This window comes from Somniosus microcephalus, chromosome 12, assembly GCF_052327205.1.
Source record: "Somniosus microcephalus isolate GS21.2 chromosome 12, FLI_Smic_1.0, whole genome shotgun sequence".
Lineage (NCBI taxonomy): Eukaryota > Metazoa > Chordata > Chondrichthyes > Squaliformes > Somniosidae > Somniosus > Somniosus microcephalus.
Genome location: NC_140998.1, coordinates 211,105,563 through 211,207,122, shown reverse-complemented (window position 1 = coordinate 211,207,122; position 101,560 = coordinate 211,105,563). Strand labels below are relative to the sequence as shown.

Sequence of the window (101,560 nt, the reverse complement as noted above, 5' to 3'; positions counted from 1 at the left end):
GGGAGGGCTGTAGGGGGCTGGAGGAGATTACAGAGATAGGGAGGGTTGTATGGGCTGGAGGAGGTTACAGCGATTGGAAGGGGGCGAGGAGGCCATGGAGGGATTTGAAAACAAGGATGATCATTTTAAAATCGAGGCGTTGCCGTACCGGGAGCCAGTGTCGTTCAGCGAGTGACGGGTGAACGGGACTGGGTGCAAGTTAGGAGACGGGGGCAGCAGGAGTTTTGGATGAGCTCTAGTTTAGGGAGGCCGGGCAGGCCGAGCGCCACATCAAGCCCCCGCGTCCCCAGTCCAACATTCAGCCCTTGGCCCCCTTGCAGCCGGTGCCACCTCCTCCTCCGACGCGGCTGGAGCGCTGTGGCTCTGCGGCCTGGGCTACCGGGGCGACCTTGGCGCCGGCGACGCCGGACTTGTAGCCAGGGGCGCACAACACACAGCGGAGGAAGACAGCCCGCAAGGCCGCCCCGAAATCCCTCTTCCTCACGGCGTAGACCAACGGGTTGGCGAGCGAGTTGACGTGGGAGAGGATCACGGCCAGGTTCCTCAGCCAGCGGGGTAGGCTGCAGCTGGGGCAGAAGAAGGCCAGGCTGTTGACCACGTTGAGGGGCATCCAGCACAGGAAGAAGAGGCCCACCATCAGGAAGAGGGTCTTGGCCGTCTGTACCTCCCCGCGCTTGGCTGAGCGGAACTGCTGCTTGTTGAAGTACTTGCGGACGATCCTGAAGGAGTCCGTGTAAATGCCGAGCATCAGCGAGAGGGGCAGGAGGGTGCAGCAGAAAAACAGGCAGAAGACCATGAAGTTGAGGGAAACGACAGCGCGAAACGAGCAGGGGCCCACCGCCGGCCGGCTGTGGTTGGCGGGCTTCGTGAGCTCGAGGGGCTGGGGGAAGAAACCCAGCAGGGAGATCCTCTGCCTGATGGCAGCTTGTTCCACGGGGAGAGTGGCGTTGGGCGACAGGGGGACGAAGGTTTCGAAGTCATTCCAGCCCATCGCCGGGGTGAAGCCGACAGCCAGGGCCAAGATCCAGCAGAGGGTGATCGCCAGCGTGATGCGTTTCTTGGTTATCAGGGTGCTGTACCTGAGAAAAGGAGCCCAAACAAATGAAACTATTGGAAGTGGGGGCCAAATGGAATTCTGCCCATTGTGTCGGCCGTGGCCCGGTGGGTCGCAACCCCGCCTCCGAGTCAGAGGGTCCCGCGCAAGAGACGTGACCGCATATATCTAGCCCGCGCGGTACTGAGGGAGCGCCGCACTGTCGGAGGGGAGGTACTGAGGGAGCGCCGCACTGTCGGAGGGGCGGTACTGAGGGAGTGCCACACTGTCGGAGGGGCGGTACCGAGGGAGGGCCACACTGTCGGAGGGGCGGTACTGAGGGAGCGCCACACTGTCGGAGGGGCAGTACTGAGGGAGTGCCGCACTGTTGGAGGGGCTGTACTGAGGGAGTGCTGCACTGTCGGAGGGGCAGTACTGAGGGAGCGCCGCACTGTCGGAGGGGCGTTACTGAGGGAGCGCGGCATTGTCAGAGGGTCAGTGCTGAGAGAGCGCCGCACTGTCGGAGGGGCAGTACTGAGGGAGTGCCGCACTGTCGGAGGGGCAGTACTGAGGGAGCGCCGCACTGTCGGACGGGCAGTACTGAGGGAATGCCGCACTGTCAGAGGGACAGTACTGAGGGAGCGCCGCACTGTCGGAGGGGCAGTACTGAGGGAGCGCCGCACTGTAGGAGGGGCAGTAGTGAGGGAGCGCCGCACTGTCGGAGGGGCTGTACTGAGGGAGTGCCGCACTGTCGGAGAGGTGGTACTGAGGGAGCGCCACACTGTCGGAGGGGCGGTACTGAGGGAGCGCCGCACTGTCGGAGGGGCGGTACCGAGGGTGCGCCGCACTGTCGGAGGGGCGGTACTGAGGGAGCACCGCACTGTCGGTGGGGCGGTACTGAGGGAGCGCCACACTGTCGGAGGGGCGGTACTGAGGGAGCGCTGCACTGTCGGAGGGGCAGTACTGAGGGAGCGCCGCACTGTCGGAGGGGCGTTACTGAGGGAGCGCTGCACTGTCGGAGGGGCAGTACTGAGGGAGCGCCGCACTGTCGGAGGGGCAGTACTGAGGGAGCGCCGCACTGTCGGACGGGCAGTACTGAGGGAATGCCGCACTGTCAGAGGGACAGTACTGAGGGAGCGCCGCACTGTCGGAGGGGCAGTACTGAGGGAGCGCCGCACTGTAGGAGGGGCAGTAGTGAGGGAGCGCCGCACTGTCGGAGGGGCTGTACTGAGGGAGTGCCGCACTGTCGGAGAGGTGGTACTGAGGGAGCGCCACACTGTCGGAGGGGCGGTACTGAGGGAGCGCCGCACTGTCGGAGGGGCGGTACCGAGGGTGCGCCGCACTGTTGGAGGGGCAGTACTGAGGGAGCGCCGCACTGTCGGACGGGCCGTACTGAGGGAATGCCACACTGTCGGAGGGACAGTACTGAGGGAGCGCCGCACTGTCGGAGGGCCAGTACTGAGGGAGCGCCGCACTGTAGGAGGGGCAGTACTGAGGGAGCGCCGCACTGTCGGAGGGGCTGTACTGAGGGAATGCCGCACTGTCGGAGGGGCGGTCCTGAGGGAGCGCCGCACTGTTGGAGGGGCGGTACCGAGGGTGCACCGCACTGTCGGAGGGGCGGTACTGAGGGAGCACCGCACTGTCGGAGGGGCAGTACTGAGGGAGTGCCGCACTGTTGGAGGGGCAGTACTGAGGGAGTGCTGCACTGTCGGAAGGGCATTACTGAAGGAGCGCCGCACTGTCTGAGGGGCAGTGCCGAAGGAGCGCCGCACTGTCGGAGGGACAGTACTGAGGGAGCGCCGCACTGTCGGTGGGGCGGTACTGAGGGAGCGCCACACTGTCGGAGGGGCGGTACTGAGGGAGCGCAGCACTGTCGGAGGGGCGGTACTGAGGGAGCGCCGCACTGTCGGAGGGGCGGTACTGAGGGAGCGCCGCAATGTCGGAGGGGCAGTGCCGAGGAAGCGCCGCACTGTCGGAGGGACAGTACTGAGGGAGCGCCGCACTGTCGGAGGGGCAGTACTGAGGGAGCGCCGCTATCTAGGAGGGGCAGTACTGATGGAGCACCGCACTGTCGGAGGGGCAGTACTGAGGGAGCGCTGCACTGTGGTAGGGGCAGTACTGAGTGAGCGCCGCACTGTCGGAGGGGCAGTACTGAGGGAGCGCCGCACTGTCGGAGGGGCAGTACTGAGGGAGCGCCGCATTGTCGGAGGGTCAGTACTGAGGGAGCGCCGCATTGTCGGAGGGTCAGTACTGAGGGAGTGATGCGCTATCAATTCTAATGAGAGGCTGAGCAGAGTTCAGAACGACAGGCTTTTATTAACTACTGAATTGCACTTCAGACAGATCAGGACTATGCCTCTAGTGGATGACCGAATGCCTGGAGCTGCCATGCGGCCGTCCTTATACTCGGTAGCCGAGGGCGGAGTCAGCTGAGGCATAGTCAGACATAACAGTTAAACAAGAGTGAACGACAACAACAACAACAACAACAACAAGTGAACACAGTGAACTACAGTGGTTTGCCACAGGGAGCACCGCACTGTCGGAGGGGCAGTACTGAGGGAGCGCCGCACTGTTGGAGGGACAGTACTGAGGGAGCACCGCACTGTCGGAGGGGCAGTACTGAGGGAGCGCCGCACTGTTGGAGGGACAGTACTGAGGGAGCACCGCACTGTCAGAGTGACAGTACTGAGGGAGCGCCGCACTCTAGGAGGGGCAGTACTGAGGGAGCGCCGCACTGTCGGAGGAGCAGCAACTCGCCAAGGCTTCTACGGCAGCACCTCCCAAACCCGCGACCTGTACCACCTAGAAGGACAAGGGCAGCAGATGCATGGGAACATCAGCACCTCCAAATTTCCCTGCAAGTCACCCACCATCCTATCAGCCATTCCTTCATCGTCACTGGGTCAAAATCCTGGGACTCCCTCCCTAACACCACACGGGCTGCAGCGGTTTAAGAAGGCGGCTCACCACCACCTTCTCGAGGGCAATTAGGGATGGGCAATAAATGCTGGCCTTGCCAGTGATGCCCACATCCCAAGAACGAATCTTTGAAGAATTCTGCGCGAATCCTCAGTGAATGGATCTGCAATTGATGTAAAGTTGTATAACTCAGGGAAATATGTTAACTCTGCTGAAATTTTTTTGCTTCAGCTATCTATCTCTGTATTTAGAAAACATAGAAACATCGAAGATAGGAGCAGGAGTAGGCCGTTCGGCCCTTCGAGCCTGCTCCGCCATTCAATGAGATCATGGCTGATCATTCAAATTCAGTACCCTGTCCCTGCCTTCTCCCCATATCCCTTGATCCCTTTAGCCTTAAGAAATATTCTTGAATATATTTAATGAATTGGCCTCAACTGCCTTCTGTGGTAGAGAATTCCACAGGTTCACCACTCTCTGGGTGAAGAAAATCCTCCTCATTTCTGTCCTAAAAGACTTACCCCTTACCCTTAGACTGTGACCCCTGGTTCTGGACTCCCCGACCATCGGGAACATCCTTCCTGCATCTAGTCTGTCCAGTCCTGTTAGAATTTTATAAGTTTCAATGAGATCCCCTCTCATTCTTCTAAACTCCAGTGAGTATAAGCCCAAGCGACCCAATCTCTCCTCATACATCATTCCTGCCATCCCATGTATCAGCCTGGTGAATCTTCGCTGAACTCCCTCCATGGCAAGAACATCCTTCCTCAGAAAGCTTAGTGGGGTCAGCATTTACTGTTCCCACCGTGCGGGAAATTGGCGGGTCATTTCTATGTCTCTATGAATTAAGTAAAAAACCTTTAAAATACAGCACAGTATTAATTCCTGTCTGCTGCTAAATGTCGCCACACTGTTGGATTTTCGTTAGGTAACTAAACAGATTTTTAATTTTTAATTCCACTGTTCAACACTCTAGGATTAAAGGATTAAAGCATTGTTGCATTTAAGAGGAAGCTGGATAAGCACATGAGGGAGAAAGGAATAGAAGGATATGTGGATGGGGTGAGATGAAGAGGGGTGGGAGGAGGCTGGTGTTGATGGGGTGAGATGAAGAGGGTTGGGAGGAGGCTGGTGTTGATGGGGTGAGATGAAGAGGGCTGGGAGGAGGCTGGAGTTGATGGGGTGAGATGAAGAGGGATGGGAGGAGGCTGGTGTTGATGTGGTGAGATGAAGAGGGTTGGGAGGAGGCTGGTGTTGATGGGGTGAGATGAAGAGGGGTGGGAGGAGGCTGGTGTTGATGGGGTGAGATGAAGAGGGGTGGGAGGAGGCTGGTGTTGATGGGGTGAGATGAAGAGGGTTGGGAGGAGGCTGGTGTTGATGGGGTGAGATGAAGAGGGGTGGGAGGAGGCTGGTGTTGATGGGGTGAGATGAAGAGGGGTGGGGGGAGGCTGGTGTTGATGGGGTGAGATGAAGAGGATTGGGAGGAGGCTGGTGTTGATGGGGTGAGAGGAAGAGGGTTGGGAGGAGGCTGGTGTGGATGGGGTGAGATGAAGAGGGGTGGGAGGAGGCTGGTGTTGATGGGGTGAGATGAAGAGGGTTGGGAGGAGGCTGGTGTTAATGGGGTAAGATGAAGAGGGGTGGGAGGAGGCTGGTGTTGATGGGGTGAGATGAAGAGGGGTGGGAGGAGGCTGGTGTTGATGGGGTGAGATGAAGAGGGTTGGGAGGAGGCTGGTGTTGATGGGGTGAGATGAAGAGGGGTGGGAGGAGGCTGGTGTTGATGGGGTGAGATGAAGAGGGGTGGGAGGAGGCTGGTGTTGATGGGGTGAGATGAAGAGTGTTGGGAAGAGGCTGGTGTTGATGGGGTGAGATGAAGAGGGGTGTGAGGAGGCTGGTGTTGATGGGATGAGATGAAGAGGGTTGGGAGGAGGCTGGTGTTGATGGGGTGAGATGAAGAGGGGTGGGGGGAGGTTGGTGTTGATGGGGTGAGATGAAGAGGGGTGGGAGGAGGCTGGTGTTGATGGGGTGAGATGAAGAGGGGTGGGAGGAGGCTGCTGTTGATGGGGTGAGATGAAGACGGGTGGGAGGAGGCTGGTGTTGATGGGATGAGATGAAGAGGGGTGGGAGGAGGCTGGTGTTGATGGGGTGAGATGAAGAGCTGTGGGAGGGGGCTGGTGTTCACGGGGTGAGATGAATAGGGGTGGGAGGAGGCTGGTGTTGATGGGGTGAGATGATGAGGGTTGGGAGGAGGCTGGTGTTGATGGGGTGAGATGAAGAGCTGTGGGAGGGGGCTGGTGTTCACGGGGTGAGATGAATAGGGGTGGGAGGAGGCTGGTGTTGATGGGGTGAGATGAAGAGGGGTGGGAGGAGGCTGGTGTTGATGGGGTGAGATGAAGAGGGGTGGGAGGAGGCTGGTGTTGATGGGGTGAGGTGAAGATGGGTGGGAGGAGGCTGGTGTTGATGGGGTGAGATGAAGAGGGGTGGGAGGAGGCTGGTGTTGATGGGATGAGATGAAGAGGGGTGGGAGGAGGCTGGTGTGGATGGGATGAGATGAAGAGGGGTGGGAGGAGGCTGGTGTTGATGGGATGAGATGAAGAGCTGTGGGAGGGGGCTGGTGTTCACGGGGTGAGATGAATAGGGGTGGGAGGAGGCTGGTGTTGATGGGGTGAGACGAAGAGGGTTGGGAGGAGGCTGGTGTTGATGGGGTGAGATGAAGATGGGTGGGAGGAGGCTGGTGTTGATGGGGTGAGATGAAGAGGGGTGGGAGGAGGCTGGTGTTGATGGGATGAGATGAAGAGGGGTGGGACGAGGCTGGTGTTGATGGGATGAGATGAAGAGGGGTGGGAGGAGGCTGGTGTGGATGGGGTGAGATGAAGAGTGGTGGGAGGATGCTGGTGTGGATGGGGTGAGATGAAGAGGGGTGGGAGGAGGCTGGTGTTGATGGGGTGAGATGAAGAGGGGTGGGAGGAGGCTGGTGTTGATGGGGTGAGATGAAGAGGGGTGGGAGGAGGCTGGTGTTGATGGGGTGAGATGAAGAGGGGTGGGAGGAGGCTGGTGTTGAAGAGGTGAAATGAAGAGGGGTGGGAGGAGGCTGGTGTTGATGGGGTGAGACGAAGAGGGGTGGGAGGAGGCTGGTGTTGACGGAGTGAGATGAAGAGTGGTGGGAGGAGGCTGGTGTTGATGGGGTGAGATGAAGAGGGGTGGGAGGAGGCTGGTGTTGATGGGGTGAGATGAAGAAGGGTGGGAGGAGGCTGGTGTTGATGGGCTGAGATTAAGAGTGGTGGGAGGAGGCTGGTGTTGATGGGGTGAGATGAAGAGGGGTGGGAGGGGCCTGGTGTTGATGGGATGAGATGAAGAGGGGTGGGAGGAGGCTGGTGTTGATGGAGTGAGATGAAGAGGGGTGGGAGGAGGCTGGTGTTGATGGGGTGAGATGAAGAGGGGTGGGAGGAGGCTGGTGTTGATGGAGTGAGATGAAGAGGGGTGGGAGGAGGCTGGTGTTGATGGGGTGAGATAAAGAGGGGTGGGAGGAGGCTGGTGTTGATGGGGTGAGATGAAGAGCGGTGGGAGGGGGCTGGTTTTGATGGGCTGAGATGACGAGGGGTGGGAGGAGGCTGGTGTTGATGGGGTGAGATGAAGAGGGGTGGGAGGAGGCTGGTTTTGATGGAGTGAGATGAAGAGGGGTGGGAGGAGGCTGGTTTTGATGGAGTGAGATGAAGAGGGGTGGGAGGAGGCTGGTTTTGATGGAGTGAGATGAAGAGGGGTGGGAGGAGGCTGGTGTGGAGCACAAACACCGGCACAGACCAGTAATTCGATCTAATTCTGTAAACAACAACTACAACAATTTGCATTTATGTGGCGCCTTTCAAATCGGATACACGGCCCAGAAGCAGGCCATTCGGCCCAACCAGTCCATGCCGGTGTTTATGCTCCACTCGAGCCTCCTCCCTTCTTTCCTCATCTCAATCTATCAGCGTAACCCTCTATTCCCTTCTCCCTCAGATGCTTGTCCAGCCTCCCCTTAAATGTATCTCTGCTCTTCGCCTCAACCACTCCCTGTGGTAGCGAGTTCCCCATTCTCACCACTCTCTGGGTAAAGAAGTTTCTCCTGAATTCCCTATTGGATTTATTAGTGACTATCTTATATTGATGGCCTCTAGTTATGCTCTTCCCCACAAGTGGAAACATTCTCTCTGTATCCACTCTGAAATCCTTTCATCATTTTAAAGACCTCTATTAGGTCCTCCCTCAGCCTTTTTTCAAGAGAAAAGAGACCCAGCCTGTTCATCCTTTCCTGATAGGTGTACCCTCGCATTTCTGGTATCATCCTTGTAAATCTTCTCTGCACCCTCTCCAGTGCCTCTATATCCTTTTTATAATATGGTGACCAGAACTCTACGCAGTTCTCCAAGTGTGGTCTAACCAAGGTTCGATACAGATTTAGCATAACTTCCCTACTTTTCAATTCACATAGTCAAACGTCCCACGGTGCTTCACAGGAGCGATTATCAAACAAAATTTGACCCTGAGCCACATCAGGAGATATTAGGACAGGCGATCAAAAGCTGGGTCTAAGATGTCGGTTTTAAGGAGCGTCTTAAAGGAGGAGATAGGCGGAGAGGTTTAGGGAGGGAATTCCAGAGCTCAGGGGCCCAGGCGGCAGAAGCCACGACCGCCAATGGCGGAGCAATGGCAATTGGGGGGGATGTGAAAGAGGCCAGAATTGGAGGAGCGCAGCGATCTGGGAGGGTTGTAGGGGGCTGGAGGAGGTTACAGAGATAGGGAGGGTTGGAGGGGCTGGAGGAGGTTACAGAGATAGGGAGGGTTGGAGGGGCTGGAGGAGGCTACAGAGATAGGGAGGGTTGTGGGAGCTGGAGCAGGTTACAGAGATAGGGAGGGAGTCGAGGAGGTTACAGAGATAGGGAGGTTGTAGGAGCAGGAGGAGGTTACAGAGATAGGGAGGGTTGTAGGGCTGGCGGAGGTTACAGAGATAGGGAGGGTTGGAGGGGCTGGCGGAGGTTACAGAGATAGGGAGGGTTGTAGGGCTGGAGCAGTTTACAGAGATAGGGAGGGAGTCGAAGAGGTTACAGAGATAGGGAGGGTTGTAGGGGCAGGAGGAAGTTACAGAGATAGGGAGGGTTGTAGGGGCTAGTGGAAGTTACAGAGATAGGGAGGGTTGTAGGGGCTGGAGGAGGTTACAGAGATAGGGAGGGTTGTAGGGGCTGGAGGAGGTTACAGAGATAGGGAGGGTTGTAGGGGCTGGAGGAGGTTACAGAGATAGGGAGGGTTGTAGGGGCTGGAGGAGGTTGCAGAGATAGGGAGGGTTGTCGGGGCTGGAGGAGGTTACAGAGATAGGGAGGGTTGTAGGGCTGGCGGAGGTTACAGAGATAGGGAGGGTTGGAGGGGCTGGCGGAGGTTACAGAGATAGGGAGGGTTGTAGGGCTGGAGGAGGTTACAGAGATAGGGAGGGAGTCGAGGAGGTTACAGAGATAGGGAGGGTTGTGGGAGCTGGAGCAGTTTACAGAGATAGGGAGGGAGTCGAAGAGGTTACAGAGATAGGGATGGTTGTAGGGGCAGGAGGAAGTTACAGAGATAGGGAGGGTTGTAGGGGCTAGTGGAGGTTACAGAGATAGGGAGGGTTGTAGGGGCTGGAGGAGGTTACAGAGATAGGGAGGGTTGTAGGGGCTGGAGGAGGTTACAGAGATAGGGAGGGTTGTCGGGGCTGGAGGAGGTTACAGAGATAGGGAGGGTTGTAAGGGCTGGAGGAGGTTACAGAGATAGGGAGGGTTGTAGGGGCTGGAGGTGGTTACAGAGATAGGGAGGGTTGTAGGGGCTGCAGGAGGTTACAGAGATAGGGAGGATTGTAAGGGCTGGAGGAGGTTACAGAGATAGGGAGGGTTGTAGGGGGCTGGAGGAGGTTACAGAGATGGGGGGGCTGTACGGGCTGGAGGAGGTTACAGAGATAGCGAGGGTTGTAGGGGTGGGAGGAGGTTACAGAGATAGGGAGAGTTGTAGGGGCTGGAGGAGGTTACAGAGATAGGGAGGGTTGTAGGGGCTGGAGGAGGTTACAGAGATAGGGAGGGTTGTAGGGGCTGGAGGAGGTTACAGAGATAGGGAGGATAGTAGGGGCTGGAGGAGGTTACAGAGATAGGGAGGTTAGTAGGGGCTGGAGGAGGTTACAGAGATAGCGAGGGTTGTAGGGGGCTGGAGGATGTTACAGATATAGGGAGGGTTGTCGGGGCTGGAGGAGGTTACAGAGATAGGGAGTTTTGTAGGGGCTGGAGGAGGTTACAGAGATAGGGAGGGTTGTAGGGGCAGGAGGAGGTTACAGAGATAGGGAGTTGGCGAGGAGGGATTCGAACACAAGGATGAGAATTTTGAAATCGAGGCGTTGCCGGACCGGGAGCCAATGTAGTTCAGCGAGCGACAGGGGGGTGATGGGTGAACGGGACTGGGTGCGAGTTAGGACATGGGGCAGCGGAGATTTGGACAAGTTCAAGTTTACGGAGGATGGAAGTTGGTCCACAGGAAAGTCGGAGCAGTCGCGAGTCCAGCCAAGGCGACGTGAAATAAAAGCCGGAAAGGCGGGCTGACAGTTTACCTGCCCGGTTGCCGGATCTTCAGGTGGGTATTGACCGCGATGGCCAGCAGCACGAAGACGGAGAACTGGGTGGCCATCAGCGGGCAGCAGGCCATGAGCAGGCAGCCGGTGAAGCAGACGGTCAGGTCCAGGCTGAGGGCGATGGAGCAGGGGACGGCCAGGGCCCCCACGCTCAAATCGGCCAGGGCCAGGCAGACGATCAGGTAGTTGGTGAGCGTCCGCAGCTCCCGGCGCAAGTAGACGGTGGCGCATACCAGCAGGTTGATGCCGATCACGCCGAGGGCCAGGCCAGCCTCCAGCGCGATGAACAGATGGTCCACCTCCATCGGATCGGGGGAGACCCGATTCTTACCGACACTGGTTCGCTTCTCTGTTGTGGTTTTTCTCCACCTCCGATGTTGCCGTTATAAAGGCTCTCGGCCAGCTTTGGCGCTGCTTTCCGGTTCAGCCACCTGGCCCAACCGTGAATGGAAGCTCACAGGAAATCAGTAAAAATAAAGAGGAGTGACGCGAACATCCTGATAATCTCGACGACCTGACAAGGACGGTGGAAGGAGAGGGGTGGCGGGGCGAGCTGGGGGCGGCAAAATCAAGGCAACCACATCCGTTCCCACCGCAGCGAGCAGCTAGTCAGGGAATATCCGTCCTCGCAGGCCATTGGCCGGGCATCGCGTTCGCCTTCCGTGCGAGAATTTATATTTGCAAGTTGAGATTCCGTGCGGAGGGCGCCTGGGTTGCGAGTGGTAGCGACTGGGCAGGAACGGCGGACTCGAGGGTGCATGCCCATCAGGAAACACTTAACAGGGCTTATCAGTTGGCAATGAACTTCACAGCAAACAGTCACAGCCTTCACGTTCAATTAAAATCATTGAATCACACAGATGTCGTCAGGTGCTGAGGGGAACACCGGGGTGTTGCTAAGAGAAGGCCAACAGCAGCCCCAGCAGAGGGTGGACTTTGTAAAGTGCATCCGAGATCTATAACAGAAAGCCGTTAACTCCCACACTCTACCTCTCCACTAGGCTTCACTGCTCCTCTCAGCAGTTTAACCATTCCCCACCCACAGCAGATTAGGGGACATCAGTACAGGGGGAAAAATCGATCTGACACTCAGTGCCAGCATCGAGGAGAATCACATTCCAACTACACTGACCCGTCAAACACTCCCAGGGCAGGTACTGCACGGGGTTAGATATAGAGTAAAGCTCGCTCTACACTGTCCCATCAAACACTCCCAGGGCAGGTACAGTACGGGTTAGATACAGAGTAAAGCTCCCTCTACACTGTCCCATCAAACACTCCCAGGGCAGGTACAGCACGGGTTAGATACAGAGTAAAGCTCCCTCTACACTGTCCCATCAAACACTCCCAGGGCAGGTACAGCACGGGTTAGATACAGAGTAAAGCTCCCTCTACACTGTCCCATCAAACACTCCCAGGGCAGGTACAGCACGGGGTTAGATACAGAGTAAAGCTCGCTCTACACTGTCCCATCAAACACTCCCAGAGCAGGTACAGCACGGGGTTAGATACAGAGTAAAGCTCCCTCTACACTGTCCCATCAAACACTCCCAGGGAAGGTCCAGCACAGGTTAGATACAGAGTTAAGCTCCCTCTACACTATCCCATCAAACACTCCCAGGGCAGGTACAGCACGGGTTAGATACAGAGTAAATGTCCCTCTACACTGTCCCATCAAACACTCCCAGGGCACGTACAGCACGGGATAGATACAGAGTAAAGCTCCCTCTACACGGTCCCATCAAACACTCCCAGGTCAGGTACAGCACGGGTAAGATAGAGAATAAAGCTCCCTCTACACTGTCCCGTCAAACACCCCCAGGGCAGGTACAGCACGGGTTAGATACAGAGTAAAGCTCCCTCTACACTGTCCCATCAAACACTCCCAGGGCAGGTACAGCACGGGTTAGATACAGAGTAAAGCTCCCTCTACACTGTCCCATCAAACACTCACAGGGCAGGTACAGCATGAGTTAGATACCGAGTAAAGCCCCCTCTACACTGTCTCATCAAACACTCCCAGGGCAGGTACAGCACCGGTTAGATAAAGAGTAAAATTCCCTCCACACTGTCCCATTATAGTAATCTGGGATGTAATGCTTAATTATCCACCAGATGGAGTCAAATATTAAGGGTTCAGATTTACCAGTTTTTAAGGTAATGGGTCATGTATTCAATGTCCTGGTACACCAGTTTATACGGTAATGTGGCATTGCCTTATGGGTATGACTAGAGGTGAATCCTCCATCTTGCCATCGTGCAGTAAGAATTGTGTGTGTTTGCCTGCAGCCTGTAAGAGATGTTTCTCTGCTACACCGTGTAATTAAACAGTTGGGTTTTGTTCCTAAGATCTCGCTTTTCTCAGTTTCGGACCTTACCACTCGGATATCACATATTGGCGACGAGGATAAACTGATCACATCTTGACGAAGAAAGAAAAAGAGCACTGAATAGAGGATCATGGCTGCTACGGTAGGAAAGATCTCTTCTTTTGATGTTCAGATGCAGACCTGGGATGTATACTGCAAGGTGCTGATGCATTTCTTTGAAGCAAATTATATAAATGATGTCGGAAAAAGGAGAGCTATTTTGCTCACTTCCATGGGAAGTCAGACGTATAGTTTAATGAGAAACTTAGGCAGTCCTGCAAAGCCTGGAGACACATCATTTGCTGACTTAGTGGACTTGTTAAAGGACCATTTCAATCCCAGACCGAGTGAGATTGTACAGCGTTTCAAATTTAATTCACGGAACAGAAAACCGGGAGAGACTGTATTGGATTATGTAGCGGTGTTGAGGAAATTGGCACATGATTGCAATTACGGGAACAACCTGAAAGACATGCTGAGAGATAGGCTAGATTGCGGGATAATGGATGATCGAATGCAGCGGAGATTATTGTCCGAGACTGGGCTTACGTATGAAAAAGCGTTGGAACTTGCTCAAGCCATAGAGACAGCGAACCGAGATTTAAAAGAAATACAAGGTTCAGACTGGGCTACTACAAAGCAAGTTGCAGATCAGAATATTGTGCACAAGTTAAAGTTGCATCAGAAACCACAACGTGAGTATGTAAAGGCATGTTATAGATGCAATGGCGATCACCTGGCGAGGGAATGCAGGTTTCTGGAGGAAAAGTGCCACAAGAGTGGGAAAAAAGGACACATAAAACGTACATGCAGGGCAAAAGCAACCGTGGAGGAATATAAACCAAAAGAGGGAGAAAGCAAAACCTAGGAAGAGAAGTGAAAAAACAGGGAGCACATCACATCAGCGGAGAAGCTGGGAAAGAAGACGACATGTTCATAATGCATAGTATGGTAGAGAACATTCCAAAAGTGGCTCCTATCACATTGCAACTGATAGTAAATGACTCTAAGGTCAACTTTGAAGTGGATACAGGATGCGGTGTGACCATAATGAACAGGGAGGAGTACTCAAAATTGTGGAACTGTGCAAAAGTTCCAGAGTTAAAGTCTTGCTCTATGCAGCTTAAAACATATACCGGTGAACGAGTGGTGACATTGGGTACAGCTACTGTAACTGTGCAACACAGGGACACCGTGGAACAGCTATCTGTAGTTGTAGTATCGGGTTCTGGACCAAACTTGTTAGGTCGGGGCTGGATACATGAACTTAAATTAGATTGGTGTGGAGATGCCGGAGTTGGACTGGGGTGGACAAATGTAAGAAGTCACACAACACCAGGTTATAGTCCAACAGCTTTATTTGAAATCACAAGCTTTCGGAGCGCTGCTCCTTCACCTGACGAAGGAGCAGCACTCCGAAAGCTTGTGATTTCAAATAAAGCTGTTGGACTATAACCTGGTGTTGTGTGACTTCTTACATTTAAATTAGATTGGGGAGCAATAAATCAAATAGAGAGAGGCAAACAGTTGTCTTTGCAAGAAGTGTTGATTGAACATGAGAACGTGTTCAAGGAAGAACTTGGCACATTTAATGGCCCCCCAGCTAAGATTTATGTAGACAAGGAGGCACTGCCAAGGTTTTTTAAACAACGACCTGTGCCGTATGCCATGAAACCGAAGGTAGAGGTTGAGCTTGACCGTCTTTTGAGAGAGAACATACTGGAACCCGTGAAATGTTCAGAATGGGCAGCTCCCATTGTACCTGTTTTAAAACCAAACAATTCGGTAAGACTCTATGGGGGAGAAATTGGGTGAGTAGCGCCACTTGTTAGCGCCTAAAGAGGCAGTCAGTGGCTGTAGCACCACTGGCTGCGCCTCCCGCGATATTGAGTTGGGGCGATAATGGTGGCATTAGTCTTTTGCGCTGCGCCGCCACCGATGATGTCATCGGTGTGCGCAGCGCCTCATTCGCGCCCCGTTCGTGATATTTGGTAGCGAACGCCACAGTTGCGCCGTTCGCTACCCGCGCCCAGTTCACGGGGCCTTACTGTGCCGGCAGCGGCGCAAGTTAAGGTGGAGGGGCGGGGCGGCCGCCTTTTTTGCCGGCCGCCTGCCAGCACCTCCGTCCCCGGCCTCCTAACCAACCCCCCCCGCAACGGCATTGCCGGCTGTTTCCCGAGAGCCCGGCACTTCTCCTTGGTGCCGGGCTCATTTGCCGGCACTCGCGACCGGGGTTCGCGCTGTTGCAGGCACCTCCCCTTTAACAGTGGGAGGAAGGCCTGCAGTACCGCAGCGTGCCGTGCCGCAGCGTGTGGCGCTGCTGCACGTTGCGCTGCGATATTCAGTTTCAGCGCCCTAAGAGGGACGCGGAGCGCCTCGAGCCTCGCCCCGTGTCCCTCGAGGGGCAATGAAACTGAATATCTGACGATCGCTAAAGCCTTGAACGCTGCGCTAAATCCTGCGCTCAGGCGACTTTTGCACCACTTTGGCGCCCCAACCCAATTTCTAGGCCTGTGGAGATTATAAATTGACAGTAAATAGGGTGTCTAAACTAGAACAGTATCCTATTCCCAAAACAGAGGATCTCTTTGCAAACCTGGCTGGAGGGAAGAAATTCACGAAGCTCGATATGAGTCATGCATACTTGCAGATTACACTAGATGAGGAATCCAAGAAGTATGTAACCATAAATACACACAAGGGTTTGTTTACCTATAACCGCTTACCATTCGGTGTCTCATCTAGTCCAGCTATTTTCCAAAGGACTATCGAGGGTGTACTGCAAAGGATCCCACATGTTTCAATCTATCTGGATGACATTCTGGTGACGGGAAGAACCGACCAGGAGCATCTGAGCACTCTGAGAGAGGTACTACAAAGATTGGATAAGGCTGGGTTACGGCTCAAGAGGAGTAAGTGCACTTTCCTGGGGAATGAGGCCGTGTTCCTGGGACACAGAATGGATGCCACAGGGCTCCATCCAATCAAGGAGAAGGTACAAGCTCTGCAGGAGGCCCCAGCTCCTACCAATGTGACTGAGTTAAAAGCTTACCTGGGACTGCTAAACTATTATAACAGATTTTTACCAAACTTGTCAACAGTGTTAGCACCTCTTCACAAACTGCTGCGCAAGGAGACACAGTGGCAGTGGGAAGAGGAACAAAGGGTTTCGTTTGAACAGTCCAAGAAACTGATGCTGTCCTCGGATGTGCTGGTTCACTACAATGCAGAGAAAGACATCATTCTCTCTTGTGATACTTCACCTTATGGGGTGGGGGCAGTTCTTTCACACAGCTTGGAAGATGGAACAGAAAGACCAATAGGGTTTATGTCTCGAACTCTGACAGCGGCGGAAAAAAACTATTCCCAGTTAGATAAAGAGGGGTTAGCAATAATGTTTGGGTTACAGAGGTTTCACAAGTACATATATGGCAGGAAATTCACCATATGCACCGATCATAAACCTCTTCTATCTCTTTTTAATGAAATGAAAGCAGTACCACAGATGGTGTCACCCCAGATCCAGAGGTGGGCAGTGATGTTGAGGGCATATGAGTATGTCATCGTTTACAAGGCGGGCAAGTACCATGGGAACGCAGATGCCTTGAGCCGTCTTCCACTGCCAGGTACCCCTCTCCGTGCAGCTCCAGAGGACAGAGTTTTGATGTTGGAGGACACGGACACGGCAATTGTGACCACAGAACAAGGACATGGACCGGTAAAGATCCAGTACTGTCTAGAGTCTGAGATTATGTGATGAGGGGTTGGCCACAACATCCGGAAGGGACTGATTTCACACCTTACAGTGTCAGGAAGACAGAGCTGAGTGTGCAGGATGGTTGCGTGTTGTGGGGAGCACGAGTGATTATTCCACAGCCAGCACGACAGTCTATCCTAGGGCAACTACATCAGTGTCATCCTGGAGTTTCGCGTATGAAAGCCTTGGCAAGGAGTTACTTGTGGTGGCCAAAGCTAGATGAGGAGATAGAAAATCTAGTCAAGACATGCAGCACTTGTCAAGTACACAGGAAGGCACCAGCAGCGGCTCCTCTCCACCCCTGGGAGTGGCCGGATAAACCATGGAGAAGATTATATGTAGATTATGCGGGTCCATTCATGGGAAAGATGTTCCTCATAATCATTGATGCCCATTCCAAATGGATGGATGTTTATCCTGTAAAATTCTGCTTCATCTACTGTTACTATAGACTGCCTGCGTAGGAGTTTTAGTAATCAAGGGCTACTGGAGATCGTAGTAAGTGACAATGCCACATGTTTTGTGAGTACTGAAACAAAAGAGTTCATGAGGAACAATGGCATAGTACACGTGACCTCAGCTCCATATCATCCGTCTTCAAATGGACTTGCGGAGAGAGCCATACAAACATTTAAGGAGATGATGAAAAAGAGTGCGGAAGGGAGTTTGGCAACCAAGGTGTCACGAGTTCTGTTCAGCAACAGAATAACACCTCAATCTACCACAGGACTCTCTCCTGCTGAGCTGTTGTTAGGACGTCGACTATGCTCCACTCTTGACCTGGTTCACCCAGATCTAAAAAGGAAGGTGAAAAACCGACAAATCAAACAAAAGGAGAACCATGACAGAAGGACAAAGAGCCACAGTTTTGGAGAAGGAGATGCGGTCCTTACCAGGAATTTCAGTTATGGTCCAAAATGGATTCCTGGCGTCATAGACTCAATGACCGGTCCAGTATCATATAAGGTCATGGTGGGAACTGGTCAGGTAGTACGCAGACATGTAGATCAGATACTGTCCAGACAAGTGGAAATCGGAATGGAGGTTCCAGAGGAGATGTCGGAGGACAAGTTGGCCCCCAGTTATCCAAATGCATCGGTGGTACCACCACCACGAACAGAGCCAGTTCCACCTGGACCCCTTCGTCAAGAGGAAACCATCGTAGCAGAGTCAGATACTCTGAGTACTGCTCAGGAGCAGCAGGTGGCTCTACCACAACCAAGCAGGGATTTGACTGTAAGACGTTCACCAAGGACTCACAAGCCGCCAGAGAGATTGATAACGACCTGCTAGATTCGTTCAGTATGGACTATCGTTAAAGGAGTTTCCTTATGGGACTTTTTAAGAATGTTGTTAAGAAATTAATGTTCAACTTAAGAGGGGAGGGATATAGTAATCTGGGATGTAATGCTTAAGTTATCCACCAGATGGAGCCAAATATTAAGGGTACAGATTTACCAGTTTTTAAGGTAATGGGTCATGTATTCAATGTCCTGGTACACCAGTTTATACGGTAATGTGGCATTGCCTTATGGGTATGACTCAGAGGTGAATCCTCCATCTTGCCATCGTGCAGTAAGAATTGTGTGTGTTTGCCTGCAGCCTGTAAGAGATGTTTCTCTGCTACACCGTGTAATTAAACAGTTGGGTTTTGTTCCTAAGATCTCGCTTATCTCAGTTTCGGACCTTACCACTCGGATATCACACCCATCAAACACTGTCAGGGCAGGTACAGCACGGATTAGATAGAGAGTAAAGCTCCCTCTACACTGTCCCATGAAACACTCCCAGGAAAGGTACAGCATGGGTTAGATACTGTAAGGGGTTTTCCTCTCTGAGGTCGCAGGGGTCCCTCTCGCCAGAGGCCTCGTTCCCTCTTTTTGCACAGTAAAACCTTGAGTGGTTCTAACCACTCACCCCTTAGATTCTCGACACTGGACTTAGGTACAGGAACTACAATGCAGAGAAGACTCTTGTAGACCAAGTTTAATGAATCAAAATGGAATTTTATTGCATAAGGAAAAACAAATCAAATGCAAGCAAATAAGAGGATGCATGGGAGGGAGAAACAAATCAAAACAATACAGTACTAACTAAAATAGATACAGGCATATTATACCGTACAACAGTCATCATAAAATGGGGAAACACACGGAACATCGAGGGACAACAATTCATGTTAATTATACCCTTAAATGCCCACCCCCTACTATCCTATCTAGATCCGATTATGAAGGGCCAGAAACATGCTCACCAATCCAAAGTTTCAGTTGGGTTGGGGTTCCTTAACTTAGTGCTCTCTCTCCAGCCAGCCGTCCTCACGTGGTCGTTGGGCAGTGGAAGCAGCGGGCTGCCCGGGGCTGATGGCCGCGGTCCCAGTTTCTCCATGCTCCTGCACACGATGATGTGAGACGGCCACTGGCCCGGTTTTTCGGTGCTCCTGCACACAGCGATGTGAGATGCAGTCTCGTTTTTCTCAGTGCTTTGACACACAGCGTTGCTTCCTTTGGACTGATTCACCAGGTGGTGCTATTCACCCACTGAGTCACCAGGTGGCGCTATTCACCCACTGAGTCACCAGGGGCGCTATTCACCCACTGAGTCACCAGGGGCGCTATTCACTCACTGAGCCACCAGGGGCGCTATTCACTCACTGAGCCACCAGGGGCGCTATTCACCCACTGAGTCACCAGGGGCGCTATTCACTCACTGAGCCACCAGGGGCGCTATTCACCCACTGAATCACCAGGGGCGCTATTCACACACTGAGTCACCAGGGGTGCTATTCAATCACTGAGCCACCAGGGGCGCTATTCACCCACTGAATCACCAGGGGGCGCTATTCACCCACTGAGTCAACAGGGGCGCTTTTCACCCACTGAGTCACCAAGGGCGCTATTCACCCACTGAATCACCAGGCGGTGCTATTCACCCAATGACCCACCAGGGACACTATTCACTCACTGTGCTTCCAGGTGCGCTATTCACCCACTGATTCACCAGGGGGCGCTATTCACCCACTGAGACACGAGGGGCGCTATTCACCCACTGAGACACGAGGGGCGCTATTCACCCACTGAATCCCCAAGGGCTCTATTCACCCACTGAGACACCAGGGGTGCTATTCACCCACTTAATCACCAGGGGGCGCTATTCACCCACTGAATCACGAGGGGCGCTAATCACCCACTGAGACACGAGGGGCGCTATTCACCCACTGAATCCCCAAGGGCTCTATTCACCCACTGAGACACCAGGGGTGCTATTCACCCACTGAATCACCAGGGGCGTTATTCACCCGCTGAGTCACTAATTGCGCTATTCACCCACTGAATCACCAGGGGCGCGATTCACCCACTGAATCACCAGGGGCGCTATTCACCCACTGAGTCACCAGGGTGCGCTATTCACCCACTGAATCACCAGGGGCGCTATTCACCCACTGAATCACCAGGGGCGCTATTCACCCACTGAGTCACCAGGGTGCGCTATTCAACCACTGAATCACCAGGGGCGCTATTCACCCACTGAATCACCAGGGGCGCGATTCACCCACTGAATCACCAGGGGCGCTATTCACCCACTGAATCACCAGGGGTGCGATTCACCCACTGAATCACCAGGGGCGCTATTCACCCACTGAGTCACCAGGGTGCGCTATTCACGCACCGACTCACCAGGTGGCGCTATTCACCCACTGCTTCACCAGGTGGCGCTATTCACGCACTGATTCACCAGGTGGCGCTATTCACCCACTGAGTCACCAGGGGCGCTATTCACCCACTGAGTCACCAGGGGCGCTATTCACCCACTGAGTCACCAGGTGGCGCTATTCACCCACTGAAACACCAGGGGAGCTCTTGACCCACTGAGTCACCAGGGTCGCTTTTCACTCACTGCATCACCAGGGGCGCGATTCACCCACTGAGAAACCAGGGGTGCTATTCACCCACTGAGTCACCAGGGGCGCTATTCACCCACTGACCCACCAGGGGCGCTATTCACTCACTGTTCTACCAGGTGCGCTATTCACCCACTGATTCACCAGGGGGCGCTATTCACCCACTGAATCACGAGGGGCGCTATTCACCCACTGAATCCCCAAGGGCTCTATTCACCCACTGAGACACCAGGGGTGCTATTCACCCACTGAATCACCAGGGGCGCTATTCACCCACTGAATCACCAGGGGCGCTATTCACCCACTGAATCACCAGGGGCGCGATTCACCCACTGAATCACCAGGGGCGCTATTCACCCACTGAATCACCAGGGGTGCGATTCACCCACTGAATCACCAGGGGCGCTATTCACCCACTGAGTCACCAGGGTGCGCTATTCACGCACCGACTCACCAGGTGGCGCTATTCACCCACTGCTTCACCAGGTGGCGCTATTCACGCACTGATTCACCAGGTGGCGCTATTCACCCACTGAGTCACCAGGGGCGCTATTCACCCACTGAGTCACCAGGGGCGCGATTCACCCACTGAGTCACCAGGGGCGCTATTCACCCACTGAGTCACCAGGGGCGCTATTCACCCACTGAGTCACCAGGTGGCGATATTCACCCACTGAAACACCAGGGGAGCTCTTGACCCACTGAGTCACCAGGGTCGCTTTTCACTCACTGCATCACCAGGGGCGCGATTCACCCACTGAGAAACCAGGGGTGCTATTCACCCACTGAGTCACCAGGGGCGCTATTCACCCACTGAGTCACCAGGGGCGCTATTCACCCACTGAGTCACCAGGGGCGCTATTCACCCACTGACCCACCAGGGGCGCTATTCACTCACTGTTCTACCAGGTGCGCTATTCACCCACTGATTCACCAGGGGGCGCTATTCACCCACTGAATCCCCAAGGGCTCTATTCACCCACTGAGATACCAGGGGTGCTATTCACCCACTGAATCACCAGGGGCGTTATTCACCCCCTGAGTCACCAATTGCGCTATTCACCCACTGAATCACCAGGGGCGCTATTCACCCACTGACCCACCAGGGGCGCTATTCACCCACTGAGTCACCAGGGGCGCTATTCACCCACTGAGTCACCAGGTGGTGCTATTCACCCACTGACCCACCAGGGGCGCTATTCACTCACTGTTCCACCAGGTGCGCTATTCACCCACTGATTCACCAGGGGGCGCTATTCACCCACTGATTCACCAGGGGCGCTATTCACCCACTGAGTCACCAGGTGGTGCTATTCACCCACTGACCCACCAGGGGCGCTATTCACTCACTGTTCTACCAGGTGCGCTATTCACCCACTGATTCACCAGGGGGCGCTATTCACCCAATGAGACACGAGGGGCGCTAATCACCCACTGAATCCCCAAGGGCTCTATTCACCCACTGAGACACCAGGGGCGCTATTCACCCACTGAATCACCAGGGGCGCTATTCACCCACTGAACCACTAGAGGCGCTATTCACCCACTGAGTCACATGGGGTGCTATTCACCCACTGAGTCATCAGGGGCACTATTCACCCACTGAGACACCGGGGGCGCTATTCACCCACTGAGTCATCAGGGGCACTATTCACCCACTGAGTCACCGGGGGCGCTATTCACCCACTGAGACACCAGGGGTGCTATTCACCCACTGAATCACCAGGGGCGTTATTCACCCGCTGAGTCACTAATTGCGCTATTCACCCACTGAATCACCAGGGGCGCGATTCACCCACTGAATCACCAGGGGCGCTATTCACCCACTGAGTCACCAGGGTGCGCTATTCACCCACTGAATCACCAGGGGCGCTATTCACCCACTGAGTCACCAGGGGCGCTATTCACCCACTGAGTCACCAGGGTGCGCTATTCACCCACTGAATCACCAGGGGCGCTATTCACCCACTGAATCACCAGGGGCGCGATTCACCCACTGAATCACCAGGGGCGCTATTCACCCACTGAATCACCAGGGGCGCGATTCACCCACTGAATCACCAGGGGCGCTATTCACCCACTGAGTCACCAGGGTGCGCTATTCACGCACCGACTCACCAGGTGGCGCTATTCACCCACTGCTTCACCAGGTGGCGCTATTCACGCACTGATTCACCAGGTGGCGCTATTCACCCACTGAGTCACCAGGGGCGCTATTCACCCACTGAGTCACCAGGGGCGCTATTCACCCACTGAGTCACCAGGTGGCGCTATTCACCCACTGAATCACCAGGGGAGCTCTTGACCCACTGAGTCACCAGGGTCGCTTTTCACTCACTGCATCACCAGGGGCGCTATTCACTCACTGAGAAACCAGGGGTGCTATTCACCCACTGAGTCACCAGGGGCGCTATTCACCCACTGAGACACCAGGGGCGCTATTCACCCACTGAATCACCAGGGGCGCTATTCATCCACTGAACCACTAGAGGCGCTATTCACCCACTGAGTCACATGGGGTGCTATTCACCCACTGAGTCATCAGGGGCACTATTCACCCACTGAGTCACCGGGGGCGCTATTCACCCACTGAGTCATCAGGGGCACTATTCACCCACTGAGTCACCGGGGGCGCTATTCACCCACTGAATCACCAGGGGCGCTATTCACCCACTGAGTCACCGGGGGCGCTATTCCACTACAAAGTCACCAGGGGCGCTATTCACCCACTGAGTCACCGGGGGCGCTATTCCACTACAAAGTCACCATGGGCGCTATTCACCCACTGAGTCACCAGGGGCGCTATTCACCCACTGAATCACCAGGTGGTGCTATTCACCCACTGACCCACCAGGGGCGCTATTCACCCACTGATTCACCAGGGAGCGCTATTCACCCACTGAACCACTAGGGGCGCTATTCACCCACTGAGTCACCAGGGGCGCTATTCACTCACTGAGTCATCAGGGGCGCTATTCACCCGCTGAGTCACCAGGGGGCGCTATTCACCCACTGACCCACCAGGGGGCGCTATTCACCCACTGAGTCACCAGGGGGCGCTATTCACCCACTGAGTCACCAGGGGCGCTGTTCACCCACTGAGTCACCAGTGGGCGCTATTCACCCACTGAGTCACCAGTGGGCGCTATTCACCCACTGAGTCACCAGGGGTGCTATTCACCCACTGAGTCACCAGGGGGCGCTATACACCCACTGAACCACCAGGGGCACTATTCACAGACTGAGCCACCAGGGGCACTATTCACCCACTGAGCCTCCAGGGGCGCTGTTCACCCACTGAGTCACAAGGGTGCACTATTCAGCCATTAAACCACCAGGGGCGCTATTCACCTATTGAGTCCCCAGGGGTGCTATTCACCTACTGAATCACCAGGGGCGCTATTCACCCACTGAGTCACCAGGGGCGCTATTGATCCACTGAATCACCAGGGGCGCTGTTCACCCACTGAATCACCACGGTGCGCTATTCACCCACTGAACCACCAGGGGTGCTATTCACCCACTGAGTCACCAGGGGCACTATTCACCCACTGAACCACCAGGGGCGTATTCACCCACTGAGTCACCACGGGTGCTGTTCACCCACTGAGCCTCCATGGGTGCTATTCCCTAACAGAGTCACCAGGGTGCGCTATTCACCCACTGAACCACCAGGGGGTGCTATTCACCCACTGAGTCACCAGGGGCGCTGTTCACCCACTGAGTCACCAGGGGGCGCTATTCACCCACTGAGTCACGAGTGGGCGCTATTCACCCACTGAGTCACCAGTGGGCGCTATTCACCCACTGATTCACCAGGGGCGCTATTCACCCACTGGGTCACCAGGGGCGCTATTCACCCACTGGGTCACCAGGGGCGCTATTCACCCACTGGGTCACCAGGGGCGCTATTCACCCACTGGGTCACCAGGGGCGCTATTCACCCACTGAATCACCAGGGGCGCTATTCACCTACTGAATCACCAGGGGCGCTATTCACCTACTGAGTCACTAGGGGCGCTATGCACCCACTGAATAACCATGGGCGCTATTCACCCACTGAGTCACCAGGGGTGCTATTCACCCACTGAGTCACCAGGGGTGCTATTCACCCACTGAGTCACCAGGGCCGCTATACACCCACTGAATCACCAGGGGTGCTATTCACCCACTGAGTCACCAGGGGCGCTATTCACCCACTGAGTCACCAGGGGCGCTCTTCACCCACTGAGTCACCAGGGGTGCTATTCACCCACTGAGTCACCAGGGGTGCTATTCACCCACTGAGTCACCAGGGCCGCTATACACCCACTGAGTCACCAGGGGCGCTATGCACCCACTGAATCACCAGGGGTGCTATTCACCCACTGAGTCACCAGGGGCGCTATTCACCCACTGAGTCACCAGGGGCGCTATTCACCCACTGAGAAACCAGGGGTGCTATTCACCCACTGAGTCACCAGGGGCGCTATTCACCCACTGAATCACCAGGTGGTGCTATTCACCCACTGACCCACCAGGGGCACTATTCACCCACTGAACCACCAGGGGCGTATTCACCCACTGAGTCACCACGGGTGCTGTTCACCCACTGAGCCTCCATGGGTGCTATTCCCCAACAGAGTCACCAGGGTGCGCTATTCACCCACTGAACCACCAGGGGGTGCTATTCACCCACTGAGTCACCAGGGGCGCTGTTCACCCACTGGGTCACCAGGGGCGCTATTCACCCACTGGGTCACCAGGGGCGCTATTCACTCACTGAACCACCAGGGCTGCTATTCACTCACTGAATCACCAGGGGCGCTATTCACCTACTGAATCACCAGGGGCGCTATTCACCTACTGAGTCACTAGGGGCGCTATGCACCCACTGAATAACCATGGGCGCTATTCACCCACTGAGTCACCAGGGGCGCTATGCACCCACTGAATCACCAGGGGCGCTATTCACCCACTGAGTCACCAGGGGTGCTATTCACCCACTGAGTCACCAGGGGTGCTATTCACCCACTGAGTCACCAGGGGCGCTCTTCACCCACTGATTTACCAGGGGCGCTATTCACCCACTGAGTCACCAGGGGCGCTCTTCACCCACTGAGTCACCAGGGGGTGCTATTCACCCACTGAGTCACCAGGGGGCGGTATTCACCCACTGAAACACCAGGGGAGCTCTTGACCCACTGAGTCACCAGGGGCCGCTATTCACCCACTGAATCACCAGGGGCGCTATTCACCCACTGAGTCACCAGGGTCGCTTTTCACTCACTGCATCACCAGGGGCGCTATTCACCCACTGAGAAACCAGGGGTGCTGTTCACCCACTGAGTCACCAGGGGTGCTATTCACCCACTGACCCACCAGGGGCGCTATTCACTCACTGTTCTACCAGGTGCGCTATTCACCCACTGATTCACCAGGGGGCGCTATTCACCCACTGAATCACGAGGGGCGCTATTCACCCACTGAATCCCCAAGGGCTCTATTCACCCACTGAATCACCAGGGGTGTTATTCACCCCCTGAGTCACCAATTGCGCTATTCACCCACTGAATCACCAGGGGCGCTATTCACCCACTGACCCACCAGGGGCGCTATTCACCCACTGAGTCACCAGGGGCGCTATTCACCCACTGAGTCACCAGGTGGTGCTATTCACCCACTGACCCACCAGGGGCGCTATTCACTCACTGTTCTACCAGGTGCGCTATTCACCCACTGATTCACCAGGGGGCGCTATTCACCCACTGAATCACGAGGGGCGCTATTCACCCAATGAGACACGAGGGGCGCTAATCACCCACTGAGTCACATGGGGTGCTATTCACCCACTGAGTCATCAGGGGCACTATTCACCCACTGAGTCACCGGGGGCGCTATTCACCCACTGAGTCACCAGGGGCGCTATTCACCCACTGAGTCACCGGGGGCGCTATTCCACCACAAAGTCACCAGGGGCGCTATTCACTCACTGAGCCACCAGCGGTGCTATTCGCCCACTGAATCAGCAGGGGCGCTATTCACTCACTGATCCACCAGGGGCGCTATTCACCCACTGAGTCACCAGGGGCGATATTCACCCACTTAATCACCAGGGGCGCTATTCACCCACTGAGTCATCAGGTGGTGCTATTCACCCACTGACCCACCAGGGGCGCTATTCACGCACTGTGCCACCAGGTGCGCTATTCACCCACTGAACCACGAGGGGCGCTATTCATCCACTGAACCACGAGGGGCGCTATTCATCCACTGAGTCATCAGGGGCGCTATTCACCCACTGAGTCACCAGGGGGCGCTATTCTCCCACTGACCCACCAGTTGGCGCTATTCACACACTGAGTCACCAGGGGCGCTGTTCACCCACTGAGTCACCAGGGGCGCTATTCACCCACTGAGTCACAAGGGGTGCTATTCACCCAGTGAGTCACCAGGGGCACTATTCACCCACTGAGTCACCACTGGGCGCTATTCACCCACTGAGTCACCACTGGGCGCTATTCACCCACTGAGTCACCAGGGGCGCTATTCACCCACTGGGTCACCAGGGGCGCTATTCATTCACTGAACCACCAGGGGCGCTATTCACCCGCGGAGTCACCAGGGGGTGCTATTCAGCCATTAAACTACCAGGGGCGCTATTCACCCATTGAGTCCCATGGGGCGCTATTCACCTACTGAATCACCAGGGGCGCTATTCACCCACTGAGTCACCAGGGGTGCTATTGACCCACTGAATCACCAGGGGCGCTGTTCACCCACTGAATCGCCAGGGTGCGCTATTCACCCACTGAACCACCAGGGGCGCTATTCACCCACTGAGTCACCAGGGTGCGCTATTCACCCACTGAACCACCAGGGGCGCTATTCACCCACTGAGTCACCAGGGGTGCTATTCACCCACTGAGCCTCCAGGGGTGCTATTCCCCCACTGAGTCACCAGGGGCGCTATTCACCCACTGAGTCACCAGGGGGCGCTATTCACCCACTGAGCCTCCAGGGGCGCTATTCCCCCACTGAGTCACCAGGGGCGCTATTCACCCACTGAGTCACCAGGGGGCGCTATTCACCAACTGAGTCCCCAGGGGGCGCTATTCACCCACTGAGTCACCAGGGGCGCTATTCACCCACTGGTTCACCAGGGGCGCTATTCACTCACTGAACCACCAGGGGCGCTATTCACCCACTGAATCACATGGGGCGCTATTCACCCACTGAACCACCAGGGTCGCTATTCACCCACTGAGTCACCAGGGGCGCTATTCACCCACTGAGTCAACAGGGGGCACTATTCACCACTGAACCACCAGGGGCGCTATTCCCCCACTGAGTCACCAGGGGTGCTATTCACACACTGAGCCTCCAGGGGTGCTATTCCCCCACTGAGTCACCAGGGTGCGCTATTCATGCACTGAACCACCAGGGGGTGCTATTCACCCACTGAATCACCAGGGGGCGCTATTCACCCACTGAGTCACCAGGGGCGCTATTCACCCACTGGGTCACCAGGGGCGCTATTCACCCACTGGGTCACCAGGGGCGCTATTCACCCACTGAGTCCCCAGGGGCGCTATTCACCCACTGAGTCCCCAGGAGCGCTATTCACCCACTGGGTCACCAGGGGCGCTATTCACTCACTGAACCACCAGGGCCGCTATTCACCCACTGAATCACCAGGGGTGCTATTCACCCATTGAGTCACAGTAGGATTCAGGAAAGGAGGACAAAGGGATTAATTAAGAAAGGGAAAATTGAATATGAGAGTAAGTTTTCAGGGAACAAAGAAACTGACTGTAAAAGCTTCTGTAGATAGGTGAAGAGAAAAAGGTTGGTGAAGTCAAGCGTAGGTCCCTTGCAGTCAGAATCAGGGGAATTTATAATGGGAAACAAGGAAATGGCAGATCAATTAAATACATACTTTGGTTCTGTCTTCACAAAGGAGGACACAAATAACCTCCCAGAGATGTCGGGGAACATAGGGTCTGATGAGAGGGAGGAACTGAAAGAAATCAGTATTTGTAGGGAAATGGTGTTAAAGTAATTGACGGGATTAAAAGCCGATAAATCCCCAGGGCCTGATAATCTACATCCTAGGGTACTTAAGGAAGTGGCCCTAGAAATAGTAGATGCATTGCTGGTCATCTTCCAACATTCTATAGACTCTGGAACAGTTCCCATGGATTGGAGGGTAGCTAATGTTACCCCACTATTCAAAAAAGGTGGTAGAGAGAAGACGGGGAATTATAGACCGGTAAGCCTGACATCAGTAGTCCATTATAAAAGATGTAATAACAGAGCACTTGGAAAACAGTGACAGTACTGCCCAGTGAGGGAGCGCCGCACTGTCGGAGGGGCAGTACTGAGTGAGTCCTGCACTGTCGGAGGGGCAGTACTGAGTGAGTCCTGCACTGTCGGAGGGACAGTACTGATGGAGCGCTGCACTGTCGAAGGAGCAGTACTGAGGGAGCGCCGCACTGTCGGAGGGACACTACTGAGAGAGTGCTGCACTGTCGGAGGGGCAGTACTGATGGTGCGCCGCACTGTCGAAGTGGCAGTACTGAGGGAGCGCCGCACTGTCGAAGTGGCAGTACTGAGGGAGCGCCGCACTGTCAGAGGGGCAGTACTGAGTGAGTCCTGCACTGTCGGAGGGGCAGTACTGATGGAGCGCCGCACTGTCGAAGTGGCAGTACTGAGGGAGCGCCGCACTGTCGAAGTGGCAGTACTGAGGGAGCACCGCACTGTCGGAGGGACACTACTGAGAGAGTGCTGCACTGTCGGAGGGGCAGTACTGATGGAGCGCCGCACTGTCGAAGTGGCAGTACTGAGGGAGCGCCGCACTGTCGAAGTGGCAGTACTGAGAGAGCGCCGCACTGTCGAAGTGGCAGTACTGAGTGAGTCCTGCACTGTTGGAGGAACAGTACTGAGGGAGCGCCGCACTGTCGAAGTGGCAGTACTGAGGGGGCGCCGCACTGTTGGAGGAACAGTACTGAGAGAGCGCCGCACTGTCGGAGGGACAGTACTGATGGAGCGCCGCACTGTCGAAGGGGGAGTACTGAGGGAGCGCCGCACTGTCGGAGGGGCAGTACTGAGGGAGCGCCGCACTGTTGGAGGAACAGTACTGAGAGAGCGCCGCACTGTCGGAGGGGCAGTACTGAGGGAGTGCTGCACTGCTGGAGGGGCAGTACTGAGAGAGTGCCGCACTGTGGGAGGGGCAGTACTGAGGGAGCACCGCACTGTCGGAGGGGAAGTACTGAGGGAGCGCCGCAATGTCGGAGGGGCAGTACTGAGGGAGCCCCACACTGTCAGAGGGGCAGTACTGAGGGAGCACTGCACTGGCAGAGGGCAGTACTGAGAGAGCGCTGCACTGTCGGTGGGGCAGTAATGAGGGTGCACTGCACTGTCGGAGGCGCAGTGCGGAGGAAGCGCTGCACAGTCGGTGGGGGGGCAGTACTGATGGAGCCCCACACTGTCGGAGGGGCAGTACTGAGGGAGCGCCGCACTGTCGGAGGGTCAGCACTGATGGAGCCCCACACTGTCGGGGGGGCAGTACTGAGGGAGCGCCGCACTGTCGGAGGGGCAGTACTGAGGGAGTGCCGTACTATCGGAGGGGCAGTACTGAGGGAGAGCTGCACTGTCGGAGGGGCAGTACTGAGGGAGCCCCACACTGTCGGAGGGGCAGTACTGAGGGAGCACTGCACTGCCGGAGGGACAGTAATGAGGGAGCGCCGCACTGTCGGAGGGGCAGTACTGAGTGAGTGCCGCACTGTCGGAGGGGTAGTACTGAGGGGACGCCGCACTGTCGGAGGGGCAGTACTGAGGGAGCACCGCACTGTCGTAGGGGCGGTACTGAGGGAGCGACGCACTGTCGGAGGGGCAGTACTGAGGAAGTGCCGCACTGTCGGAGGGGCGGTACTGAGGGAGTAGCCGCACTGTCGGAGGGGCAGTACTGAAGGAGCACCATAGAGGGAGCTTTACTCTACATCTAACCCGTGCTGTACCTGCCCTGGGAGTGTTTGATGGGAGAGTGTAGAGGGAGCTTTACTCTGTATCTAACCCGTGCTCTACCTGTCCGTGGAGTGTTTGATGGGACAGTGTACAGGGAGCTTTACTCTGTATCTGACCTGTGCTGTACCCTGCTGCGCCTCAATAACTTCAAGACTCAAAGTTAACTGAATAAAACAAGGCTTTTATTAGCAAAGAAAGATGCCTGTGTCTTCACCTAGCTTCATCTAGCGTTCTGCTGTTCTGCAGCAAGACAAGCCTGGGCTTGTCTTAAGTAGGGCCAGGTATGGGCGGAGCCGACACACCCAATGGGGAGAAAGGGGGCGGTGCCCTATATACAATACAAGGTAAAACACCGGAGCAGGCAATACAATATATGTAGTTAAATACAGAGTCTGATGAATGACATATTTCATCACATTCACCCCTTCTACAGATTTAGTCTGTTCGGGGGTGTGATAGTCCTCTGCGACCGACGTAACGGTTGCGGTGCCGCGGGTGCCGGCTGGGTGTCCCGGGTGGTCTCCTGGGTCTCTGCCGGGGGCGCCACCGGGGTTGTTGAAGGAGTAGGTGGTGGGGGTACCGTTGGCTGGTGTTCTTCCGGGGGTGATGAAAGAATAGTGGGTGGAGTGGGTGGGTAATAGTTGTTGTGGTTGTTGTTGTTGTCGTTGTCGTTGTTGCTGTTGTTACCGGCTGGGGCGAGGTCTTTTATGGACACAGTGTCCTCCCGTCCGTCGGCGTGCCGGACATACGCATATTGTGGGTTGGCGTGGAGCAGGTGCACTGGCTCCACGAGAGGGTCCGTCTTGTGGCCCCTCACATGCTTCCGCAAAAGTACCGGACCTGGGGTGGAGAGCCATGACGGTATGGATACGCCTGAGGTGGATTTGCGGGGAAACACAAACATTAGCTCATGAGGCGTGGCATTAGTGGCGGTACACAATAGTGACCGTATTGAGTGGAGCACATCTGGGAGGACTTCCTGCCAGCGGGAGATAGGGAGGCCCTTGGTCCTTAGAGTTAGGGTGACTGCCCTCCATACTGTCCCGTTCTCTCGCTCCACCTGACCGTTACCCCGGGGGATGTAGCTGGTGGTACGGCTCGTGGCAATCCCCTTGGACAGCATGTACTGGCGTAGCTCTTCACTCATGAAGGCCGCCCCCCTATCCGTGTGGATATAGCTCGGCATACCGAACAGGCAGAACAGGCTGTTGAGGCATTTAATGACCGTGGCGCTGGTCATGTCTGGGCAGGGGAAGGCGAATGGGAAACGGGAGTATTCGTCCACAATGTTCAGGAAGTAAACATTGCGGTCGACGGACGGGAGGGGGCCCTTGAAATCTAAGCTAAGCCGCTCAAAGGGCCGTGTAGCTTTGATTAGGTGGGCTCTATCAGGGCGGTAGAACCGAGGCTTGCACTCAGCGCAAGTGCGGCAGTTCCTGGTCAGAGACCGAACTTCCTCAATCGAGTAGGGTAAGTTGCGGGACTTTATGAAGTGGAACAGCCGTGTGACCCCTGGGTGGCAGAGGTCGTTGTGGAGGGTCTGTAGCCGATCCCCGGTGGCGTTGGCACACATCCCTCGTGAGAGGGCGTCGGGGGATTCGTTAAGGGCCCCCGGCCGGTATATGATGTCGTACTCGAAGGTGGAGAGCTTGATCCGCCACCTAAGAATCTTATCATTTTAATCTTCCCCCTCTGTTTATTATTGAACATAAACGCTACCGACCGCTGGTCGGTAAGTAGGGTGAAGCGTTTGCCGGCTAGGTAGTGCCGCCAGTGGCGCACTGCCTCCACGATGGCTTGGGCCTCCTTTTCCACGGAGGAGTGTCTGATCTCGGGCCCCTGGAGGGTCCTCGAGAAGAAAGCTACGGGCCGCCCTGCCTGGTTGAGGGTGGCCGCCAAGGCAAAGTCAGACGCATCACTTTCCACTTGAAAGGGAGTGTTCTCGTCCACTGCCGGTAGCGTGGCCCGCTCAATATCCTGCTTAATGCTTTTGAAGGCAGCATGGGCCTCAGCAGAGAGCGGGAAAGAGGATGCTTTCAAGAGGGGACGGGCTTTATCGGAGTAGTTAGGGACCCATTGGGCATAATATGAGAATAACCCCAGGCACCTTTTCAGGGCTTTGGGAGTGTTGGGCAGGGGCAGCTCCCGTAGGGGGCGCAATCGGTCGGGGTCTGCTCCGATTTCCCCATTCTCCACCACGCTGCCTAGTATGCAAAGGCGCGTGGTGTTGAAAACGCACTTGTCCTCATTGTAGGTGAGGTTGAGTTTTTGTGCGGTTTTCAGAAACCTCGCGAGGTTTGAGTCGTGGTCCTGTTGGTTGTGGCCGCAGATGGTGACGTTGTCGAGATAGGGGAAGGTTGCCTGCAAGTGGTGGTCATCGACCATGCGGTCCATCTCCCTCTGAAAGACCGAGACCCCATTCGTCACCCCAAAGGGGACTCTGAGGAACTGGTAGAGGCGTCCGTTTGCCTCGAAGGTGGTGTACGAACGGTCCTCTGGTCTGATAGGGAGCTGGTGGTACGCTGACTTGAGGTCGATGGTGGAGAACACCCGGTATTGGGCGATTTGGTTCACCATCTCGGATATGTGGGGTAGCGGGTAGGCGTCTAGTTGGGTATAGATGTTGACTGTTTGACTATAGTCAATCACCATCTGCTTCTTCTCGCCACCCCTCACCACCACCACTTGGGCGCGCCACGGGCTGTTGCTGCGTTCAATAATGCGCTCCTTCAGGAGCCTGTCTACCTCGGTCGCGATAAACCGCCTGTCCTCCCAGCTGTACCTCCTGCTTTTGGTCGCTATTGGCCGGCAGTTAGGGGTAAGGTTCGCGAATAGCGAAGGCGGCTTTACCTTCAGGGTAGCCAGGCCGCACACAGTGAGGGGCGGCTGGGTCCCACCGAAATTGAGCGTGATGCTTTGGTGGTGGCACTGAAAATCCAGGCCCAAGATCATGCTCACACATAAATCTTTCATAATTAACAGTTTAAAATTATTATATACAGTGTCTTTAACGGACAATCGTACCGCGCAGTAACCCGCAATAGTCGATGTCTGGGTTTTGTCGGCCATAGAGATCCTGCCCTGAGTAGGGACTATAGTTAGAGAGAGTTGTTGTACCAGATCAGGGTGAATGAAGCTCTCTGTGCTCCCGCTGTCAATTAAACATTTAACCTTGCACCCGTTTACCTCAATGTCCACCATCGATTTGGATAGTGGGTGCGGTCTGGACTGGTCCACTGTGATCGACGCCACTGTAGGGCCCTGATCGGGACAAGATGGTGGGCCACACGAGGCCGGGTAAGATGGCGTCCACGCTGTCTGCTCGCGAGATGGCGGACCCCACGAGGTCGGACAAGATGGCGTCCAAGATGGCCGCTCCCACGGCGCGCATGCGGCGGTGGCGGTTTTGCCTGCGGGGTTCCCTCTGCACACCTTCCCAAAGTGCCCCTTCTTACCGCACTTAAAGCAGGTGGTGCCTTTCGCCAGGCATCGGTTCCTGGTGTGCTTCGGCTGCCCGCAGAAGTAGCATTTGGGGCCCCGATGCGTCGCGGCGGTCGTAGGGTTTCTGGGGGGAGAGCAGGGCCCCGACGGTGTTGGGCTACCGGGCGGGGAAGCAGAGGCGGCGTGGGCCGCGCAGCCTGACGAGTAGGAGTCAGAGTTCTTCTGAGCCACATCCAACGATCGCGCTGTGTCCACAGCCTGTGTCAGATCTAGGCCCGTTTTCTCTAGCAGTCTCTGCCGGATATAATTAGAGCTAAGGCCTGCGATAAAGGCATCCCGAATCAGCTTGTCTGTGTATACCGTGGCTTTCACGTCTTTGCATTTGCAGTCTTTGCCAAGCACTTTTAGGGTGACTAGAAAGTCCTCCAGCGACTCTCCGGGTCGCTGTGTGCAGGTAGCAAGCAGATGCCTGGCGTACACCTCGTTGGTAGGCCGCTGATAGTGGGCCTTTAGAATGTTGCAGGCATCCAGGTAGCTGGCGGCGTCTTGTATGAGTGGAAAAACCCGGTGGCTTACCCGATTCTGTAGGATCCCGAGTTTCACATCTCCGGTGGCTGTAGAGGCTGTGACGGCTTCGGAGTTGGCCATAAAGAATTCCAAGCACTGGAACCAGTGTCCGAACCTTGCCGATGCATCCGAAGCATGCGGGTCCAAGTCCAAGCATTCCGGTTTCAAAAGTTGATCCATTGTTAAAAGTTTGCTAATAAAATTGACGTGCCTCAATAACTTCAAGACTCGAAGTTAGCAGAATAAAACAAAGGCTTTTATTAGCAAAGAAAAGATGCCAGTGGCTGCACCTAGCTTCACCTGGCGTGCTGCTGTTCTACTGCAGGACAAGCCTGGACTTGTCTTAAGTAGGGCCAGGTATGGGCGGAGCCGACACACAAAGGGGGCGGTGTCCTATACACAATACAAGGTACAAACACCGGAGCAGGCAATACAATATAGACAGTTAACTACAGAGTCTGATGAATGACATATTTCATCACAGAGAGTAAAGCTCCCTCTACACTGTCCCATCAAACACTCCCAGGGCAGCGACAGCATGGGTTAGATAGAGAGTAAAGCTCCCTCTACACTGTGCCATCAATCACTCCCAGGGCAGATACAGCACGGGTTAGATACAGAGTAAAGCTCCTTCTATACTGTCCCATCAGACACTCCCAGGGCAGGTACAGCACGGGGTTAGATACAGAGTAAAGCTCCCTCTACACTGTCACATCAAACACTCCCAGGGCAGGTACAGCACGGGGTTAGATACAGAGTAAAGCTCCCTCTACACTGTCCCATCAAACACTCCCAGGGCAGGTACAGCACTGGTTAGATACAGAGTAAAGCTCCCTCTACACTGTCCCATCAAACACTCCCAGGGCAGGTACAGCACGGGTTAGATACAGAGTAAAGCTCCCTCTACACTGTCCCATCAAACACTCCCAGGGCAGGTACAGCACGGGATAGATATAGAGTAAAGCTCACTCTACACTGTCACATCAAACACTCCCAGGGTAGGTGCAGCACGGGTTAGATACAGAGTAAAGCTCCCTCTACACTATGCCGTCAAACACTCCCAGGGCAGCTACAGCACGGGGTTAGATACAGAGCACAGCTCCTTCTACACTGTCCCATCAAACACTCCCTGGGCAGGTACAGCACGGGTTAGATACAGAGTAAAGCTCCCTCTACACTGTGCCATCAATCACTCCCAGGGCAGGTACAGCACGGGTTAGATACAGAGTAAAGCTCCCTCTACACTGTCCCATCAAACACTCCCAGGGCAGGTACAGCACGGGATAGATATAGAGTAAAGCTCACTCTGCACTGTCACATCAAACACTCCCAGGGTAGGTACAGCACGGGTTAGATACAGAGTAAAGCTCCCTCTACACTGTCACATCAAACACTCCCAGGGTAGGTACAGCACGGGTTAGATACAGAGTAAAGCTCCCTCTACACTGTCCCATCAAACACTCCCAGGGCAGGTACAGCACGGGATAGATATAGAGTAAAGCTCACTCTGCACTGTCACATCAAACACTCCCAGGGTAGGTACAGCACGGGTTAGATACAGAGTAAAGCTCCCTCTACACTGTCACATCAAACACTCCCAGGGTAGGTACAGCACGGGTTAGATACAGAGTAAAGCTCCTTCTACACTGTCCCATCAAACACTCCCAGGGCAGGTACAGCACGGGTTAGATACAGAGTAAATCTCCCTCTACACTGTCCCATCAAACACTCCCAGGGCAGGTACAGCACGGGTTAGATACAGAGTAAAGCTCCCTCTACACTGTCCCATCAAACACTCCCAGGGCAGGTACAGCACGGGTTAGATACAGAGTAAAGCTCCCTCTACACTGTCCCATCAAACACTCCCAGGGCAGGTACAGCACGGGTTACATACAGAGTAAAGCTCCTTCTACACTGTCCCATCAAACACTCCCAGGGCAGGTACAGCACGGGTTAGATACAGAGTAAAGCTCCCTCTACACTGTCCCATCAAACACTCCCAGGGCAGGTACAGCACAGGGTTAGATACAGAGTAAAGCTCCCTCTACACTGTCCCATCAAACACTCCCAGGGCAGGTACAGCACGGGTTAGATACAGAGTAAAGCTCCCTCTACACTGTCAAATCAAACAGCCCCAGGGCAGGTAAAGCACGGGGTTAGATACAGAGTAAAGCTCCCGCTACACTGTCCCATCAAACACTCCCAGGGCAGGTACAGCATGGGTTAGATGCAGAGTAAAGCTCCCTCTGCACTGTCCCATCAAACACTCCCAGGGCAGGTACAGGATTACATCCATTTTTCCACCAGAGGTGTCGGCTTCCTGAAGGCTACGAGCCCCTCCAGGGTCACCGAGGAGTGGATCTGCGGGGGTCGGAGGTGTGCAAAAGAGCGCTGTGAAGTTACGTGATGTGTGCAAGTGTGGAGAGGTGAGTATGTGAGGTGAGTGGAAATTGATAGAAAATGTTTCCTTACCTTTATTTCTTCCTGCAGGCTTCAATCGTTGGGGATGTGGAGAGTCTCGCATCTCGCCGGCAGAGATGACAGAATGGCTGCTGCACTCTCCGATGCAGCAACCATCTAATTTCTGCTCACAAAAGAGGTTTGATGAGGTCTTGAATACAAGGACTCATCCAACTATAGAGAATGTCTGTGTTTGACAGTTTCACAGAGCTGTCAAACGATGACAATTCACCTGTCAAAAATTTTTGACAGATGAAACGTCATACGCTGACGTTCTCTGTAACCAGCTTCCCCTTAATTGGCCTGCTATGCCCACTGGGCAGGCTTAACAAGGTCAATCAGGGGAAAACAGCGTGGCTTGGCCATAAGTCGATGGAGGCAGGACTGTAACCCGACAAGCAGCAGTACCGCCTCCAACACGCCCCCATTGGCAGAATCGCCCCCATGGACATGGGAGTTTAAGATAGAAAAATGTTGTAAATGAGACACAAGATTTTTAATGTTTAATGCTGGAATGATGGGGCGAGAGCCGCACTTTAATTAAAAGATCCACCAGGCACAGAGACTTAGTCAGATAGAGAATGCTTGTCTTTCACAATACTGGGACCCTCTCTCACAATGGCTCGCTACGTCTTGGCGTCACTGGCTGGACGTTAGTGACAATAGATGATGCCGCCAGTGGTCTCGACCAACCAGAGAGCTCCAAGATCGGCCGAGACGTGCCGGAACCTTCCCCCCACAATGTTGATGTGTGTCCATCTTGTCCCCTGGGGTGTCGTTGCGGTGATCCCAACTCTGCGGGGTAAAGAGACAAAGGCTTACAATCCTTGTATATGGCTGTTGGCCAACCTACCCATACCATCGCGCACAGGGAAGCAAGGCCAAGAGTTAGAAGATGAAGGAAAAGACAGACTGGCATTTCTCCAGCGCCTTTCACCACCTCAGGACGTCCCACAGCGCTTTACAGCCAATGAAGTGCTTTTTTTGAAGTGTAGTCACTGTTGCAATGTAGGAAACACGGCAGCTAATTTGCGCACAGCAAGCTCCCACAAATACCAATGTGATAATGACCAGATAATCTGTTTTGGTGATGTTGGTTGAGGGACAAATATTGGCCCCAGGACACCGGGGGAACTCCCCCTGCTCTTCCTTCAAATGGTGGCCGTGGGATCTTTTACTTCTACCTGAGAGAGCAGACGGGGGCCTCGGTTTAACATCTCATCCGAAAGACGGCACCTCCGACAATGCAGCGTTTCCTCAGTACTGCCCCTTCGACAGTGCGGCCCCTCCGACAGTGCGGCGCTCCCTCAGTACCGCCCCTCCGACAGTGCGGCGCCCCCTCAGTACTGCCCCCCGACAGTGCGGCGCTCCCTCAGTACTGCCCCCCGACAGTGCACTGCTCCCTCAGTACTGCCCCTCCGACAGTGCGGCGCTCCCTCAGTACTGCCCCTCCGACAGTGCGGAGCTCCCTCATTACTGCCCCCCCGACAGTGCGGCGCTCTCTCAGCACTACCCCTCCGACAATACAGCGTTCCCTCAGTACTGCCCCTCCGACAGAGAGAGGGTGAGACAGTGTGTGTGAGAGTGAGGGAGAGACTGTGCAACAGGTTATACTCACAACACAAAGCCTGATAGCTGTACCTGTGATAGACCATCCCGGAGCGGTTTATTCCGTAGACGGCCCCATCCGTCCCGACCTCCACCATCACAAGTTGGCCGGGTACCCGCACCCAGTGCGTCCCAACGCAGAACACCGGGCTGACATGCAGCCGGCAGTAGATGAGACCTGCTGCATTGACGCCCCAGCAAGTCTTGGACCCGCACGAGTAATACTTCATTTTGCCCGGGATCAGCTTGTAGGTGGGGCTGAAATAGTTGGCGGCTGTGACTGCTTGTTGCTTGTTGGCGCAAAAAACATTGTTGCGTCTGTTAACTCCAACTATAATCTGGTCCCCACCAGCATCAATCTGCAACAGCTGTCCTGTCAGAAGAGAATACATTTTCATGAGGAGATTACATTGTTTGTCTAATGACACCACTGTGTCAGCCAAAGAGTTGGGGGCAGGGGAGGTGGCGGGGGGGGGGGGCAGTGCCGGACTTACGGCCGGACTCACAGCAAAGAGTACAGCAAACAGAGTCTATTTACTCAGTGAATGGAGTGTTTTTAAACAGCGCACTACAGCAAACTGTTTACAGAGTCGATTTAATCAGTGCACTACAGCAAACAGTCTACAGAGTCTATTTAAATAGCGCACTGGAGCAGACAGTCTACAGGGTCTATTTAAACAGTGCACTACAGCAAGCAGTTAAAAGAGTCGATTTAATCAGTGCACTACAGCAAACAGTTAACAGTCTATTTAATCAGTGCACTACAGCAAACAGTTTACAGTCTATTTAATCAGTGCACTACAGCAAACAGTTTACAGTCTATTTAATCAGTGCACTACAGCAAACAGTCTACAGTCTATTTAATCAGTGCACTACAGCAAACAGTCTACAGTCTATTTAATCAGTGCACTATAGCAAACAGTCTACAGTCTATTTAATCAGTGCACTACAGCAAACAGTCTACAGTCTATTTAATCAGTGCACTATAGCAAACAGTCTACAGTCTATTTAATCAGTGCACTACAGCAAACAGTCTACAGTCTATTTAATCAGTGCACTATAGCAAACAGTCTACAGTCTATTTAATCAGTGCACTACAGCAAACAGTCTACAGTCTATTTAATCAGTGCACTATAGCAAACAGTCTACAGTCTATTTAATCAGTGCACTACAGCAAACAGTCTACAGTCTATTTAATCAGTGCACTACAGCAAACAGTCTACAGTCTATTTAAACAGTGCACTACAGCAAACAGTTTACAGTCTATTTAATCAGTGCACTACAGCAAACAGTCTACAGAGTCTATTTAATCAGTGCACTACAGCAAACAGTCTACAGTCTATTTAATCAGTGCACTACAGCAAACAGTTTACAGTCTATTTAATCAGTGCACTACAGCAAACAGTCTACAGTCTATTTAATCAGTGCACTACAGCAAACAGTCTACAGTCTATTTAATCAGTGCACTACAGCAAACAGTCTACAGTCTATTTAATCAGTGCACTACAGCAAACAGTCTACAGTCTATTTAATCAGTGCACTACAGCAAACAGTCTACAGTCTATTTAAACAGTGCACTACAGCAAACAGTTTACAGTCTATTTAATCAGTGCACTACAGCAAACAGTTTACAGTCTATTTAATCAGTGCACTACAGCAAACAGTACAGAGTCTATTAATCAGTGCACTATAGCAAACAGTCTACAGAGTCTATTTAATCAGTGCACTACAGCAAACAGTACAGTCAATTAATCAGTGCACTATAGCAAACAGTCTACAGAGTCTATTTAATCAGTGCACTACAGCAAACAGTTAACAGTCTATGTAATCAGCGCACTACAGCAAACAGTTAAGAATCTATTTAATCAGTGCACTACAGCAAACAGTTAACAGTCTATGTAATCAGCGCACTACAGCAAACAGTCTACAGAGTCTATTTAATCAGTGCACTACAGCAAACAGTTAACAGTCTATGTAATCAGCGCACTACAGCAAACAGTCTACAGAGTCTATTTAATCAGTGCACTACAGCAAACAGTTTACAGTCTATGTAATCAGCGCACTACAGCAAACAGTTAAGAGTCTATTTAATCAGTGCACTACAGCAAACAGTTAACAGTCTATTTAATCAGTACACTACAGCAAACAGTCTACAGAGTCTATTTAATCAGTGCACTACAGCAAACAGTTAACAGTCTATTTAATCAGTACACTACAGCAAACAGTCTACAGAGTCTATTTAATCAGTGCACTACAGCAAACAGTTAACAGTCTATGTAATCAGCGCACTACAGCAAACAGTCTACAGAGTCTATTTAATCAGCGCACTACAGCAAACAGTTAAGAGTCTATTTAATCAGTGCACTACAGCAAACAGTTAACAGTCTATTTAATCAGTACACTACAGCAAACAGTCTACAGAGTCTATTTAATCAGCGCACTACAGCAAACAGTTTACAGAATATATTTTAAAAGAGTCTCTATGATCTACAGCAAACTCGTGACCGAAACTACAACAAAGTCTCCCGATAAAAGTAGGATTATTTCTCCAGCTGTGAGTACAGGATAGTTACGTAATACAATTATGTTCGTATAATCAATCCCAGTCACTTACTGCAGTACGGTCGCCAGGTGTGATTGACGGGGGGAATTAGAAAATCATCTCCGTTTTGGCCGGGGCTTGTGGTGTCACAATGTGCAGCCTTTATGATCACAACAGTGAGCACACTTCAACAAGAACCTTGTTGGCTGTGGAGAGTTTGGGACGTCCTGAGGTCGAGAAAGAAAGAAAGACAGAGAGAGAGAGAGAAAGAGAGACAAAGAAAAAGAGAGAAAGAAAGAGATAAAGAAAGAAAGAGAGAAAACTTGCATTTCTCCATCGTCGTTCATGACCTCAGGACGTCCCAATGTGCTTCACAGACAATGAAGTACATTTGAAGCGTTGTCACTGTTGTAATGTAGGAAACGCAGCAGCCAATTTGCGCACAGCAAGCTCCCACAAACAGCAATGTGACAAATGAACAGATCATCTGTTTTGGTGACGTTGGTTGAAGGATAAATGTTGGCCCAGGAACACAGGAAGAACTCCCCCTGCTCGTCTTTGAAATAGTGGCTGTGGGATCTTTTACGTCCACCTGAGAGGGCAGACGAGACCTCAGGTTTAACGCCTCATCCGAAAGACGGCACCTCTGACAGTGCGGTGCTCCCTCAGCACTGCCCCTCCGACACTGCGGCACTCCCTCAGTACTGCACCTCCGACAGTGCAGCTCTCCCTCACTACTGACCCTCCGACAGTGTGGCGCTCCCTCAGTACTGCCCATCCGACAGTGCAGCGCTGCCTCAGTACCGCCCCTCTGACAGTGCGGCGCTCCCTCAGTACTGCCCCTCCGACAGTGTGGCGCTCCCTCAGTACTGCCCATCCGACAGTGCAGCGCTGCCTCAGTACCGCCCCTCTGACAGTGCGGCGCTCCCTCTGTACTGCCCCTTCGACAGTGCAGCGCTCCCTCAGTACTGCCCAGCCGACAGTGCAGCTCTCCCTCACTACTGACCCTCCGACAGTGTGGCGCTCCCTCAGTACTGCCCATCCGACAGTGCAGCGCTGCCTCAGTACCGCCCCTCTGACAATGCAGCGCTCCCTCTGTACTGCCCCTTCGACAGTGCAGCTCTCCCTCAGTACTGCCCCTCCGAAAGTGCGGCGCTGCCTCAGTACCGCCCCTCCGACAGTGCGGCGCTCCCTCAGTACTGCCCCTCCGAAAGTGCGGCGCTGCCTCAGTACCGCCCCTCCGACAGTGCGGCGCTCCCTCAGTACTGCCCCTCTGACAGTGCGGCGCTCCCTCAGTACTGCCCCTCCGACAGTGCGGCGCTCCCTCAGTACTGCCCCTCCGACAGTGCAGCGCTCCCTCAGTACTGCCCCTCTGACAGTGCGGCGCTCCCTCAGTACTGCCCCTCCGACAGTACGGCGCTCCCTCAGTACTGCCCCTCTGATAGTGCGGCGCTCCCTCAGTACTGCCCCTCCGACAGTGCAGCGCTCCCTCAGTACTGCCCCTCCGACAGTGCGGCGCTCCCTCAGTACTGCCCCTTCGACAGTGTAGCGCTCCCTCAGTACTGCCCCTCCGACAGTGCGGCGCTCCCTCAGTACCGCCCCTCCGACACTCCCTCAGCACTGCCCCTCTGACAGTGCGGCGCTCCCTCTGTACTGCCCCTCTGACAGTGCTTGCTCCCTCAGTACTGCCCCTCCAACAGTGCGGCGCTCCCTCAGTACTGCCCCTCCGACAGTGCTTGCTCCCTCAGTACTGCCCCTCAGACAGTGCGGCGCTCCCTCAGTACTGCCCCTCCAACAGTGCGGCGCTCCCTCAGTACTGCCCCTTCGACAGTGCTTGCTCACTCGGTACTGCCCCTTCGACAGTGCGGCGCTCCCTCAGTACCGCCCCTCCGACACTCCCTCAGTACTGCCCCTCGGACAGTGCGGCGCTCCCTCAGTACTGCCCCTCCGACAGTGCTTGCTCCCTCAGTACTGCCCCTCCGACAGTGCTTGCTCCCTCAGTACTGCCCCTCCGACAGTGCTTGCTCCCTCAGTACTGCCCCTCCGACAGTGCTTGCTCCCTCAGTACTGCCCCTCTGACAGTGCGGCGCTCCCTCAGTACTGACCCTCCGACAGTGCGGCGCTCCCTCAGTACCGCCCCTCTGACAGTGCGGCGCTCCCTCAGTACTGCCCCTCCGACAGTGCGGCGCTCCCTCAGTACTGCCCCTCCGACAGTGCTTGCTCCCTCAGTACTGCCCCTCCGACAGTACTGGCACTGGGAATGTCGTCCTGGATTATGGGGCTGTACTCTCTGGAGTGTGGCTCGAACCCGCGACCTTCTGACTCAGAGGCAGGAGAGCGACCAGCTGAGCCACGACTGACAGCTGCTGTTGGATGGCCGGTGAGCACAATGGGAAATTTTTAACAGGTTAAAAGCGACATCTCTCACACTGCAAGCATCCTGCAATCAAGGGAGGCAAAGGCTCCTTGAGATATGCGCGTCAGTATTAATTAACTTTGAAATAGCTTACCCCTCAGTATAGCCCAGGATCCTTCAACCAGTCTCGAAACGCTGTGCGTTCTGTCCGCTCCCCAAACTCCAGCCGCACCCACAGTCACATGCGCGAGATTTCCAGGCACGTGCACCCAACTGTGACCGCTTCGGGTGAAGATCCTTCCCGTGTAATCCACCCCATAGACTTGACCATTGCTGGCGTCAATTTGCTTCAGACGCCCATTGACGCGTCTGCAGATGAGAGCTGAGGGAGAGACAAAAGAGAGATGTCACTTCTTGGAGCGTGTGGTTGGCAGATGGCAGAGAAGGATGCTGCACGTGTACTGGATGGCAGTCCAGCTCTCTCAGTTGACACAAACTAGGGTTGTATTCCCGGGAAATTAGAAGGTTAAAGGGCTGATCTGATCAAAGTTTTCTAGAGATAAAAGGCATCAAGGGGTACGGGGAGAGAGTGGGAATATGGTATTGAGATAGAGGATCAGTCATGATCATATTGAATGGCAGAGCAGGCTCGAGGGGCCAAATGGCCGACTCCTGCTCCTATTTTTCTATGTTTCAAGCTATTAAGGAGAACTGATGGGGTCGATAGAGCGAAACTATTTCCGCTGGTTGGGGATTCTAGGACTAGGGGGCATCGTCTAAACATTAGAGCCAGACCTTTCAGGAGTGAAGTTAGGAAACACTTCCACACACAATGGGTGGTAGAAGTTTGAAAATCTCTTCCGCAAACGGCAATTGGTGCTGGAAGTCAATTGTTAATTTTAAATCTGAGTTTGATAAATTTCTGTTAACCAAAGGTATTGAGGGATATGGGCCAAAGGCGGATAGATAGAGTTAGGTCACAGGTCAGCCATGATCTCATTGAATGGCGGAACAGGCTCGAGGGGCTGAATGGGCCTCCTCCTGTTCCTGTGTAACAGGCTCGAGGGGCTGAATGGGCCTCCTCCTGTTCCTGTGTAACAGGCTCGAGGGGCTGAATGGGCCTCCTCCTGTTCCTGTGTAACAGGCTCGAGGAGCTGAATGGGCCTCCTCCTGTTCCTGTGTAACAGGCTCGAGATGCTGAATGGGCCTCCTCCTGTTCCTGTGTAACAGGCTCGAGGAGCTGAATGGGCCTCCTCCTGTTCCTGTGTAACAGGCTCGAGATGCTGAATGGGCCTCCTCCTGTTCCTGTGTAACAGGCTCGAGGGGCTGAATGGGCCTCCTCCTGTTCCTGTGTAACAGGCTCGAGGGGCTGAATGGGCCTCCTCCTGTTCCTGTGTAACAGGCTCGAGGAGCTGAATGGGCCTCCTCCTGTTCCTGTGTAACAGGCTCGAGGGGCTGAATGGGCCTCCTCCTGTTCCTGTGTAACAGGCTCGAGGGGCTGAATGGGCCTCCTCCTGTTCCTGTGTGACAGGCTCGAGGGGGCTGAATGGGCCTCCTCCTGTTCCTGTGTAACAGGCTCGAGGAGCTGAATGGGCCTCCTCCTGTTCCTGTGTAACAGGCTCGAGGAGCTGAATGGGCCTCCTCCTGTTCCTGTGTAACAGGCTCGAGATGCTGAATGGGCCTCCTCCTGTTCCTGTGTAACAGGCTCGAGGAGCTGAATGGGCCTCCTCCTGTTCCTGTGTAACAGGCTCGAGATGCTGAATGGGCCTCCTCCTGTTCCTGTGTAACAGGCTCGAGGGGCTGAATGGGCCACCTCCTGTTGCTGTGTAACAGGCTCGAGAGGCTGAATGGGCCTCCTCCTGCTCCTGTGTAATAGGCTCGAGGGGCTGAATGGGCCACCTCCTGTTGCTGTGTAACAGGCTCGAGAGGCTGAATGGGCCTCCTCCTGTTCCTGTGTGACAGGCTCGAGGGGGCTGAATGGGCCTCCTCCTGTTCCTGTGTAACAGGCTCGAGGGGCTGAATGGGCCTCCCCCTGTTCCTGTGTAATAGTCTTGAGGAGCTGAATGGGCCTCCTCCTGTTCCTATGGTAACAGGCTCGAGGGGCTGAATGGGCCTCCTCCTGTTCCTATGGTAACAGGCTCGAGGGGCTGAATGGGCCTCCTCCTGTTCCTATGAATTAAAGTCTAAGTAACTCTGTGAGATTAGGTTTTCCGACCCTCCCGGATCGGCCTGGAGTCTCCAGGAAGAGAAGGCTAATCTCCAGGACACTCGTTGTGAGCAAAGATCCGGGAGAAAAAGATGTGATTGCACTGGAGAGGGTACAGAGGATATTTACGAGGATGTTGCCAGGACTGGAGAATTTTAGCTATGAGGAAAGATTGGAGAGGCTGGGGTTGTTTTCTCTGGAACAGAGGAGGCTGAGGGGAGATTTAATTGAGGTGTATAAAATGATGAGGGGCTTAGATAGAGTGGATAGGAAGGACCTATTTCCCCTCGCAGAGAGGTCAATAACCAGGGGGCAGAGATTGAAAGTAATTGGTGGAAGGATTAGAGGTGAGTTGAGGAGAACTTTTTTCACCCAGAGGGTGGTGGGTGTCTGGAACTCACTGCCTGAAAGGGTGGGAGAGGCAGAAACCCTCATCACATTTAAAAAGTTCTTGGATATGCCCTTGAAGTACCGTAACCTGCAGGGCCATGGACCGAGAGCTGGAAAGTGGGATTAGACTGGAGAGCTCATTGGGCCAGCACAGACACGATGGGCCAAATGGCCTCCTTCTGTGCCGCAAGTTTCTGTGATTCCACTCTTCCATGGGGTATTAAAAAAAATGTTTTTTTTCATTTTCTCCGAAGTCTTCTGCTTGTTAGTCAGAATAATATTGGAGATGAGGGAAATAAAGCTTGACTGGCAGCCAAGAACCAGCCAATCAGTGACAAAGAGCCGCTTCGCTTTCCGATTGGGCGCGGGGGAAGGCTGGGCCTCGCGGGGATTGACATGTCGGGCGGCCAATGGCGGGGGGTCACATGGTGAAACCTTCAGGAATACGTCCAATCAGAGTTGGCGGCCCCCACCGTGAGGTGACACCAGGCGAGAGTAAAAAGGCTTGGGAGAGGGGCAGTGGGGTTCGACCCTCCTCCCAATTACCATCCGATTCAGGCCAGATTCCAGGCTGAAAATGGCTTCTTAAAGGCCCCAAAAGCAAGATAACCCTTCCGGATAAAGAAATCCCCTTTTCACCCTGACCGGTTGTGGGGGGCACGGTCTGCCGTGCGTAAGGGGACAAGGCTCACACTGCGATCCATTCCCCCACAAACATCTGCCCCAAATAATTGGTGAGCCACAGGCAGGCATCCCTGAGGCAAATATCACAGTGTGGAGGATATTTAGACCTCTGAGAGAGACAGAAACAGAGAGACAGACAGAGAGAGAGAGACAGTGAGAGAGACAGAGACAGTGAGAGAGAGAGAGACTGAGCGAGAGACAGTGAGCGATGAGACAGTGAGAGAGAGACAGACAGTGAGTGAGAGACAGCGAGAGAGAGACAGCGAGTGAGAGAGACAGTGAGAGAGAGACAGTGAGAGAGAAAGACAGTGAGAGAGAGACAGTGAGAGAGAGACAGTGAGAGAGAGACAGTGAGTGAGAGACAGTGAGAGAGACAGAGACAGTGAGAGAGAGAGAGACTGAGCGAGAGACAGTGAGCGAGAGACAGTGAGCGATGAGACAGTGAGAGAGAGACAGACAGTGAGAGAGAGACAGACAGTGAGTGAGAGACAGCGAGAGAGAGACAGCGAGAGTGAGAGACAGCGAGCGAGAGACAGTGAGAGAGAGACAGTGAGAGAGAGACAGTGAGTGAGAGACAGTGAGTGAGAGACGGTGAGAGAGAGACAGTGAGATAGAAAGACAGCGAGAGTGAGAGACAGCGAGCGAGAGACAGTGAGCGAGACAGTGAGAGAGAGACAGTGAGAGAGAAAGACAGTGAGAGACTGAGAGAGAGAGACAGTGAGTGAGAGACAGTGAGAGAGAGACAGTGAGATAGAAAGACAGTGAGTGAGAGACAGTGAGTGAGAGACAGTGAGAGAGACAGTGAGAGAGAGACAGTGAGAGAGAGACAGTGAGCGAGAGACAGTGAGCAAGAGACAGTGAGTGACAGTGAGCGATGAGACAGTGAGAGAGAGACAGACAGTGAGTGAGAGACAGCGAGAGAGAGACAGCGAGTGAGAGACAGCGAGCGAGAGACAGTGAGCGAGAGACAGTGAGCGAGAGACAGTGAGAGAGACAGTGAGAGAGAAAGACAGTGAGAGACAGTGAGAGAGACAGTGAGAGAGAGAGACAGTGAGAGAGAGACAGTGAGAGAGAGACAGTGAGTGAGAGACAGTGAGAGAGAGACAGTGAGATAGAAAGACAGTGAGTGAGAGACAGAGTGAGAGTGTCAGTAAGTGAGAGACAGTGAGTGAGCGACAGTGAGTGAGAGACAGTGAGCGAGAGACAGTGAGATAGAAAGACAGTGAACGAGAGACAGTGAGTGAGAGTGTCAGTAAGTGAGAGACAGTGAGTGAGCGACAGTGAGAGAGTCAGTAAGTGAGAGACAGACAGTGAGAGACAGTGAGTGAGTGAGATAGAGAGTGTCAGTAAGTGAGAGACAGACAGTGAGAGAGACAGTGAGTGAGAGACAGTGAGTGAGAGACAGTGAGTGAGAGACTGAGCGAGAGACAGTGAGAGAGAGACTGAGCGAGAGAGAGACAGTGAGTGAGAGACAGTGAGTGAGAGACAGTGAGTGAGGGACAGTGAGAGAGACAGTGAGAAACAGTGAGTGAGACAGTGAGTGAGAGACAGTGAGAGAGACAGTGAGTGAGAGAGACAGTGGGTGAGAGAGAGACAGTGAGTGAGAGAGAGACTGAGTGAGAGACAGTGAGTGAGAGACTGAGCGAGAGACAGTGAGCGAGAGAGAGACAGTGAGTGAGAGACAGTGAGACAGTGAGTGAGGGACAGTGAGAGAGAGACAGTGAGAGAGAGACAGTGAGTGAGAGACAGTGAGTGAGAGACAGTGAGTGAGAGACAGTGAGTGAGGGACAGAGAGAGAGACAGTGAGAGAGAGACAGTGAGTGAGAGACAGTGAGTGAGGGACAGTGAGAGAGACAGTGAGAAACAGAGAGCGAGACAGTGAGAGAGATGGAGAATGTCAGAGAGACAGAGAGTGACAAACAGCGAGAGTGAATGAGAGACAGGGAGAGAGACAGAAAGTGAGAATCATCCTGAGAGACAGTGAGAGAGGGAGGGAGAGAGACAGTGAGAGAGAGACAGTGAGAGAGAGAGCGAGAGGCAGAGAGAGAGACAGAGAGAGAGAGAGAGAGAGACAGAAAGTGAGAATCATCCTGAGAGACAGTGAGAGAGAGAGGGAGAGAGACAGTGAGAGAGAGAGCGAGAGGCAGAGAGAGAGACAGAGAGAGAGAGAGAGAGAGACAGAAAGTGAGAATGATCCCGAGAGACAGAAGGGCTGTGGTGAAAGTTCCATCGCACCCTTGTTACAACAGGTGCAGTGAGAAGCAGCATTGGGCTCATCCGGATTCAGAGTTCAGCCTTTCCCTGAGCAGCAGCTCTACTCTCTGTCAGTGCAGACTCTGAGAAAAGCTCCTGAAACGAACAGAACTCCTGATTGAAGGAGTAAAACTCACCCCAGGAGCCTCCTGCCAGGAGCAGCAACAGAAAGAGGCACGCTCGCATTGCTGTGCGGGGTGGAGTGTCCGTTCAGATCTTGTCCATGTGTAGGGTCCCAGGGCAAAGCAGTAGCTTTATTTTATTGGTAAGTGACACTGTGAAGGATCTGGATTACAAATTCCCAACGGTACTGTGAGTTACAAAACCCCCAACCGCTCAGGATCTGTTACAACATCCCAGCGAGTTGGGCACTTACACAATTCCCCACATAATTGTGAGTTACAAAACTCCCAACCGCTTCGAAAGAAAAAAATAAAAGACTTGGAATTTTGGCGAGGTTGCATTAACAGAGACATGGTTCACACATGGCCAGGAATGGGTTCTTCATATTCCTGGTGACCAAGTATTTTCAAAATCATGAGGGGTCTGGACAGAGTAGATAGGGAGAGACTGTTCCCATTGGCGGGAGGGTCGAGAGCCAGAGGACACAGATTTAAGGTGATTGGCAGAAGAACCAAAGGCGACATGAGGAAAAACCTTTTCACACAGCGAGTGGTTAGGATCTGGAATGCACTGCCTGAGAGGGCGGTGGAGGCAGATTCAATCGTGGCTTTCAAAAAGGGAGTTGGATAAGTACCTGAAGGAAAAAAAAATATTGCAGGGCTACGGGGAAAGGGCGGGGGAGTGGGACGAGCTGAAGTGGTCTTGCAGAGAGCCGGCACGGGCTCGATGGGCTGAATGGCCTCCGACTGCTGTAACCATTCTAGGATTCTATGTATTCAGGAATGGTAGAGAAGGAAAAAGAGTTGGTGGCGGGGGAGCGGGGGCGGCAGTATTGATTAAGGATGATGTTACAGTTCTAAAGAGAAAGGATTTAATAGATGGACCTTGGCCTGAGTCTGTCTGGCTGGAGTTGAGGAACAGAGGGGGAGCTGGTACCTTGTTGGGAGTTTTTTTATGGAGCTCCAAACAGTGAGGAGATAGAGGAACAAATCTGTCTGCAAATTTCAAAGGCGTGTAACAAAAATAGAGTAGGAATATTAGGAGACTTTAATTAGCCTGATATAGACTGGGAAAACAGTGCTAAGGGTAGAGAAGGAGAGGAGTTTCTGATCCATGTACAGGAGAACTTGCTCCATCGATATGTCTCCAGTCCAACAAGGAAGGAGGCAGTGTTGGATCTGGTTGTGGGAAATGTAGTAGGGCAAGTGGAGGGTGTTAGAATAGGAGATCATCTAGCTAACTGTGACCACAACATGATTCGGTTTAGAGTAATTGCGGAAAGAGAACTGAAAATATCCAAGGTAAAAATGCTCAACTGGGGAAGAGCTAGTTTGAGTGATTTAAGAAGGGCCCCAGCACAGGTAGATTGGAAAAGGCCATTGCAGGGTCAAGCAGTAAATGCAGCAATGGAGGGCTTGCAGGGAAGAGATAGCTCAGGTACAAACTAGGCAGATTCCTTTGAAGGGAAGAGATCGAGCATCCACAGCTAATGCGCCCTGGATGACAAAGGAAATAAAAGTTAAAATAAAACAGGAAAAAGGAGGCTTATGACAAATGTCAGGGGCAAGATTCAGTTAATAACCAGGAAGATTATGGAAAGTACAGGAGGGAATTGAAGAAGTTAATACGGGAGGCACAGAGAGGGTACAAGAAAAGATTAGCAGGCAACATTAAATTGAACCCTAAAACATTTTATAAACATATAAAGTGTAAGGGGTTCGTAGCGCTAAAGTTGGCCCTATTCAGGACCCAAAGGGAAATCTTCATGTAGAGGCAGAGGACAAGGCTAAAATGTTAAATGAGTACTTTGCATCTGTCTTCAAAGAGGAAGCAGAGGATGTGAAGGTTACACTGAAAGAGAGGGAAGTTATGGACAGGATAGTAACAGATAGAGAAGATGGACTAAAAAGATTAGTGTCACTGAAAGTTGGTAAGTCACCTGGTCCAGATGGAATACATCCTAGGTTGCTGAAAGATGCAAAGGTAGAAATAACAGAGGCATTGGTCACAATCTTTCAATCCTCATTGGATACAGGAGTAGTGCCGGGGGACTGGAGGGTTGCTAATGTTATACCACTATTCTAGAAAGGGGAGAGGGATAAACCAGGAAACTACAGGCCAGTCAGCCCAGCATCGGTGGTGGGGAAGTTATTAGAAACCATTATCAGGGGCAAAATAAACTTTCATTTGGAAAGGCATGGGTTAATCAAGGAGAGCCAGCACGGATTTGTTCAAGGCAAAGCATGTCTGACAAACTTGATTGAATTCTTTGATGAGGTAACAGAGAGGGTTGATGAAGGTAGTGCAGTAGATGCTGTATATATGGACTTTTGGAAGGCATTTGACAAACTGCCACACAGAAGGCTTATTAAGAAGATGGAAGCTCGTGGAGTTAAGGGGAAAGTGGCGGAATGGATACAGAACTGGCTCAGGGACAGGAAGCAGAGGGTGGTGGTGGATGGTGTTTTATCAGGCTGGGAGCTGGTTGGCAGTGGAGTTCCCCAAGGGTCAGTTTTGGGTCCATTACTCTCTTCAATTTTTATAAATGACCTAGACTCAGGTGTAGGGAGCAGCATTGTAAAGTTTGCAAAGTAGTAGATAGCGATGAGGATAGTTATTGGCTTCAGGATGACATAGACAAGATGGTGAAATGGGCAGAAGTAGGGCAGATGGAGTTCGATGCGGAGAAGTGTCCAGTGATGCACTTTGGGAGGACTAATATGGAAAGACGGAATACTATAAAAGGCACGGTTTTGAAAAGTGTAGATGAGCAGAGAGGACCTTGGTGTCTATACACACAAATCCTTAAAGGCGGCAGGGCAAGTTGATAAGGTGGTTAAAAAGGGGTATGGGTTACTCGGGTTTATAAATAGAGGAATAGAATATAAAAGCACAGAGGTCACACTAGAACTTTATAACTCACTGGTTAGACCACAGCTGGAATGTTGTGGACAATTCTGGGCCCCACACTTCAGGGAAGGTGGACAGACCTCAGAAAGGGGACAGAGGAGGTTTACCAGGATGTTACCAGGGATGAGGAACTTCAGTTATGGGGAGAGGTTGGAAAAGTTGGGACTGTTCTCCTTGGATCAGAGAAGGTGAAGCGGTGACCTAATAGAGTTTCTCATTGAAACTTATAAAATTCTAACAGGACTGGACAGACTAGATGCAGGAAGGATGTTCCCGATGGTCGGGGAGTCCAGAACCAGGGGTCACAGTCTAAGGACATTTAGGACTGAGATTAGGAGGAATTTCTTCACCCAGAGAGTGGTGAACCTGTGGAATTCTCTACCACAGAAAGCAGTGGAGGCCAATTCATTGAATATATTCAAGAAGGAGTTAGATATATTTCTTAAGGCTAAAGGGATCAAGGGATATGGGGAGAAGGCAGGGACAGGGTACTGAATTTGGATGATCAGCCATGATCGCGTTGAATGACGGAGCAGGCTCGAGGGGCCGAATGGCCGACTCCTCCTATCTTCGATGTTGCTATGTTTCAAGGTGCTGAGAGGTTGGGATAGAGGAGAGGGAGAAAGACTATTCCCTCTGGTGAGTGGGTCAATAACCAGAGGTCATAGGTCCAAAATCATTGGCAAACGATCTAGAGGGGAGATGAGGAAATCTTTTTTCACTCGGAGAGTTGTCGGGGATGTGGAACGCTCGACCTGAAAAGATGGTGGAAGCTGGTTCCATCGATAATTTTCAAAGGGAGTTGGACAGGCACGTGAGGATGAGGAGCTCACAGGGTCACGGACAAAAGGCGGGGGCGTGGGACAAATGCTCCCTCTAAGCTGTGCCCGTGCTCGGCATCGCAGTACTCTGCAAGGTCCCGCGCGGGCCAATCACAAGCCTTCCCAATGGAAATACCGCCCCTGCCCAGAAATGTAAAGGGACCGCACATCGAAATAAACAGGATGCACCAAACAAAGCCAATTTAGAGGGAACATTGTCCGGGACTGAGCACGACTGCATTCCCAAGAACCAGCACAGGCACAATGGGCCGAATGGCCTCTTTTTGTGCTGCAATCTGCTATGGCTCTAGATACCGTCTTCACCACCTCAGGACATCCCAAAGCGCTTCACAGCCAATGAAATACTTTTTTTTGAAGTGTATTCACTGTTGTAATGTAGGAAACGCGGCAGCCAATTTGCGCACAGCAAGCTCCCACAAACTGCAATGTGAAAAAGACCAGATAACCTGTGATGTTGATTGAGGAATAAATATTGGGTCCGGGGCACCAGGGAGAACTCCCCCCTGCTCTTCTTCGAAATAGTGGCGCTTCCTCAATACTGCCCCACCGACAGTGCGGCGCTCGCTCAATACTGCCCCTCCGACAGTGCGGCGCTCCCTCAGTACTGCCCCTCCGACAGTGCGGCTCTCCCTCAGTACTGCCCCTCCGACAGTGCGGAGTTCCCTCAGTACTGCCCCTCCGACAGTGCGGCCCTCTCTCAGTACTGCCCCTCCGACAGTGCGACGCTCCCTCATGACTGCCCCTCCGACAGTGCGGAGCTCCCTCAGTACTGCCCCTCCGACAGTGCGGCACTCTCTCAGTACTGCCCCTCCGACAGTGCGGCACTCCCTCAGTACTGCCCCACCGACAATGCGATGCTCCCTCAGTACCACCCCTCTGACAGTGCGGCGCTCCCTCAGTACCACCCCTCCGAAAGTGCGGCGCTCCCTCAGTACTGCCCCTCCGACAGTGCGGTGCTCCCTCAGTAGTGCCCCTCTGACAGTGCGGCGCTCCCTCAGTACTGCCCCTCCGACATTGCGGTGCTCCCTCAGTACTGCCCTTCCGACAGTGCGGCGCTCCCTCAGTACTGCCCCTCCGACAGTGCAGTGCTCCCTCAGTACTCCCTCTCCGACAGTGCGGCGCTCCCTCAGTACTGCCCCTCCGACAGTGCAGTGCTCCCTCAGTACTGCCCCTCCGACAGTGCAGCGCTCCCTCAGTACTGCCCCTCCGACAGTGCGGCGCTCCCTCAGTACTGCCCCTCTGACAGTGCTGCACTCCCTCAGTACTGCCCCTTTACAGACAATAAAGTAATGCCACGCGAGCCATTCTGAGGCATCAGATCCTGCGCCCTCGGTACTGGCACTGGGAGTGACGGCCTGGATCATGTGCTCAAGTCTTTGGAGTGGGGCTCGAACCCATGACCTTCTGAGTCTGAGGCGAGAGAGTGCTCGCCACAGAGCCACGGCTGTTACAGGTACCCAACGGCATTGTGTCTTATGAAACTCCCAACAGCTAAGTTGCTGTTGCAATGTCCCAACGTGTGGGAGGCTGACAAAACCCCCACATCTGTGTCACTGACGCAACTCCCAACAGCTCAGAGCCATTCTGAAACATCAGATGCTCCCCCCTCAGCAGGGAGGAGGAGCTGAGCACCTCAGTGAAGTGCCTGTCAAAGCGATGAGCTGACCCTCCCAAATAAGGCAGTAAGTCCACAGCCCGACAGTGTTTTCAAGTGTTGACTCCTGCAGTTCAATCTTTACCAAGAGCTACAATTAAAAGACCTGCATTTATAGACCGCCTTTCGCAACGTCAGGACGTCCCATCATCCGCTCTCCGTAAACTTGACCTCATCCAAAGCTGCAGCCCCATGTCTTAACTCGCACCGAGTCCCCGTTCACCCTTCACCCCCCTGTTGCTCGCTGAGCGACATTGGCTCCCGGTCCAGCATCGCCTCGATTTCAAATCCTCATTCTTGTTTTCAAATCTCCACCATGGCCTCCTCGCCCACACTGCCTATCTCTGTAACCTCCTCCAGGGCCTACAACCCTCCCTATCTCTGTTACCTCCTCCAGGGCCTACAACCCTCCCTATCTCTGTAAACTCCTCCAGACCCTACAACCCTCCCTATCTCTATAACCTCCTCCAGGGCCTACAACCCTCCCTATCTCTGTAACCTCCTCCAGACCCTACAACCCTCCCTGTCTCTGCAACCTCCTCCAGCCCCTACAACCCTCCCTATCTCTGTAACCTCCTCCAGCCCCTACAACCCTCCCTATCTCTGTAACCTCCTCCAGCCCCTACAACCCTCCCTATCACTGTAACCTCCTCCAGCCCCTACAACCCTCCCTATCTCTGTAACCTGCTCCAGCCCCTACAACCCTCCCTATCTCTGTAACTCCCTCCAGCCCCTACAACCCTCCCTATCTCTGTAACCTCCTCCAGCCCCTGCAACCCTTCCTCTCTCTGTAACCTCCTACAGCCCCTACAACCATCCCTATCTCTGTAACCTCCTCCAACCCCTAGAACCCTCCCTATCTCTGTAACCTCCTCCAGCCCCTACAACCCTCCCTATCTCTGTAACCTCCTCCAGCCCCTACAGCCCTCCCTATCTCTGTAACCTCCTCCAGCCCTACAACACTCCCTATCTTTGTAACCTCCTCCAGCCCTTATAACCCTTCCTATCTCTGTAACCTCCTACAGCCCCTACAACCGTCCCTATCTCTGTAACCTCCTCCAGCCCCTACAACCCTCTCTATCTCTGTAACCTCCTCCAGCCCCTACAACCCTCCCTATCTCTGTAACCTCCTCGCCCTCACTCCCTATCTCTGTAACCTCCTCCAGCCCCAACAACCCTCCCTATCTCTGTTACCTCCTCCAGCCCTACAACACTCCCTATATCTGTAACTTTCTCCAGCCCCCTACAACCCTCCCTATCTCTGTAATCTCCTCCAGCCCTACACCCCTCCCTATCTCTGTAACCTTCTCCAGCCCCTATAACCCTCCCTATCTCTGTAACCTCCTCCAGCCCCTACAACCCTCCCTATCTCTGTAACCTCCTCCAGCCCCTACAATCCTCCCTATCTCTGTAACCTCCTCCAGCCCCTACAACCCTCCCTATCTCTGTAACCTCCTCCAGACCCAACAACCCTCCCTATCTCTGTAACCTCCTCCAGTCCCTATAACCCTCCCTATCTCTGTAACCTCCCCCAGCCCCTACAACCCTCCCTATCTCTGTAACCTCCTCCAGCCCCTACAACCCTCCCTATCTCTGTAACCTCCTCCAGCCCCTACAATCGTCCCTATCTCTGTAACCTCCTCCAGCCCCTACAACACTCCCTATCTGTGTAACCTCCTCCAGCCCCTACAACCCTCCATATCTCTGTAACCTCCTCCAGCCCCTACAACCCTCCCTATCTCTGTAACCCCCTCCAGCCCCCTACAAACCTCCCTATCTCTGTAACTGCCTCCAGCCCCTACAACCCTCCCTATCTCTGTAACCTCCTCCAGCCACTACAACACTCCCTATCTCTGTAACCTCCTCCAGCCCCTTCAACCCCCTCTATCTCTGTAACCTCCTCTAGCCCCTACAACCCTCCCTATCTCTGTAACCACCTCCAGCCCCTACAACCCTCCCTATCTCTGTAACCTCCTCCAGCCCCTTCAACCCCATCTATCTCTGTAACCTCCTCCAGCCCCTACAACCTTCCCTATTTCTGTATCCTCCTCCAGCCCCTGCAACCCTCCCTATCTCTGTAACCTCCACCAGCCCCCTACAACCCGTCCTATCTCTGTAACTGCCTCCAGCCCCTACAACACTCCGTACCTCTGTAACTTCCTCCAGCCCTACAACCCTCCCTCTCTCTGTAACCTGCTCCAGCCCACCACAACCCTCCATATCTCTGTAACCTCCACCAGCCCCTACGACCCTCCCTATCTCTGTAATCTCCTCCAGCCCCTACAACCCCCTGGGATCTCTGCGCTCCTCCAATCCTGGCCTCCTCTGCATCCCCCGATTTCCATCGCTCCACCATTGGCGGCCGTGCCTTCAGCTGCCTGTGCCCCGAGCCTTGGAATTCCCTTCCTAAACCTCTCCGCCTCTCTCTCCTCCTTTAAGACGCTCCTTAAAACCTACCTCTTTGACCAAACTCTTGGTCACCTGCCCTAATATCTCCTTATATATCTCGGTGTCAAAGTTTGTTTGATAATCGCTCCTGTGAAGCACCTTGGGAGATTTTACTACGTTAAAGGCGCTGTATAAATACAAGCTGTTGTTGTTGTCCCAGAGCGTTTTGCAGCCAATAAAGTACTTTCTGAAGTGTAGTCACTGTTGTAAAGTGAGAAACGCGGCAGCCAATTTGCGCACAGCAAGCTCCCACAAACAGCAATGTGATAATGACCAGATCATCTGTTTTAGTGATGTTGGTTGTGTTGCGTTTGCAAAGATAATCCAGAGACCGTTAGCAGAGTTCAGTTCATGCTGCTTTTGTAATGGCTGCCATACACACACACTTCCAGGCACAAGCAATCGAATACCTATACACAATACAATGATAACAGCACTATCAGACTCCATGTGCTCAGGCCAAGGCAATCGAGTACCTATCACCAATGTCAGACATAACAGGTTGAGTGATAAATATTGGACCCAGGACACTGGGGAGAAATCCTCTGCTCTTCTTCGAAATAGTGGCTGTGGGATCGGAGAGGGCAGACGGGGCCTCGGCTTAACACCTCACCTGAAAGACGGCACCTCTGACAGTGCAGCACTCCCCTAGTGCTGACACTGGAGTGTCGGCCTAGATTAGGTGCTCAAGTCTTTGGAGTGGGGCTCGAACCCATGACCTTCTGAGTCTGAGGCGAGAGAGCGCTCGCCACAGAGCCACGGCTGTTACAGGTACCCAACGGCATTGTGTCTTATGAAACTCCCAACAGCTAAGTTGCTGTTGCAATGTCCCAACGTGTGGGAGGCTTACAAAACCCCCACATCTGTGTCACTGACGCAACTCCCAACAACGCAGAGCCATTCTGAAACATCAGATGCTCCCCCCTTGGCAGGGAGGAGGAGCTGAGCACCTCAGTGAAGTCCCTGTCAAAGCGATGAGCTGACCCTCCCAAATGAGGCAGTAAGTCCACAGCCCGACAGTGTTTTCAAGTGTTGACTCCTGCAGTTCAATCTTTACCAAGAGCTACAATTAAAAGAAAGACCTGCATTTATAGACCGCCTTTCGCAACGTCAGGACGTCCCATCATCCGCTCTCCGTAAACCTGACCTCATCCAAAACTGCAGCCCCATGTCTTAACTCGCACCGAGTCCCCGTTCACCCTTCACCCCCCTGTTGCTCGCTGAGTGACATTGGCTCCCGGTCCAGCATCGCCTCGATTTCAAAATCCTCATTCTTGTTTTCAAATCTCCACCATGGCCTCCTCGCCCACACTGCCTATCTCTGTAACCTCCTCCAGGGCCTACAACCCTCCCTACCTCTGTAAACTCCTCCAGACCCTACAACCCTCCCTGTCTCTGTAACCTCCTCCAGCCCCTACTACCCTCCCTATCTCTGTAACCTCCTCCAGCCTCTACAACCCTCCCTATCTCTGTAACCTCCTCCAGCCCCTACAACCCTCCCTATCACTGTAACCTCCTCCAGCCTCGACAACCCTCCCTATCTCTGTAACCTCCTCCAGCCCTACAGCACTCTCTATCTCTGTAACATCCTCCAGCCCCTACAACCCTCCCTATCTCTGTAACCTCCTCCAGCCCCTACAACCCTCCCTATCTCTGTAACCTCCTCCAGCCTCGACAACCCTCCCTATCTCTGTAACCTCCTCCAGCCCTACAGCAATCTCTATCTCTGTAACATCCTCCAGCCCCTACAACCCTCCCTATCTCTGTAACCTCCTCCAGTCCCTATAAACCTCCCTATCTCTGTAACCTCCCCCAGCCCCTACAACCCTCCCTATCTCTGTAACCTCCTCCAGCCCCTACAACCCTCCCTATCTCGGTAACCTCCTCCAGCCCCTACAACCGTCCCTATCTCTGTAACCTCCTCCAGCCCCTACAACACTCCCTATCTGTGTAACCTCCTCCAGCCCCTACAACCCTCCATATCTCTGTAACCTCCTCCAGCCCCTACAACCCTCCCTATCTCTGTAACCCCCTCCAGCCCCCTACAAACCTCCCTATCTCTGTAACTGCCTCCAGCCCCTACAACCCTCCCTATCTCTGTAACCTCCTCCAGCCACTACAACACTCCCTATCTCTGTAACCTCCTCCAGCCCCTTCAACACCCTCTATCTCTGTAACCTCCTCTAGCCCCTACAACCCTCCCTATCTCTGTAACCGCCTCCAGCCCCTACAACCCTATCTCTGTAACCTCCTCCAGCCCCTTCAACCCCCTCTATCTCCGTAACCTCCTCCAGCCCCTGCAACCTTCCCTATTTCTGTATCCTCCTCCAGCCCCTACAACCCTCCCTATCTCTGTAACCTCCTCCAGCCCCCTACAACCCACCCTATCTCTGTAACTTCCTCCAGCCCCTACAACACTCCCTACCTCTGTAACTTCCTCCAGCCCTACAACCCTCCATATCTCTGTAACCTCCTCCAGCCCCTACAACGCTCCCTATCTCTGTAACCTCCTCCAGCCCCTACAACCCTCCCTATCTCTGTAATCTGCTCCAGCCCCTACAACCCCCTGGGATCTCTGCGCTCCTCCAATTCTGGCCTCTTGAACATCTCCAATTTCCATCGCTCCACCATTGGCGGCCGTGCCTTCAGCTGCCTGGGCCCCGAGCTCTGGAATTCCCTCCCTAAACCTCTCCGCCTCTCTCTCCTCCTTTAAGACGCTCCTTAAAACCTACCTCTTTGACCAAACTCTTGGTCACCTGCCCTAATATCTCCTTATATATCTCGGTGTCAAAGTTTGTTTGATAATCGCTCCTGTGAAGCATCTTGGGAGATTTTACTACGTTAAAGGCGCTGTATAAATACAAGTTGTTGTTGTTGTCCCAGAGCGCTTTGCAGCCAATAAAGTACTTTCTGAAGTGTAGTCACTGTTGTAAAGTGAGAAACGCGGCAGCCAATTTGCGCACAGCAAGCTCCCACAAACAGCAATGTGATAATGACCAGATCATCTGTTTTAGTGATGTTGGTTGTGTTGCGTTTGCAAAGATAATCCAGAGACCGTTAGCAGAGTTCAGTTCATGCTGCTTTTGTAATGGCTGCCATACACACACACATCCAGGCACAAGCAATCGAATACCTATACACAATACAATGATAACAGCACTATCAGACTCCATGTGCTCAGGCCAAGGCAATCGAGTACCTATCACCAATGTCAGACATAACATTTCCTCCCCCCTCACCGAATTTCAAACATGAAATGTAGTGACAAAGTCCTGTAGGTGGCTAGGGCAAGAACATTTACGAACAGGCCGAGGTGCGGACTGGTGAAGAGCAGGCTGAAGTGGGGACTGGCGAGGAGCAGGCTGAGGCACAACATCTGCTTGGGGGTTGGCTGGCTGAGCCACATGTGCATCCCGCCACTCTGGGGGTAAGGCTTGGGGATTAGATCCATATAATCCCGCATCACGGGGTGCTGGCACCTTCCGAAGGCGGCTGGCATGCCACCGAGAGCCGTCAGTGAGGCAGAAAGTGGCTGGTCCAAGTTGGCGGCTAATTTGGAGAGGGGAGGACCAGAATGACGCCATCTTATTGTTGCGGTGAGGCCTGCGGACTCTGACCCAAACGGAGATTGAGATGTTGGGCGCCTTGGCCCTCTTCCACTGGTCGAAGCGGAGTTTCATCTTCTCCTGCTGTCCAGCGACTGTGGCTTGAGCCGGTGGAGCAGGGCTCTGAGCTAGTGAGGGGCGGAGCCTGCCAAGGGGCAGCATGAGCTCACGGCCTAGCATGAGGGATGCGGGTGAGACCCCTGTAGTGGAATGCTGGGAGGCTCTGTCGTGCAGCAGTGTGTGGAGGAGGGCCTTGTCAAATGCACACCCCTGGGATAGGTGTGCTCTGAGGCCATTTTTTAGTGTCTGGTTAAAACGCTCCACCCCCCCATTTGACTCGGGGTGGTGCGTACGTGACGGATGCCCTTGCTCTCAAGGTAAGAGGAGAGTTCCGAAGAGACCATTTGGGGGCCATTGTCTGTGGTGATGGCCTTTGGATGCCCCCAGCGGGAGAAGAGGGACTCAAGGATATCAATGATGACCCGAGAGGTGACGGAGCCCACGGCAGTGACCTCTGGCCATTTTGAGTGCAGGTCATAGGTCACCACTAGGAACCGTTGATGGTGGGGGACACCATGGATCTCCCCGCAGACGTCCAGCTGCAGGTGCTCCCAGGGCTGAGAGGGCCAGGCAAGGGGTTGCAGGGGTGGAGGAGCTTGGTGGCCAGTCTTGCCACTTACAAGGCAGGCTGCACAGTCCTTGACCAGGGCCTCGATTTCCCTGTCGATACCCGGCCACCACACTAGGTCTCGGCATCGTTGTTTGAGCTTCACTATGCCCAAGTGGCCCTCATGCGCCATGGATAAAACACGCGCACGAAGAGCACTTGGGACCACAGTGCAGAGCCCACGTGCAACACAGGAGTAATTCCAGCAGGAGAGCTCCTCTTAACTCTGGAGTAGGCAGACAGTTCCTCAGGCACCTTGCGAGGCCAGCCATCTCTGATGAAGGTGCACAGCTGGGAGAGGGCCGGATCCTGTTCAGAGGCCTCTTTGAGCTCCTGGAGAGAGACTGTGGTTTGGAGAGGCATGTGCAGCATCTGGACGATATCCTGTTCCACATGGTCAGACCCGACGAGTGGGGCTGGGGCAGAGACAGTGCGGGAGAGCAGATCTGCAACAACATTGTCACGTCCTGGTGTGAACTGGAGACTGAAATTGTATTGGCGGAGGCGGTCAGACCAGCGGTGTAGACGCAGTGGTCTGTGGCCCGTGCCGGATGTCGACATCAGGGCAGTGAGAGCCTGGTGATCAGTTCGCAGGGTGAAGGCACGGCCATACGTGTACAGGTGCCACCGCTCACATGCCCAGACGCACGCCAGCGCCTCACGCTCGCCTACTGAGAACTTCTGTTCGGTGGGGCTGAGGGCTCGGGAGGCAAAGGCGATTGGTTTCTCCACTCCATTCTGTATCTGCGATAACACCGCCCCCACAGCTGCAGCGGACGCGTCGCAGGTGACGAGGGTGGGGCTGGCGACGTCAAAGTGAGCCAACACTGGAGGCGACGTGAGCTGCGATTTGAGGAGGCGAGCAGCTTCCGTACAGGCTTGTGACCACAGCCAGGGCTCAGCCTTTCGCAGGAGCTGGCGCAGTGGGGCTGTGGTGGCTGAGTACTGGGGCAAAAACTTCAGGTAGTACCCAGTCATGCCAAGGAAGGAGGCAACCTGTGCTGCAGAGCTGGGTTCTGGGATGCTGTGAATGGCATCCACGTTTGACTGGAGTGGGGATATACCATCAGCCGACAACCAAAACCCCACAAATTCGATCTCTGAAACAGCAAAGACACACTTTTCGCCATTCAGTGTGAGCTTGTGTTTTGCTAGAGCCGTGAAAACTCTGCGAAGGCTTTCGTCGTGAGTGGAGGTCGAGGGCCCATGCACGACGATGTCATCCAGGTAGATGGCCACCCCAGGAATGCCCGCGAGCACAGAGGACATTACCTTTTGGAAGCAGCTGGGTGCAGAGCTAAGTCCAAATGGCATCCTGGTGTACCGAAAGACGCCAGCATGTGTCACAAAAGCAGTGAGGTCCCTGCTGCTGGGGTGGAGGGGAACCTGTAGATAGCCCTGTCGAAGGTCCAGTTTCGAGAACAGGATGGAACCATAGAACTGCGCTGTGAGTTCCTCTGACGTGGGCAGTGGATATTTGTCAGGGATTACGGCCTTATTCACTGCTCGAAGATCGACACAGACGCGTAGACCACCTGACTTTTTCGTTGCGACCACCAGGTTGGAGGCCCATGGGGAGGCATCAACTGGTTCGATGATGCCAGCTTCCAGTAGCTGCTTTAGTTCAGCTGTGACCCCGTCACGGAGAGCAAGCGGGATGCGGCGCAGTGGCTGAATGACAGGGGTAACGGTGGAGTCAACCATGGGCTGGTGGGTGAAGGCAGTCAGGCAGCCCAGACCCTCGAAGAGTGCTGGCCATGTTTGGCGCCACAGTGAGGCGACGTGCAGAATCGCAGACCTGCCGGTGTCAAAGAGAGAAAAACCCAGGTCAGTGAAAAGATCCAGTCCCATCAGGTTAGCTCCTTGGCGTGCCACATGAAAACAAAAATCTGGCAAAACTTTTGTTCTATCGCGTACAGTGAGGTTGACTGAGCCCACTAGTCCAATTTTCGAATTACCATACCCGCAAAGGGCAGTGGAGGGCGCAGAGAGTGGCAGGGAGCTGAAAAAGCGTTTGAACGTGTCCACATTCAGCAGTGAGACGCTGGCACCGGTATCCAATAACAGAGGGATGCACACATCATTCAGGTTAATTGTGCATGACTCGAAAGCCACTACTGGCCCAGAGCTCACGTTGTGAATTATAGGCCAACTGCTTGAGGACTGAGAGTGTTCATCTGTAGCAACAGGGGCAGAGCGGCAGACCTTGGCAAAGTGATTTTGTTTTCCACAATTGCGACAGGCTTGGCCGCGCGCGGGGCAATTCTGCGCTCTGGTAGCATGTGAACGAGATCCGCAGTTTCCACACCGTTGCCGCGGTAGCACATGTTGCTGCCGTCGCGTGAGCATTACCGTGTCAGGGCTGTCGGGGCCGAGGGCGCCGTCACTGGGTGTGTGTGCTAGTTTCGCTGCACATTCGGCTGCAGATTCCACTTGAAAGGCAATGTTGACTGCCTGTGACAACGACAGATCGTCGGACTCGAGTAATAGTCTTTCACGCACTCTCACGATGTTGGTGTGCTCTATTAGTTGATCACGCACCATCTCATCTTGTAGCGCACTGAACTTGCACGAGCTAGCTAACCCCCTCAAATTAGCCACGTATTGATGCACTGACTCGCCGGGAAGTTGGTGACGCTGTCTAAAAATGAATCGCCGCAGGAGGGCACTTTGTGGGGCAGAGAAGTGTGTGCTTAACAGAGCCACAGCCACATCATATGTTTGAATTGAGTCTGCTGTGCATAATGTCCCAAGAACACGCTGGCCCTCCGCTCCCAAGCAATGGGATAACAGTGCCTTTTTCTGAGCCGTACTCACAGTTTCTAGTCCAAGAGCAATGAGGTAGGTTTCAAAGGACTGTAACCAGCGAACCCATGGGATCGGGGGCTCACCTGGTAGTACAAGGAAGGGAGGAGGATGTGGAAGAGAGATTTCAGCCATCCTTGTCACCAAATGTTGCGTTTGCAAAGATAATCCAGAGACCGTTAGCAGAGTTCAGTTCATGCTGCTTTTATAATGGCTGCCATACACACACACTTCCAGGCACAAGCAATCGAATACCTATACACAATACAATGATAACAGCGCTATCAAACTCTATGTGCTCAGGCCAAGGCAATCGAGTACCTATCACCAATGTCAGACATAACAGGTTGAGTGATAAATATTGGACCCAGGACACTGGGGAGAAATCCTCTGCTCTTCTTCGAAATAGTGGCTGTGGGATCAGACGTGGCCTTGGCTTAACACCTCACCTGAAAGACGGCACCTCTGACAGTGCAGCACTCCCCTAGTGCTGACGCTGGAGTGTCGGCCTAGATTAGGTGCTCAAATCCCTGGACATAAGGACAGAAGAATTAGGAGCAGGAGTCGGCCATTCGGCCCCTCGAGCTTGCTCCACCATTCAGTAAGATCGTGGCTGATCATCGACCTCAACTCCACTTTCCCACCCGATCTCCATATCCCTTGATTCCCCTAGAGTCCAAAAATCTAATCGATCTCAGCTTTGAATATACTCAATGACTGAGCATTCACAGCCCTCTGGGGTAGAGAATTCCAAAGATTCACAGCCCTCGGAGTGAAGAAATTCCTCCTCATCTCGGTCCCAAATGGCCGAGCCCTTATCCTTAGACTGCGACTCCTAGACAACGATTGGATGCGATTGCAGTGAGTGTTTGTCCAGCCACTAATCAATGTTGCCATTTTGTAAACGCCTGCCGGCTCGTGCTGGGATATTGCGCTGTGGAAGGTTCCTCACCACACACTTGACACCAGAAGACAATGCAAGCTCACGTCTTTCTGCTGCTGGCCCTCTCGGGAGGCTCCTTGGGTGAGTGCTACTCTTAACTGATCTCTGGTAACCGGGTGTCGTGGATTGCGAGCTCTGATATTGAAGGGGATTCACAGTCTGGTGAAAGAGTTTCCACTTTGAGGGCAATCGGAGATCCGGGCACATATTGTGGCCAAAAACTGCACACGGGTTGTGTGGTTTCTAGACCTAGAGGAGATGTTTCCACTTGTGTGGGGCGAGACCAGAACTAGGGGCCATCAATATAAGACAGTCACTAATAAATCCAATCGGAAATTCAGGAGAAACTTCTTTACCCAGAGAGTGGTGAGAATGGGGAACTCGCTACCACAGGGAGTGGTTGAGGCGAAGAGCAGAGAAGCGTTCAAGGGGAAGCACATGAGGGAGAATGGTAAAGAGGGAGATGCTGACGGGAGGAGATGAAGAGGGGTGGGAGGAGGCTGGTATTGATGGGGTGAGATGAAGAGAGGTGGGAGGAGGCTGGTGTTGATGGGGTGAGATGAAGAGGGGTGGGAGGAGGCTGGTGTTGACTGCGTGAGATGAAGAGGGGTGGGAGGAGGCTGGTGTGGATGGGGTGAGATGAAGAGGGGTGGGAGGAGGCTGGTGTTGATGAGGTGAGATGAAGAGGGGTGGGAGGAGGCTGGTGTTGATGGGGTGAGATGAAGAGGGGTGGGAGGAGGCTGGTGTTGATGGGGTGAGATGAAAAGGGGTGGGAGGAGGCTGGTGTTGATGGGTTGAGATGAAGAGGGGTGGGAGGAGGCTGGTGTTGATGGGGTGAGATGAAGAGGGGTGGGAGGAGGCTGGTGTTGCTGGGGTGAGATGAAGAGGGGTGGGAGGGGGCTGGTGTGGATGGGGTGAGATGAAGAGGGGTGGGAGGAGGCTGGTGTGGATGGGTTGAGATGAAGAGGGGTGGGAGGAGGCTGGAGTTGATGGGGTGAGATGAAGAGAGGTGGGAGGAGGCTGGTGTGGGTGGGTGAGATGAAGAAGGGTGGGAGGCGGCTGGTGTGGATGGGTTGAGTTGAAGAGGGGTGGGAGGAGGCTGGTGTGGACGGGGTGAGATGAAGATGGGTGGGAGGAGGCTGGTGTGGATGGGGTGAGATGAAGAGGGGTGGGAGGAGGCTGGTGTGGATGGGTTGAGATGAAGAGGGGTGGGAGGAGGCTGGTTTGGATGGGGTGAGATGAAGAGGGGTTGGAGGAGGCTGGTGTGGATGGGGTGAGGTGAAGAGGGGTGGGAGGAGGCTGGTGTGGATGGGTTGAGATGAAGAGGGGTGGGAGGAGGCTGGTGTGGACGGGGTGAGATGAAGAGGGGTGGGAGGAGGCTGGTGTGGATGGGTTGAGATGAAGAGGGGTGGGAGGAGACTGGTGTTGATGGGGTGAGATAAAGAAGGGTGGGAGGAGGCTGGTGTTGATGGGGTGAGATGAAGAGGGGTGGGAGGAGACTGGTGTTGATGGGGTGAGATGAAGAGGGGTGGGAGGAGGCTGGTGTTGACGGGGTGAGATGAAGAGAGGTGGGAGGAGGCTGGTGTTGATGGTGTGAGATGAAGAGGGGCGGGAGGAGGCTGGTGTTGATGGGGGGAGATGAAGAGGGGTGGGAGGAGGCTGGTGTAGATGGTGTGAGATGAAGAGGGGTGGGAGGAGGCTGGTGTTGATGGGGTGAGATGAAGAGGGGTGGGAGGAGGCTGGTGTTGATGAGGTGAGATGACGAGGGGTGGGAGGAGGCTGGTGTTGATGAGGTGAGATGAAGAGGGGTGGGAGGAGGCTGGTGTTGATGGGGTGAGATGAAGAGGGGTGGGAGGAGGCTGGTGTTGATGGGGTGAGATGAAGAGGGGTGGGAGGAGGCTGGTGTTGATGGGGTGAGATGAAGAGGGGTGGGAGGAGGCTGGTGTTGATGGGGTGAGATGAAGAGGGGTGGGAGGAGGCTGGTGTTGATGGGGTGAGATGAAGAGGGGTGGAAGGAGGCTGGTGTGGATGGGGTGAGATGAAGAGGGGTGGGAGGAGGCTGGTGTGGATGGGTTGAGATGAAGAGGGGTGGGAGGAGGCTGGTGTTGATGGGGTGAGATGAAGAGAGGTGGGAGGAAGCTGGTGTGGATGGGGTGAGATGAAGAGAGGTGGGAGGAGGCTGGTGTGGATGGGTTGAGATGAAGAGGGGTGGGAGGAGGCTGGTGTTGATGGGGTGAGATTAAGAGGGGTGGGAGGAGGCTGGTGTGGATGGGGTGAGATTAAGAGGGGTGGGAGGAGGCTGGTGTGGATGGGTTGAGATGAAGAGGGGTGGGAGGAGGCTGGTGTTGATGGGGTGAGATGAAGAGGGGCGGGAGGAGGCTGGTGTTGACGGGGTGAGATGAAGAGGGGTGGGAGGAGGCTCGAGTGGATGGGTTGAGATGAAGAGGGGTGGGAGGAGGCTGGTGTTGATGGGTTGAGATGAAGAGGGGTGGGAGGAGGCTGGTGTGGATGGGTTGAGATGAAGAGGGGTGGGAGGAGGCTGGCGTGGATGGGTTGAGATGAAAGGGGGTGGGAGGAGGCTGGTGTTGAAGGGGTGAGATGAAGAGGGGTGGGAGGAGGCTGGTGTGGATGGGGTGAGATGAAGAGGGGTGGGAGGAGGCTGGTGTTGACGGGGTGAGATTAAGAGGGGTGGGAGGAGGCTGGTGTGGATGGGATGAGATGAGGAGGGGTGGGAGGGGGCTCGTGTTGATGGGGTGAGATGAAGAGGGGTGGGAGGAGGCTGGTGTTGATGGGGTGAGATGAAGAGGAGTGGGAGGAGGCTGGTGTTGATGGGGTGAGATGAAGAGGGGTGGGAGGAGGCTGGTGTTGATGGGGTGAGATGAAGAGGGGTGTGAGGAGGCTGGTGTTGATGGGGTGAAATGAAGAGGGGTGGGAGGAGGCTGTTGTTGATGGGGTGAGATGAAGAGGGGTGGGAGGAGGCTGGTGTGGATGGGGTGAGATGAAGTGGGGTGGGAGGAGGCTGGTGTTGATGGGGTGAGATGAAGGGGGTGGGAGGAGGCTGGTGTTGATGGAGTGAGATGAGGTGGGGTGGGAGGAGGCTGGTGACGGGGTGAGATGAAGAGGGGTGGGAGGAGGCTGGTGTTGATGGGGTGAGATGAAGAGGGGTGGGAGGAGGCTGGTGTTGATGGGGTGAGATGAAGAGGGGTGGGAGGAGGCTGGTGTTGACGGGGTGAGATGAAGGGGGGTGGGAGGAGGCTGGTGTTGATGGGGTGAGATGAAGGGGGGTGGGAGGAGGCTGGTGACGGGGTGAGATGAAGAGGGGTGGGAGGAGGCTGGTTTTGATGGGGTGAGATGAAGGGGGGTGGGAGGAGGCTGGTGTTGATGGGGTGAGATGAAGGGGGGTGGGAGGAGGCTGGTGACGGGGTGAGATGAAGAGGGGTGGGAGGAGGCTGGTTTTGATGGGGTGAGATGAAGGGGGGTGGCAGGAGGCTGGTGTTGATGGGGTGAGATGAAGAGGGGTGGGAGGAGGCTGGCGTTGATGGGGTGAGATGAAGAGGGGTGGGAGGAGGCTGGTGTGGATGGGGTGAGATGAAGTGGGGTGGGAGGAGGCTGGTGTTGATGGGGTGAGATGAAGGGGGTGGGAGGAGGCAGGTGTTGATGGAGTGAGATGAGGTGGGGTGGGAGGAGGCTGGTGACGGGGTGCGATGAAGAGGGGTGGGAGGAGGCTGGTGTTGATGGGGTGAGATGAAGAGGGGTGGTAGGAGGCTGGTGTTGATGAGGTGAGATGACGAGGGGTGGGAGGAGGCTGGTGTTGATGAGGTGAGATGAAGAGGGGTGGGAGGAGGCTGGTGTTGATGGGGTGAGATGAAGAGGGGTGGGAGGAGGCTGGTGTTGATGGGGTGAGATGAAGAGGGGTGGGAGGAGGCTGGTGTTGATGGGGTGAGATGAAGAGGGGTGGGAGGAGGCTGGTGTTGATGGGGTGAGATGAAGAGGGGTGGGAGGAGGCTGGTGTTGATGGGGTGAGATGAAGAGGGGTGGAAGGAGGCTGGTGTGGATGGGGTGAGATGAAGAGGGGTGGGAGGAGGCTGGTGTGGATGGGTTGAGATGAAGAGGGGTGGGAGGAGGCTGGTGTTGATGGGGTGAGATGAAGAGAGGTGGGAGGAAGCTGGTGTGGATGGGGTGAGATGAAGAGAGGTGGGAGGAGGCTGGTGTGGATGGGTTGAGATGAAGAGGGGCGGGAGGAGGCTGGTGCTGATGGGGTGAGATTAAGAGGGGTGGGAGGAGGCTGGTGTGGATGGGGTGAGATTAAGAGGGGTGGGAGGAGGCTGGTGTGGATGGGTTGAGATGAAGAGGGGTGGGAGGAGGCTGGTGTTGATGGGGTGAGATGAAGAGGGGCGGGAGGAGGCTGGTGTTGACGGGGTGAGATGAAGAGGGGTGGGAGGAGGCTCGAGTGGATGGGTTGAGATGAAGAGGGGTGGGAGGAGGCTGGTGTTGATGGGTTGAGATGAAGAGGGGTGGGAGGAGGCTGGTGTGGATGGGTTGAGATGAAGGGGGGTGGGAGGAGGCTGGTGTTGAAGGGGTGAGATGAAGAGTGGTGGGAGGAGGCTGGTGTGGATGGGGTGAGATGAAGAGGGGTGGGAGGAGGCTGGTGTTGACGGGGTGAGATTAAGAGGGGTGGGAGGAGGCTGGTGTGGATGGGATGAGATGAGGAGGGGTGGGAGGGGGCTCGTGTTGATGGGGTGAGATGAAGAGGGGTGGGAGGAGGCTGGTGTTGATGGGGTGAGATGAAGAGGAGTGGGAGGAGGCTGGTGTTGATGGGGTGAGATGAAGAGGGGTGGGAGGAGGCTGGTGTTGATGGGGTGAGATGAAGAGGGGTGGGAGGAGGCTGGTGTTGATGGGGTGAGATGAAGAGGGGTGGGAGGAGGCTGTTGTTGATGGGGTGAGATGAAGAGGGGTGGGAGGAGGCTGGTGTGGATGGGGTGAGATGAAGTGGGGTGGGAGGAGGCTGGTGTTGATGGGGTGAGATGAAGGGGGTGGGAGGAGGCTGGTGTTGATGGAGTGAGATGAGGTGGGGTGGGAGGAGGCTGGTGACGGGGTGAGATGAAGAGGGGTGGGAGGAGGCTGGTGTTGATGGGGTGAGATGAAGAGGGGTGGGAGGAGGCTGGTGTTGATGGGGTGAGATGAAGAGGGGTGGGAGGAGGCTGGTGTTGACGGGGTGAGATGAAGGGGGGTGGGAGGAGGCTGGTGTTGATGGGGTGAGATGAAGGGGGGTGGGAGGAGGCTGGTGACGGGGTGAGATGAAGAGGGGTGGGAGGAGGCTGGTTTTGATGGGGTGAGATGAAGGGGGGTGGGAGGAGGCTGGTGTTGATGGGGTGAGATGAAGAGGGGTGGGAGGAGGCTGGTGTTGATGGGGTGAGATGAAGAGGGGTGGGAGGAGGCTGGTTTTGATGGGGTGAGATGAAGAGGGGTGGGAGGAGGCTGGTGCTGATGGGGTGAGATGAAGAGGGGCGGGAGGAGGCTGGTGTTGATACGGTGAGATGAAGAGGGGTGGGAGGGGGCTGGTGTGGATGGGGTGAGATGAAGTGGGGTGGGAGGAGGCTGGTGTTGATGGGGTGAGATGAAGGGGGTGGGAGGAGGCTGGTGTTGATGGAGTGAGATGAGGTGGGGTGGGAGGAGGCTGGTGACGGGGTGAGATGAAGAGGGGTGGGAGGAGGCTGGTGTTGATGGGGTGAGATGAAGAGGGGTGGGAGGAGGCTGGTGTTGACGGGGTGAGATGAAGGGGGGTGGGAGGAGGCTGGTGTTGGTGAGGTGAGATGAAGAGGGGTGGGAGGAGGCTGGTGTTGGTGAGGTGAGATGAAGAGGGGTGGGAGGAGGCTGGTGTTGATGGAGTGAGATGAGGTGGGGTGGGAGGAGTCTGGTGTTGATGGGGTGAGATGAAGGGGGGTGGGAGGAGGCTGGTGATAGGGTGAGGTGAAGAGGGGTGGGAGGAGGCTGGTGTTGATGGGGTGAGATGAAGAGGGGTGGGAGGAGGCTGGTGTTGATGGGGTGAGATGAAGAGGGGTGGGAGGAGGCTGGTGATGGGGTGAGATGAAGAGGGGTGGGAGGAGGCTGGTGTTGATGGGGTGAGATGAAGAGGGGTGGGAGGAGGCTGGTGTTGATGGGCTGAGATGAAGAGGGGTGGGAGGAGGCTGGTGACGGGGTGAGATGAAGAGGGGTGGGAGGAGGCTGGTGTTGATGGGGTGAGATGAAGAGGGGTGGGAGGAGGCTGGTGTTGACGGGGTGTGATGAAGGGGGGTGGGAGGAGGCTGGTGTTGATGGGGTGAAATGAAGAGGGGTGGGAGGAGGCTGGTGTTGATGGGGTGAAATGAAGAGGGTTGGGAGGAATCTCGGGTGGAGCACAACCACCGGCACGGACCAGTTGGGACGAATGGCCTGTTTCTGTGCCGTAAATACTTTGCAGATGATTTGTGATCCTAAATTTCTCAGGTAGGACATCTCTTTCTCTTCCAGCCCTGGTCTGCCGTCGGATAGAGGGAAAACTCAAGCAAATCGATGCTGGGAATGGGCAGGTCTTCGGAGTGAATGATGACGGAATGATTTTCACCAGACACGGAGACACCTGGCAGGTCGTTCCCGGGCATCTTGCGCACGTGACCGTGGGCCCCGCTGGAGTTTGGGGAGTCGATGACAATTACTCCGTTTATAGAATGCTGGGCGGATCCTGGGCGATCATGGCTGGTAAGGAAACCCAACATCTGGAAGTTACTGAGATCCAATGAACAAAAAACGTGGAGACTTCAGATCTTTTAGATTTGCAATTCCATTCGCCAACATATATTTTTCTTTTTACGAAGCCGCTGTTTCTTTTGAGTACACGTCGCTTGGGGTGAGGCACAATGGTGCAAGACGGTTTCTTGGCTTGGGAGTAACGTGGGTTTAAGAGAAATATTGGTGTCATCAATCCCTCTCAGAATCTTAGACATGTCAATGAGATAAGATTCTTTCCCCATAGCCCTGCACATTTATTCCCTTCTGGTATTTATCCAATTCCATTTTGAAAGTTACCATTGAATCTGCTTCCACCGCCCTTTCAGGCAGCGTATTCCAGGTCACAACAACTCGCTGTGTAAGAAAGATTCTCCCTCATCTCCCCTCTGGTTCTTTTGCCAAATATCTTCAATCTGTGTCCTCTGGTCACCGACCCATCTGCCAGTGGAAACTCAAACAAAACCCGTCATGATTTTGAACACCTCAATTAAATCTCCCCTTAACCTTCTCTGCTCCAAGGAGAACAACCCCAGGTCATGACTTGATGTCCAACTTATTCTCTTTCTCAACAGGCCAGCTCAAGCAGATTGATGCCGGCGGAGATCGCTTTGTGAGCGGAGTTAACATGTATGACAACATCTACTGTGTCAAACAGCATGAGGCGATTAATGCTGCCTCTTATGACAGCCCTGTCTACAACAATTTGGACGGTAGATTGAAATATTACTCCTGCGGGCCAGAAGGGTGCTGGGGGGTCAATTCAAACAATGACATCTATTTCCGATCTGGTGTGACCCCAAGTGAATGCGTTGGGACAAATTGGGTGCACGTCGCTGGCAAACTCGCAATGATCGAAGTTGGGACAGATGGGAGTGTCTACGGAGTAAATGCTGGTGGCCAGCTCTATCGCAGGTACGGTTCCAGGCTTCGCACAACATCTCGCACTTATACAGCACCTTTAATGCAGTAAAGTGCCCCAAGGCGCTTCACAGGAGAGTTAATCAGGAAAAATTATAACCCCGAGCCACATAAGGAGGGTTTAGGGCAGGTGACCAGAAGCTCGGTCAAAGAGGCCAGTTTTAAGGAGCGTCTTAGAGGGAGAGAGAGGCGGAGAGATTTAGGGAGGGAATTCCAGATCTCGGGGCCCAGGCGGCTGAAGGCACGGCCGCCAATGGTGGAGTGATGGCAAGAGGCCAGAATTAGATCACGGAGGGTGGTAGGGGATGGAGGAGGTTACAGAGATAGGGAGGAGGGGGTGAGGAGGCGATGGAGGGATTTGAACACAAGGATGAGAATGTTAAAAATGAGGTATTGCCAGACCGGGAGCCAATGTAGGTGAGCGAGCACAGGGGGGGATGGGTGAATGGGATTCGGTGCGAGTTAGGACACGGGGCAGTGAGCACAGGGGGCGATGGGTGAGCGGGACTGGGTGCGAGTTAGGACACGGGGCAGTGAGCACAGGGGGCGATGGCTGAACGGGACTCGGAGCGAGTTAGGACACGGGGCAGTGAGCACAGGGGGCGATGGGTGAACGGGACTCGGTGCGAGTTAGGACACGGGGCGGTGAGCACAGGGGGCGATGGGTGAACGGGACTCGGAGCGAGTTAGGACACGGGGCAGTGAGCACAGGGGGGGATGGGTGAATGGGACTCCGTGCGAGTTAGGACACGGGGCAGTGAGCACAGGGGGGGATGGGTGAATGGGACTCCGTGCGAGTTAGGACACGGGGCAGTGAGCACAGGGGGGGATGGGTGAATGGGACTCGGTGCGAGTTAGGACACGGGGCAGTGAGCACAGGGGGCGATGGGTGAACGGGATTCGGTGCGAGTTACGACACGGGGCAGTGAGCACAGGGGGCGATGTGTGAACGGGACTGGGTGCGAGTTAGGACACGGGGCGGTGAGCACAGGGGGCGATGGGTGAACGGGACTCGGAGCGAGTTAGGACACGGGGCACTGAGCGCAGGGGGGGATGGGTGAATGGGACTCGGCGCGAGTTAGGACACGGGGCAGTGAGCACAGGGGGCGATGGGTGAACGGGACTGGGTGCGAGTTAGGACACGGGGCGGTGAGCACAGGGGGCGATGGGTGAACGGGACTCGGTGCGAGTTAGGACACGGGGCGGTGAGCACGGGGCGATGGGTGAACGGGACTGGGTGCGAGTTAGGACACGGGGCGGTGAGCACAGGGGGCGATGGGTGAATGGGACTCGGTGCGAGTTAGGACACGGGGCAGTGAGCACAGGGGGCGATGGGTGAACGGGACTGGGTGCGAGTTAGGACACGGGGCAGTGAGCACAGGGGGCGATGGGTTAACGGGACTGGGTGCGAGTTAGGACACGGGGCGGTGAGCACAGGGGGCGATGGGTGAACGGGACTCGGAGCGAGTTAGGACACGGGGCACTGAGCACAGAGGGGGATGGGTGAATGGGACTCGGCGCGAGTTAGGACACGGGGCAGTGAGCACAGGGGGCGATGGGTGAACGGGACTGGGTGCGAGTTAGGACACGGGGCAGTGAGCACAGGGGGCGATGGGTGAACGGGACTCGGTGCGAGTTAGGACACGGGTCAGTGAGCTCAGGGGGCGATGGGTGAACGGGACTGGGTGCGAGTTAGGACACGGGGCAGTGAGCACAGTGGACGATGGGTGAACGGGACTCGGTGCGAGTTAGGACACGGGGCAGTGAGCACAGGGGGCGATGGGTGAACGGGACTGGGTGCGCGTTAGGACACGGGGCGGTGAGCACAGGGGGCGACGGGTGAACGGGACTCAGTGCGAGTTAGGACACGGGGCAGTGAGCACAGGGGGCGATGGGTGAACGGGACTCGGTGCGAGTTAGGACACGGGGCAGTGAGCACAGGGGGCGATGGGTGAACGGGACTCGGTGCGAGTTAGGACACGGGGCAGTGAGCACAGGGGGCGATGGGTGAACGGGACTTGGTGTGAGTTAGGACACGGGGCAGTGAGCACAGGGGACGATGGGTGAACGGGACTCGGTGGGAGTTAGGACACGGGGCAGTGAGCACAGGGGGCGATGTGTGAACGGGACTCGGTACGAGTTAGGACACGGGGCAGTGAGCACAGGGGACGATGGGTGAACGGGACTCGGTGCGAGTTAGGACACAGGGCAGTGAGCACAGGGGGCGATGGGTGAACGGGACTGGGTGCGCGTTAGGACACGGGGCGGTGAGCACAGGGGGCGACGGGGTGAACGGGACTCAGTGCGAGTTAGGACATGGGGCAGTGAGCACAGGGGGCGATGGGTGAACGGGACTCGGTGCGAGTTAGGACACGGGGCAGTGAGCACAGGGGGCGATGGGTGAACGGGACTCGGTGCGAGTTAGGACACGGGGCAGTGAGCACAGGGGGCGATGGGTGAACGGGACTTGGTGTGAGTTAGGACACGGGGCAGTGAGCACAGGGGACGATGGGTGAACGGGACTCGGTGGGAGTTAGGACACGGGGCAGTGAGCACAGGGGGCGATGTGTGAACGGGACTCGGTACGAGTTAGGACACGGGGCAGTGAGCACAGGGGACGATGGGTGAACGGGACTCGGTGCGAGTTAGGACACAGGGCAGTGAGCACAGGGGGCGATGGGTGAACGGGACTCGGTGCGAGTTAGGACACGGGGCAGTGAGCACAGGGGGCGATGGGTGAACGGGATTGGGTGTGAGTTAGGGCACGGGGCAGTGAGCACAGGGGGCGATGGGTGAACGGGACTCGGTGCGAGTTAGGACAAGGGGCAGTGAGCACAGGGGGCGATGGGTGAACGGGATTGGGTGTGAGTTAGGGCACGGGGCAGTGAGCACAGGGGGCGATGGGTGAACGGGACTCGGTGCGAGTTAGGACAAGGGGCAGTGAGCACAGGGGGCGATGGGTGAACGGGACTCGGTGCAAGTTAGGACACAGTGCAGCAGAGTTTTGTTTACGGAGGGTGGAAGCTGGACGGCCGGCCGGGAGAACGTCTGGAACAGCGTTGTTCAATCTGGTGTTTTCATTTTACAGAGACGGGATCAGCAATACTTCATCAACTGGGACAGTTTGGACCAACATCAACATCGGCAGAATTGCGTTCAAGCATGTGACCACAGATTTGGGACAGCTCTGGCTGATTGCCAAAGACGGGGATCTCATTCAGTGCCAATAGCGCAAAGAAGAAATCGTGATAGATAATCACTGCCAATAAAATCCATTGCATCAAAGATATGGATAACGTTTTCATTGTGAACACGCACTTGCTTTCTTTATATCTCTGTCGTCAGGTCATTTTTCAGACACACACTTTATATCCAATGATGATGTGCAAGGCCTCAAAGCTAGGAAGGCCCGACATCGAATATTCACCCTTCAGAACCATCTCTGGCAGCCGATCGCTGAGATTATGAGGAATGGGCAGGCATTTCAATCTTCGGGACACAACTCGAACCTCAAACCCAGCAAAGGTCTGGGACTGCCATCGCAGTGTGTCAAACACTCCCAGGGCAGGTACAGCACGGGTTAGATACAGAGTAAAGCTCCCTCTACACTGTCCCATCAAACACTCCCAGGGCAGGTACAGCCCGGGTTAGATACAGAGTAAAGCTCCCTCGACACTGTCCCATCAAACACTCCCAGGGCAGGTACAGCACGGGTTAGATACAGAGTAAAGCTCCCTCTACACTGTCCCATCAAACACTCCCAGGGCAGGTACAGCCCGGGTTAGATACAGAGTAAAGCTCCCTCGACACTGTCCCATCAAACACTCCCAGGGCAGGTACAGCACGGGTTAGATACAGAGTAAAGCTCCCTCTACACTGTCCCATCAAACACTCCCAGGGCAGGTACAGCACGGGTTACATACAGAGTAAAGCTCCCTGCACACTGTCCCATCAAACACTCCCAGGGCAGGTACAGCACGGGTTAGATACAGAGTAAAGCTCCCTCTACACTGTCCCATCAAACACTCCCAGGGCAGGTACAGCACGGGTTAGATACAGAGTAAAGCTCCCTCTACACTGTCCCATCAAACACTCCCAGGGCAGGGAGGGAAAGTAGTGAGTGAGGAGGACATAAGAAACCTGCAAGGGGACATAGACAGGCTAAGTAAGTGGGCAGAGATTTGGCAGATGGAATACAATACTGGAAAGTGTGAGGTTATGCACTTTGGCAGGAAAAATCGTAGAGCAAGTTATTATCTTAATGGCAGGAAACTGGAAAGTACTGAAGTACAAAGGGATCTGGGGGTCCTGGTGCACAAAACTCAAAAGGTTAGTATGCAGGTGCAGCAAGTGATTAAGAAGGCCAATGGAATGTTGGCTTTCATTGCTAGGGGGATAGAATATAAAAATAGGGAGGTATTGCTTCAGTTGTACAAGGTATTGGTGAGACCGCACCTGGAATACTGCGTACAGTTTTGGTGTCCATACTTAAGACATACTTGCTCTCGAGTCAGTACAAAGAAGGTTCACTCGGTTAATCCCGGGGATGAGGGGATGGACATATGAGGAGAGGTTGAGTAGATTGGGACTCTACTCATTGGAGTTCAGAAGAATGAGAGGCGATCTTATTGAAACATATAAGATTGTGAAGGGGTTGGATCGGGTGGATGCGGGGAGGATGTTCCCGATGATGGGTGAAACTAGAACTAGGGGGCATAGTCTTAGAATAAGGGGCTGCTCTTTCAAAACTGAGATGAGGAGGAACTACTTCACTCAGAGGGTGGTAGGTCCATGGAATATGCTGCCCCAAAAAGCTGTAGAAGCTACATCATTACATAAATTTAAAACAGAAATAGACAGTTTCCTAGAAGTAAAGGGAATAAAGGGTTAAGGGAAGCAGGCAGGAATTTGGACATGAGTCCAGGTTCGGATCGGTCATGGCCCTGTGGGTAGTGGAGCGGGCCCAGGGGCCGTATAGCCTGATCCTGCTCCTTTTTTGTGTGTCTAATTCTGTAAGATTCAGGAGATGGTTCTGTGATAGTAGATTGACGGTTCGGATCAGATCAGCCATGATCTTATTGAATGGCGGAGCAGGCTCGAGGGGCCGATTGGCCTACTCCTGCACCTATTTCTTATGTTCTTATGTACACTGTCCCATCAAACACTCCCAGGGCAGGTACAGCACGGGTTAGATACAGAGTAAAGCTCCCTCTACACTGTCCCATCAAACGCTCCCAGGGCAGGTACAGCACGGGTTCGATACAGAGTAAAGCTCCCTCTACACTGGCCCATCAAACACTGCCAGGGCAGGTACAGCACGGGTTAGATACAGAGTAAAGCTCCTTCTACACTGTCCCATCAAACACACCCAGAGCAGGTACAGCACGGGTTAGATACAGAGTAAAGCTCCCTCTACACAGTCCCATCAAACACTCCCAGGGCAGGTACAGCACGGGTTAGATACAGAGTGAAGCTCCCTCTACACTGTCCCATCAAACACTCCCAGGGCAGGTACAGCACGCATTAGATACAGAGTAAAGCTCCCTCTACACTGTCCCATCAAACACACCCAGAGCAGGTACAGCACGGGTTAGATACAGAGTAAAGCTCCATCTACACTGTGCCATCAAACACTCCCAGGGCAGGTATAGCATGGGTTACATACAGAGTAAATCTTCCTCAACACTGTCCCATCAAACATTCCCAGGGCAGCTACAGCACGGGTTAGATACAGAGTAAAGCTCCCTCTACACAGTCCCATCAAACACTCCCAGGGCAGGTACAGCACGGGTTAGATACAGAGTAAAGCTCCCTCTATACTGTCCAGTCAAACACTCCCAGGGCAGGTACAGCACCGGGTTAGATACAGAGTAATGCTCCCTCTACACTGTCCCATCAAAACCTCCCAGGGCAGGTACAGCACGCATTAGATACAGAGTAAAGCTCCCTCTACACTGTCCCATCAAACACTCCCAGAGCAGGTACAGCACGGGTTAGATACAGAGTAAAGCTCCCTCTACGCTGTCCCATCAAACACTCCCAGGGGAGGTACAGCACGGGTTAGATACAGAGTAAAGCTCCCTCTACACTGTCCCATCAAACACTCCCAGGGCAGGTACAGCACAGGTTAGATACAGAGTGAAGCTCCCTCTACACTGTCCCATCAAACACTCCCAGGGCAGGTACAGCACGGGTTAGATACAGAGTAAGGCTCCCTCTAAACTGTCCCATAAAACACTCCCAGGGCAGGTACAGCATGGGTTAGATAGAGAGTAAAGCTCCCTCTAAACTGTCCCATCAAACACTCCCAGGGCAGTTACAGCACAGGTTAGGTACAGAGTAAAGCTCCCCCTACACTGTCCCATCAAACACTCCCAGGGCAGGTACAGCACGGGTTAGATACAGAGTAAAGCTCCCTCTACACTGTCCCATTAAACACTCCCAGGGCAGGTACAGCACAGGTTAGATAGAGAGTAAAGCTCACTCTACACTGGCCCATCAAACACTGCCAGGGCAGGTACATAACGGGGTTAGATACAGAGTAAAGCTCCCTCTACACTGGCCCATCAAACACTGCCATTGCAGGTACAGCACGGGTTAGATACAGAGTAAAGCTCCCTCTACACTGTCCCATCAAAACCTCCCAGGGCAGGTACACCACACGTTAGATACAGAGTAAAGCTCCCTCTACACTGTCCCATCAAACACTCCCAGGGCAGGTACAGCACGAGTTAAATACAGAGTAGAGCTCCCTCTACACTGTCCCATCAAACACTCCCAGGGCAGGTACAGCACGGGTTAGATATAGAGTAAAGCTCCCTCTACGCTGTCCCATCAAACACTCCCAGGGCAGGTACAGTACAGGTTAGATACAGAGTAAAGCTCCCTCCATACTGTCCCATCAAACACTCCCAGGGCTGATAAAGCACGGGTTAGATACAGAGTAAAGCTCCCTCTACACTGTCGAATCAAACACTCCCAGGGCAGGTACAGCACGGGTTAGATACAGAGTAAACCTCCTTCTACACTGTCCCATCAAACACTCCCAGGGCAGGTACAGCACGGGTTAGATACAGAGTAAAGCTCCCTGTACACTGTCCAATCAAACACTCCCAGGGCAGGTACAGCACGGGTTAGATACAGAGTAAAGCTCCCTCTGCACTGTCCCATCAAACACTCCCAGGGCAGGTACAGCACGGGTTAGATACAGAGTAAAGCTCCCTCTACACTGTCCCATCAAACACTCCCAGGGCAAGTAAAGCACGGTGTTTATTCTGCCCTTGCAGCGCGTTCCCATGCAGAGGTAGACAGGTAGCTAACAACTTGATATCTTCCCATAAAAATCACAAGGCTTCACTTTTCTTGTAAAACTTTACTGAAAGATTCTTATTGTGAAACTGAAATACAACACAGAAATGGAAGCACACATTAGTATACAAGCACATAACTGATATGCATACACAAATTTAGGTACGCCTGAGCAACACAGTACATTTGGCATGTAAATTACCAAACACGTGGGAACACAGCTTACTGTGAATATACATTTAGCAAACTGGAAGGCATTCTCTTTAAATTAGCCCTGTACATAGTGCATCAAAATACAGCTACTAGTTAACCAGCTAGACAGAGAGCGAGCACTTCACGGCTAGCTGTGTAAGTTTGCTTACAGAGAAAAGTTACAAACTAAACATTTTCTGCAAAATATAGTGTACACTAATCATCTATAACATTCTCAAGTACTTACAGACAAATAATATCCAAGACTCAAGCGTGGCAACAATATAACTTCCCAGACCATGTGTAGCTGTAGGTCTGTGATATACAGTAGTTTACTTTACTGCACTTACTGTGCTTTACGGCACTTTACTGCGCTTGTACTGCAGTTGCTAGGTACCAAATATCCACTAGGTGGCGGCACACAATGGGAATCAACCCAACTTACTCAAACCCCTGAATTAACTGGAAAACTAACATAAATTGCTAAAGAAAGACAGCACACTCCCCGCTTGGTACAATTCCATTGTACCACTACAGATACAAAATAAACCTAAAGAAAACGTCCTTTGGCTGCAAACATACTCAGAATCCTTTCTCTAGGTTTCTTCAGAAAGGAGGACTACGATCTCTGAGACTGGCCTCAGAAACACTTTGACAGTACCCTCCTTGACAATCTTCACCTCCACCTTGCGGACCCTCTTGTCACTGCTCGGCAGAGTTTTGACAACCAGTCTCACTGGCCATTCATTTCTGTGTGCTTGGCTGTCTTTCAGCAAGACAACATCTCCCACTTTGACATTTGGCTTGTCTTCTGTCCAATTCCTACGGCTCTGTAGGGTGGACAAATACTCTCCTTTCCATCTCTTCCAAAAAGTGTCGGCAAGACACTGGACTTGCTTCGAAATAACAACAGAAAATGCTGGAAAAACTCAGCAAGTCAGGCAACATCCGTGGAGAGAAATTTGAGTTGACGTTTCGGGTTTGACCCTTCTTCAAAACTGGAGAGAAAAGGAACTAGATCGAAGGCAGGGCTGCGATCGGACAAAAGAATAAAAGAACCAAAAGAAGTAAAAGAGATTAGAAGCTAGACGAGATGGTAATAGGCTGTGATTAGGTGTAAAGTGTACTGGCAGGGCAAAAGATAGCTGCCAGGTGTGAGAGAGAAACAAAAGGAAAGGGGGGGGGAAAGGAAAGGAGTGGAAAAATATAAGTGAAAATGAAATAGGGGCCGAGGTTATGATCTGAAATTGTTGAACTCAATATTGAGACCGGAAGGCTGCAGAGTGCCTAATCGGAAGATGAGGTGCTGTTCCTCGAGTTTACGTTGAGCTTCCGTGGAACAGTACAAGAGGCCAAGGACGGTGAGGTCCGAGTGGGAATGGAGCGGTGAATTGAAATGACAGGCGACCGGAAGCTCAGGGTCACCCTTACGGACTGAACGGAGGTGTTCCGCAAAGCGGTCACCCAATCTGCGTTTGGTCTCCCCAATGTAGAGGAGACCGCATCGTGAGCAGCGAATACAGTATACTAGATTGCGAGAAGTACAAGTAAATCGCTGTTTCACCTGGAAGGGGTGTTTGGGGCCCTGGACAGTGGGGAGGGGGGAGGTATAGGGGCAGGTGTTACATCTCCTCCGCTTGCACGGGAAGGTGCCAGGCGAAGGGGAAGGGCTGTTTGGGGTGATAGAGGAGTGGACTAGGGTGTCTCGGAGAGAGCGGTCCCTGCGGAATGCTGAAAGGGGAGGGGAGGGGAAGATACGTTTGGTGGTGGGATCACTTTGGAGGTAGCGGAAATGCCGGAGGATGATCCGTTGAATGTGGAGGCTGGTGGGGTGAAAGGTGAGGACAAGGGGAACCCTATCGTGGTTCCGGGAGGGAGGGGCAGGGGTGAGGGCAGAGGTGCGGGAGATAGAACTGACACGGTCGAGGGCGGTGTCAACCACGGTAGAGGGGAATCCTCGGTTGCGGAAAAAGGAAGACATGTCTGAAGCACTGGTGTGGAAGGTGGCATCGTCGGAGCAGATACGGCGGAGGCGGAGAAACTGGGAGAATGGAATAGAGTCCTTACAGGAAGCGGGGTGGGAGGAAGTGTAGTCCAGGTAGCTGTGGGAGTCAGTGGGCTTGTAGTAAATATTGGTCGATAACCTATCCCCAGAGATGGAGACGGAGAAGTCGAGGAAGGGAAGGGAAGAGTCAGAGATGGACCATGTGAAGGTGAGGGAAGGGTGGAAATTGGAGGCAAAGTGAATGAAATTGTCAAGTTCGGGGCGAGAGCAGGAAACGGCACCGATACAGTCATCAATGTATCGGAAAAAGAGGTGAGGGAGGGGACCCGAGTAGGACTGGAACAAAGATTGTTCCACATAGCCCACGAAAAGGCAGGCATAGCTAGGATCGCAAGCTTCATCAACTCTTGGACACCAACGCCCCTCCGGAACCTTCTTCCCCTTCACTTTCCTCTGACCCCCCTTCTCCCAATCTCACCCCCTGCCGTGTGTTCACTATCCCCTCTGACCTTCCACTCTCTGACCCTGAACGATCAGTCCTCAGCAAAGGCCTGAGCTTCATCCCCTTACGCCCCCACCTCAATGAATTTCGAGCTCGGCACGATGCTGAGCTCTTTTTCCGCCGCCTTCGTCTCCGTGCCCACTTCTTTGGCCAGGAGTCCTCCCCCCGCACAACTGACCCTTTCTCCCGCTTGCAGAATTCCCATTCTACCTGGACCCCTCCCCCTGGCCTCTTACCCTCTCTAGATCTTTTCATCGCTAACTGCCGCCGTGACATCGGCCGTCTCCATTTCTCTGCTCCCCTCACTCACTCCAACCTCCCTCCCTCTGAACTTGCAGCACTCCATTCTCTTAGATCCAACCCTGACATTGTCATTAAACCTGCTGACAAGGGTGGTGCTGTTGTTGTTTGGCGTACTGACCTCTACCTAGCGGAAGCTGAACGCCAACTCTCCGACACCTGCTCCTACCTCCACCTGGACCATGACCCCACTACCGAACATCAAACCACCGTTTCCAAGACTGTCACTGACCTCATCTCCTCTGGAGATCTTCCCCCCGCTGCCACCAACCTCATAGTTCCCCAACCCCGCACAGCCCGCTTCTACCTCCTTCCCAAGATCCACAAACAGGACTGCCCTGGTAGACCCATCGTTTCAGCCTGTTCTTGCCCCACGGAACTTATCTCTTCCTATCTTGACTCTATCTTTTCTCCCCTTGTCCAGTCTCTTCCCACCTACATCCGCGACTCTTCGGACGCCCTCCGCCACTTTAACAGTTTCCAGTTTCCTGGCCCCAACCGCTTCCTTTTCACCATGGACGTACAATCCCTCTACACCTCCATCCCCCACCCGGATGGCCTGAGGGCACTCCGCTTCTTCCTTGAACAGAGGCTCGTCCAGTCCCCATCCACCACCACCCTCCTCCGCTTGGCTGAACTTGTTCTCACATTGAACAACTTCTCCTTTAACTCCACTCATTTCCTCCAAATCAAAGGTGTTGCCATGGGTACCCGCATGGGTCCTAGCTATGCCTGCCTTTTCGTGGGCTATGTGGAACAATCTTTGTTCCAGTCCTACTCGGGTCCCCTCCCTCACCTCTTTTTCCGATACATTGATGACTGTATCGGTGCCGTTTCCTGCTCTCGCCCCGAACTTGACAATTTCATTCACTTTGCCTCCAATTTCCACCCTTCCCTCACCTTCACATGGTCCATCTCTGACTCTTCCCTTCCCTTCCTCGACTTCTCCGTCTCCATCTCTGGGGATAGGTTATCGACCAATATTTACTACAAGCCCACTGACTCCCACAGCTACCTGGACTACACTTCCTCCCACCCCGCTTCCTGTAAGGACTCTATTCCATTCTCCCAGTTTCTCCGCCTCCGCCGTATCTGCTCCGACGATGCCACCTTCCACACCAGTGCTTCAGACATGTCTTCCTTTTTCCGCAACCGAGGATTCCCCTCTACCGTGGTTGACACCGCCCTCGACCGTGTCAGTTCTATCTCCCGCACCTCTGCCCTCACCCCTGCCCCTCCCTCCCGGAACCACGATAGGGTTCCCCTTGTCCTCACCTTTCACCCCACCAGCCTCCACATTCAACGGATCATCCTCCGGCATTTCCGCTACCTCCAAAGTGATCCCACCACCAAACGTATCTTCCCCTCCCCTCCCCTTTCAGCATTCCGCAGGGACCGCTCTCTCCGAGACACCCTAGTCCACTCCTCTATCACCCCAAACAGCCCTTCCCCTTCGCCTGGCACCTTCCCGTGCAAGCGGAGGAGATGTAACACCTGCCCCTATACCTCCCCCCTCCCCACTGTCCAGGGCCCCAAACACCCCTTCCAGGTAAAACAGCGATTTACTTGTACTTCTCGCAATCTAGTATACTGTATTCGCTGCTCACGATGCGGTCTCCTCTACATTGGGGAGACCAAACGCAGATTGGGTGACCGCTTTGCGGAACACCTCCGTTCAGTCCGTAAGGGTGACCCTGAGCTTCCGGTCGCCTGTCATTTCAATTCACCGCTCCATTCCCACTCGGACCTCACCGTCCTTGGCCTCTTGTACTGTTCCACGGAAGCTCAACGTAAACTCGAGGAACAGCACCTCATCTTCCGATTAGGCACTCTGCAGCCTTCCGGTCTCAATATTGAGTTCAACAATTTCAGATCATAACCTCGGCCCCTATTTCATTTTCACTTATATTTTTCCACTCCTTTCCTTTCCCCCCCCCCTTTCCTTTTGTTTCTCTCTCACACCTGGCAGCTATCTTTTGCCCTGCCAGTACACTTTACACCTAATCACAGCCTATTACCATCTCGTCTAGCTTCTAATCTCTTTTACTTCTTTTGGTTCTTTTATTCTTTTGTCCGATCGCAGCCCTGCCTTCGATCTAGTTCCTTTTCTCTCCAGTTTTGAAGAAGGGTCAAACCCGAAACGTCAACTCAAATTTCTCTCCACGGATGTTGCCTGACTTGCTGAGTTTTTCCAGCATTTTCTGTTGTTATTTCGGATTTCCAACATCTGCAGTATTTTGCTATCGTACTAGTGTTTGGTTCACTGCCACACCTCTTCTAGGAATGCCTACCTTGAAGAAGTTCTGCTCTTCTCTGCGACGGGATCTCCGTTTGGCTCTTCAACCTTGTTCATCTTCATTACTTTCAGTTTCCCTTCTCGTGTTTGATCAGGTATCTGCCAAGACTCGGTTTCACAGCCACATCATTTTCCTCAGCAACTGTCTCCGGTTCCGACTTACTCCACGTGGATTCCAACTAAACTTCCACCCTTCGTGCTTCGGATCCACCCAGGATTACAAATATCTCCAAGATATTCATCGTTCCTCGAACTACTGCTCTCGCCGCATCCTGAGATCCACGCTCAACGCCATGCGGCGCCACATGAACACACTCGACTTCTCTCTTCAGCAACACCGGCGCACTCTATCTCAAAGCTGTCCGGGTCCTCAGTTCCACTTCATCCTTCGACTCATCCGACGCTTCAACAAAAAACTTTTCTTCTTCCTTTCCGATGTCAAGGATCGCAAGCTTCATCAACTCTTGGACACCAACGCCCCTCCGGAACCTTCTTCCCCTTCACTTTCCTCTGACCCCCCTTCTCCCAATCTCACCCCCTGCCGTGTGTTCACTATCCCCTCTGACCTTCCACTCTCTGACCCTGAACGATCAGTCCTCAGCAAAGGCCTGAGCTTCATCCCCTTACGCCCCCACCTCAATGAATTTCGAGCTCGGCACGATGCTGAGCTCTTTTTCCGCCGCCTTCGTCTCCGTGCCCACTTCTTTGGCCAGGAGTCCTCCCCCCGCACAACTGACCCTTTCTCCCGCTTGCAGAATTCCCATTCTACCTGGACCCCTCCCCCTGGCCTCTTACCCTCTCTAGATCTTTTCATCGCTAACTGCCGCCGTGACATCGGCCGTCTCCATTTCTCTGCTCCCCTCACTCACTCCAACCTCCCTCCCTCTGAACTTGCAGCACTCCATTCTCTTAGATCCAACCCTGACATTGTCATTAAACCTGCTGACAAGGGTGGTGCTGTTGTTGTTTGGCGTACTGACCTCTACCTAGCGGAAGCTGAACGCCAACTCTCCGACACCTGCTCCTACCTCCACCTGGACCATGACCCCACTACCGAACATCAAACCACCGTTTCCAAGACTGTCACTGACCTCATCTCCTCTGGAGATCTTCCCCCCGCTGCCACCAACCTCATAGTTCCCCAACCCCGCACAGCCCGCTTCTACCTCCTTCCCAAGATCCACAAACAGGACTGCCCTGGTAGACCCATCGTTTCAGCCTGTTCTTGCCCCACGGAACTTATCTCTTCCTATCTTGACTCTATCTTTTCTCCCCTTGTCCAGTCTCTTCCCACCTACATCCGCGACTCTTCGGACGCCCTCCGCCACTTTAACAGTTTCCAGTTTCCTGGCCCCAACCGCTTCCTTTTCACCATGGACGTACAATCCCTCTACACCTCCATCCCCCACCCGGATGGCCTGAGGGCACTCCGCTTCTTCCTTGAACAGAGGCTCGTCCAGTCCCCATCCACCACCACCCTCCTCCGCTTGGCTGAACTTGTTCTCACATTGAACAACTTCTCCTTTAACTCCACTCATTTCCTCCAAATCAAAGGTGTTGCCATGGGTACCCGCATGGGTCCTAGCTATGCCTGCCTTTTCGTGGGCTATGTGGAACAATCTTTGTTCCAGTCCTACTCGGGTCCCCTCCCTCACCTCTTTTTCCGATACATTGATGACTGTATCGGTGCCGTTTCCTGCTCTCGCCCCGAACTTGACAATTTCATTCACTTTGCCTCCAATTTCCACCCTTCCCTCACCTTCACATGGTCCATCTCTGACTCTTCCCTTCCCTTCCTCGACTTCTCCGTCTCCATCTCTGGGGATAGGTTATCGACCAATATTTACTACAAGCCCACTGACTCCCACAGCTACCTGGACTACACTTCCTCCCACCCCGCTTCCTGTAAGGACTCTATTCCATTCTCCCAGTTTCTCCGCCTCCGCCGTATCTGCTCCGACGATGCCACCTTCCACACCAGTGCTTCAGACATGTCTTCCTTTTTCCGCAACCGAGGATTCCCCTCTACCGTGGTTGACACCGCCCTCGACCGTGTCAGTTCTATCTCCCGCACCTCTGCCCTCACCCCTGCCCCTCCCTCCCGGAACCACGATAGGGTTCCCCTTGTCCTCACCTTTCACCCCACCAGCCTCCACATTCAACGGATCATCCTCCGGCATTTCCGCTACCTCCAAAGTGATCCCACCACCAAACGTATCTTCCCCTCCCCTCCCCTTTCAGCATTCCGCAGGGACCGCTCTCTCCGAGACACCCTAGTCCACTCCTCTATCACCCCAAACAGCCCTTCCCCTTCGCCTGGCACCTTCCCGTGCAAGCGGAGGAGATGTAACACCTGCCCCTATACCTCCCCCCTCCCCACTGTCCAGGGCCCCAAACACCCCTTCCAGGTGAAACAGCGATTTACTTGTACTTCTCGCAATCTAGTATACTGTATTCGCTGCTCACGATGCGGTCTCCTCTACATTGGGGAGACCAAACGCAGATTGGGTGACCGCTTTGCGGAACACCTCCGTTCAGTCCGTAAGGGTGACCCTGAGCTTCCGGTCGCCTGTCATTTCAATTCACCGCTCCATTCCCACTCGGACCTCACCGTCCTTGGCCTCTTGTACTGTTCCACGGAAGCTCAACGTAAACTCGAGGAACAGCACCTCATCTTCCGATTAGGCACTCTGCAGCCTTCCGGTCTCAATATTGAGTTCAACAATTTCAGATCATAACCTCGGCCCCTATTTCATTTTCACTTATATTTTTCCACTCCTTTCCTTTCCCCCCCCCCTTTCCTTTTGTTTCTCTCTCACACCTGGCAGCTATCTTTTGCCCTGCCAGTACACTTTACACCTAATCACAGCCTATTACCATCTCGTCTAGCTTCTAATCTCTTTTACTTCTTTTGGTTCTTTTATTCTTTTGTCCGATCGCAGCCCTGCCTTCGATCTAGTTCCTTTTCTCTCCAGTTTTGAAGAAGGGTCAAACCCGAAACGTCAACTCAAATTTCTCTCCACGGATGTTGCCTGACTTGCTGAGTTTTTCCAGCATTTTCTGTTGTTATTTCGGATTTCCAACATCTGCAGTATTTTGCTATCGTACTGGACTTGCTTCCACTGTTTCCCGTGCAGCTCAGCCATGTCGAAGTTTCCAGAGGGGGCTGAAATAGCACTCATCTTTTGACTCAGGAGCATCGCTGGGGTGAGGACTGCAGGCATGTCTGGGTCGGTGGACACCGGCACCAGGGTTCTCCTGAGTGAGCAGAGGCGCTTCATAGCTTGTTCCCTGTTACTCGGAAGATGGCGTCTAGGAGAGTGAAATGGTAAGGGTGCCACCCAGCTGTGTCCATCATCCTGGTAAACCTCCTCATCCATGATGGTTAGGAAAGCTTTGTCGTCCATGGATAGTGCTGGCTTGTCATCATCCTTGGACCTTTCAAACACTGAGCATCCTAGGCTGTCTGTGCTCACAGTGGGGCCTGCCTCTTCCTCACAGGCAGAGGAGGTTGACCTATGATGCTGCGTCATGTCATCGTAGTCTTCCTTTACCTGGATCCTGTTTGGGCATGGGCTGAGACAGGTTGTGCGACCGTTGTGCAACACGTTTGCTTTATAGACGCTGACATCCGCTGGTTTGTGGACTGTTCCCAGGCAAACTCCACCCACGAGGACCCATCCCAGGTCAAGCCGCTGCGCATAAGGAGCATTGTGGGGCCCGTTGATTTGCTCACGCACCTTGTGCACCCTTAAGATGTCTCTTCCCAAGAGCAGGAGGATTGGAGCATCCGGGTCCACAGCTGGAATCTTGTTGGCAACTGGCTGTAGGTGGGGCTGATGGCGTGCGACCTCTGGGGAGGGAATTTCCGTCCTATCATCTGGCATCATGTCACACTCAATTAAGGTGGGGAGGGGAAGCTGTAGTTTCCCATCCATGGACTCGATCATGAAGTTGCCAACTCTCCTACCCGTAGTCTCTGTTGCCCCTGAACAGGTTTTTAGCGTGTACGGAGCGGCGCTGGCCTTGACTTCAAAGAGATTGAAGAATTCTGTCTTCGCTAGAGACTTGTTACTTTGCTCATCAAGCACTGCGTACATCTTGATTGCCTTCTCCTTTCTCCCTGCAGGATATGCTTTAACCAAGCAGATTTTGGAGCATGAGCGTGGGCTGCTTGCATTTCCACAAATCTCTGTACACTTGGAGGTGACTGAAGAAGATGTGCTTTCGCTTTGCTCCCCGCTATCCTCTTTGTCAACCGCAGCACTCTCGGTGGTTGAAGGAGGAGGACCTGGATGCAGGGCTGCGATGTGTTTTTCACTGTTGCACTCGAAGCACTTGATTGTCACCTTGCAGTCTTTTGCCATGTGCATAGTCGACCCACAACACCTGAAGCAGATGCGATTCTCTTTCAGGTATGATTTGCGCTCATCAATAGGCTTGTCTCTAAAGCTTCGACACTTTTTGAGTGGGTGGGGCTTCTTGTGTATTGGACACTGACGATCTGGGTCATCCACTTTATTCCCAGCAGAACTGGATTGGTTGACTGAGGGTTCGGCTGGAACATCTGTTTTGTGCACGCTCACAGAGGCTTTATTGCTGTATTTGTGGGTTTCTCTGTTCTCGAAGGAGCGTAACTGCTGGAGGTGGAGAAAGTGAAACTTGGATCATTCCTCACCTTTGCCTGTTGTTGGACGAATCTGGAGAAGAGAGAGAAGGGGGGAAATGCCACTCCATTGTCCTCCTTGTACTTGGATCCCTTAGCTATCCATTTCTCTTGAAGGTTGTAGGGGAGCTTTTCCACGATTGGGTTTACCCCACGAGCTGTATCCAAATACGAGAGGCCTGTCAGGTAACCTTCTCCCTTAGCACACTCCAGTTTGAGGAGAATGTCACCCAGTTCTCGGAGCTCGACATTATCTTTGTTGGTTAGCTTCGGAAAGTCCTCAATCTTCTTGAGCAGTGCGTGTTCAATGACTTCTGGTGTCCCATAACAGTCTTCGAGACGTTGCCAAACCAGGTTGAGGCCTGCTGTGGGATTGCGGACGTGCGCTGAGCGAATTCTCTTCGCCTGTTCTGACGACTCAGCTCCGAGCCACTTTGTCATCAAATCTAGTTCTTCTCTGGCTGACAGATTCAAGTCCTTGGTGGTACTCAGGAAGGACGCTTTCCATGACCAATAATTTTCAGGACGGTCATCAAATTCTAGAAGACCTGAACTTAACAATTCTCGGCGGATGAGGTACCTAGCGAGGTCTTGTGCACCTTGTGGCTCGGGTAAGGACTGCTTGGCTGGACTGGCCGAGTGCTGTGGAGGTCTCTGCAGGTAAGTCTTACTTGTTTCTTCTCCTTTAAGCTCAGTGTCTCCGAAAACAGGCTGTTTGTTACTGTGGTGAGTAGCTGGTTCTGTGTCGAGATACCTGGATGTTTCCTTGAAGAACAATTTGGAGTGTTGTTGGACATACTCACTTGTACGTTGCACTGGACTGAGGGGCTGTTCTAGAACATATGCTTCATGGCTGGGCTCCCCGCCTTTGTTCTCCTCACCTTCTTCATAAGCTGCGGCTTCAGCTTCAGCGGCAGCGGCAGCTCTCTGGCTTTGGAGAATGTGGAGACTGGCGTCGAGGTCAGCTCTCTGCTTCATCGCACTAGCGTCGAGGTCAGCTCTCTGCTTCATCACACTAGCTTCGTTTTCAGCGAAGGACAATTGAGCCTGGGCAGCTTTTGCCTTGGCACGTGCTTTGGCGGCTGCAGAAGCTGTCGCGGACGACGGTCTGCTGGACCGCCGAGATAATCTAGAGGATGCTTTAGAGGACTGTGACTTGGCATCATTTGCGCGGAGAGGCTCATGCTTCTCGATTGGCTGGTCGACGTCCTCTATGGTATATTGTCTTCCTGAGCGTAGACTCATGGTAGCTGAGAGGTATCTTCTTGTGCTTGAGCCTGCTGTGCTGTTGTCTTTTCACAATTTTGCCCTTGCAGCGCGTTCCTATGCAGAGGTAGACAGGTAGCTAACAACTTGATATCTTCCCATAAAAATCACAAGGCTTCACTTTTCTTGTAAAACTTTACTGAAAGATTCTTATTGTGAAACTGAAATACAACACAGAAATGGAAGCACACATTAGTATACAAGCACATAACTGATATGCATACACAAATTTAGGTACGCCTGAGCAACACAGTACATTTGTCATGTAAATTACCAAACACGTGGAAACACAGCTTACTGTGAATATACATTTAGCAAACTGGAAGGCATTCTCTTTAAATTAGCCCTGTACATAGTGCATCAAAATACAGCTACTAGTTAACCAGCTAGACAGAGAGCGAGCACTTCACGGCTAGCTGTGTAAGTTTGCTTACAGAGAAAAGTTACAAACTAAACATTTTCTGCAAAATATAGTGTACACTAATCATCTATAACATTCTCAAGTACTTACAGACAAATAATATCCAAGACTCAAGCGTGGCAACAACATAACTTCCCAGACCATGTGTAGCTGTAGGTCTGTGATATACAGTAGTTTACTTTACTGCACTTACTGTGCTTTACTGCACTTTACTGCGCTTGTACTGCAGTTGCTAGGTACCAAATATCCACTAGAGAGCGGCACACAATGGGAATCGACCCAACTTACTCAAACCCCTGAATTAACTGGAAAACAAACATAAATTGCTAAAGAAAGACAGCACACTGTTAGATACAGAGTAAAGCTCCCTCTACACTGTCCCATCAAACATTCCCAGGGCAGGTACAGCACGGGGTTAGATACAGAGTAAAGCTCCCTCTACACTGTCCCATCAAACACTCCCAGGGCTGGTACAGCACGGGTTAGATACAGAGTAAAATGCCCGCTACACTGTCCCGTCAAACACTCCCAGGGCAGGTGCAGCACGGGTTAGATACAGAGTAAAGCTCCCTGTACACTGTCCCATCAAACACTCCCAGGGCAGGTACAGCACGGGTTAGATACTGAGTAAAGCTCCCTCTACACTGCCCCATCAAACACTCCCAGGGCAGGTACAGCACAGGTTAGATACAGAGTAAAGCTCCCTCTACACTGTCCCCATCAAACACTCCCAGGGCAGGTACAGCACGGGTTAGGTACAGAGTAAAGCTCCCTCTACACTGCCCCATCAAACACTCCCAGGGCAGGTACAGCACAGGGTTAGATACAGAGTAAAGCTCCCTCTACACTGTCCCCATCAAACACTCCCAGGGCAGGTACAGCACGGGGTTAGATACAGAGTAAAGCTCCCTCTACACTGCCCCATCAAACACTCCCAGGGCAGGTACAGCACAGGGTTAGATACAGAGTAAAGCTCCCTCTACACTGTCCCATCAAACACTCCCAGGGCAGGTACAGCACGGGTTAGGTACAGAGTAAAACGCCCGCTACATTGTCCCGTCAAACACTCCCAGGGCAGGTACAGCACGGGTTAGATACAGAGTAAAGCTCCCTCTACACTGTCCACATCAAACACTCCCACGGCAGGTACAGCACGGGTTAGATACTGAGTAAAGCTCCCTCTACACTGTCCCATCAAACATTCCCAGGGCAGGTACAGCACAGGGTTAGATACAGAGTAAAGCTCCCTCTACACTGTCCCGTCAAAGAATCCCAGGGCAGGTACAGCACAGGGTTAGATACAGAGTAAAGCTCCCTCTACACTGTCCCATCAAACACTCCCAGGGGCAGGTACAGCACGGGTTAGATACAGAGTAAAGCTCCCTCTACACTGTCCCGTCAAACAATCCCAGGGCAGGTACAGCACAGGGTTAGATACAGAGTAAAGCTCCCTCTACACTGTCCCATTAAACACTCCCAGGGCAGGTACAGCACGGGTTAGATACAGAGTAAAGCTCCCTCTACACTGTCCCATCAAACACTCCCAGGGCAGGTACAGCACAGGGTTAGATACAGAGTAAAGCTTCCTCTACACTGTCCCATCAAACACTCCCAGGGCAGGTACAGCACGGGTTAGATACAGAGTAAAGCTCCCTCTACACTGTCCCGTCAAACAATCCCAGGGCAGGTACAGCACAGGGTTAGATACAGAGTAAAGCTCCTTCTACACTGTCCCATCAAACACTCCCACGGCAGGTACAGCACAGGGTTAGATACAGAGTAAAGCTCCTTCTACATTGTCCCATCAAACACTCCCAGGACAGGTACAGCACAGGATAGATACAGAGTAAAGCTCCCTCTACACTGTCCCATCAAAGACTCCCAGGGCAGGTACAGCACGTGTTGGATACAGAGTAAAGCTCCCTCTACACTGTCCCATCAATCACTTCCAGGGCAGGTACAGCACGGGTTAGATACAGAGTAAAGCTCCCTGTACACTGTCCCATCAAACACTCCCAGGGCAGGTACAGCACAGGTTCGATACAGAGTAAAACGCCTGCTACACTGCTGCAAAATTCCAACTTGGTAAAGTAGTTAGAGGGAGCAGAAGAAAGATTCTGAATGTCACAGGGGGAGAAGGCAAACCTGAAATAAAAATGGACAAACCTTAAAACAAAATGGTGCAAAAAATGTTTATAATAAAAGACCTCAAATTTCACATTGTGTAAAGTTCAAAATAAGCTTTCCAGGCCCTTAACATATGCTGTTGACACCCCAGTACACTCTGAGTCAGAAGGTTGTGGGTTCAAGTCCCACTCCAGAGACTTGAGTTCGAAAATCTAGGCTGACACTCCAGTGCAGTACTGAGGGAGCGCCGCACTGTCGGAGGGTCAGTACTGAGGGAGCGCCGCACTGTCGGAGGGGCAGCACTGAGAGAGCGCCGCACTGTCGGAGGGGCAGTACTGGGGGAGTGCCGCACTGTCGGAGGGGCAGTACTGAGGGAGCGCCGCACTGTCGGAAGGGCAGTACTGAGGGAGCGCCGCACTGTCGGAGGGGCAGTACTGAGGGAGCGCCACACTGTCGGGGGGGTAGTACTGAGGGAGCGCCGCACTGTGGGAGGGGCAGTACTGAGGGAGCGCCGAACTGTGGGAGAGGCAGTACTGAGGGAGCGCCACACTATTGGAGGGGCAGTACTGAGGGAGTGCTGCACTGTCGGAGGGGCAGCACTGAGGGAGCGCCGCACTGTCGGAGGGGCAATACTGAGGGAGAGCTGCACTGTCGGAGGGGCAGTACTGAGGGAGCGCCGCACTGTCGGAGGGGCAGTACTGAGGTAGCGCCGCACTGTCGGAGGGCCAGTACTGAGGGAGGGCCGCACTGTCGGAGGGCCAGTACTGAGGGAGCGACGCACTGTGGGAAGGGCAGTACTGAGAGAGCGCCGCAGTGTCGGAGTGGCAGTACCGAGGGAGCGCCGCACTGTCGGAGGGGCGGTACCGAGGGAGCGCCGCACTGTCGGAGGGGCGGTACCGAGGGAGCGCCGCACTGTCGGAGGGGCGGTACCGAGGGAGCGCCGCACTGTCGGAGGGGCGGTACCGAGGGAGCGCCGCACTGTCGCAGGGGCGGTACCGAGGGAGCGCCGCAGTGTCGGAGGGGCGGTACCGAGGGAGCGCCGCATTGTCGGAGAGGCGGTACCGAGGGAGCGCCGCACTGTCGAAGGGGCGGTCCCGAGGAAGTGCCGCACTGTCGGAGGGGTGGTACCGAGGGAGCGCCGCACTGTCGGAGGGGCGGTACTGAGGGAGCGCCGCACTGTCGGAGGGGCGGTACTGAGGGAGCACCGCACTGTCGGAGGGGCTGTACTGCGGGTGGGGTGGGGGGAGTACTGGGGCAATATTGAGCCATCACTATAAACAGATGATCCGCTCGTTATCGCAATTGCTGTCGGCGGGAGATTGTTGCGTGAAGGAGTGGGGGGCGGTTGGATGCCAACGCATGCGCGATGGCGGCGTTTCGACGGAGAGCTGAGGGGGCTTGGCTTACTTTAGAGGCGTGTCTTAACCTAGGGGGCGTGTCTTAACCTAGGGGGCGTGTCAACAGAGAGTGGGCTTGGTTGGCTGCGAACGCATGCGCGGTGGCGACGATTCGCCGAAGAGCGGAGGGGGCGTGGCTTAACCGTAGGGGCGTGTCTTAACCTAGGGGTGTGTCTTAACCTAGGGGGCGTGTCTGCACACCGAGTGGGCGCGGTTGGCTGCCAACGCATGTGCGGCGGCGAGTTTAGGGTGGAAGACGAGGCTGGAGTTGGCGCGCCTGCGCGGTGTCGGCCCCCGGCGCCATTTTCTCTCTCTTTTCTTTGGCGCGCTTTTTGCCGGCTGGCTTTGTACGATTTTGGTGGAGGGCGGCTTGTGGAGTTGATGAGGCCACTGTCTCCCCCACAATAAAACCCCAAACCCGGCTAATGCTGAGGAGACCCCACCCTAAATTAGGTAAACTAAACCAGCTGTGTCGAATGGCTGAGTTTTTATCTTTTTGCTGTAGGTATATTGTTTAAAAAGAAAGCCAAAATGCTCCTGCATGTTGTGACTAAACATGGTCTTCCTCTTACGCTGGCTTTAATCCCAGCTGCAGTGTTGGAAAAGCTCATTCTACTTGGCTGAGCTCTTTTTATATATATATATATAATATGGGTGTTTTGAGGCAATTATCTGTTTTCTTTTCATTTTAATCACAAAGTTGCTAACATCTTTGACTCAAAGAAAGAGGTGGTCCTCAATTTTAGGAGCGTCAAGCTTCTTAAAATTGCAACAGGGTTTGAATTTTTCAGGTTAAACCTTAAAATTGCAACAGAGTTTGAATATTTGGATTAAACCTTATTAACATTGCAACAGGGTTTGAATTTTTCAGGTTAAACCTTAAAATTGCAATAGGATTTGAATATTTGGGTTAAACCTTACAATTGCAACAGGATTTGAATATTTGGGTTAAACCTTAAAATTGCAACAGGATTTGAATTTTTCAGGTTAAAACTTCTTAAAATTGCAACAGGGTTTGAGTTTTCCAGGTTAAACTTCTTAAAATTGCAACAGGTTTGAATTTTGGGGTTAAAACTTAAAATTGCAAGAGGATTGAATTTTGGGGTTAAACAAACAGGATTTAACTTTCTGGGGTGTTCAATGCGCTAAATGTTTGTTACTGGGGTCGAGGCTACAATAATTTCATTTGTTAATTACTTGAAATTACCTTCATTTTTTGAAACATTTGCTCATCTCAAAACACAGAGTGATTTTCCATTTTGTCACTTGCAAATGCTAAATGTTTTTGTACATGTTGTTTTCTTGAGGTCAATTATAATCGTTTTTTCGAAGAACGAGGAAAGACCAGGAGAAATAATTGGTATACTATCTAGATACAATTGTTGATCTTCTGTGGGGCAGCGTGTGGGGAGAAAAAAGACCGATAATTGGATTGGGATGCACTGAGCTAATTCTGTCCCCTTTAAAAAAAATCATATTCTGTCATTTAAAAAAATAAATTATCATTATTTACGATTAATTAATAATTTGGGAGCTTGAATTGACCGAAGCCTTGAACTTGCTCTGCCCTATTGCCTGGGGAGCCAGGAGCTGCAAAACTGAGGCACTGCAGTGACTCCACTGGTGGGAGGGTGTAATTACAGCGTGACATGTTTACATAGGACTCACGTTGAAACGTGTGCACATAGGGATTTTGAGTGGAATAAGTGGACAAGTGCACAAATCTTCAAAATATATTATACATGAATACAATTTCATAGAATGGTTACAGCACAGGAGGCCATTCGGCCCGTTGAGCCCGTGCTGGCTCTCTGCAAGAACACTTCAGCTAATCCCACTCCCCTGCCCTTTCCCTGTAGCCCTGCAAATTTTCTTCCTTCAGGTACTTATCCAGTTTCCTTTCAAAAGCCATGATTAAATCTGCCACCCTTTCAGGCAGTGCGTTCCAGGTCCTCACCATTCTGCGTTAAGAAAAAAGTTTTTCCTCATGTCGCCTTGGGTTCCTTGGCCAGTCATCTTAAATCTGTGCCCTCTGCTTCTCGACCCTTCGACTAAGGTGAACAGTTTCTGTCTACTCTGACTACACCCTCTCATGATTTTGAATACTTTTATCAAATATTCTCTCAACCTTCTCTGCTCCAAGGAGAAGAACCCCAGCTTCTCCAGTCTAATATTATACATAGACACGGGTTGCTAATCTCTATAATATACACAGCGGCTGCTATTCTCTATAATATACACAGCGGCTGCTATTCTCTATAATATACACAGCGGCTGCTATTCTCTATAATATACACAGGGGCTGCTATTCCCTATAATATACACAGGGGCTGTTATTCTCTATAATATACACAGGGGCTGCTATTCCCTATAAGATACACAGGGGCTGCTATTCCCTATAATATACACAGGGGCTGCTATTCCCTATAATATACACAGGGGCAGCTATTCCCTATAATATACACAGGGGCAGCTATTCCCTATAATATACACAGGGGCTGCTATTCCCTATAATATACACAGGGGCTGTTATTCTCTATAATATACACAGGGGCTGCTATTCCCTATAATATACACAGGGGCTGCTATTCCCTATAATATACACAGGGGCTGCTATTCCCTATAATATACACAGGGGCTGCATTTCCCTATAATATACACAGGGGCTGCTATTCCCTATAATATACACAGGGGCTGCTAATCCCTATAATATACACAGGGGCTGCTATTCCCTATAATATACATAGGGGCTGCTATTCTCTATAATTACACAGGGGCTGCTATTCCCTATAATATACACAGGGGCTGATATTCTCTATAATATACACGGGCTGCTAATCCCTATAATATACACGGGCTGCTATTCCCTATAATATACACACGGGCTGTTATTCTCTATAATATACACAGGGGCTGCTATTCCCTATAATATACACAGGGGCTGCTATTCCCTATAATATACACAGGGGCTGCGATTCCCTATAATATACACAGGGGCTGCTAATCCCTATAATATACACAGGGGCTGCTAATCGCTATAATATACACAGGGGCTGCTAATCTCTATAATATACACAGGGGCTGCTAATCTCGATAATATACACAGGGGCTGCTATTCTCTATAATATACACAGGGGCTGCTATTCCCTATAGTATACAGAGAGGCTGCTATTCTCTGTAATATACACAGGGGCTGAATGGGTCGATTTAAAGGAGTCGTTAGGGTAGAGAGAGAGAAACTCTTTCCTCTGGTGGGGGGAGTCCAGAACAAGGGGGCAGACCCTTAAAATTAGAGCCAGGCCGTTCAGGGGTGATGTCAGGAAGCACTTCTTAGCACAAAGGGTGGTGGAAATCTGGAACTCCCCCAAAAAGCTGCTGAGGCTGCGGGTCAATTGAAAATTTCAAAAATGAGATTGATAGATTTTTGTTGGGTAAGGGTATTGAGGGTTACAGAACCAAGGCGGGCAGATGGAGTTAAGATACAGATCAGCCAGGATCTCATTTAATGGCGAAACAGGCTCGAGGGGCTGAATGGGCCTCCTCCTGTTCCTGTGTAACAGGCTCGAGGGGCTGAATGGGCCTCCTCCTGTTCCTGTGTAACAGGCTCGAGGGGCTGAATGGGCCTCCTCCTGTCCCTGTGGAACAGGCTCGAGGGGCTGAATGGGCCTCCTCCTGTTCCTATGGTAACAGGCTCGAGGGGCTGAATGGGCCTCCTCCTGTTCCTGTGTAACAGGCTCGAGGGGGCTGAATGGGCCTCCTCCTGTTCCGGTGTAACAGGCTCGAGGGGCTGAATGGACCTCCTCCTGTTCCAGTGTAACAGACTCAAGGGGCTGAATGGGCCGCCTCCTGTTCCTGTGTAACAGGCTCGAGGGACTGAATGGGCCTCCTCCTGTTCCTGTGTAACAGGCTCGAGGGTCTGAATGGGCCTCCTCCTGTTCCTGTGTAACAGGCTCGAGGGGCTGAATGGGCCTCCTCCTGTTCCTGTGTAACAGGCTCGAGGGGCTGAATGGACCTCCTCCTGTTCCAGTGTAACAGACTCAAGGGGCTGAATGGACCTCCTCCTGTTCCAGTGTAACAGACTCAAGGGGCTGAATGGGCCTCCTCCTGTTCCTGTGTAACAGGCTCGAGGGTCTGAATGGGCCTCCTCCTGTTCCTGTGTAACAGGCTCGAGGGGCTGAATGGACCTCCTCCTGTTCCAGTGTAACAGACTCAAGGGGCTGAATGGGCCTCCTCCTGTTCCTGTGCAACAGGCTCGAGGGGGCTGAATGGGCCTCCTCCTGTTCCTGTGCAACAGGCTCGAGGGGTGAATGGACCTCTTCCTGTTCCTGTATAACAGGCTCGAGGGGGCTGAATGGGCCTCCTCCTGTTCCTGTATAACAGGCTCGAGGGTCTGAATGGGCCTCCTCCTGTTCCTGTATAACAGGCTCGAGGGGGCTGAATGGGCCTCCTCCTGTTCCTGTGTAACAGGCTCGAGGGGGCTGAATGGGCCTCCTCCTGTTCCTGTGTAACAGGCTCGAGGGGGCTGAATGGGCCTCCTCCTGTTCCTGTGTAACAGGCTCGATGGGCTGAATGGGCCTCCTCCTGTTCCTGTGTAATATGCTCGAGGGACTGAATGGGCCTCCTCCTGTTCCTGTATAACAGGCTCGAGGGGGCTGAATGGGCCTCCTCCTGTTCCTGTATAACAGGCTCGAGGGGCTGAATGGGCCTCCTGTTCCTGTATAACAGGCTCGAGGGGCTGAATGGGCCTCCTCCTGTTCCTGTGTAACAGGCTCGAGGGGCTGAATGGGCCTCCTCCTGTTCCTGTGTAACAGGCTCGAGGGGCTGAATGGGGCTCTTCCTGTTCCTGTGTAACAGGCTCGAGGGGCTGAATGGGCCTCCTCCTGTTCCTGTGTAACAGACTCGAGGGGCTGAATGGGCCTCCTCCTGTTCCTATGTAACAGGCTCGAGGGGGCTGAATGGGCCTCCTCCTGTTCCTGTGTAACAGGCTCGAGGGGCTGAATGGGCCTCCTCCTGTTCCTATGTAACAGGCTCGAGGGGGCTGAATGGGCCTCCTCCTGTTCCTGTGTAACAGACTCGAGGGGCTGAATGGGCCTCCTCCTGTACCTGTGTAACAGGCTCGAGGGGGCTGAATGGGCCTCCTCCTGTTCCTGTGTAACAGGCTCGAGGGGCTGAATGGGCCTCCTCCTGTTCCTGTGTAACAGGCTCGAGGGGCTGAATGGGCCTCCTCCTGTTCCTATGTAACAGGCTCGAGGGGCTGAATGGGCCTCCTCCTGTTCCTGTGTAACAGGCTCGAGGGGCTGAATGGGCCTCCTCCTGTTCCTGTGTAACAGACTCGAGGGGCTGACTGGGCCTCCTCCTGTTCCTGTGTAACAGACTCGAGGGGCTGAATGGGCCTCCTCCTGTACCTGTGTAACAGGCTCGAGGGGGCTGAATGGGCCTCCTCCTGTTCCTGTATAACAGGCTCGAGGGGCTGAATGGGCCTCCTCCTGTTCCTGTATAACAGGCTCGAGGGACTGAATGGGCCTCCTGCTGTTCCTGTATAACAGGCTCGAGGGACTGAATGGGCCTCCTCCTGTTCCTGTATAACAGGCTCGAGGGACTGAATGGGCCTCCTCCTGTTCCTGTATAACAGGCTCGAGGGGCTGAATGGGACTCCTCCTGTTCCTGTATAACAGGCTCGAGGGGCTGAATGGGCCTCCTCCTGTTCCTGTATAACAGGCTCGAGGGGCTGAATGGGCCTCCTCCTGTTCCTGTGTAACAGGCTCGAGGGGCTGAATGGGCCTCCTCCTGTTCCTGTATAACAGGCTCGAGGGACTGAATGGGCCTCCTCCTGTTCCTGTGTAACAGGCTCGAGGGGCTGAATGGACCTCTTGTTCCTGTATAACAGGCTCGAGGGACTGAATGGACCTGTTCCTGTGTAACAGGCTCGAGGGGCTGAATGGACCTGTTCCTATGTAACAGGCTCGAGGGGCTGAATGGACCTGTTCCTGTGTAACAGGCTCGAGGGGCTGAATGGACCTCTTGTTCCTGTATAACAGGCTCGAGGGACTGAATGGACCTGTTCCTGTGTAACAGGCTCGAGGGGCTGAATGGACCTGTTCCTGTATAACAGGCTCGAGGGACTGAATGGGCCTCCTGTTCCTGTATAACAAGCTCGAGGGACTGAATGGGCCTCCTGTTCCTGTATAACAGACTCGAGGGACTGAATGGGCCTCCTGTTCCTGTATAACAGGCTCGAGGGACTGAATGGGCCTCCTGTTCCTGTATAACAGGCTCGAGGGACTGAA

At 53.6% G+C, this 101,560-nt stretch overlaps 3 protein-coding genes across 3 annotated transcripts; 1 reads left to right on the top strand and 2 right to left on the bottom strand.

Annotated features, from left to right (window-relative positions):
* Nucleotides 1-298: 298 nt before the first annotated feature.
* Nucleotides 299-10,876, bottom strand: LOC147110009 (adenosine receptor A2b-like). The gene is made up of 2 exons (XM_086002454.1): nucleotides 10,551-10,876; nucleotides 299-1,079 (listed from the first exon to the last, which is right to left on the bottom strand). Exons 1-2 carry the CDS (start codon nucleotides 10,874-10,876, stop codon nucleotides 299-301), a joined length of 1,107 nt encoding a protein of 368 aa, XP_085858580.1.
* Nucleotides 10,877-37,564: 26,688 nt separating this feature from the next.
* On the bottom strand, nucleotides 37,565-49,382 carry LOC147110008 (fish-egg lectin-like). Its single transcript, XM_086004001.1, has 4 exons — nucleotides 49,248-49,382; nucleotides 43,732-43,959; nucleotides 38,713-39,052; nucleotides 37,565-37,866 (listed from the first exon to the last, which is right to left on the bottom strand). The coding sequence occupies exons 1-4, from the start codon at nucleotides 49,294-49,296 to the stop codon at nucleotides 37,725-37,727; spliced, it is 759 nt and encodes a 252-aa protein (XP_085860127.1). The 5' UTR covers nucleotides 49,297-49,382; the 3' UTR covers nucleotides 37,565-37,724.
* Nucleotides 49,383-65,139: 15,757 nt separating this feature from the next.
* On the top strand, nucleotides 65,140-76,055 carry LOC147110007 (fish-egg lectin-like). Its single transcript, XM_086002453.1, has 4 exons — nucleotides 65,140-65,188; nucleotides 71,618-71,845; nucleotides 72,448-72,787; nucleotides 75,882-76,055. Exons 1-4 carry the CDS (start codon nucleotides 65,140-65,142, stop codon nucleotides 76,021-76,023), a joined length of 759 nt encoding a protein of 252 aa, XP_085858579.1. The 3' UTR covers nucleotides 76,024-76,055.
* Nucleotides 76,056-101,560: the final 25,505 nt, after the last annotated feature.

Bases quoted from the DNA above. Each gene is read 5' to 3' on its own strand.
- LOC147110008 (XM_086004001.1), bottom strand. From the start codon at position 49,296: ATGCGAGCGTGCCTCTTTCTGTTGCTGCTCCTGGCAGGAGGCTCCTGG. The intron at 39,053-43,731 runs GTAAGCTATTTC...CTCTTCTGACAG, and splicing joins ATCCTGGGCTATACTGAGGG to GACAGCTGTTGCAGATTGAT. The intron at 37,867-38,712 runs GTACAGCTATCA...TTTACCCCGCAG, and splicing joins TCCGGGATGGTCTATCACAG to AGTTGGGATCACCGCAACGA.
- LOC147110007 (XM_086002453.1), top strand. From the start codon at position 65,140: ATGCAAGCTCACGTCTTTCTGCTGCTGGCCCTCTCGGGAGGCTCCTTG. The intron at 65,189-71,617 runs GTGAGTGCTACT...TTTCTCTTCCAG, and splicing joins CCTCTCGGGAGGCTCCTTGG to CCCTGGTCTGCCGTCGGATA. The intron at 72,788-75,881 runs GTACGGTTCCAG...TTCATTTTACAG, and splicing joins GGTGGCCAGCTCTATCGCAG to AGACGGGATCAGCAATACTT.
- LOC147110009 (XM_086002454.1), bottom strand. From the start codon at position 10,876: ATGGAGGTGGACCATCTGTTCATCGCGCTGGAGGCTGGCCTGGCCCTC. The intron at 1,080-10,550 runs GTAAACTGTCAG...TCCTTTTCTCAG, and splicing joins AAGATCCGGCAACCGGGCAG to GTACAGCACCCTGATAACCA.